The sequence below is a fragment of the Chiloscyllium plagiosum genome, unplaced genomic scaffold (genome assembly GCF_037043375.1).
Source record: "Chiloscyllium plagiosum isolate Xiang-an unplaced genomic scaffold, Cpla_swu_hap1 HiC_scaffold_27, whole genome shotgun sequence".
NCBI lineage: Eukaryota > Metazoa > Chordata > Chondrichthyes > Orectolobiformes > Hemiscylliidae > Chiloscyllium > Chiloscyllium plagiosum.
The window spans coordinates 53,525,425-53,669,603 of record NW_028270165.1 but is presented as its reverse complement, the minus strand read 5'-3'; the positions used below and the strand labels follow the sequence as shown (position 1 = coordinate 53,669,603).

The 144,179-nt window shown below is 47.2% G+C and overlaps 1 protein-coding gene and 1 long non-coding RNA gene across 2 annotated transcripts; both read left to right on the top strand.

The window, feature by feature from the left end:
• Positions 1–75,673: 75,673 nt before the first annotated feature.
• On the top strand, positions 75,674–135,325 carry LOC148144098 (uncharacterized; the record flags this gene model as incomplete). Its single annotated transcript, XM_087975301.1, has 2 exons — positions 75,674–76,435; positions 134,534–135,325. Coding segments are annotated over 2 exons (1,554 nt in total), but the record flags the coding sequence as incomplete, so codon positions are not given.
• Positions 122,261–124,642, top strand: LOC148144099 (uncharacterized). Its single transcript, XR_015751386.1, has 2 exons — positions 122,261–122,436; positions 123,371–124,642. It is a non-coding gene; the product is annotated as an uncharacterized LOC148144099 (long non-coding RNA).
• Positions 135,326–144,179: the final 8,854 nt, after the last annotated feature.

Below are 144,179 nucleotides of genomic sequence, written 5' to 3'. Positions count from 1 at the left end.
ATCGCAGAGAACTGGGTTTGCGATTCGGTTCAAGAGGAAACCGGCGAAGACCAGAATACCACTGAGACCTCTAAAACCATGCCACCTGATTTGGCGAGTGCATCGATATCCGACATTTTGGTAAATCGATGCAAAGGCAGCTTGCAGAAGAGAGCACCGATCTTAAGAAAAGCAGCTCGAGGAGACATTGAATAATAGCAGAGGATGGTTTCGATCCATCGACCTCTGGGTTATGGGCCCAGCACGCTCCCGCTGCGCCACTCTGCTGCCACACGCAGCGCCCCTTCCACAGAACACTTCAGGTTTCCGTCTGGCACGCGGCAGGCACGTTCGAGCCTGATGTCAAAGACCTCCACTGCTGTCGTGTAATATGCTGTTTCGCGGACGTATGGAGGCTGTGTAAATATAAACTTATTTCTAAATTCCCACATTCTGTTGGTCGAACTGTGATTTCACACTGAATCACAACATGTGTCACAGCGCAGACGGTGGCCATGCGGCCCACCTTCGCTCTGCTGGTTCTACACTTAAGTAAACGTGTGTCTCTATTCGTTTCATTCTCTCGCCTTCTCAGCGTAAATTTGCACATCTGAACGTGACCACCGAATTCCCTTTTGTGTCCATTGAATCTTCCTCTTTGTCAGTGTCAGACAGGGACTTACTAACCCGAACCACTCCCTGTACGTAAACGTTCTTCCTAATGTCACTTTTACTTCTTTTCCTCGTGACTTTAAAATTCTGCCGAATCGTTGAGGATCCTTTCAGGTGTGGGAGCATTTTCACAACATTATTTCCTGTTTCTAGGTCCCTCATGACTTGGAAAAGTTCGGTTCTCCGAGGAGAGCTGTTCCAATTTTCCAATCTCCCTTGATTGTTGACATTCCTCAAACACAGCACCACTCACGTCAACCTGTTGAACACTATCTCCAACCATTTCACTTCCCTGTTTTCTGCCTCATTCGTACTCCAAACAGCCCAACCTCGTTTCACGAAGGCGTTTTTTGAGAAAATTAATCAGGCAGTTTTGCACAAGTCAAGTTAAAAAACGCGGGCTCGTCCGGGATCTCTCGCAACTCGGTACAGTAAAGGACCCAAAGCGAGAATCATACGCCTAGACCAACGAGCCAGAGGGCCGGAATGCTACTAACCCCCCACACCGCTTGCGCGACCTGAGACTTGCTCAGTATGAAATACATTTGAGATTGCTCTGAGAATTGCAAACGGCAAAGAGTTTCCCGAACAGCTGCTTCTCATTCAGTCTCCCTGCTGCTGTTTGTCCCGTCCCCGGGAACCGGGCTCTCTCCACTGGCAGATAATTCAACCATTTTGTTTCGAAACTTTTCTCTGACGCCCGAGTGGCATTGCCCTCCTCAACATAGGATACAGAGAACAGGAGAAGTCCACGCAGACCTCTACGAGTGTATCAACGCGACTGTGCACATTGGGCCAGTATATCACTGGGAAATATTTATGTCCAAGCTTTTTTCGGCACCAGATGAGAAGGCGAGGTGCAGAACAGAGCGCTGTTATACCGGAAAGCTGCTAAAGACGACATTGAGTGAATAGGAGAGAATGCTTTCTCAGCTGGGTTATGGTCCCAACACGCACCCGTTGTGCCAGGGGTTCCACCTCGGTTCCACTCTTCCTTCACTCGCAACACCCCACACCCACCTCCCATAGTGCCAAGGCACTTTCCCCTGCAACCGCCGAATGTGTAACACCTGCCCATTTACCTGCTCCCTCCTGAATATCCAAGGGCTCTAACATACCTGCCAGGTGAAGCAGCACTTTTGCCACAACCTAGTCCACTGCATTCGCTGCTCACAGTCTCATTTCCCCAATGTAGCATGAAGCATAAACTGGGTGACTGCTTCGCAGAACATCCCGGTTCTGCCCGCGGAAAAAAAGGCCCTGACCTTGCGGTTGCCTGCCACTTTAACACATCACCCTGTGCCCTGGCCAACATCTCTGTCTCAGGCTTGCAGCAGTGTTCTCGCTCCAGATGAAAGAACAACACCTCATTTTCCACTTGGAGACCTTACAGCCCTCCGGTCTTCAATATCGAGTTCCATAACTTTAGGGCCTGAACTCCCCCATGTCCTTGACCCCTACCACACAAACGACTCCTTGTTATCACCTCGTCTGCTATGACACACTATGTATTGTTAGCCGCTAACAGTCTCCATGAACAGTTATTCGCCCTCTCACGCGGATCGTTATTCACTCCTACGTCCTTCCTATTGTTCTCTCTCTGAGCTGGCGGCAAACACAGCAATGTACATCGGAGACTCTGAGCCAGCTGAAACTTGCTCAGTGTGAAGTATATTCCACATTGCTCCAACAATTGCAAGCAGCAAAGCGTTTCCAGAACATCTGCTTGTCATTCTGTCCCCGGGGCGCTGATATTTGTCTCATCCCCAGGAACTGGACTACCTCCACTGGTGGATAATTAAACCATTTCATTTCTACTTGCACGTTGTTCTGCGGGGTGGGACGGGGTGTAGGGTGGGGTGCGGGTAGAGTCCATTCGCTCTTCTGCTCTCTCTCTCTCTCTCTCTCTCTGAAACCCTTGGGGTGAGAGGTGTCAGTTACATTATTGCGGGGAACATGAACAACTTTGATTGTGAACTTTCTCCAAGGGTCTGTTATCGGAGAGATAGAAAGATGCTGTGCTGGCAGGACAGAAAGAAATGGACACCGAGGACTCTTCGCTCAGGTAAATTCACATTGTTGTGCAGCCTTCTTGGTGTTCAGAAATCGTCTTCACGCAGCAATCTTACGGAAAGTCTATTGCAAAGTGGGCATTGCTTTCTTTGCTGCGACCGCGCAGCAGTTAACATCTGAGCCCCAAGTGTCCCAGATGAAGAGAATCCGAGTGAAACCTTCACTCACTGAGAGTCATCCCCACGGCCCTGAGCTGAGGGACTGCAGGCAGTCCAACACGGAAGGGACGGTTAAAAATGAACCAGTTTTGCCCCCTCAGCCTCTCTGTCCCAGAGACAGGCAGTGGGACGGCATAAACACGTAGCATCATTCTCGCGCAGACAGAAGCCGTTCAGCCCATCGCGTCCACGGCGACTGTCTGTCACTTGTCTCTCTCTCTCTCTCTCTCTCTCTGAGGTTATTCACAATCGGTGGTATCCGTCCTAATAGGAGGGGACGATGTCTGAGTCGTGATGCGGTTTCTGACATGCTTGTCATTCTCGTCTGAACCAGGGTGGCGAATTACTGCAAGGAATGGACGAAACCACAAGGCATGTGTTTCAACTTTACCAGCTGATTGGCATCGCAGAGAACTGGGTTTGCGATTCGGTTCAAGAGGAAACCGGCGAAGACCAGAATACCACTGAGACCTCTAAAACCATGCCACCTGATTTGGCGAGTGCATCGATATCCGACATTTTGGTAAATCGATGCAAAGGCAGCTTGCAGAAGAGAGCACCGATCTTAAGAAAAGCAGCTCGAGGAGACATTGAATAATAGCAGAGGATGGTTTCGATCCATCGACCTCTGGGTTATGGGCCCAGCACGCTCCCGCTGCGCCACTCTGCTGCCACACGCGGCGCCCCTTCCACAGAACACTTCAGGTTTCCGTCTGGCACGCGGCAGGCACGTTCGAGCCTGATGTCAAAGACCTCCACTGCTGTCGTGTAATATGCTGTTTCGCGGACGTATGGAGGCTGTGTAAATATAAACTTATTTCTAAATTCCCACATTCTGTTGGTCGAACTGTGATTTCACACTGAATCACAACATGTGTCACAGCGCAGACGGTGGCCATGCGGCCCACCTTCGCTCTGCTGGTTCTACACTTAAGTAAACGTGTGTCTCTATTCGTTTCATTCTCTCGCCTTCTCAGCGTAAATTTGCACATCTGAACGTGACCACCGAATTCCCTTTTGTGTCCATTGAATCTTCCTCTTTGTCAGTGTCAGACAGGGACTTACTAACCCGAACCACTCCCTGTACGTAAACGTTCTTCCTAATGTCACTTTTACTTCTTTTCCTCGTGACTTTAAAATTCTGCCGAATCGTTGAGGATCCTTTCAGGTGTGGGAGCATTTTCACAACATTATTTCCTGTTTCTAGGTCCCTCATGACTTGGAAAAGTTCGGTTCTCCGAGGAGAGCTGTTCCAATTTTCCAATCTCCCTTGATTGTTGACATTCCTCAAACACAGCACCACTCACGTCAACCTGTTGAACACTATCTCCAACCATTTCACTTCCCTGTTTTCTGCCTCATTCGTACTCCAAACAGCCCAACCTCGTTTCACGAAGGCGTTTTTTGAGAAAATTAATCAGGCAGTTTTGCACAAGTCAAGTTAAAAAACGCGGGCTCGTCCGGGATTTGAACCCGGGACCTCTCGCAACGCGGTATAGTAAAGGACCCAAAGCGAGAATCATACGCCTAGACCAACGAGCCAGAGGGCCGGAATGCTACTAACCCCACACACCGCTTGCGCGACCTGAGACTTGCTCAGTATGAAATACATTTGAGATTGCTCTGAGAATTGCAAACGGCAAAGAGTTTCCCGAACAGCTGCTTCTCATTCAGTCTCCCTGCTGCTGTTTGTCCCGTCCCCGGGAACCGGGCTCTCTCCACTGGCAGATAATTCAACCATTTTGTTTCGAAACTTTTCTCTGACGCCCGAGTGGCCAGTGACAAGCATTGCCCTCCTCAACATAGGATACAGAGAACAGGAGAAGTCCACGCAGACCTCTACGAGTGTATCAACGCGACTGTGCACATTGGGCCAGTATATCACTGGGAAATATTTATGTCCAAGCTTTTTTCGGCACCAGATGAGAAGGCGAGGTGCAGAACAGAGCGCTGTTATACCGGAAAGCTGCTAAAGACGACATTGAGTGAATAGGAGAGAATGCTTTCTCAGCTGGGTTATGGTCCCAACACGCACCCGTTGTGCCAGGGGTTCCACCTCGGTTCCACTCTTCCTTCACTCGCAACACCCCACACCCACCTCCCATAGTGCCAAGGCACTTTCCCCTGCAACCGCCGAATGTGTAACACCTGCCCATTTACCTGCTCCCTCCTGAATATCCAAGGGCTCTAACATACCTGCCAGGTGAAGCAGCACTTTTGCCACAACCTAGTCCACTGCATTCGCTGCTCACAGTCTCATTTCCCCAATGTAGCATGAAGCATAAACTGGGTGACTGCTTCGCAGAACATCCCGGTTCTGCCCGCGGAAAAAAAGGCCCTGACCTTGCGGTTGCCTGCCACTTTAACACATCACCCTGTGCCCTGGCCAACATCTCTGTCTCAGGCTTGCAGCAGTGTTCTCGCTCCAGATGAAAGAACAACACCTCATTTTCCACTTGGAGACCTTACAGCCCTCCGGTCTTCAATATCGAGTTCCATAACTTTAGGGCCTGAACTCCCCCATGTCCTTGACCCCTACCACACAAACGACTCCTTGTTATCACCTCGTCTGCTATGACACACTACGTATTGTTAGCCGCTAACAGTCTCCATGAACAGTTATTCGCCCTCTCACGCGGATCGTTATTCACTCCTACGTCCTTCCTATTGTTCTCTCTCTGAGCTGGCGGCAAACACAGCAATGTACATCGGAGACTCTGAGCCAGCTGAAACTTGCTCAGTGTGAAGTATATTCCACATTGCTCCAACAATTGCAAGCAGCAAAGCGTTTCCAGAACATCTGCTTGTCATTCTGTCCCCGGGGCGCTGATATTTGTCTCATCCCCAGGAACTGGACTACCTCCACTGGTGGATAATTAAACCATTTCATTTCTACTTGCACGTTGTTCTGCGGGGTGGGACGGGGTGTAGGGTGGGGTGCGGGTAGAGTCCATTCGCTCTTCTGCTCTCTCTCTCTCTCTCTCTCTGAAACCCTTGGGGTGAGAGGTGTCAGTTACATTAATGCGGGGAACATGAACAACTTTGATTGTGAACTTTCTCCAAGGGTCTGTTATCAGAGAGATAGAAAGATGCTGTGCTGGCAGGACAGAAAGAAATGGACACCGAGGACTCTTCGCTCAGGTAAATTCACATTGTTGTGCAGCCTTCTTGGTGTTCAGAAATCGTCTTCACGCAGCAATCTTACGGAAAGTCTATTGCAAAGTGGGCATTGCTTTCTTTGCTGCGACCGCGCAGCAGTTAACATCTGAGCCCCAAGTGTCCCAGATGAAGAGAATCCGAGTGAAACCTTCACTCACTGAGAGTCATCCCCACGGCCCTGAGCTGAGGGACTGCAGGCAGTCCAACACGGAAGGGACGGTTAAAAATGAACCAGTTTTGCCCCCTCAGCCTCTCTGTCCCAGAGACAGGCAGTGGGACGGCATAAACACGTAGCATCATTCTCGCGCAGACAGAAGCCGTTCAGCCCATCGCGTCCACGGCGACTGTCTGTCACTTGTCTCTCTCTCTCTCTCTCTCTCTCTGAGGTTATTCACAATCGGTGGTATCCGTCCTAATAGGAGGGGACGATGTCTGAGTCGTGATGCGGTTTCTGACATGCTTGTCATTCTCGTCTGAACCAGGGTGGCGAATTACTGCAAGGAATGGACGAAACCACAAGGCATGTGTTTCAACTTTACCAGCTGATTGGCATCGCAGAGAACTGGGTTTGCGATTCGGTTCAAGAGGAAACCGGCGAAGACCAGAATACCACTGAGACCTCTAAAACCATGCCACCTGATTTGGCGAGTGCATCGATATCCGACATTTTGGTAAATCGATGCAAAGGCAGCTTGCAGAAGAGAGCACCGATCTTAAGAAAAGCAGCTCGAGGAGACATTGAATAATAGCAGAGGATGGTTTCGATCCATCGACCTCTGGGTTATGGGCCCAGCACGCTCCCGCTGCGCCACTCTGCTGCCACACGCGGCGCCCCTTCCACAGAACACTTCAGGTTTCCGTCTGGCACGCGGCAGGCACGTTCGAGCCTGATGTCAAAGACCTCCACTGCTGTCGTGTAATATGCTGTTTCGCGGACGTATGGAGGCTGTGTAAATATAAACTTATTTCTAAATTCCCACATTCTGTTGGTCGAACTGTGATTTCACACTGAATCACAACATGTGTCACAGCGCAGACGGTGGCCATGCGGCCCACCTTCGCTCTGCTGGTTCTACACTTAAGTAAACGTGTGTCTCTATTCGTTTCATTCTCTCGCCTTCTCAGCGTAAATCTGCACATCTGAACGTGACCACCGAATTCCCTTTTGTGTCCATTGAATCTTCCTCTTTGTCAGTGTCAGACAGGGACTTACTAACCCGAACCACTCCCTGTACGTAAACGTTCTTCCTAATGTCACTTTTACTTCTTTTCCTCGTGACTTTAAAATTCTGCCGAATCGTTGAGGATCCTTTCAGGTGTGGGAGCATTTTCACAACATTATTTCCTGTTTCTAGGTCCCTCATGACTTGGAAAAGTTCGGTTCTCCGAGGAGAGCTGTTCCAATTTTCCAATCTCCCTTGATTGTTGACATTCCTCAAACACAGCACCACTCACGTCAACCTGTTGAACACTATCTCCAACCATTTCACTTCCCTGTTTTCTGCCTCATTCGTACTCCAAACAGCCCAACCTCGTTTCACGAAGGCGTTTTTTGAGAAAATTAATCAGGCAGTTTTGCACAAGTCAAGTTAAAAAACGCGGGCTCGTCCGGGATCTCTCGCAACTCGGTACAGTAAAGGACCCAAAGCGAGAATCATACGCCTAGACCAACGAGCCAGAGGGCCGGAATGCTACTAACCCCCCACACCGCTTGCGCGACCTGAGACTTGCTCAGTATGAAATACATTTGAGATTGCTCTGAGAATTGCAAACGGCAAAGAGTTTCCCGAACAGCTGCTTCTCATTCAGTCTCCCTGCTGCTGTTTGTCCCGTCCCCGGGAACCGGGCTCTCTCCACTGGCAGATAATTCAACCATTTTGTTTCGAAACTTTTCTCTGACGCCCGAGTGGCCAGTGACAAGCATTGCCCTCCTCAACATAGGATACAGAGAACAGGAGAAGTCCACGCAGACCTCTACGAGTGTATCAACGCGACTGTGCACATTGGGCCAGTATATCACTGGGAAATATTTATGTCCAAGCTTTTTTCGGCACCAGATGAGAAGGCGAGGTGCAGAACAGAGCGCTGTTATACCGGAAAGCTGCTAAAGACGACATTGAGTGAATAGGAGAGAATGCTTTCTCAGCTGGGTTATGGTCCCAACACGCACCCGTTGTGCCAGGGGTTCCACCTCGGTTCCACTCTTCCTTCACTCGCAACACCCCACACCCACCTCCCATAGTGCCAAGGCACTTTCCCCTGCAACCGCCGAATGTGTAACACCTGCCCATTTACCTGCTCCCTCCTGAATATCCAAGGGCTCTAACATACCTGCCAGGTGAAGCAGCACTTTTGCCACAACCTAGTCCACTGCATTCGCTGCTCACAGTCTCATTTCCCCAATGTAGCATGAAGCATAAACTGGGTGACTGCTTCGCAGAACATCCCGGTTCTGCCCGCGGAAAAAAAGGCCCTGACCTTGCGGTTGCCTGCCACTTTAACACATCACCCTGTGCCCTGGCCAACATCTCTGTCTCAGGCTTGCAGCAGTGTTCTCGCTCCAGATGAAAGAACAACACCTCATTTTCCACTTGGAGACCTTACAGCCCTCCGGTCTTCAATATCGAGTTCCATAACTTTAGGGCCTGAACTCCCCCATGTCCTTGACCCCTACCACACAAACGACTCCTTGTTATCACCTCGTCTGCTATGACACACTATGTATTGTTAGCCGCTAACAGTCTCCATGAACAGTTATTCGCCCTCTCACGCGGATCGTTATTCACTCCTACGTCCTTCCTATTGTTCTCTCTCTGAGCTGGCGGCAAACACAGCAATGTACATCGGAGACTCTGAGCCAGCTGAAACTTGCTCAGTGTGAAGTATATTCCACATTGCTCCAACAATTGCAAGCAGCAAAGCGTTTCCAGAACATCTGCTTGTCATTCTGTCCCCGGGGCGCTGATATTTGTCTCATCCCCAGGAACTGGACTACCTCCACTGGTGGATAATTAAACCATTTCATTTCTACTTGCACGTTGTTCTGCGGGGTGGGACGGGGTGTAGGGTGGGGTGCGGGTAGAGTCCATTCGCTCTTCTGCTCTCTCTCTCTCTCTCTCTCTGAAACCCTTGGGGTGAGAGGTGTCAGTTACATTAATGCGGGGAACATGAACAACTTTGATTGTGAACTTTCTCCAAGGGTCTGTTATCAGAGAGATAGAAAGATGCTGTGCTGGCAGGACAGAAAGAAATGGACACCGAGGACTCTTCGCTCAGGGAAATTCACATTGTTGTGCAGCCTTCTTGGTGTTCAGAAATCGTCTTCACGCAGCAATCTTACGGAAAGTCTATTGCAAAGTGGGCATTGCTTTCTTTGCTGCGACCGCGCAGCAGTTAACATCTGAGCCCCAAGTGTCCCAGATGAAGAGAATCCGAGTGAAACCTTCACTCACTGAGAGTCATCTCCACGGCCCTGAGCTGAGGGACTGCAGGCAGTCCAACACGGAAGGGACGGTTAAAAATGAACCAGTTTTGCCCCCTCAGCCTCTCTGTCCCAGAGACAGGCAGTGGGACGGCATAAACACGTAGCATCATTCTCGCGCAGACAGAAGCCGTTCAGCCCATCGCGTCCACGGCGACTGTCTGTCACTTGTCTCTCTCTCTCTCTCTCTCTCTCTGAGGTTATTCACAATCGGTGGTATCCGTCCTAATAGGAGGGGACGATGTCTGAGTCGTGATGCGGTTTCTGACATGCTTGTCATTCTCGTCTGAACCAGGGTGGCGAATTACTGCAAGGAATGGACGAAACCACAAGGCATGTGTTTCAACTTTACCAGCTGATTGGCATCGCAGAGAACTGGGTTTGCGATTCGGTTCAAGAGGAAACCGGCGAAGACCAGAATACCACTGAGACCTCTAAAACCATGCCACCTGATTTGGCGAGTGCATCGATATCCGACATTTTGGTAAATCGATGCAAAGGCAGCTTGCAGAAGAGAGCACCGATCTTAAGAAAAGCAGCTCGAGGAGACATTGAATAATAGCAGAGGATGGTTTCGATCCATCGACCTCTGGGTTATGGGCCCAGCACGCTCCCGCTGCGCCACTCTGCTGCCGCACGCGGCGCCCCTTCCACAGAACACTTCAGGTTTCCGTCTGGCACGCGGCAGGCACGTTCGAGCCTGATGTCAAAGACCTCCACTGCTGTCGTGTAATATGCTGTTTCGCGGACGTATGGAGGCTGTGTAAATATAAACTTATTTCTAAATTCCCACATTCTGTTGGTCGAACTGTGATTTCACACTGAATCACAACATGTGTCACAGCGCAGACGGTGGCCATGCGGCCCACCTTCGCTCTGCTGGTTCTACACTTAAGTAAACGTGTGTCTCTATTCGTTTCATTCTCTCGCCTTCTCAGCGTAAATTTGCACATCTGAACGTGACCACCGAATTCCCTTTTGTGTCCATTGAATCTTCCTCTTTGTCAGTGTCAGACAGGGACTTACTAACCCGAACCACTCCCTGTACGTAAACGTTCTTCCTAATGTCACTTTTACTTCTTTTCCTCGTGACTTTAAAATTCTGCCGAATCGTTGAGGATCCTTTCAGGTGTGGGAGCATTTTCACAACATTATTTCCTGTTTCTAGGTCCCTCATGACTTGGAAAAGTTCGGTTCTCCGAGGAGAGCTGTTCCAATTTTCCAATCTCCCTTGATTGTTGACATTCCTCAAACACAGCACCACTCACGTCAACCTGTTGAACACTATCTCCAACCATTTCACTTCCCTGTTTTCTGCCTCATTCGTACTCCAAACAGCCCAACCTCGTTTCACGAAGGCGTTTTTTGAGAAAATTAATCAGGCAGTTTTGCACAAGTCAAGTTAAAAAACGCGGGCTCGTCCGGGATCTCTCGCAACTCGGTACAGTAAAGGACCCAAAGCGAGAATCATACGCCTAGACCAACGAGCCAGAGGGCCGGAATGCTACTAACCCCCCACACCGCTTGCGCGACCTGAGACTTGCTCAGTATGAAATACATTTGAGATTGCTCTGAGAATTGCAAACGGCAAAGAGTTTCCCGAACAGCTGCTTCTCATTCAGTCTCCCTGCTGCTGTTTGTCCCGTCCCCGGGAACCGGGCTCTCTCCACTGGCAGATAATTCAACCATTTTGTTTCGAAACTTTTCTCTGACGCCCGAGTGGCCAGTGACAAGCATTGCCCTCCTCAACATAGGATACAGAGAACAGGAGAAGTCCACGCAGACCTCTACGAGTGTATCAACGCGACTGTGCACATTGGGCCAGTATATCACTGGGAAATATTTATGTCCAAGCTTTTTTCGGCACCAGATGAGAAGGCGAGGTGCAGAACAGAGCGCTGTTATACCGGAAAGCTGCTAAAGACGACATTGAGTGAATAGGAGAGAATGCTTTCTCAGCTGGGTTATGGTCCCAACACGCACCCGTTGTGCCAGGGGTTCCACCTCGGTTCCACTCTTCCTTCACTCGCAACACCCCACACCCACCTCCCATAGTGCCAAGGCACTTTCCCCTGCAACCGCCGAATGTGTAACACCTGCCCATTTACCTGCTCCCTCCTGAATATCCAAGGGCTCTAACATACCTGCCAGGTGAAGCAGCACTTTTGCCACAACCTAGTCCACTGCATTCGCTGCTCACAGTCTCATTTCCCCAATGTAGCATGAAGCATAAACTGGGTGACTGCTTCGCAGAACATCCCGGTTCTGCCCGCGGAAAAAAAGGCCCTGACCTTGCGGTTGCCTGCCACTTTAACACATCACCCTGTGCCCTGGCCAACATCTCTGTCTCAGGCTTGCAGCAGTGTTCTCGCTCCAGATGAAAGAACAACACCTCATTTTCCACTTGGAGACCTTACAGCCCTCCGGTCTTCAATATCGAGTTCCATAACTTTAGGGCCTGAACTCCCCCATGTCCTTGACCCCTACCACACAAACGACTCCTTGTTATCACCTCGTCTGCTATGACACACTATGTATTGTTAGCCGCTAACAGTCTCCATTAACAGTTATTCGCCCTCTCACGCGGATCGTTATTCACTCCTACGTCCTTCCTATTGTTCTCTCTCTGAGCTGGCGGCAAACACAGCAATGTACATCGGAGACTCTGAGCCAGCTGAAACTTGCTCAGTGTGAAGTATATTCCACATTGCTCCAACAATTGCAAGCAGCAAAGCGTTTCCAGAACATCTGCTTGTCATTCTGTCCCCGGTGCGCTGATATTTGTCTCATCCCCAGGAACTGGACTACCTCCACTGGTGGATAATTAAACCATTTCATTTCTACTTGCACGTTGTTCTGCGGGGTGGGACGGGGTGTAGGGTGGGGTGCGGGTAGAGTCCATTCGCTCTTCTGCTCTCTCTCTCTCTCTCTCTCTGAAACCCTTGGGGTGAGAGGTGTCAGTTACATTAATGCGGGGAACATGAACAACTTTGATTGTGAACTTTCTCCAAGGGTCTGTTATCAGAGAGATAGAAAGATGCTGTGCTGGCAGGACAGAAAGAAATGGACACCGAGGACTCTTCGCTCAGGTAAATTCACATTGTTGTGCAGCCTTCTTGGTGTTCAGAAATCGTCTTCACGCAGCAATCTTACGGAAAGTCTATTGCAAAGTGGGCATTGCTTTCTTTGCTGCGACCGCGCAGCAGTTAACATCTGAGCCCCAAGTGTCCCAGATGAAGAGAATCCGAGTGAAACCTTCACTCACTGAGAGTCATCCCCACGGCCCTGAGCTGAGGGACTGCAGGCAGTCCAACACGGAAGGGACGGTTAAAAATGAACCAGTTTTGCCCCCTCAGCCTCTCTGTCCCAGAGACAGGCAGTGGGACGGCATAAACACGTAGCATCATTCTCGCGCAGACAGAAGCCGTTCAGCCCATCGCGTCCACGGCGACTGTCTGTCACTTGTCTCTCTCTCTCTCTCTCTGAGGTTATTCACAATCGGTGGTATCCGTCCTAATAGGAGGGGACGATGTCTGAGTCGTGATGCGGTTTCTGACATGCTTGTCATTCTCGTCTGAACCAGGGTGGCGAATTACTGCAAGGAATGGACGAAACCACAAGGCATGTGTTTCAACTTTACCAGCTGATTGGCATCGCAGAGAACTGGGTTTGCGATTCGGTTCAAGAGGAAACCGGCGAAGACCAGAATACCACTGAGACCTCTAAAACCATGCCACCTGATTTGGCGAGTGCATCGATATCCGACATTTTGGTAAATCGATGCAAAGGCAGCTTGCAGAAGAGAGCACCGATCTTAAGAAAAGCAGCTCGAGGAGACATTGAATAATAGCAGAGGATGGTTTCGATCCATCGACCTCTGGGTTATGGGCCCAGCACGCTCCCGCTGCGCCACTCTGCTGCCACACGCGGCGCCCCTTCCACAGAACACTTCAGGTTTCCGTCTGGCACGCGGCAGGCACGTTCGAGCCTGATGTCAAAGACCTCCACTGCTGTCGTGTAATATGCTGTTTCGCGGACGTATGGAGGCTGTGTAAATATAAACTTATTTCTAAATTCCCACATTCTGTTGGTCGAACTGTGATTTCACACTGAATCACAACATGTGTCACAGCGCAGACGGTGGCCATGCGGCCCACCTTCGCTCTGCTGGTTCTACACTTAAGTAAACGTGTGTCTCTATTCGTTTCATTCTCTCGCCTTCTCAGCGTAAATTTGCACATCTGAACGTGACCACCGAATTCCCTTTTGTGTCCATTGAATCTTCCTCTTTGTCAGTGTCAGACAGGGACTTACTAACCCGAACCACTCCCTGTACGTAAACGTTCTTCCTAATGTCACTTTTACTTCTTTTCCTCGTGACTTTAAAATTCTGCCGAATCGTTGTGGATCCTTTCAGGTGTGGGAGCATTTTCACAACATTATTTCCTGTTTCTAGGTCCCTCATGACTTGGAAAAGTTCGGTTCTCCGAGGAGAGCTGTTCCAATTTTCCAATCTCCCTTGATTGTTGACATTCCTCAAACACAGCACCACTCACGTCAACCTGTTGAACACTATCTCCAACCATTTCACTTCCCTGTTTTCTGCCTCATTCGTACTCCAAACAGCCCAACCTCGTTTCACGAAGGCGTTTTTTGAGAAAATTAATCAGGCAGTTTTGCACAAGTCAAGTTAAAAAACGCGGGCTCGTCCGGGATCTCTCGCAACTCGGTACAGTAAAGGACCCAAAGCGAGAATCATACGCCTAGACCAACGAGCCAGAGGGCCGGAATGCTACTAACCCCCCACACCGCTTGCGCGACCTGAGACTTGCTCAGTATGAAATACATTTGAGATTGCTCTGAGAATTGCAAACGGCAAAGAGTTTCCCGAACAGCTGCTTCTCATTCAGTCTCCCTGCTGCTGTTTGTCCCGTCCCCGGGAACCGGGCTCTCTCCACTGGCAGATAATTCAACCATTTTGTTTCGAAACTTTTCTCTGACGCCCGAGTGGCCAGTGACAAGCATTGCCCTCCTCAACATAGGATACAGAGAACAGGAGAAGTCCACGCAGACCTCTACGAGTGTATCAACGCGACTGTGCACATTGGGCCAGTATATCACTGGGAAATATTTATGTCCAAGCTTTTTTCGGCACCAGATGAGAAGGCGAGGTGCAGAACAGAGCGCTGTTATACCGGAAAGCTGCTAAAGACGACATTGAGTGAATAGGAGAGAATGCTTTCTCAGCTGGGTTATGGTCCCAACACGCACCCGTTGTGCCAGGGGTTCCACCTCGGTTCCACTCTTCCTTCACTCGCAACACCCCACACCCACCTCCCATAGTGCCAAGGCACTTTCCCCTGCAACCGCCGAATGTGTAACACCTGCCCATTTACCTGCTCCCTCCTGAATATCCAAGGGCTCTAACATACCTGCCAGGTGAAGCAGCACTTTTGCCACAACCTAGTCCACTGCATTCGCTGCTCACAGTCTCATTTCCCCAATGTAGCATGAAGCATAAACTGGGTGACTGCTTCGCAGAACATCCCGGTTCTGCCCGCGGAAAAAAAGGCCCTGACCTTGCGGTTGCCTGCCACTTTAACACATCACCCTGTGCCCTGGCCAACATCTCTGTCTCAGGCTTGCAGCAGTGTTCTCGCTCCAGATGAAAGAACAACACCTCATTTTCCACTTGGAGACCTTACAGCCCTCCGGTCTTCAATATCGAGTTCCATAACTTTAGGGCCTGAACTCCCCCATGTCCTTGACCCCTACCACACAAACGACTCCTTGTTATCACCTCGTCTGCTATGACACACTATGTATTGTTAGCCGCTAACAGTCTCCATTAACAGTTATTCGCCCTCTCACGCGGATCGTTATTCACTCCTACGTCCTTCCTATTGTTCTCTCTCTGAGCTGGCGGCAAACACAGCAATGTACATCGGAGACTCTGAGCCAGCTGAAACTTGCTCAGTGTGAAGTATATTCCACATTGCTCCAACAATTGCAAGCAGCAAAGCGTTTCCAGAACATCTGCTTGTCATTCTGTCCCCGGGGCGCTGATATTTGTCTCATCCCCAGGAACTGGACTACCTCCACTGGTGGATAATTAAACCATTTCATTTCTACTTGCACGTTGTTCTGCGGGGTGGGACGGGGTGTAGGGTGGGGTGCGGGTAGAGTCCATTCGCTCTTCTGCTCTCTCTCTCTCTCTCTCTCTGAAACCCTTGGGGTGAGAGGTGTCAGTTACATTAATGCGGGGAACATGAACAACTTTGATTGTGAACTTTCTCCAAGGGTCTGTTATCAGAGAGATAGAAAGATGCTGTGCTGGCAGGACAGAAAGAAATGGACACCGAGGACTCTTCGCTCAGGGAAATTCACATTGTTGTGCAGCCTTCTTGGTGTTCAGAAATCGTCTTCACGCAGCAATCTTACGGAAAGTCTATTGCAAAGTGGGCATTGCTTTCTTTGCTGCGACCGCGCAGCAGTTAACATCTGAGCCCCAAGTGTCCCAGATGAAGAGAATCCGAGTGAAACCTTCACTCACTGAGAGTCATCTCCACGGCCCTGAGCTGAGGGACTGCAGGCAGTCCAACACGGAAGGGACGGTTAAAAATGAACCAGTTTTGCCCCCTCAGCCTCTCTGTCCCAGAGACAGGCAGTGGGACGGCATAAACACGTAGCATCATTCTCGCGCAGACAGAAGCCGTTCAGCCCATCGCGTCCACGGCGACTGTCTGTCACTTGTCTCTCTCTCTCTCTCTCTCTGAGGTTATTCACAATCGGTGGTATCCGTCCTAATAGGAGGGGACGATGTCTGAGTCGTGATGCGGTTTCTGACATGCTTGTCATTCTCGTCTGAACCAGGGTGGCGAATTACTGCAAGGAATGGACGAAACCACAAGGCATGTGTTTCAACTTTACCAGCTGATTGGCATCGCAGAGAACTGGGTTTGCGATTCGGTTCAAGAGGAAACCGGCGAAGACCAGAATACCACTGAGACCTCTAAAACCATGCCACCTGATTTGGCGAGTGCATCGATATCCGACATTTTGGTAAATCGATGCAAAGGCAGCTTGCAGAAGAGAGCACCGATCTTAAGAAAAGCAGCTCGAGGAGACATTGAATAATAGCAGAGGATGGTTTCGATCCATCGACCTCTGGGTTATGGGCCCAGCACGCTCCCGCTGCGCCACTCTGCTGCCACACGCGGCGCCCCTTCCACAGAACACTTCAGGTTTCCGTCTGGCACGCGGCAGGCACGTTCGAGCCTGATGTCAAAGACCTCCACTGCTGTCGTGTAATATGCTGTTTCGCGGACGTATGGAGGCTGTGTAAATATAAACTTATTTCTAAATTCCCACATTCTGTTGGTCGAACTGTGATTTCACACTGAATCACAACATGTGTCACAGCGCAGACGGTGGCCATGCGGCCCACCTTCGCTCTGCTGGTTCTACACTTAAGTAAACGTGTGTCTCTATTCGTTTCATTCTCTCGCCTTCTCAGCGTAAATTTGCACATCTGAACGTGACCACCGAATTCCCTTTTGTGTCCATTGAATCTTCCTCTTTGTCAGTGTCAGACAGGGACTTACTAACCCGAACCACTCCCTGTACGTAAACGTTCTTCCTAATGTCACTTTTACTTCTTTTCCTCGTGACTTTAAAATTCTGCCGAATCGTTGAGGATCCTTTCAGGTGTGGGAGCATTTTCACAACATTATTTCCTGTTTCTAGGTCCCTCATGACTTGGAAAAGTTCGGTTCTCCGAGGAGAGCTGTTCCAATTTTCCAATCTCCCTTGATTGTTGACATTCCTCAAACACAGCACCACTCACGTCAACCTGTTGAACACTATCTCCAACCATTTCACTTCCCTGTTTTCTGCCTCATTCGTACTCCAAACAGCCCAACCTCGTTTCACGAAGGCGTTTTTTGAGAAAATTAATCAGGCAGTTTTGCACAAGTCAAGTTAAAAAACGCGGGCTCGTCCGGGATTTGAACCCGGGACCTCTCGCAACGCGGTATAGTAAAGGACCCAAAGCGAGAATCATACGCCTAGACCAACGAGCCAGAGGGCCGGAATGCTACTAACCCCACACACCGCTTGCGCGACCTGAGACTTGCTCAGTATGAAATACATTTGAGATTGCTCTGAGAATTGCAAACGGCAAAGAGTTTCCCGAACAGCTGCTTCTCATTCAGTCTCCCTGCTGCTGTTTGTCCCGTCCCCGGGAACCGGGCTCTCTCCACTGGCAGATAATTCAACCATTTTGTTTCGAAACTTTTCTCTGACGCCCGAGTGGCCAGTGACAAGCATTGCCCTCCTCAACATAGGATACAGAGAACAGGAGAAGTCCACGCAGACCTCTACGAGTGTATCAACGCGACTGTGCACATTGGGCCAGTATATCACTGGGAAATATTTATGTCCAAGCTTTTTTCGGCACCAGATGAGAAGGCGAGGTGCAGAACAGAGCGCTGTTATACCGGAAAGCTGCTAAAGACGACATTGAGTGAATAGGAGAGAATGCTTTCTCAGCTGGGTTATGGTCCCAACACGCACCCGTTGTGCCAGGGGTTCCACCTCGGTTCCACTCTTCCTTCACTCGCAACACCCCACACCCACCTCCCATAGTGCCAAGGCACTTTCCCCTGCAACCGCCGAATGTGTAACACCTGCCCATTTACCTGCTCCCTCCTGAATATCCAAGGGCTCTAACATACCTGCCAGGTGAAGCAGCACTTTTGCCACAACCTAGTCCACTGCATTCGCTGCTCACAGTCTCATTTCCCCAATGTAGCATGAAGCATAAACTGGGTGACTGCTTCGCAGAACATCCCGGTTCTGCCCGCGGAAAAAAAGGCCCTGACCTTGCGGTTGCCTGCCACTTTAACACATCACCCTGTGCCCTGGCCAACATCTCTGTCTCAGGCTTGCAGCAGTGTTCTCGCTCCAGATGAAAGAACAACACCTCATTTTCCACTTGGAGACCTTACAGCCCTCCGGTCTTCAATATCGAGTTCCATAACTTTAGGGCCTGAACTCCCCCATGTCCTTGACCCCTACCACACAAACGACTCCTTGTTATCACCTCGTCTGCTATGACACACTACGTATTGTTAGCCGCTAACAGTCTCCATGAACAGTTATTCGCCCTCTCACGCGGATCGTTATTCACTCCTACGTCCTTCCTATTGTTCTCTCTCTGAGCTGGCGGCAAACACAGCAATGTACATCGGAGACTCTGAGCCAGCTGAAACTTGCTCAGTGTGAAGTATATTCCACATTGCTCCAACAATTGCAAGCAGCAAAGCGTTTCCAGAACATCTGCTTGTCATTCTGTCCCCGGGGCGCTGATATTTGTCTCATCCCCAGGAACTGGACTACCTCCACTGGTGGATAATTAAACCATTTCATTTCTACTTGCACGTTGTTCTGCGGGGTGGGACGGGGTGTAGGGTGGGGTGCGGGTAGAGTCCATTCGCTCTTCTGCTCTCTCTCTCTCTCTCTCTCTGAAACCCTTGGGGTGAGAGGTGTCAGTTACATTAATGCGGGGAACATGAACAACTTTGATTGTGAACTTTCTCCAAGGGTCTGTTATCAGAGAGATAGAAAGATGCTGTGCTGGCAGGACAGAAAGAAATGGACACCGAGGACTCTTCGCTCAGGTAAATTCACATTGTTGTGCAGCCTTCTTGGTGTTCAGAAATCGTCTTCACGCAGCAATCTTACGGAAAGTCTATTGCAAAGTGGGCATTGCTTTCTTTGCTGCGACCGCGCAGCAGTTAACATCTGAGCCCCAAGTGTCCCAGATGAAGAGAATCCGAGTGAAACCTTCACTCACTGAGAGTCATCCCCACGGCCCTGAGCTGAGGGACTGCAGGCAGTCCAACACGGAAGGGACGGTTAAAAATGAACCAGTTTTGCCCCCTCAGCCTCTCTGTCCCAGAGACAGGCAGTGGGACGGCATAAACACGTAGCATCATTCTCGCGCAGACAGAAGCCGTTCAGCCCATCGCGTCCACGGCGACTGTCTGTCACTTGTCTCTCTCTCTCTCTCTCTCTGAGGTTATTCACAATCGGTGGTATCCGTCCTAATAGGAGGGGACGATGTCTGAGTCGTGATGCGGTTTCTGACATGCTTGTCATTCTCGTCTGAACCAGGGTGGCGAATTACTGCAAGGAATGGACGAAACCACAAGGCATGTGTTTCAACTTTACCAGCTGATTGGCATCGCAGAGAACTGGGTTTGCGATTCGGTTCAAGAGGAAACCGGCGAAGACCAGAATACCACTGAGACCTCTAAAACCATGCCACCTGATTTGGCGAGTGCATCGATATCCGACATTTTGGTAAATCGATGCAAAGGCAGCTTGCAGAAGAGAGCACCGATCTTAAGAAAAGCAGCTCGAGGAGACATTGAATAATAGCAGAGGATGGTTTCGATCCATCGACCTCTGGGTTATGGGCCCAGCACGCTCCCGCTGCGCCACTCTGCTGCCACACGCGGCGCCCCTTCCACAGAACACTTCAGGTTTCCGTCTGGCACGCGGCAGGCACGTTCGAGCCTGATGTCAAAGACCTCCACTGCTGTCGTGTAATATGCTGTTTCGCGGACGTATGGAGGCTGTGTAAATATAAACTTATTTCTAAATTCCCACATTCTGTTGGTCGAACTGTGATTTCACACTGAATCACAACATGTGTCACAGCGCAGACGGTGGCCATGCGGCCCACCTTCGCTCTGCTGGTTCTACACTTAAGTAAACGTGTGTCTCTATTCGTTTCATTCTCTCGCCTTCTCAGCGTAAATTTGCACATCTGAACGTGACCACCGAATTCCCTTTTGTGTCCATTGAATCTTCCTCTTTGTCAGTGTCAGACAGGGACTTACTAACCCGAACCACTCCCTGTACGTAAACGTTCTTCCTAATGTCACTTTTACTTCTTTTCCTCGTGACTTTAAAATTCTGCCGAATCGTTGAGGATCCTTTCAGGTGTGGGAGCATTTTCACAACATTATTTCCTGTTTCTAGGTCCCTCATGACTTGGAAAAGTTCGGTTCTCCGAGGAGAGCTGTTCCAATTTTCCAATCTCCCTTGATTGTTGACATTCCTCAAACACAGCACCACTCACGTCAACCTGTTGAACACTATCTCCAACCATTTCACTTCCCTGTTTTCTGCCTCATTCGTACTCCAAACAGCCCAACCTCGTTTCACGAAGGCGTTTTTTGAGAAAATTAATCAGGCAGTTTTGCACAAGTCAAGTTAAAAAACGCGGGCTCGTCCGGGATTTGAACCCGGGACCTCTCGCAACTCGGTATAGTAAAGGACCCAAAGCGAGAATCATACGCCTAGACCAACGAGCCAGAGGGCCGGAATGCTACTAACCCCACACACCGCTTGCGCGACCTGAGACTTGCTCAGTATGAAATACATTTGAGATTGCTCTGAGAATTGCAAACGGCAAAGAGTTTCCCGAACAGCTGCTTCTCATTCAGTCTCCCTGCTGCTGTTTGTCCCGTCCCCGGGAACCGGGCTCTCTCCACTGGCAGATAATTCAACCATTTTGTTTCGAAACTTTTCTCTGACGCCCGAGTGGCCAGTGACAAGCATTGCCCTCCTCAACATAGGATACAGAGAACAGGAGAAGTCCACGCAGACCTCTACGAGTGTATCAACGCGACTGTGCACATTGGGCCAGTATATCACTGGGAAATATTTATGTCCAAGCTTTTTTCGGCACCAGATGAGAAGGCGAGGTGCAGAACAGAGCGCTGTTATACCGGAAAGCTGCTAAAGACGACATTGAGTGAATAGGAGAGAATGCTTTCTCAGCTGGGTTATGGTCCCAACACGCACCCGTTGTGCCAGGGGTTCCACCTCGGTTCCACTCTTCCTTCACTCGCAACACCCCACACCCACCTCCCATAGTGCCAAGGCACTTTCCCCTGCAACCGCCGAATGTGTAACACCTGCCCATTTACCTGCTCCCTCCTGAATATCCAAGGGCTCTAACATACCTGCCAGGTGAAGCAGCACTTTTGCCACAACCTAGTCCACTGCATTCGCTGCTCACAGTCTCATTTCCCCAATGTAGCATGAAGCATAAACTGGGTGACTGCTTCGCAGAACATCCCGGTTCTGCCCGCGGAAAAAAAGGCCCTGACCTTGCGGTTGCCTGCCACTTTAACACATCACCCTGTGCCCTGGCCAACATCTCTGTCTCAGGCTTGCAGCAGTGTTCTCGCTCCAGATGAAAGAACAACACCTCATTTTCCACTTGGAGACCTTACAGCCCTCCGGTCTTCAATATCGAGTTCCATAACTTTAGGGCCTGAACTCCCCCATGTCCTTGACCCCTACCACACAAACGACTCCTTGTTATCACCTCGTCTGCTATGACACACTACGTATTGTTAGCCGCTAACAGTCTCCATGAACAGTTATTCGCCCTCTCACGCGGATCGTTATTCACTCCTACGTCCTTCCTATTGTTCTCTCTCTGAGCTGGCGGCAAACACAGCAATGTACATCGGAGACTCTGAGCCAGCTGAAACTTGCTCAGTGTGAAGTATATTCCACATTGCTCCAACAATTGCAAGCAGCAAAGCGTTTCCAGAACATCTGCTTGTCATTCTGTCCCCGGGGCGCTGATATTTGTCTCATCCCCAGGAACTGGACTACCTCCACTGGTGGATAATTAAACCATTTCATTTCTACTTGCACGTTGTTCTGCGGGGTGGGACGGGGTGTAGGGTGGGGTGCGGGTAGAGTCCATTCGCTCTTCTGCTCTCTCTCTCTCTCTCTCTCTGAAACCCTTGGGGTGAGAGGTGTCAGTTACATTAATGCGGGGAACATGAACAACTTTGATTGTGAACTTTCTCCAAGGGTCTGTTATCAGAGAGATAGAAAGATGCTGTGCTGGCAGGACAGAAAGAAATGGACACCGAGGACTCTTCGCTCAGGGAAATTCACATTGTTGTGCAGCCTTCTTGGTGTTCAGAAATCGTCTTCACGCAGCAATCTTACGGAAAGTCTATTGCAAAGTGGGCATTGCTTTCTTTGCTGCGACCGCGCAGCAGTTAACATCTGAGCCCCAAGTGTCCCAGATGAAGAGAATCCGAGTGAAACCTTCACTCACTGAGAGTCATCCCCACGGCCCTGAGCTGAGGGACTGCAGGCAGTCCAACACGGAAGGGACGGTTAAAAATGAACCAGTTTTGCCCCCTCAGCCTCTCTGTCCCAGAGACAGGCAGTGGGACGGCATAAACACGTAGCATCATTCTCGCGCAGACAGAAGCCGTTCAGCCCATCGCGTCCACGGCGACTGTCTGTCACTTGTCTCTCTCTCTCTCTCTCTCTCTCTCTGAGGTTATTCACAATCGGTGGTATCCGTCCTAATAGGAGGGGACGATGTCTGAGTCGTGATGCGGTTTCTGACATGCTTGTCATTCTCGTCTGAACCAGGGTGGCGAATTACTGCAAGGAATGGACGAAACCACAAGGCATGTGTTTCAACTTTACCAGCTGATTGGCATCGCAGAGAACTGGGTTTGCGATTCGGTTCAAGAGGAAACCGGCGAAGACCAGAATACCACTGAGACCTCTAAAACCATGCCACCTGATTTGGCGAGTGCATCGATATCCGACATTTTGGTAAATCGATGCAAAGGCAGCTTGCAGAAGAGAGCACCGATCTTAAGAAAAGCAGCTCGAGGAGACATTGAATAATAGCAGAGGATGGTTTCGATCCATCGACCTCTGGGTTATGGGCCCAGCACGCTCCCGCTGCGCCACTCTGCTGCCACACGCGGCGCCCCTTCCACAGAACACTTCAGGTTTCCGTCTGGCACGCGGCAGGCACGTTCGAGCCTGATGTCAAAGACCTCCACTGCTGTCGTGTAATATGCTGTTTCGCGGACGTATGGAGGCTGTGTAAATATAAACTTATTTCTAAATTCCCACATTCTGTTGGTCGAACTGTGATTTCACACTGAATCACAACATGTGTCACAGCGCAGACGGTGGCCATGCGGCCCACCTTCGCTCTGCTGGTTCTACACTTAAGTAAACGTGTGTCTCTATTCGTTTCATTCTCTCGCCTTCTCAGCGTAAATTTGCACATCTGAACGTGACCACCGAATTCCCTTTTGTGTCCATTGAATCTTCCTCTTTGTCAGTGTCAGACAGGGACTTACTAACCCGAACCACTCCCTGTACGTAAACGTTCTTCCTAATGTCACTTTTACTTCTTTTCCTCGTGACTTTAAAATTCTGCCGAATCGTTGAGGATCCTTTCAGGTGTGGGAGCATTTTCACAACATTATTTCCTGTTTCTAGGTCCCTCATGACTTGGAAAAGTTCGGTTCTCCGAGGAGAGCTGTTCCAATTTTCCAATCTCCCTTGATTGTTGACATTCCTCAAACACAGCACCACTCACGTCAACCTGTTGAACACTATCTCCAACCATTTCACTTCCCTGTTTTCTGCCTCATTCGTACTCCAAACAGCCCAACCTCGTTTCACGAAGGCGTTTTTTGAGAAAATTAATCAGGCAGTTTTGCACAAGTCAAGTTAAAAAACGCGGGCTCGTCCGGGATCTCTCGCAACTCGGTACAGTAAAGGACCCAAAGCGAGAATCATACGCCTAGACCAACGAGCCAGAGGGCCGGAATGCTACTAACCCCCCACACCGCTTGCGCGACCTGAGACTTGCTCAGTATGAAATACATTTGAGATTGCTCTGAGAATTGCAAACGGCAAAGAGTTTCCCGAACAGCTGCTTCTCATTCAGTCTCCCTGCTGCTGTTTGTCCCGTCCCCGGGAACCGGGCTCTCTCCACTGGCAGATAATTCAACCATTTTGTTTCGAAACTTTTCTCTGACGCCCGAGTGGCCAGTGACAAGCATTGCCCTCCTCAACATAGGATACAGAGAACAGGAGAAGTCCACGCAGACCTCTACGAGTGTATCAACGCGACTGTGCACATTGGGCCAGTATATCACTGGGAAATATTTATGTCCAAGCTTTTTTCGGCACCAGATGAGAAGGCGAGGTGCAGAACAGAGCGCTGTTATACCGGAAAGCTGCTAAAGACGACATTGAGTGAATAGGAGAGAATGCTTTCTCAGCTGGGTTATGGTCCCAACACGCACCCGTTGTGCCAGGGGTTCCACCTCGGTTCCACTCTTCCTTCACTCGCAACACCCCACACCCACCTCCCATAGTGCCAAGGCACTTTCCCCTGCAACCGCCGAATGTGTAACACCTGCCCATTTACCTGCTCCCTCCTGAATATCCAAGGGCTCTAACATACCTGCCAGGTGAAGCAGCACTTTTGCCACAACCTAGTCCACTGCATTCGCTGCTCACAGTCTCATTTCCCCAATGTAGCATGAAGCATAAACTGGGTGACTGCTTCGCAGAACATCCCGGTTCTGCCCGCGGAAAAAAAGGCCCTGACCTTGCGGTTGCCTGCCACTTTAACACATCACCCTGTGCCCTGGCCAACATCTCTGTCTCAGGCTTGCAGCAGTGTTCTCGCTCCAGATGAAAGAACAACACCTCATTTTCCACTTGGAGACCTTACAGCCCTCCGGTCTTCAATATCGAGTTCCATAACTTTAGGGCCTGAACTCCCCCATGTCCTTGACCCCTACCACACAAACGACTCCTTGTTATCACCTCGTCTGCTATGACACACTATGTATTGTTAGCCGCTAACAGTCTCCATGAACAGTTATTCGCCCTCTCACGCGGATCGTTATTCACTCCTACGTCCTTCCTATTGTTCTCTCTCTGAGCTGGCGGCAAACACAGCAATGTACATCGGAGACTCTGAGCCAGCTGAAACTTGCTCAGTGTGAAGTATATTCCACATTGCTCCAACAATTGCAAGCAGCAAAGCGTTTCCAGAACATCTGCTTGTCATTCTGTCCCCGGGGCGCTGATATTTGTCTCATCCCCAGGAACTGGACTACCTCCACTGGTGGATAATTAAACCATTTCATTTCTACTTGCACGTTGTTCTGCGGGGTGGGACGGGGTGTAGGGTGGGGTGCGGGTAGAGTCCATTCGCTCTTCTGCTCTCTCTCTCTCTCTCTCTCTGAAACCCTTGGGGTGAGAGGTGTCAGTTACATTAATGCGGGGAACATGAACAACTTTGATTGTGAACTTTCTCCAAGGGTCTGTTATCAGAGAGATAGAAAGATGCTGTGCTGGCAGGACAGAAAGAAATGGACACCGAGGACTCTTCGCTCAGGGAAATTCACATTGTTGTGCAGCCTTCTTGGTGTTCAGAAATCGTCTTCACGCAGCAATCTTACGGAAAGTCTATTGCAAAGTGGGCATTGCTTTCTTTGCTGCGACCGCGCAGCAGTTAACATCTGAGCCCCAAGTGTCCCAGATGAAGAGAATCCGAGTGAAACCTTCACTCACTGAGAGTCATCCCCACGGCCCTGAGCTGAGGGACTGCAGGCAGTCCAACACGGAAGGGACGGTTAAAAATGAACCAGTTTTGCCCCCTCAGCCTCTCTGTCCCAGAGACAGGCAGTGGGACGGCATAAACACGTAGCATCATTCTCGCGCAGACAGAAGCCGTTCAGCCCATCGCGTCCACGGCGACTGTCTGTCACTTGTCTCTCTCTCTCTCTCTCTCTCTCTGAGGTTATTCACAATCGGTGGTATCCGTCCTAATAGGAGGGGACGATGTCTGAGTCGTGATGCGGTTTCTGACATGCTTGTCATTCTCGTCTGAACCAGGGTGGCGAATTACTGCAAGGAATGGACGAAACCACAAGGCATGTGTTTCAACTTTACCAGCTGATTGGCATCGCAGAGAACTGGGTTTGCGATTCGGTTCAAGAGGAAACCGGCGAAGACCAGAATACCACTGAGACCTCTAAAACCATGCCACCTGATTTGGCGAGTGCATCGATATCCGACATTTTGGTAAATCGATGCAAAGGCAGCTTGCAGAAGAGAGCACCGATCTTAAGAAAAGCAGCTCGAGGAGACATTGAATAATAGCAGAGGATGGTTTCGATCCATCGACCTCTGGGTTATGGGCCCAGCACGCTCCCGCTGCGCCACTCTGCTGCCACACGCGGCGCCCCTTCCACAGAACACTTCAGGTTTCCGTCTGGCACGCGGCAGGCACGTTCGAGCCTGATGTCAAAGACCTCCACTGCTGTCGTGTAATATGCTGTTTCGCGGACGTATGGAGGCTGTGTAAATATAAACTTATTTCTAAATTCCCACATTCTGTTGGTCGAACTGTGATTTCACACTGAATCACAACATGTGTCACAGCGCAGACGGTGGCCATGCGGCCCACCTTCGCTCTGCTGGTTCTACACTTAAGTAAACGTGTGTCTCTATTCGTTTCATTCTCTCGCCTTCTCAGCGTAAATTTGCACATCTGAACGTGACCACCGAATTCCCTTTTGTGTCCATTGAATCTTCCTCTTTGTCAGTGTCAGACAGGGACTTACTAACCCGAACCACTCCCTGTACGTAAACGTTCTTCCTAATGTCACTTTTACTTCTTTTCCTCGTGACTTTAAAATTCTGCCGAATCGTTGAGGATCCTTTCAGGTGTGGGAGCATTTTCACAACATTATTTCCTGTTTCTAGGTCCCTCATGACTTGGAAAAGTTCGGTTCTCCGAGGAGAGCTGTTCCAATTTTCCAATCTCCCTTGATTGTTGACATTCCTCAAACACAGCACCACTCACGTCAACCTGTTGAACACTATCTCCAACCATTTCACTTCCCTGTTTTCTGCCTCATTCGTACTCCAAACAGCCCAACCTCGTTTCACGAAGGCGTTTTTTGAGAAAATTAATCAGGCAGTTTTGCACAAGTCAAGTTAAAAAACGCGGGCTCGTCCGGGATCTCTCGCAACTCGGTACAGTAAAGGACCCAAAGCGAGAATCATACGCCTAGACCAACGAGCCAGAGGGCCGGAATGCTACTAACCCCCCACACCGCTTGCGCGACCTGAGACTTGCTCAGTATGAAATACATTTGAGATTGCTCTGAGAATTGCAAACGGCAAAGAGTTTCCCGAACAGCTGCTTCTCATTCAGTCTCCCTGCTGCTGTTTGTCCCGTCCCCGGGAACCGGGCTCTCTCCACTGGCAGATAATTCAACCATTTTGTTTCGAAACTTTTCTCTGACGCCCGAGTGGCCAGTGACAAGCATTGCCCTCCTCAACATAGGATACAGAGAACAGGAGAAGTCCACGCAGACCTCTACGAGTGTATCAACGCGACTGTGCACATTGGGCCAGTATATCACTGGGAAATATTTATGTCCAAGCTTTTTTCGGCACCAGATGAGAAGGCGAGGTGCAGAACAGAGCGCTGTTATACCGGAAAGCTGCTAAAGACGACATTGAGTGAATAGGAGAGAATGCTTTCTCAGCTGGGTTATGGTCCCAACACGCACCCGTTGTGCCAGGGGTTCCACCTCGGTTCCACTCTTCCTTCACTCGCAACACCCCACACCCACCTCCCATAGTGCCAAGGCACTTTCCCCTGCAACCGCCGAATGTGTAACACCTGCCCATTTACCTGCTCCCTCCTGAATATCCAAGGGCTCTAACATACCTGCCAGGTGAAGCAGCACTTTTGCCACAACCTAGTCCACTGCATTCGCTGCTCACAGTCTCATTTCCCCAATGTAGCATGAAGCATAAACTGGGTGACTGCTTCGCAGAACATCCCGGTTCTGCCCGCGGAAAAAAAGGCCCTGACCTTGCGGTTGCCTGCCACTTTAACACATCACCCTGTGCCCTGGCCAACATCTCTGTCTCAGGCTTGCAGCAGTGTTCTCGCTCCAGATGAAAGAACAACACCTCATTTTCCACTTGGAGACCTTACAGCCCTCCGGTCTTCAATATCGAGTTCCATAACTTTAGGGCCTGAACTCCCCCATGTCCTTGACCCCTACCACACAAACGACTCCTTGTTATCACCTCGTCTGCTATGACACACTATGTATTGTTAGCCGCTAACAGTCTCCATTAACAGTTATTCGCCCTCTCACGCGGATCGTTATTCACTCCTACGTCCTTCCTATTGTTCTCTCTCTGAGCTGGCGGCAAACACAGCAATGTACATCGGAGACTCTGAGCCAGCTGAAACTTGCTCAGTGTGAAGTATATTCCACATTGCTCCAACAATTGCAAGCAGCAAAGCGTTTCCAGAACATCTGCTTGTCATTCTGTCCCCGGGGCGCTGATATTTGTCTCATCCCCAGGAACTGGACTACCTCCACTGGTGGATAATTAAACCATTTCATTTCTACTTGCACGTTGTTCTGCGGGGTGGGACGGGGTGTAGGGTGGGGTGCGGGTAGAGTCCATTCGCTCTTCTGCTCTCTCTCTCTCTCTCTCTCTGAAACCCTTGGGGTGAGAGGTGTCAGTTACATTAATGCGGGGAACATGAACAACTTTGATTGTGAACTTTCTCCAAGGGTCTGTTATCAGAGAGATAGAAAGATGCTGTGCTGGCAGGACAGAAAGAAATGGACACCGAGGACTCTTCGCTCAGGGAAATTCACATTGTTGTGCAGCCTTCTTGGTGTTCAGAAATCGTCTTCACGCAGCAATCTTACGGAAAGTCTATTGCAAAGTGGGCATTGCTTTCTTTGCTGCGACCGCGCAGCAGTTAACATCTGAGCCCCAAGTGTCCCAGATGAAGAGAATCCGAGTGAAACCTTCACTCACTGAGAGTCATCTCCACGGCCCTGAGCTGAGGGACTGCAGGCAGTCCAACACGGAAGGGACGGTTAAAAATGAACCAGTTTTGCCCCCTCAGCCTCTCTGTCCCAGAGACAGGCAGTGGGACGGCATAAACACGTAGCATCATTCTCGCGCAGACAGAAGCCGTTCAGCCCATCGCGTCCACGGCGACTGTCTGTCACTTGTCTCTCTCTCTCTCTCTCTCTCTCTGAGGTTATTCACAATCGGTGGTATCCGTCCTAATAGGAGGGGACGATGTCTGAGTCGTGATGCGGTTTCTGACATGCTTGTCATTCTCGTCTGAACCAGGGTGGCGAATTACTGCAAGGAATGGACGAAACCACAAGGCATGTGTTTCAACTTTACCAGCTGATTGGCATCGCAGAGAACTGGGTTTGCGATTCGGTTCAAGAGGAAACCGGCGAAGACCAGAATACCACTGAGACCTCTAAAACCATGCCACCTGATTTGGCGAGTGCATCGATATCCGACATTTTGGTAAATCGATGCAAAGGCAGCTTGCAGAAGAGAGCACCGATCTTAAGAAAAGCAGCTCGAGGAGACATTGAATAATAGCAGAGGATGGTTTCGATCCATCGACCTCTGGGTTATGGGCCCAGCACGCTCCCGCTGCGCCACTCTGCTGCCACACGCGGCGCCCCTTCCACAGAACACTTCAGGTTTCCGTCTGGCACGCGGCAGGCACGTTCGAGCCTGATGTCAAAGACCTCCACTGCTGTCGTGTAATATGCTGTTTCGCGGACGTATGGAGGCTGTGTAAATATAAACTTATTTCTAAATTCCCACATTCTGTTGGTCGAACTGTGATTTCACACTGAATCACAACATGTGTCACAGCGCAGACGGTGGCCATGCGGCCCACCTTCGCTCTGCTGGTTCTACACTTAAGTAAACGTGTGTCTCTATTCGTTTCATTCTCTCGCCTTCTCAGCGTAAATTTGCACATCTGAACGTGACCACCGAATTCCCTTTTGTGTCCATTGAATCTTCCTCTTTGTCAGTGTCAGACAGGGACTTACTAACCCTAACCACTCCCTGTACGTAAACGTTCTTCCTAATGTCACTTTTACTTCTTTTCCTCGTGACTTTAAAATTCTGCCGAATCGTTGAGGATCCTTTCAGGTGTGGGAGCATTTTCACAACATTATTTCCTGTTTCTAGGTCCCTCATGACTTGGAAAAGTTCGGTTCTCCGAGGAGAGCTGTTCCAATTTTCCAATCTCCCTTGATTGTTGACATTCCTCAAACACAGCACCACTCACGTCAACCTGTTGAACACTATCTCCAACCATTTCACTTCCCTGTTTTCTGCCTCATTCGTACTCCAAACAGCCCAACCTCGTTTCACGAAGGCGTTTTTTGAGAAAATTAATCAGGCAGTTTTGCACAAGTCAAGTTAAAAAACGCGGGCTCGTCCGGGATCTCTCGCAACTCGGTACAGTAAAGGACCCAAAGCGAGAATCATACGCCTAGACCAACGAGCCAGAGGGCCGGAATGCTACTAACCCCCCACACCGCTTGCGCGACCTGAGACTTGCTCAGTATGAAATACATTTGAGATTGCTCTGAGAATTGCAAACGGCAAAGAGTTTCCCGAACAGCTGCTTCTCATTCAGTCTCCCTGCTGCTGTTTGTCCCGTCCCCGGGAACCGGGCTCTCTCCACTGGCAGATAATTCAACCATTTTGTTTCGAAACTTTTCTCTGACGCCCGAGTGGCCAGTGACAAGCATTGCCCTCCTCAACATAGGATACAGAGAACAGGAGAAGTCCACGCAGACCTCTACGAGTGTATCAACGCGACTGTGCACATTGGGCCAGTATATCACTGGGAAATATTTATGTCCAAGCTTTTTTCGGCACCAGATGAGAAGGCGAGGTGCAGAACAGAGCGCTGTTATACCGGAAAGCTGCTAAAGACGACATTGAGTGAATAGGAGAGAATGCTTTCTCAGCTGGGTTATGGTCCCAACACGCACCCGTTGTGCCAGGGGTTCCACCTCGGTTCCACTCTTCCTTCACTCGCAACACCCCACACCCACCTCCCATAGTGCCAAGGCACTTTCCCCTGCAACCGCCGAATGTGTAACACCTGCCCATTTACCTGCTCCCTCCTGAATATCCAAGGGCTCTAACATACCTGCCAGGTGAAGCAGCACTTTTGCCACAACCTAGTCCACTGCATTCGCTGCTCACAGTCTCATTTCCCCAATGTAGCATGAAGCATAAACTGGGTGACTGCTTCGCAGAACATCCCGGTTCTGCCCGCGGAAAAAAAGGCCCTGACCTTGCGGTTGCCTGCCACTTTAACACATCACCCTGTGCCCTGGCCAACATCTCTGTCTCAGGCTTGCAGCAGTGTTCTCGCTCCAGATGAAAGAACAACACCTCATTTTCCACTTGGAGACCTTACAGCCCTCCGGTCTTCAATATCGAGTTCCATAACTTTAGGGCCTGAACTCCCCCATGTCCTTGACCCCTACCACACAAACGACTCCTTGTTATCACCTCGTCTGCTATGACACACTATGTATTGTTAGCCGCTAACAGTCTCCATTAACAGTTATTCGCCCTCTCACGCGGATCGTTATTCACTCCTACGTCCTTCCTATTGTTCTCTCTCTGAGCTGGCGGCAAACACAGCAATGTACATCGGAGACTCTGAGCCAGCTGAAACTTGCTCAGTGTGAAGTATATTCCACATTGCTCCAACAATTGCAAGCAGCAAAGCGTTTCCAGAACATCTGCTTGTCATTCTGTCCCCGGGGCGCTGATATTTGTCTCATCCCCAGGAACTGGACTACCTCCACTGGTGGATAATTAAACCATTTCATTTCTACTTGCACGTTGTTCTGCGGGGTGGGACGGGGTGTAGGGTGGGGTGCGGGTAGAGTCCATTCGCTCTTCTGCTCTCTCTCTCTCTCTCTCTCTCTGAAACCCTTGGGGTGAGAGGTGTCAGTTACATTATTGCGGGGAACATGAACAACTTTGATTGTGAACTTTCTCCAAGGGTCTGTTATCGGAGAGATAGAAAGATGCTGTGCTGGCAGGACAGAAAGAAATGGACACCGAGGACTCTTCGCTCAGGTAAATTCACATTGTTGTGCAGCCTTCTTGGTGTTCAGAAATCGTCTTCACGCAGCAATCTTACGGAAAGTCTATTGCAAAGTGGGCATTGCTTTCTTTGCTGCGACCGCGCAGCAGTTAACATCTGAGCCCCAAGTGTCCCAGATGAAGAGAATCCGAGTGAAACCTTCACTCACTGAGAGTCATCCCCACGGCCCTGAGCTGAGGGACTGCAGGCAGTCCAACACGGAAGGGACGGTTAAAAATGAACCAGTTTTGCCCCCTCAGCCTCTCTGTCCCAGAGACAGGCAGTGGGACGGCATAAACACGTAGCATCATTCTCGCGCAGACAGAAGCCGTTCAGCCCATCGCGTCCACGGCGACTGTCTGTCACTTGTCTCTCTCTCTCTCTCTCTCTCTCTCTCTGAGGTTATTCACAATCGGTGGTATCCGTCCTAATAGGAGGGGACGATGTCTGAGTCGTGATGCGGTTTCTGACATGCTTGTCATTCTCGTCTGAACCAGGGTGGCGAATTACTGCAAGGAATGGACGAAACCACAAGGCATGTGTTTCAACTTTACCAGCTGATTGGCATCGCAGAGAACTGGGTTTGCGATTCGGTTCAAGAGGAAACCGGCGAAGACCAGAATACCACTGAGACCTCTAAAACCATGCCACCTGATTTGGCGAGTGCATCGATATCCGACATTTTGGTAAATCGATGCAAAGGCAGCTTGCAGAAGAGAGCACCGATCTTAAGAAAAGCAGCTCGAGGAGACATTGAATAATAGCAGAGGATGGTTTCGATCCATCGACCTCTGGGTTATGGGCCCAGCACGCTCCCGCTGCGCCACTCTGCTGCCACACGCGGCGCCCCTTCCACAGAACACTTCAGGTTTCCGTCTGGCACGCGGCAGGCACGTTCGAGCCTGATGTCAAAGACCTCCACTGCTGTCGTGTAATATGCTGTTTCGCGGACGTATGGAGGCTGTGTAAATATAAACTTATTTCTAAATTCCCACATTCTGTTGGTCGAACTGTGATTTCACACTGAATCACAACATGTGTCACAGCGCAGACGGTGGCCATGCGGCCCACCTTCGCTCTGCTGGTTCTACACTTAAGTAAACGTGTGTCTCTATTCGTTTCATTCTCTCGCCTTCTCAGCGTAAATTTGCACATCTGAACGTGACCACCGAATTCCCTTTTGTGTCCATTGAATCTTCCTCTTTGTCAGTGTCAGACAGGGACTTACTAACCCGAACCACTCCCTGTACGTAAACGTTCTTCCTAATGTCACTTTTACTTCTTTTCCTCGTGACTTTAAAATTCTGCCGAATCGTTGAGGATCCTTTCAGGTGTGGGAGCATTTTCACAACATTATTTCCTGTTTCTAGGTCCCTCATGACTTGGAAAAGTTCGGTTCTCCGAGGAGAGCTGTTCCAATTTTCCAATCTCCCTTGATTGTTGACATTCCTCAAACACAGCACCACTCACGTCAACCTGTTGAACACTATCTCCAACCATTTCACTTCCCTGTTTTCTGCCTCATTCGTACTCCAAACAGCCCAACCTCGTTTCACGAAGGCGTTTTTTGAGAAAATTAATCAGGCAGTTTTGCACAAGTCAAGTTAAAAAACGCGGGCTCGTCCGGGATTTGAACCCGGGACCTCTCGCAACTCGGTATAGTAAAGGACCCAAAGCGAGAATCATACGCCTAGACCAACGAGCCAGAGGGCCGGAATGCTACTAACCCCACACACCGCTTGCGCGACCTGAGACTTGCTCAGTATGAAATACATTTGAGATTGCTCTGAGAATTGCAAACGGCAAAGAGTTTCCCGAACAGCTGCTTCTCATTCAGTCTCCCTGCTGCTGTTTGTCCCGTCCCCGGGAACCGGGCTCTCTCCACTGGCAGATAATTCAACCATTTTGTTTCGAAACTTTTCTCTGACGCCCGAGTGGCCAGTGACAAGCATTGCCCTCCTCAACATAGGATACAGAGAACAGGAGAAGTCCACGCAGACCTCTACGAGTGTATCAACGCGACTGTGCACATTGGGCCAGTATATCACTGGGAAATATTTATGTCCAAGCTTTTTTCGGCACCAGATGAGAAGGCGAGGTGCAGAACAGAGCGCTGTTATACCGGAAAGCTGCTAAAGACGACATTGAGTGAATAGGAGAGAATGCTTTCTCAGCTGGGTTATGGTCCCAACACGCACCCGTTGTGCCAGGGGTTCCACCTCGGTTCCACTCTTCCTTCACTCGCAACACCCCACACCCACCTCCCATAGTGCCAAGGCACTTTCCCCTGCAACCGCCGAATGTGTAACACCTGCCCATTTACCTGCTCCCTCCTGAATATCCAAGGGCTCTAACATACCTGCCAGGTGAAGCAGCACTTTTGCCACAACCTAGTCCACTGCATTCGCTGCTCACAGTCTCATTTCCCCAATGTAGCATGAAGCATAAACTGGGTGACTGCTTCGCAGAACATCCCGGTTCTGCCCGCGGAAAAAAAGGCCCTGACCTTGCGGTTGCCTGCCACTTTAACACATCACCCTGTGCCCTGGCCAACATCTCTGTCTCAGGCTTGCAGCAGTGTTCTCGCTCCAGATGAAAGAACAACACCTCATTTTCCACTTGGAGACCTTACAGCCCTCCGGTCTTCAATATCGAGTTCCATAACTTTAGGGCCTGAACTCCCCCATGTCCTTGACCCCTACCACACAAACGACTCCTTGTTATCACCTCGTCTGCTATGACACACTACGTATTGTTAGCCGCTAACAGTCTCCATGAACAGTTATTCGCCCTCTCACGCGGATCGTTATTCACTCCTACGTCCTTCCTATTGTTCTCTCTCTGAGCTGGCGGCAAACACAGCAATGTACATCGGAGACTCTGAGCCAGCTGAAACTTGCTCAGTGTGAAGTATATTCCACATTGCTCCAACAATTGCAAGCAGCAAAGCGTTTCCAGAACATCTGCTTGTCATTCTGTCCCCGGGGCGCTGATATTTGTCTCATCCCCAGGAACTGGACTACCTCCACTGGTGGATAATTAAACCATTTCATTTCTACTTGCACGTTGTTCTGCGGGGTGGGACGGGGTGTAGGGTGGGGTGCGGGTAGAGTCCATTCGCTCTTCTGCTCTCTCTCTCTCTCTCTCTCTGAAACCCTTGGGGTGAGAGGTGTCAGTTACATTAATGCGGGGAACATGAACAACTTTGATTGTGAACTTTCTCCAAGGGTCTGTTATCAGAGAGATAGAAAGATGCTGTGCTGGCAGGACAGAAAGAAATGGACACCGAGGACTCTTCGCTCAGGTAAATTCACATTGTTGTGCAGCCTTCTTGGTGTTCAGAAATCGTCTTCACGCAGCAATCTTACGGAAAGTCTATTGCAAAGTGGGCATTGCTTTCTTTGCTGCGACCGCGCAGCAGTTAACATCTGAGCCCCAAGTGTCCCAGATGAAGAGAATCCGAGTGAAACCTTCACTCACTGAGAGTCATCCCCACGGCCCTGAGCTGAGGGACTGCAGGCAGTCCAACACGGAAGGGACGGTTAAAAATGAACCAGTTTTGCCCCCTCAGCCTCTCTGTCCCAGAGACAGGCAGTGGGACGGCATAAACACGTAGCATCATTCTCGCGCAGACAGAAGCCGTTCAGCCCATCGCGTCCACGGCGACTGTCTGTCACTTGTCTCTCTCTCTCTCTCTCTCTCTCTCTCTGAGGTTATTCACAATCGGTGGTATCCGTCCTAATAGGAGGGGACGATGTCTGAGTCGTGATGCGGTTTCTGACATGCTTGTCATTCTCGTCTGAACCAGGGTGGCGAATTACTGCAAGGAATGGACGAAACCACAAGGCATGTGTTTCAACTTTACCAGCTGATTGGCATCGCAGAGAACTGGGTTTGCGATTCGGTTCAAGAGGAAACCGGCGAAGACCAGAATACCACTGAGACCTCTAAAACCATGCCACCTGATTTGGCGAGTGCATCGATATCCGACATTTTGGTAAATCGATGCAAAGGCAGCTTGCAGAAGAGAGCACCGATCTTAAGAAAAGCAGCTCGAGGAGACATTGAATAATAGCAGAGGATGGTTTCGATCCATCGACCTCTGGGTTATGGGCCCAGCACGCTCCCGCTGCGCCACTCTGCTGCCACACGCGGCGCCCCTTCCACAGAACACTTCAGGTTTCCGTCTGGCACGCGGCAGGCACGTTCGAGCCTGATGTCAAAGACCTCCACTGCTGTCGTGTAATATGCTGTTTCGCGGACGTATGGAGGCTGTGTAAATATAAACTTATTTCTAAATTCCCACATTCTGTTGGTCGAACTGTGATTTCACACTGAATCACAACATGTGTCACAGCGCAGACGGTGGCCATGCGGCCCACCTTCGCTCTGCTGGTTCTACACTTAAGTAAACGTGTGTCTCTATTCGTTTCATTCTCTCGCCTTCTCAGCGTAAATTTGCACATCTGAACGTGACCACCGAATTCCCTTTTGTGTCCATTGAATCTTCCTCTTTGTCAGTGTCAGACAGGGACTTACTAACCCGAACCACTCCCTGTACGTAAACGTTCTTCCTAATGTCACTTTTACTTCTTTTCCTCGTGACTTTAAAATTCTGCCGAATCGTTGAGGATCCTTTCAGGTGTGGGAGCATTTTCACAACATTATTTCCTGTTTCTAGGTCCCTCATGACTTGGAAAAGTTCGGTTCTCCGAGGAGAGCTGTTCCAATTTTCCAATCTCCCTTGATTGTTGACATTCCTCAAACACAGCACCACTCACGTCAACCTGTTGAACACTATCTCCAACCATTTCACTTCCCTGTTTTCTGCCTCATTCGTACTCCAAACAGCCCAACCTCGTTTCACGAAGGCGTTTTTTGAGAAAATTAATCAGGCAGTTTTGCACAAGTCAAGTTAAAAAACGCGGGCTCGTCCGGGATCTCTCGCAACTCGGTACAGTAAAGGACCCAAAGCGAGAATCATACGCCTAGACCAACGAGCCAGAGGGCCGGAATGCTACTAACCCCCCACACCGCTTGCGCGACCTGAGACTTGCTCAGTATGAAATACATTTGAGATTGCTCTGAGAATTGCAAACGGCAAAGAGTTTCCCGAACAGCTGCTTCTCATTCAGTCTCCCTGCTGCTGTTTGTCCCGTCCCCGGGAACCGGGCTCTCTCCACTGGCAGATAATTCAACCATTTTGTTTCGAAACTTTTCTCTGACGCCCGAGTGGCCAGTGACAAGCATTGCCCTCCTCAACATAGGATACAGAGAACAGGAGAAGTCCACGCAGACCTCTACGAGTGTATCAACGCGACTGTGCACATTGGGCCAGTATATCACTGGGAAATATTTATGTCCAAGCTTTTTTCGGCACCAGATGAGAAGGCGAGGTGCAGAACAGAGCGCTGTTATACCGGAAAGCTGCTAAAGACGACATTGAGTGAATAGGAGAGAATGCTTTCTCAGCTGGGTTATGGTCCCAACACGCACCCGTTGTGCCAGGGGTTCCACCTCGGTTCCACTCTTCCTTCACTCGCAACACCCCACACCCACCTCCCATAGTGCCAAGGCACTTTCCCCTGCAACCGCCGAATGTGTAACACCTGCCCATTTACCTGCTCCCTCCTGAATATCCAAGGGCTCTAACATACCTGCCAGGTGAAGCAGCACTTTTGCCACAACCTAGTCCACTGCATTCGCTGCTCACAGTCTCATTTCCCCAATGTAGCATGAAGCATAAACTGGGTGACTGCTTCGCAGAACATCCCGGTTCTGCCCGCGGAAAAAAAGGCCCTGACCTTGCGGTTGCCTGCCACTTTAACACATCACCCTGTGCCCTGGCCAACATCTCTGTCTCAGGCTTGCAGCAGTGTTCTCGCTCCAGATGAAAGAACAACACCTCATTTTCCACTTGGAGACCTTACAGCCCTCCGGTCTTCAATATCGAGTTCCATAACTTTAGGGCCTGAACTCCCCCATGTCCTTGACCCCTACCACACAAACGACTCCTTGTTATCACCTCGTCTGCTATGACACACTATGTATTGTTAGCCGCTAACAGTCTCCATTAACAGTTATTCGCCCTCTCACGCGGATCGTTATTCACTCCTACGTCCTTCCTATTGTTCTCTCTCTGAGCTGGCGGCAAACACAGCAATGTACATCGGAGACTCTGAGCCAGCTGAAACTTGCTCAGTGTGAAGTATATTCCACATTGCTCCAACAATTGCAAGCAGCAAAGCGTTTCCAGAACATCTGCTTGTCATTCTGTCCCCGGGGCGCTGATATTTGTCTCATCCCCAGGAACTGGACTACCTCCACTGGTGGATAATTAAACCATTTCATTTCTACTTGCACGTTGTTCTGCGGGGTGGGACGGGGTGTAGGGTGGGGTGCGGGTAGAGTCCATTCGCTCTTCTGCTCTCTCTCTCTCTCTCTCTCTCTGAAACCCTTGGGGTGAGAGGTGTCAGTTACATTAATGCGGGGAACATGAACAACTTTGATTGTGAACTTTCTCCAAGGGTCTGTTATCAGAGAGATAGAAAGATGCTGTGCTGGCAGGACAGAAAGAAATGGACACCGAGGACTCTTCGCTCAGGGAAATTCACATTGTTGTGCAGCCTTCTTGGTGTTCAGAAATCGTCTTCACGCAGCAATCTTACGGAAAGTCTATTGCAAAGTGGGCATTGCTTTCTTTGCTGCGACCGCGCAGCAGTTAACATCTGAGCCCCAAGTGTCCCAGATGAAGAGAATCCGAGTGAAACCTTCACTCACTGAGAGTCATCTCCACGGCCCTGAGCTGAGGGACTGCAGGCAGTCCAACACGGAAGGGACGGTTAAAAATGAACCAGTTTTGCCCCCTCAGCCTCTCTGTCCCAGAGACAGGCAGTGGGACGGCATAAACACGTAGCATCATTCTCGCGCAGACAGAAGCCGTTCAGCCCATCGCGTCCACGGCGACTGTCTGTCACTTGTCTCTCTCTCTCTCTCTCTCTCTGAGGTTATTCACAATCGGTGGTATCCGTCCTAATAGGAGGGGACGATGTCTGAGTCGTGATGCGGTTTCTGACATGCTTGTCATTCTCGTCTGAACCAGGGTGGCGAATTACTGCAAGGAATGGACGAAACCACAAGGCATGTGTTTCAACTTTACCAGCTGATTGGCATCGCAGAGAACTGGGTTTGCGATTCGGTTCAAGAGGAAACCGGCGAAGACCAGAATACCACTGAGACCTCTAAAACCATGCCACCTGATTTGGCGAGTGCATCGATATCCGACATTTTGGTAAATCGATGCAAAGGCAGCTTGCAGAAGAGAGCACCGATCTTAAGAAAAGCAGCTCGAGGAGACATTGAATAATAGCAGAGGATGGTTTCGATCCATCGACCTCTGGGTTATGGGCCCAGCACGCTCCCGCTGCGCCACTCTGCTGCCACACGCGGCGCCCCTTCCACAGAACACTTCAGGTTTCCGTCTGGCACGCGGCAGGCACGTTCGAGCCTGATGTCAAAGACCTCCACTGCTGTCGTGTAATATGCTGTTTCGCGGACGTATGGAGGCTGTGTAAATATAAACTTATTTCTAAATTCCCACATTCTGTTGGTCGAACTGTGATTTCACACTGAATCACAACATGTGTCACAGCGCAGACGGTGGCCATGCGGCCCACCTTCGCTCTGCTGGTTCTACACTTAAGTAAACGTGTGTCTCTATTCGTTTCATTCTCTCGCCTTCTCAGCGTAAATTTGCACATCTGAACGTGACCACCGAATTCCCTTTTGTGTCCATTGAATCTTCCTCTTTGTCAGTGTCAGACAGGGACTTACTAACCCGAACCACTCCCTGTACGTAAACGTTCTTCCTAATGTCACTTTTACTTCTTTTCCTCGTGACTTTAAAATTCTGCCGAATCGTTGAGGATCCTTTCAGGTGTGGGAGCATTTTCACAACATTATTTCCTGTTTCTAGGTCCCTCATGACTTGGAAAAGTTCGGTTCTCCGAGGAGAGCTGTTCCAATTTTCCAATCTCCCTTGATTGTTGACATTCCTCAAACACAGCACCACTCACGTCAACCTGTTGAACACTATCTCCAACCATTTCACTTCCCTGTTTTCTGCCTCATTCGTACTCCAAACAGCCCAACCTCGTTTCACGAAGGCGTTTTTTGAGAAAATTAATCAGGCAGTTTTGCACAAGTCAAGTTAAAAAACGCGGGCTCGTCCGGGATCTCTCGCAACTCGGTACAGTAAAGGACCCAAAGCGAGAATCATACGCCTAGACCAACGAGCCAGAGGGCCGGAATGCTACTAACCCCCCACACCGCTTGCGCGACCTGAGACTTGCTCAGTATGAAATACATTTGAGATTGCTCTGAGAATTGCAAACGGCAAAGAGTTTCCCGAACAGCTGCTTCTCATTCAGTCTCCCTGCTGCTGTTTGTCCCGTCCCCGGGAACCGGGCTCTCTCCACTGGCAGATAATTCAACCATTTTGTTTCGAAACTTTTCTCTGACGCCCGAGTGGCCAGTGACAAGCATTGCCCTCCTCAACATAGGATACAGAGAACAGGAGAAGTCCACGCAGACCTCTACGAGTGTATCAACGCGACTGTGCACATTGGGCCAGTATATCACTGGGAAATATTTATGTCCAAGCTTTTTTCGGCACCAGATGAGAAGGCGAGGTGCAGAACAGAGCGCTGTTATACCGGAAAGCTGCTAAAGACGACATTGAGTGAATAGGAGAGAATGCTTTCTCAGCTGGGTTATGGTCCCAACACGCACCCGTTGTGCCAGGGGTTCCACCTCGGTTCCACTCTTCCTTCACTCGCAACACCCCACACCCACCTCCCATAGTGCCAAGGCACTTTCCCCTGCAACCGCCGAATGTGTAACACCTGCCCATTTACCTGCTCCCTCCTGAATATCCAAGGGCTCTAACATACCTGCCAGGTGAAGCAGCACTTTTGCCACAACCTAGTCCACTGCATTCGCTGCTCACAGTCTCATTTCCCCAATGTAGCATGAAGCATAAACTGGGTGACTGCTTCGCAGAACATCCCGGTTCTGCCCGCGGAAAAAAAGGCCCTGACCTTGCGGTTGCCTGCCACTTTAACACATCACCCTGTGCCCTGGCCAACATCTCTGTCTCAGGCTTGCAGCAGTGTTCTCGCTCCAGATGAAAGAACAACACCTCATTTTCCACTTGGAGACCTTACAGCCCTCCGGTCTTCAATATCGAGTTCCATAACTTTAGGGCCTGAACTCCCCCATGTCCTTGACCCCTACCACACAAACGACTCCTTGTTATCACCTCGTCTGCTATGACACACTACGTATTGTTAGCCGCTAACAGTCTCCATGAACAGTTATTCGCCCTCTCACGCGGATCGTTATTCACTCCTACGTCCTTCCTATTGTTCTCTCTCTGAGCTGGCGGCAAACACAGCAATGTACATCGGAGACTCTGAGCCAGCTGAAACTTGCTCAGTGTGAAGTATATTCCACATTGCTCCAACAATTGCAAGCAGCAAAGCGTTTCCAGAACATCTGCTTGTCATTCTGTCCCCGGGGCGCTGATATTTGTCTCATCCCCAGGAACTGGACTACCTCCACTGGTGGATAATTAAACCATTTCATTTCTACTTGCACGTTGTTCTGCGGGGTGGGACGGGGTGTAGGGTGGGGTGCGGGTAGAGTCCATTCGCTCTTCTGCTCTCTCTCTCTCTCTCTCTCTGAAACCCTTGGGGTGAGAGGTGTCAGTTACATTAATGCGGGGAACATGAACAACTTTGATTGTGAACTTTCTCCAAGGGTCTGTTATCAGAGAGATAGAAAGATGCTGTGCTGGCAGGACAGAAAGAAATGGACACCGAGGACTCTTCGCTCAGGTAAATTCACATTGTTGTGCAGCCTTCTTGGTGTTCAGAAATCGTCTTCACGCAGCAATCTTACGGAAAGTCTATTGCAAAGTGGGCATTGCTTTCTTTGCTGCGACCGCGCAGCAGTTAACATCTGAGCCCCAAGTGTCCCAGATGAAGAGAATCCGAGTGAAACCTTCACTCACTGAGAGTCATCCCCACGGCCCTGAGCTGAGGGACTGCAGGCAGTCCAACACGGAAGGGACGGTTAAAAATGAACCAGTTTTGCCCCCTCAGCCTCTCTGTCCCAGAGACAGGCAGTGGGACGGCATAAACACGTAGCATCATTCTCGCGCAGACAGAAGCCGTTCAGCCCATCGCGTCCACGGCGACTGTCTGTCACTTGTCTCTCTCTCTCTCTCTCTCTCTCTCTCTGAGGTTATTCACAATCGGTGGTATCCGTCCTAATAGGAGGGGACGATGTCTGAGTCGTGATGCGGTTTCTGACATGCTTGTCATTCTCGTCTGAACCAGGGTGGCGAATTACTGCAAGGAATGGACGAAACCACAAGGCATGTGTTTCAACTTTACCAGCTGATTGGCATCGCAGAGAACTGGGTTTGCGATTCGGTTCAAGAGGAAACCGGCGAAGACCAGAATACCACTGAGACCTCTAAAACCATGCCACCTGATTTGGCGAGTGCATCGATATCCGACATTTTGGTAAATCGATGCAAAGGCAGCTTGCAGAAGAGAGCACCGATCTTAAGAAAAGCAGCTCGAGGAGACATTGAATAATAGCAGAGGATGGTTTCGATCCATCGACCTCTGGGTTATGGGCCCAGCACGCTCCCGCTGCGCCACTCTGCTGCCACACGCGGCGCCCCTTCCACAGAACACTTCAGGTTTCCGTCTGGCACGCGGCAGGCACGTTCGAGCCTGATGTCAAAGACCTCCACTGCTGTCGTGTAATATGCTGTTTCGCGGACGTATGGAGGCTGTGTAAATATAAACTTATTTCTAAATTCCCACATTCTGTTGGTCGAACTGTGATTTCACACTGAATCACAACATGTGTCACAGCGCAGACGGTGGCCATGCGGCCCACCTTCGCTCTGCTGGTTCTACACTTAAGTAAACGTGTGTCTCTATTCGTTTCATTCTCTCGCCTTCTCAGCGTAAATTTGCACATCTGAACGTGACCACCGAATTCCCTTTTGTGTCCATTGAATCTTCCTCTTTGTCAGTGTCAGACAGGGACTTACTAACCCGAACCACTCCCTGTACGTAAACGTTCTTCCTAATGTCACTTTTACTTCTTTTCCTCGTGACTTTAAAATTCTGCCGAATCGTTGAGGATCCTTTCAGGTGTGGGAGCATTTTCACAACATTATTTCCTGTTTCTAGGTCCCTCATGACTTGGAAAAGTTCGGTTCTCCGAGGAGAGCTGTTCCAATTTTCCAATCTCCCTTGATTGTTGACATTCCTCAAACACAGCACCACTCACGTCAACCTGTTGAACACTATCTCCAACCATTTCACTTCCCTGTTTTCTGCCTCATTCGTACTCCAAACAGCCCAACCTCGTTTCACGAAGGCGTTTTTTGAGAAAATTAATCAGGCAGTTTTGCACAAGTCAAGTTAAAAAACGCGGGCTCGTCCGGGATCTCTCGCAACTCGGTACAGTAAAGGACCCAAAGCGAGAATCATACGCCTAGACCAACGAGCCAGAGGGCCGGAATGCTACTAACCCCCCACACCGCTTGCGCGACCTGAGACTTGCTCAGTATGAAATACATTTGAGATTGCTCTGAGAATTGCAAACGGCAAAGAGTTTCCCGAACAGCTGCTTCTCATTCAGTCTCCCTGCTGCTGTTTGTCCCGTCCCCGGGAACCGGGCTCTCTCCACTGGCAGATAATTCAACCATTTTGTTTCGAAACTTTTCTCTGACGCCCGAGTGGCCAGTGACAAGCATTGCCCTCCTCAACATAGGATACAGAGAACAGGAGAAGTCCACGCAGACCTCTACGAGTGTATCAACGCGACTGTGCACATTGGGCCAGTATATCACTGGGAAATATTTATGTCCAAGCTTTTTTCGGCACCAGATGAGAAGGCGAGGTGCAGAACAGAGCGCTGTTATACCGGAAAGCTGCTAAAGACGACATTGAGTGAATAGGAGAGAATGCTTTCTCAGCTGGGTTATGGTCCCAACACGCACCCGTTGTGCCAGGGGTTCCACCTCGGTTCCACTCTTCCTTCACTCGCAACACCCCACACCCACCTCCCATAGTGCCAAGGCACTTTCCCCTGCAACCGCCGAATGTGTAACACCTGCCCATTTACCTGCTCCCTCCTGAATATCCAAGGGCTCTAACATACCTGCCAGGTGAAGCAGCACTTTTGCCACAACCTAGTCCACTGCATTCGCTGCTCACAGTCTCATTTCCCCAATGTAGCATGAAGCATAAACTGGGTGACTGCTTCGCAGAACATCCCGGTTCTGCCCGCGGAAAAAAAGGCCCTGACCTTGCGGTTGCCTGCCACTTTAACACATCACCCTGTGCCCTGGCCAACATCTCTGTCTCAGGCTTGCAGCAGTGTTCTCGCTCCAGATGAAAGAACAACACCTCATTTTCCACTTGGAGACCTTACAGCCCTCCGGTCTTCAATATCGAGTTCCATAACTTTAGGGCCTGAACTCCCCCATGTCCTTGACCCCTACCACACAAACGACTCCTTGTTATCACCTCGTCTGCTATGACACACTATGTATTGTTAGCCGCTAACAGTCTCCATTAACAGTTATTCGCCCTCTCACGCGGATCGTTATTCACTCCTACGTCCTTCCTATTGTTCTCTCTCTGAGCTGGCGGCAAACACAGCAATGTACATCGGAGACTCTGAGCCAGCTGAAACTTGCTCAGTGTGAAGTATATTCCACATTGCTCCAACAATTGCAAGCAGCAAAGCGTTTCCAGAACATCTGCTTGTCATTCTGTCCCCGGGGCGCTGATATTTGTCTCATCCCCAGGAACTGGACTACCTCCACTGGTGGATAATTAAACCATTTCATTTCTACTTGCACGTTGTTCTGCGGGGTGGGACGGGGTGTAGGGTGGGGTGCGGGTAGAGTCCATTCGCTCTTCTGCTCTCTCTCTCTCTCTCTCTCTCTGAAACCCTTGGGGTGAGAGGTGTCAGTTACATTAATGCGGGGAACATGAACAACTTTGATTGTGAACTTTCTCCAAGGGTCTGTTATCAGAGAGATAGAAAGATGCTGTGCTGGCAGGACAGAAAGAAATGGACACCGAGGACTCTTCGCTCAGGGAAATTCACATTGTTGTGCAGCCTTCTTGGTGTTCAGAAATCGTCTTCACGCAGCAATCTTACGGAAAGTCTATTGCAAAGTGGGCATTGCTTTCTTTGCTGCGACCGCGCAGCAGTTAACATCTGAGCCCCAAGTGTCCCAGATGAAGAGAATCCGAGTGAAACCTTCACTCACTGAGAGTCATCTCCACGGCCCTGAGCTGAGGGACTGCAGGCAGTCCAACACGGAAGGGACGGTTAAAAATGAACCAGTTTTGCCCCCTCAGCCTCTCTGTCCCAGAGACAGGCAGTGGGACGGCATAAACACGTAGCATCATTCTCGCGCAGACAGAAGCCGTTCAGCCCATCGCGTCCACGGCGACTGTCTGTCACTTGTCTCTCTCTCTCTCTCTCTCTCTGAGGTTATTCACAATCGGTGGTATCCGTCCTAATAGGAGGGGACGATGTCTGAGTCGTGATGCGGTTTCTGACATGCTTGTCATTCTCGTCTGAACCAGGGTGGCGAATTACTGCAAGGAATGGACGAAACCACAAGGCATGTGTTTCAACTTTACCAGCTGATTGGCATCGCAGAGAACTGGGTTTGCGATTCGGTTCAAGAGGAAACCGGCGAAGACCAGAATACCACTGAGACCTCTAAAACCATGCCACCTGATTTGGCGAGTGCATCGATATCCGACATTTTGGTAAATCGATGCAAAGGCAGCTTGCAGAAGAGAGCACCGATCTTAAGAAAAGCAGCTCGAGGAGACATTGAATAATAGCAGAGGATGGTTTCGATCCATCGACCTCTGGGTTATGGGCCCAGCACGCTCCCGCTGCGCCACTCTGCTGCCACACGCGGCGCCCCTTCCACAGAACACTTCAGGTTTCCGTCTGGCACGCGGCAGGCACGTTCGAGCCTGATGTCAAAGACCTCCACTGCTGTCGTGTAATATGCTGTTTCGCGGACGTATGGAGGCTGTGTAAATATAAACTTATTTCTAAATTCCCACATTCTGTTGGTCGAACTGTGATTTCACACTGAATCACAACATGTGTCACAGCGCAGACGGTGGCCATGCGGCCCACCTTCGCTCTGCTGGTTCTACACTTAAGTAAACGTGTGTCTCTATTCGTTTCATTCTCTCGCCTTCTCAGCGTAAATTTGCACATCTGAACGTGACCACCGAATTCCCTTTTGTGTCCATTGAATCTTCCTCTTTGTCAGTGTCAGACAGGGACTTACTAACCCGAACCACTCCCTGTACGTAAACGTTCTTCCTAATGTCACTTTTACTTCTTTTCCTCGTGACTTTAAAATTCTGCCGAATCGTTGAGGATCCTTTCAGGTGTGGGAGCATTTTCACAACATTATTTCCTGTTTCTAGGTCCCTCATGACTTGGAAAAGTTCGGTTCTCCGAGGAGAGCTGTTCCAATTTTCCAATCTCCCTTGATTGTTGACATTCCTCAAACACAGCACCACTCACGTCAACCTGTTGAACACTATCTCCAACCATTTCACTTCCCTGTTTTCTGCCTCATTCGTACTCCAAACAGCCCAACCTCGTTTCACGAAGGCGTTTTTTGAGAAAATTAATCAGGCAGTTTTGCACAAGTCAAGTTAAAAAACGCGGGCTCGTCCGGGATCTCTCGCAACTCGGTACAGTAAAGGACCCAAAGCGAGAATCATACGCCTAGACCAACGAGCCAGAGGGCCGGAATGCTACTAACCCCCCACACCGCTTGCGCGACCTGAGACTTGCTCAGTATGAAATACATTTGAGATTGCTCTGAGAATTGCAAACGGCAAAGAGTTTCCCGAACAGCTGCTTCTCATTCAGTCTCCCTGCTGCTGTTTGTCCCGTCCCCGGGAACCGGGCTCTCTCCACTGGCAGATAATTCAACCATTTTGTTTCGAAACTTTTCTCTGACGCCCGAGTGGCCAGTGACAAGCATTGCCCTCCTCAACATAGGATACAGAGAACAGGAGAAGTCCACGCAGACCTCTACGAGTGTATCAACGCGACTGTGCACATTGGGCCAGTATATCACTGGGAAATATTTATGTCCAAGCTTTTTTCGGCACCAGATGAGAAGGCGAGGTGCAGAACAGAGCGCTGTTATACCGGAAAGCTGCTAAAGACGACATTGAGTGAATAGGAGAGAATGCTTTCTCAGCTGGGTTATGGTCCCAACACGCACCCGTTGTGCCAGGGGTTCCACCTCGGTTCCACTCTTCCTTCACTCGCAACACCCCACACCCACCTCCCATAGTGCCAAGGCACTTTCCCCTGCAACCGCCGAATGTGTAACACCTGCCCATTTACCTGCTCCCTCCTGAATATCCAAGGGCTCTAACATACCTGCCAGGTGAAGCAGCACTTTTGCCACAACCTAGTCCACTGCATTCGCTGCTCACAGTCTCATTTCCCCAATGTAGCATGAAGCATAAACTGGGTGACTGCTTCGCAGAACATCCCGGTTCTGCCCGCGGAAAAAAAGGCCCTGACCTTGCGGTTGCCTGCCACTTTAACACATCACCCTGTGCCCTGGCCAACATCTCTGTCTCAGGCTTGCAGCAGTGTTCTCGCTCCAGATGAAAGAACAACACCTCATTTTCCACTTGGAGACCTTACAGCCCTCCGGTCTTCAATATCGAGTTCCATAACTTTAGGGCCTGAACTCCCCCATGTCCTTGACCCCTACCACACAAACGACTCCTTGTTATCACCTCGTCTGCTATGACACACTATGTATTGTTAGCCGCTAACAGTCTCCATTAACAGTTATTCGCCCTCTCACGCGGATCGTTATTCACTCCTACGTCCTTCCTATTGTTCTCTCTCTGAGCTGGCGGCAAACACAGCAATGTACATCGGAGACTCTGAGCCAGCTGAAACTTGCTCAGTGTGAAGTATATTCCACATTGCTCCAACAATTGCAAGCAGCAAAGCGTTTCCAGAACATCTGCTTGTCATTCTGTCCCCGGGGCGCTGATATTTGTCTCATCCCCAGGAACTGGACTACCTCCACTGGTGGATAATTAAACCATTTCATTTCTACTTGCACGTTGTTCTGCGGGGTGGGACGGGGTGTAGGGTGGGGTGCGGGTAGAGTCCATTCGCTCTTCTGCTCTCTCTCTCTCTCTCTCTCTGAAACCCTTGGGGTGAGAGGTGTCAGTTACATTAATGCGGGGAACATGAACAACTTTGATTGTGAACTTTCTCCAAGGGTCTGTTATCAGAGAGATAGAAAGATGCTGTGCTGGCAGGACAGAAAGAAATGGACACCGAGGACTCTTCGCTCAGGGAAATTCACATTGTTGTGCAGCCTTCTTGGTGTTCAGAAATCGTCTTCACGCAGCAATCTTACGGAAAGTCTATTGCAAAGTGGGCATTGCTTTCTTTGCTGCGACCGCGCAGCAGTTAACATCTGAGCCCCAAGTGTCCCAGATGAAGAGAATCCGAGTGAAACCTTCACTCACTGAGAGTCATCCCCACGGCCCTGAGCTGAGGGACTGCAGGCAGTCCAACACGGAAGGGACGGTTAAAAATGAACCAGTTTTGCCCCCTCAGCCTCTCTGTCCCAGAGACAGGCAGTGGGACGGCATAAACACGTAGCATCATTCTCGCGCAGACAGAAGCCGTTCAGCCCATCGCGTCCACGGCGACTGTCTGTCACTTGTCTCTCTCTCTCTCTCTCTCTCTCTGAGGTTATTCACAATCGGTGGTATCCGTCCTAATAGGAGGGGACGATGTCTGAGTCGTGATGCGGTTTCTGACATGCTTGTCATTCTCGTCTGAACCAGGGTGGCGAATTACTGCAAGGAATGGACGAAACCACAAGGCATGTGTTTCAACTTTACCAGCTGATTGGCATCGCAGAGAACTGGGTTTGCGATTCGGTTCAAGAGGAAACCGGCGAAGACCAGAATACCACTGAGACCTCTAAAACCATGCCACCTGATTTGGCGAGTGCATCGATATCCGACATTTTGGTAAATCGATGCAAAGGCAGCTTGCAGAAGAGAGCACCGATCTTAAGAAAAGCAGCTCGAGGAGACATTGAATAATAGCAGAGGATGGTTTCGATCCATCGACCTCTGGGTTATGGGCCCAGCACGCTCCCGCTGCGCCACTCTGCTGCCACACGCGGCGCCCCTTCCACAGAACACTTCAGGTTTCCGTCTGGCACGCGGCAGGCACGTTCGAGCCTGATGTCAAAGACCTCCACTGCTGTCGTGTAATATGCTGTTTCGCGGACGTATGGAGGCTGTGTAAATATAAACTTATTTCTAAATTCCCACATTCTGTTGGTCGAACTGTGATTTCACACTGAATCACAACATGTGTCACAGCGCAGACGGTGGCCATGCGGCCCACCTTCGCTCTGCTGGTTCTACACTTAAGTAAACGTGTGTCTCTATTCGTTTCATTCTCTCGCCTTCTCAGCGTAAATTTGCACATCTGAACGTGACCACCGAATTCCCTTTTGTGTCCATTGAATCTTCCTCTTTGTCAGTGTCAGACAGGGACTTACTAACCCGAACCACTCCCTGTACGTAAACGTTCTTCCTAATGTCACTTTTACTTCTTTTCCTCGTGACTTTAAAATTCTGCCGAATCGTTGAGGATCCTTTCAGGTGTGGGAGCATTTTCACAACATTATTTCCTGTTTCTAGGTCCCTCATGACTTGGAAAAGTTCGGTTCTCCGAGGAGAGCTGTTCCAATTTTCCAATCTCCCTTGATTGTTGACATTCCTCAAACACAGCACCACTCACGTCAACCTGTTGAACACTATCTCCAACCATTTCACTTCCCTGTTTTCTGCCTCATTCGTACTCCAAACAGCCCAACCTCGTTTCACGAAGGCGTTTTTTGAGAAAATTAATCAGGCAGTTTTGCACAAGTCAAGTTAAAAAACGCGGGCTCGTCCGGGATTTGAACCCGGGACCTCTCGCAACTCGGTATAGTAAAGGACCCAAAGCGAGAATCATACGCCTAGACCAACGAGCCAGAGGGCCGGAATGCTACTAACCCCACACACCGCTTGCGCGACCTGAGACTTGCTCAGTATGAAATACATTTGAGATTGCTCTGAGAATTGCAAACGGCAAAGAGTTTCCCGAACAGCTGCTTCTCATTCAGTCTCCCTGCTGCTGTTTGTCCCGTCCCCGGGAACCGGGCTCTCTCCACTGGCAGATAATTCAACCATTTTGTTTCGAAACTTTTCTCTGACGCCCGAGTGGCCAGTGACAAGCATTGCCCTCCTCAACATAGGATACAGAGAACAGGAGAAGTCCACGCAGACCTCTACGAGTGTATCAACGCGACTGTGCACATTGGGCCAGTATATCACTGGGAAATATTTATGTCCAAGCTTTTTTCGGCACCAGATGAGAAGGCGAGGTGCAGAACAGAGCGCTGTTATACCGGAAAGCTGCTAAAGACGACATTGAGTGAATAGGAGAGAATGCTTTCTCAGCTGGGTTATGGTCCCAACACGCACCCGTTGTGCCAGGGGTTCCACCTCGGTTCCACTCTTCCTTCACTCGCAACACCCCACACCCACCTCCCATAGTGCCAAGGCACTTTCCCCTGCAACCGCCGAATGTGTAACACCTGCCCATTTACCTGCTCCCTCCTGAATATCCAAGGGCTCTAACATACCTGCCAGGTGAAGCAGCACTTTTGCCACAACCTAGTCCACTGCATTCGCTGCTCACAGTCTCATTTCCCCAATGTAGCATGAAGCATAAACTGGGTGACTGCTTCGCAGAACATCCCGGTTCTGCCCGCGGAAAAAAAGGCCCTGACCTTGCGGTTGCCTGCCACTTTAACACATCACCCTGTGCCCTGGCCAACATCTCTGTCTCAGGCTTGCAGCAGTGTTCTCGCTCCAGATGAAAGAACAACACCTCATTTTCCACTTGGAGACCTTACAGCCCTCCGGTCTTCAATATCGAGTTCCATAACTTTAGGGCCTGAACTCCCCCATGTCCTTGACCCCTACCACACAAACGACTCCTTGTTATCACCTCGTCTGCTATGACACACTACGTATTGTTAGCCGCTAACAGTCTCCATGAACAGTTATTCGCCCTCTCACGCGGATCGTTATTCACTCCTACGTCCTTCCTATTGTTCTCTCTCTGAGCTGGCGGCAAACACAGCAATGTACATCGGAGACTCTGAGCCAGCTGAAACTTGCTCAGTGTGAAGTATATTCCACATTGCTCCAACAATTGCAAGCAGCAAAGCGTTTCCAGAACATCTGCTTGTCATTCTGTCCCCGGGGCGCTGATATTTGTCTCATCCCCAGGAACTGGACTACCTCCACTGGTGGATAATTAAACCATTTCATTTCTACTTGCACGTTGTTCTGCGGGGTGGGACGGGGTGTAGGGTGGGGTGCGGGTAGAGTCCATTCGCTCTTCTGCTCTCTCTCTCTCTCTCTCTCTGAAACCCTTGGGGTGAGAGGTGTCAGTTACATTAATGCGGGGAACATGAACAACTTTGATTGTGAACTTTCTCCAAGGGTCTGTTATCAGAGAGATAGAAAGATGCTGTGCTGGCAGGACAGAAAGAAATGGACACCGAGGACTCTTCGCTCAGGGAAATTCACATTGTTGTGCAGCCTTCTTGGTGTTCAGAAATCGTCTTCACGCAGCAATCTTACGGAAAGTCTATTGCAAAGTGGGCATTGCTTTCTTTGCTGCGACCGCGCAGCAGTTAACATCTGAGCCCCAAGTGTCCCAGATGAAGAGAATCCGAGTGAAACCTTCACTCACTGAGAGTCATCCCCACGGCCCTGAGCTGAGGGACTGCAGGCAGTCCAACACGGAAGGGACGGTTAAAAATGAACCAGTTTTGCCCCCTCAGCCTCTCTGTCCCAGAGACAGGCAGTGGGACGGCATAAACACGTAGCATCATTCTCGCGCAGACAGAAGCCGTTCAGCCCATCGCGTCCACGGCGACTGTCTGTCACTTGTCTCTCTCTCTCTCTCTCTCTCTCTCTGAGGTTATTCACAATCGGTGGTATCCGTCCTAATAGGAGGGGACGATGTCTGAGTCGTGATGCGGTTTCTGACATGCTTGTCATTCTCGTCTGAACCAGGGTGGCGAATTACTGCAAGGAATGGACGAAACCACAAGGCATGTGTTTCAACTTTACCAGCTGATTGGCATCGCAGAGAACTGGGTTTGCGATTCGGTTCAAGAGGAAACCGGCGAAGACCAGAATACCACTGAGACCTCTAAAACCATGCCACCTGATTTGGCGAGTGCATCGATATCCGACATTTTGGTAAATCGATGCAAAGGCAGCTTGCAGAAGAGAGCACCGATCTTAAGAAAAGCAGCTCGAGGAGACATTGAATAATAGCAGAGGATGGTTTCGATCCATCGACCTCTGGGTTATGGGCCCAGCACGCTCCCGCTGCGCCACTCTGCTGCCACACGCGGCGCCCCTTCCACAGAACACTTCAGGTTTCCGTCTGGCACGCGGCAGGCACGTTCGAGCCTGATGTCAAAGACCTCCACTGCTGTCGTGTAATATGCTGTTTCGCGGACGTATGGAGGCTGTGTAAATATAAACTTATTTCTAAATTCCCACATTCTGTTGGTCGAACTGTGATTTCACACTGAATCACAACATGTGTCACAGCGCAGACGGTGGCCATGCGGCCCACCTTCGCTCTGCTGGTTCTACACTTAAGTAAACGTGTGTCTCTATTCGTTTCATTCTCTCGCCTTCTCAGCGTAAATTTGCACATCTGAACGTGACCACCGAATTCCCTTTTGTGTCCATTGAATCTTCCTCTTTGTCAGTGTCAGACAGGGACTTACTAACCCGAACCACTCCCTGTACGTAAACGTTCTTCCTAATGTCACTTTTACTTCTTTTCCTCGTGACTTTAAAATTCTGCCGAATCGTTGAGGATCCTTTCAGGTGTGGGAGCATTTTCACAACATTATTTCCTGTTTCTAGGTCCCTCATGACTTGGAAAAGTTCGGTTCTCCGAGGAGAGCTGTTCCAATTTTCCAATCTCCCTTGATTGTTGACATTCCTCAAACACAGCACCACTCACGTCAACCTGTTGAACACTATCTCCAACCATTTCACTTCCCTGTTTTCTGCCTCATTCGTACTCCAAACAGCCCAACCTCGTTTCACGAAGGCGTTTTTTGAGAAAATTAATCAGGCAGTTTTGCACAAGTCAAGTTAAAAAACGCGGGCTCGTCCGGGATCTCTCGCAACTCGGTACAGTAAAGGACCCAAAGCGAGAATCATACGCCTAGACCAACGAGCCAGAGGGCCGGAATGCTACTAACCCCCCACACCGCTTGCGCGACCTGAGACTTGCTCAGTATGAAATACATTTGAGATTGCTCTGAGAATTGCAAACGGCAAAGAGTTTCCCGAACAGCTGCTTCTCATTCAGTCTCCCTGCTGCTGTTTGTCCCGTCCCCGGGAACCGGGCTCTCTCCACTGGCAGATAATTCAACCATTTTGTTTCGAAACTTTTCTCTGACGCCCGAGTGGCCAGTGACAAGCATTGCCCTCCTCAACATAGGATACAGAGAACAGGAGAAGTCCACGCAGACCTCTACGAGTGTATCAACGCGACTGTGCACATTGGGCCAGTATATCACTGGGAAATATTTATGTCCAAGCTTTTTTCGGCACCAGATGAGAAGGCGAGGTGCAGAACAGAGCGCTGTTATACCGGAAAGCTGCTAAAGACGACATTGAGTGAATAGGAGAGAATGCTTTCTCAGCTGGGTTATGGTCCCAACACGCACCCGTTGTGCCAGGGGTTCCACCTCGGTTCCACTCTTCCTTCACTCGCAACACCCCACACCCACCTCCCATAGTGCCAAGGCACTTTCCCCTGCAACCGCCGAATGTGTAACACCTGCCCATTTACCTGCTCCCTCCTGAATATCCAAGGGCTCTAACATACCTGCCAGGTGAAGCAGCACTTTTGCCACAACCTAGTCCACTGCATTCGCTGCTCACAGTCTCATTTCCCCAATGTAGCATGAAGCATAAACTGGGTGACTGCTTCGCAGAACATCCCGGTTCTGCCCGCGGAAAAAAAGGCCCTGACCTTGCGGTTGCCTGCCACTTTAACACATCACCCTGTGCCCTGGCCAACATCTCTGTCTCAGGCTTGCAGCAGTGTTCTCGCTCCAGATGAAAGAACAACACCTCATTTTCCACTTGGAGACCTTACAGCCCTCCGGTCTTCAATATCGAGTTCCATAACTTTAGGGCCTGAACTCCCCCATGTCCTTGACCCCTACCACACAAACGACTCCTTGTTATCACCTCGTCTGCTATGACACACTACGTATTGTTAGCCGCTAACAGTCTCCATTAACAGTTATTCGCCCTCTCACGCGGATCGTTATTCACTCCTACGTCCTTCCTATTGTTCTCTCTCTGAGCTGGCGGCAAACACAGCAATGTACATCGGAGACTCTGAGCCAGCTGAAACTTGCTCAGTGTGAAGTATATTCCACATTGCTCCAACAATTGCAAGCAGCAAAGCGTTTCCAGAACATCTGCTTGTCATTCTGTCCCCGGGGCGCTGATATTTGTCTCATCCCCAGGAACTGGACTACCTCCACTGGTGGATAATTAAACCATTTCATTTCTACTTGCACGTTGTTCTGCGGGGTGGGACGGGGTGTAGGGTGGGGTGCGGGTAGAGTCCATTCGCTCTTCTGCTCTCTCTCTCTCTCTCTCTGAAACCCTTGGGGTGAGAGGTGTCAGTTACATTAATGCGGGGAACATGAACAACTTTGATTGTGAACTTTCTCCAAGGGTCTGTTATCGGAGAGATAGAAAGATGCTGTGCTGGCAGGACAGAAAGAAATGGACACCGAGGTCTCTTCGCTCAGGTAAATTCACATTGTTGTGCAGCCTTCTTGGTGTTCAGAAATCGTCTTCACCCAGCAATCTTACGGAAAGTATATTGCAAAGTGGGCATTGCTTTCTTTGCTGCGACCGCGCAGCAGTTAACATCTGAGCCCCAAGTGTCCCAGATGAAGAGAATCCGAGTGAAACCTTCACTCACTGAGAGTCATCCCCACGGCCCTGAGCTGAGGGACTGCAGGCAGTCCAACACGGAAGGGACGGTTAAAAATGAACCAGTTTTGCCCCCTCAGCCTCTCTGTCCCAGAGACAGGCAGTGGGACGGCATAAACACGTAGCATCATTCTCGCGCAGACAGAAGCCGTTCAGCCCATCGCGTCCACGGCGACTGTCTGTCACTTGTCTCTCTCTCTCTCTCTCTCTCTGAGGTTATTCACAATCGGTGGTATCCGTCCTAATAGGAGGGGACGATGTCTGAGTCGTGATGCGGTTTCTGACATGCTTGTCATTCTCGTCTGAACCAGGGTGGCGAATTACTGCAAGGAATGGACGAAACCACAAGGCATGTGTTTCAACTTTACCAGCTGATTGGCATCGCAGAGAACTGGGTTTGCGATTCGGTTCAAGAGGAAACCGGCGAAGACCAGAATACCACTGAGACCTCTAAAACCATGCCACCTGATTTGGCGAGTGCATCGATATCCGACATTTTGGTAAATCGATGCAAAGGCAGCTTGCAGAAGAGAGCACCGATCTTAAGAAAAGCAGCTCGAGGAGACATTGAATAATAGCAGAGGATGGTTTCGATCCATCGACCTCTGGGTTATGGGCCCAGCACGCTCCCGCTGCGCCACTCTGCTGCCACACGCGGCGCCCCTTCCACAGAACACTTCAGGTTTCCGTCTGGCACGCGGCAGGCACGTTCGAGCCTGATGTCAAAGACCTCCACTGCTGTCGTGTAATATGCTGTTTCGCGGACGTATGGAGGCTGTGTAAATATAAACTTATTTCTAAATTCCCACATTCTGTTGGTCGAACTGTGATTTCACACTGAATCACAACATGTGTCACAGCGCAGACGGTGGCCATGCGGCCCACCTTCGCTCTGCTGGTTCTACACTTAAGTAAACGTGTGTCTCTATTCGTTTCATTCTCTCGCCTTCTCAGCGTAAATTTGCACATCTGAACGTGACCACCGAATTCCCTTTTGTGTCCATTGAATCTTCCTCTTTGTCAGTGTCAGACAGGGACTTACTAACCCTAACCACTCCCTGTACGTAAACGTTCTTCCTAATGTCACTTTTACTTCTTTTCCTCGTGACTTTAAAATTCTGCCGAATCGTTGAGGATCCTTTCAGGTGTGGGAGCATTTTCACAACATTATTTCCTGTTTCTAGGTCCCTCATGACTTGGAAAAGTTCGGTTCTCCGAGGAGAGCTGTTCCAATTTTCCAATCTCCCTTGATTGTTGACATTCCTCAAACACAGCACCACTCACGTCAACCTGTTGAACACTATCTCCAACCATTTCACTTCCCTGTTTTCTGCCTCATTCGTACTCCAAACAGCCCAACCTCGTTTCACGAAGGCGTTTTTTGAGAAAATTAATCAGGCAGTTTTGCACAAGTCAAGTTAAAAAACGCGGGCTCGTCCGGGATTTGAACCCGGGACCTCTCGCAACTCGGTACAGTAAAGGACCCAAAACGAGAATCATACGCCTAGACCAAAGAGCCAGAGGGCCGGAATGCTACTAACCCCCCACACCGCTTGCGCGACCTGAGACTTGCTCAGTATGAAATACATTTGAGATTGCTCTGAGAATTGCAAACGGCAAAGAGTTTCCCGAACAGCTGCTTCTCATTCAGTCTCCCTGCTGCTGTTTGTCCCGTCCCCGGGAACCGGGCTCTCTCCACTGGCAGATAATTCAACCATTTTGTTTCGAAACTTTTCTCTGACGCCCGAGTGGCCAGTGACAAGCATTGCCCTCCTCAACATAGGATACAGAGAACAGGAGAAGTCCACGCAGACCTCTACGAGTGTATCAACGCGACTGTGCACATTGGGCCAGTATATCACTGGGAAATATTTATGTCCAAGCTTTTTTCGGCACCAGATGAGAAGGCGAGGTGCAGAACAGAGCGCTGTTATACCGGAAAGCTGCTAAAGACGACATTGAGTGAATAGGAGAGAATGCTTTCTCAGCTGGGTTATGGTCCCAACACGCACCCGTTGTGCCAGGGGTTCCACCTCGGTTCCACTCTTCCTTCACTCGCAACACCCCACACCCACCTCCCATAGTGCCAAGGCACTTTCCCCTGCAACCGCCGAATGTGTAACACCTGCCCATTTACCTGCTCCCTCCTGAATATCCAAGGGCTCTAACATACCTGCCAGGTGAAGCAGCACTTTTGCCACAACCTAGTCCACTGCAGTGTCGTTTTCCCAATTGAGCATGAAACATAAACCCGAAAAATAACGAATTTCAAATTAAGCGAACCCGAAAATAAACGAATTTAAGGCAATCGGAGTTTTTTTAAAACCGAAAAGTAACGAAGTTAACACAACCCAAACCGAAAATAAATGAATTTTGAGCGATCGAATTTTTTTCTATTAAAAAGATAACACCAGAAAATAACCAATCTCTGGAGATTGATATTGTTTTATTTCTGAAAGCAACGAAGCTCGGGAGAAAGAATTTTTTTTAAAAAAACAAAAGTTAATAAAGCTTGGGAATTCAGATTTCAACCCTCCCCTCAGAGTTCAGCAATTTTCGAAGACCACTGTCCGCAAGTACCAAAGCACCCTCAACTTCAATTAATCTCTCCCCTTTTTAAACAGCAACACAGAGATTGAAGCTTCTGTGTTCCGTGATGAAGTTGCGCAATTACACTTAAAAATTATACATTATTTACATTTTTTTAAGAAATAGTAGTCTTAATTACGAGAAAGACCAATCACATATAATAAGGTGACATGATTTACAGCAAGTTAATCCAATGATATTTTCTTTAAGAAGGATATCTAATTTACATAAATTGTCATGCCATGTATTAGTTCAAGGTTAGTTCAAATGGTCAAATAATGTGTCAGTATTCATCTTATGAAAATTCTATTGTCCTCTTATCTTTGAACTGCAAGTTAATTCTGCAAATCAGCAGTTTGTTCAGCAGTATGGTTCACAGGCCATTTTGTAGTATTCTTTTAAATCGAGAAGCCATTTTGTTGAAATAAAAATGTACATATTTTGTTGCCTTAATTCCAACTTTAGATCCAACTTTAGACCCACCTCCCAATTCAATCTATCACGACCAGATTAGGCAACAGTTTCTTCCCCCAAGCCATCAGGCTCCTTACCACTACATGATTGGACTCTTTTCCATCTGACTATTTTTGCACATTTTCGATTTTCTGCTGGAAAAATGTCTATTATTCAGCATTCTTTATTATGCTGTAACTTGCGTGTTTTGCACTCTGGTCCCTCGAAGTAGAGGAGAAGACAGAAATATTGGAAGCTGGTGAGAGAGCGTTCACAAAATTAATCCCGGGAATTGACGTGTTTGCTAATGAGGAAATGTTGAGTAGCTTAGCTGAGCATTCGTTCGAGTTTGGAAGAATGAGAGGAGATCTGAATGAATAAGTATCAGAATTTTAGTGGGCCTGATAGGTTAGTTGCCAAAAAGGTAGTGTTCATTTGTGGGAGAGTTTCAGACCAGAAGGAATAGCCTCTAATCTTAAGTGTTTGCATATTTATGATGGAGATGAGGTGGATATCTTCTCTTAGAGGGTAATGAATGACAGGGCTATTGAAGTTCAATCACTAAGTACAGTCAAGGCAGATGTTGGGCAGAATTTTAATCAATAGGGGAATCAATAATAAGGCATGAATGTGGATTTTTGGATTATAATATTAATCATTATGGGAATAAATGGTGGAGCAGATTTGATGGGGTGAATGGATTATTTTGGTCGAAGGGCTTATAAACATCCTGTGGGACCTTGACAAGATAAAATGCTTCAACTTCTGTATGATATTCAGACCTAGGGTTCCACAAGATCTGTCAGTCAACATTTTTCAGCATTTTTAGGAGAACGGAAATGAGGGTGATAATAGCCACAGTAGAGTAAGAATGGAGGGAGACTGTAGCATTACGATTCACATTTTTGAGGGAAGGAGAAAAGAAAGAATGTTCCTCAGAAACCAGAATTGTCTGTATTGAATTTCTATACTGTGTAGACAGCAATGTCTTCTGTAATCTCCTTTTACAGTATACGAGAAAGGGAGGATTTACAGCCAGAAATCTCAAAACAAGATCTGATAGAGACAATCAATTCATTGGCACGGGAATATCATCGGCCTTTGAATCTAGTAGCATTTTTTAATTTCCCTCCTGTCCTGTCTGCTTCACAAGGTTTCAAACATCAGTGAGACTGAGGTATGCATACCTGAGTGAGAGTGTTCCAATGAACTGACCGTGGGAAGAGCTTTAAGCGGGTACACAGCCTAAAATAGCAACACCCCATTCGCAGCAGCAATAGATGGAACATGTTCCATACATGAGTGGTCTTTCAACCGATTGTCAAAGCTGGAGAGAGACAAGGATTCCCACATCATGGAGAAATTGTGGAAGCAAAGCAATATCTTTGCCCTTTCCATTTCTCATCCTTGGAGGGAGAAAGAGAGGGAGGAAACACTATTCACATGGAGCAACTGAAGTGAATCCAGGGAGGGAGCAGACTCTGCAAAGGTATCAGATGCTCTCTGTCCTTCTTAACGGTATACTAAATTTTTCCCCTCAGTTTGATACGTTTATTTAAATACAATTTGCATTGCGGAAAAAGATCGCTTCTTTCCTCATGTTCAGAATTAAGATGGTAGTTACTCATGGGACGGAGCAGAATCTAAGGGATTGGCACGTTGATATAAAATGTAGACATATGTTGCTTCATATGGTGTATATCTGATATTATTCGCTGTTATAAAAGCCTTGTGGCTATTATTTTTCACATTCTAATCTAGCACTGAAGTTATATTCTGTATTTCTTGTCATCTTTTTTATTGAATAGGACAGTAGAAAGTCATTCAGCAACTTTACTGGTTTGTTTTTCTCAAGTAGCCTTGACATTTCATTTTCATTGTCCTTGATTCAGCTCCATTTCCAGTGCCTTTGTCGGCAGCTTGTTCTAGGTTATTGTCACCGAAATGAAGATTTCCTCCATACACACTTAAGGCTATCTGGTTGCATGAGGGTTTTCAGGTTTCTGTGTCCTGGATAAGATGTGATCAGGCATCTGACAAACTACAGGAATTGTCACCTATGTTGTGTTCATTTAACAGTATTGACTGTGATCACGTATTTTGTGAATTTAATTTTGCAGGAAGACATGTAGAAAGAAATCTGAAAGCAAATGATACATCAACTTCTGACAGAGCCACTTGATTCATTGGGACTTGAATATCAGCAACCATTCCAATTGAGAAGAAATGTTTGCTTTTGTCTGCTTGAGAGATTTTGGACACTTTTTGAATACAGAGACACCCAAGTGAGGGAGATTCAGTGCACTGACTGTGAAAAGTGCTTGAAACCAGTTACTCAGTTTGGGGAATCAAAGTTTCATCCCTCACGGTGGAGAGAGACTGTGTACCCATTCTGTTGGTAATTTCAAACCCAGAGGGACACAAGGAAAGCTCTCCCCATGGGGAAACTGTGGAAATGTGGGGACTGTGGGAAAGGGTTCCCTTCCCCGTCAGTGCTGGAGACTCATAGAAGCATTCACACAGGGGAGAGGCCATTCTCCTGCTCTGTGTGTGGGAAGGGATTCAGTTGGCTGTGCAACCAGCTGATGCACTGGCATGTTCACACCGGGGAGAAGCCATTCACTTGCTCCAAGTACAGGAATACATTCGTCAATTCTCCTGGCCTGCTGAAACATCCTTGGGTCCGCACTGGGGAGAGGCCGTTCACCTACTGTCACTGCAGGAAGGGGTTCATGAGTTCATCCACCCTGCAGACATACCAGTGGGTCCACACTAGGAGAGGCTGTTCTCCTGCTGAGTGCAGGAAGGGATTTGGTTGGGTGGACAACTTCCGGAGGCACTAGTGAGTTCATGTGCCATCACTGGGATCGAAGAAGCAATGGCCGAGTGGTATTATCAACTGGATTACTACATCAACTCTGGGAACTCCCCCGGGTTTGAATCCCGCCATGGCAGATTGGAATTTGGTCAGAAATCTGGAGTTCAGAATCTAATGGTGAAACCATTTTCAGGGGGAAAACATCCTCATCTAATTCACTCATGACTTTTTTAGGGAAGGAAACTGCTGTTGTGGGAAAGGATTCACTCAGTCGTCCCAGATACATCCTTTACCCGGTCTGGCCTACACATGACTCCAGACTCTCAGCAATATGGTCGACTTTAAGCCCCTGTCCCCACCCCTGCCCCCGGAAAATGAGTGGGGAGAAACTTACTTGGATACAGTATATGGGCTGAAATTGCTGAGTGAGGCATTACTTCCTCCGGGTTAAGACTGTATCAAGGATTCAGTTACAAAGGGACACCTCAGTGCTTACCAATAATAAAGCAACTGGGGTGGCAGGGGAGGTCAGGGGTGTGTGTGCGTGCTTTGAGCTTCAGCTGTTGAAGAAAAGGAAAGCTACTTTTTGTAATTTTTTTGCTGGGGAGATCATGAAGCTGTAACAAAGTTGGGTCGCAATAAAGGTTACCTAAATTCAGACTCAGACATTGAAAGATTTAAAATCCAACAAGTTTCTGTTTTAAAGCTGCTCACTCAGCTTCCAGCACTATGTTACCAAAGTCGTGTATCAGAAGAAGCAGTGAATCAGTAGCAAGTATCCTTAGAAACTGTTAAGATTTTCATCTCTGCAGGTACTGCATCGTTTCATCAGCATTGTAATGTTTCCTGGCAGCAGCAGGAAGTGTTGTGGCTGTGTTCATGAGAAACAACGTTAAAAATCACATAACACCAGGATATAGTCCAACAGGTTTATTTGGGAGCACTAGCTTTCGGCGCGCTGCTCCTTCATCAGGTAGCTGTGGAGCAGGATCATAAGACACAGAATTTATAGCAAAAGATCAGTGTCATGCAACTGAAATGATATATTGAACAAACCAAGATTGCTGTTAAGTCTTTCATCTTTTAGAATGGGTTGCAGGTTTCAGTTCATTAATATGCAAATCCTAGAACTTCTTTTAAGTCATATGCTCGAGATAACTTAAGGTAGATAGGATAGTGAAGAAGGCATTTGGTATGCTTTCCTTTATTGGTCAGAGCATTGAGTACAGGAATTGGGAGATCATGCTGCAGCTGTTCAAAACATTGGTTAGGCCACTGTTGGAATATTGCATGCAATTATGGTCTCCTTCCTATCGGAAAGATTACAGATTACATTACAGTGTGGAAACAGGCCCTTCGGCCCAACAAATCCACACCGACCCGCTGAAGCACAACCCACCCATACCCCTACATTTACCCCTTACCTAACACGAGGGGCAATTTAGCATGACCAATTCACCTGACCTGCACATCTTTATGACTGTGGGAGGAAACCGGAGCACCCGGAGGAAACCCACGCAGACACGGGGAGAATGTGCAAACTCCACACAGTCAGTCGCCGGAGGCAGGAATTGAACCCAGGTCTCTGGCGCTGTGAGGCAGCAGTGCTAACCACTGCGCCACCCATAAGATGTTGCGAAACTTGAAAGGGTTCAGAAAAGATTTACAAGGATGTTGCCAGGGCTGGAGGATTTGAGTTATAGGGAGAGGCTGAACAGGCTGGGGCTGTTTTCCCTGGAGCGTCGGAGGCTGAGGGATGACCTTATAGAGGTTTACAAAATTATGAGGGGCATGGATACGATAAATAGACAAAGTATTTTCCCTGGGATCGGGGAGTCTAGAACTAGACGGCATTCCTTTTGGTGAGAGGGGAAAGATATAAAAGAGACCTAAGGGGCAGGTTTTTCATGCAGAGGGTGGTACGTGTATGGAATGAGCTGCCAGAGGATGTCATGGAGGCTGGTACAATTGTAACATTTAAGAGGCATTTGGATGGGTATATGAATAGGAAGGGTTTGGAGGGATATGGGCTGGGTGCTGGCAGGTGGGATTAGATTGGGTTGGGATGTCTGGTCGGTGTAGACGGATTGGACCGAAGGGTCTGTTTCCATGCTGTACATCTCTTTGACTCTATGACTCTATTTTATAAAAAGAAGTGACAGCTCTGACAATGCATGGAAGGTGTGAGGTTCAAGTCTGTCAGTATCCCAATCTTGAGTCAGACTGGTTCTATTTCCAAAGTAGGAATTTATAAAATTATTACATGCATTGACTGCCTGCAGATTGTGAACTTTTTGAGCAAAATACAATGTATTTGGAAATATAATTCCGCAAATTCACCCTATTGACTTACATGCATGTGTGTGTGTATGAGAGTGTGTGTGTCTGTGTATGTGTGAGAGAGAGAGAGACTGTATAGTGTAGTGGAGTCACATGTAGTGTGACATCAACCCAAGGTCCATTTGAAGCCATCCTCATGGCTATTGATACCCAAGTTTGGAATCCAAGTTGAACTTAGCCTCTGCTCGGCCACCAGAAATGATGAAGCAGTTAAACAACACACATTGGAGAGTGTAGGGTGGGACTTGTCTTCTGATTTGCAGAAGGTGGGAGGCTCTGGATGCTGTGATCCAGGGCAAACACATGCTGGTGGACATTCAGCTCAGAGAGATGGAGCTGAAAGCCAGGCTGCAGACCTTTGATGTAAAAGATAACCAGACATTTTATTCCAGGAGTTAGTCATTCCTCTCCGGACAGACCCTTCTGATTGAGTCAGTGGACAGGGTCAGGAGGTGTGAGCGTGGATCAGGCAGGTAAAGGGAATCTGAGAGAGGGCTGCAAGGGAGTGGAGGAGCGAACTGGCTGGGTGCTGGGAATACGAACAACATTGGGGAGGTGGTGGTAAGAGACAGAATAGTGACGGATTGTCTCCGGTCTCCGCAATTGTAAGCAGGAGGCCAGATGACATCGGTGTCTATCTGGTGCCAGGATTCGGGAACCATTGTGCTCAGGGCTGAAGATGTGGGAAAGGGAGGTTACAGCAGGTGTGGTCCACAAATGTCAGGAGAGAGCCTCTGCTGAGGGTACGTGAAAAGTTAGAAGCTAACTCTGGACGGCACAGTGGCTCAGTGGTTAGTACCACAGCCTCACAGTGCCAGGGGTCCATGTTTGATTCCATCCTTGGGCAACTGTCTGTGTGGACCTTGGCACGTCCTCCTCCTTGTGTCTGTGTAGGTTACCTGCGAGTGCTCTGGTTTTCTCCCACAGTCCAAAGATCTGCAGTTTAAGGTGGATTGGCCATGCTGAAGCGTGCAGATTAGAGTGGGTTAGCCATGAGGAACTGCAGGGCTGTAGGGTCAGCAGATGGGTCTGGATGGGATGCTATTTGGAATGTCAGTGTGAATTCGATGGGCCGAATGGCCTGTCAGAATTATGATTCTACTGCTTTTGCCACGTATATATTGAGAAATGATTGACACAAGTCTGCTGTGGGAGGAGTGGGTTCCAGTTCGTGAGATATCAACACCAGTCCTGGGGAAGGTGGGATTTGGGCAGTCTCTCACCCCCACCCTCTGCCCCCCTGTCCAATCTCTCCCCACCCACTGTCCCCGTCCATTCTCTCTCAACCCCCACCCTCTGCCCTGCATTCTCTTCCTCCCCACTTCTGCCCACCAGTCTTTCTCTTTCCCTAACCATCGGTACCCACAATCTTCTCCATCCCATCACCCTCTGTTCCCCCCAGTGTTCTCATCCTCCCACCCTCTGTCCCCCTGTCAATTATCTCTCTCACCCCCTGACACTGCCCATCCGTCCATTCTCTCTCCTTCTCTTCCACCCACTCCCTCTCCTTGCAGATGCCTCAAACCCTCATCGATCGCTGTATCAAACCCTTCTAGGAAGAGAGAAAGAGAATGGATGTTGATGACTATACCTGGTAGACACGGCTTCACGAGAAATGACTGATCTTTAAAATTGAGAATAGCTAAAATGATATATTCAGAAACATCATGAAAGCATGTTCAACTTTATAGAAAAGCTGCAGACATCTTTCTGAAACTTGCATTCAAATATGTCCAGTTAGTCCACAGTTGAGGACAGGGTGTAATTTGTGGACGGCCTATGCCTAGTCTTGTGAAATTGATTCTGACTATGCAGAAATAGAACCATTGAGTTGTACAAACCCGCCGGTCCATGCTGACCAGGTATCCTAAATTAATCTTGGCCCATGTACCCATCCAAATGTCTTTTAAATTTTGTAATTGTACCAGCCTCCACCACTTCTTCTGGCAGCTAATTCAATACATGCACCACCCTTTGCGTGAAAAATTTGCCCCTCAGGTCCTTTTTATATCTTTCCCCTCTCACCCAAAATGAATGCCCTCTAGTTCTGGACTCTCCCACCCCAGCGAAAAGACCTTGTTTATTTAACCTATCAATGCCCCTCATGATTTTATAAATCTCTATAAGGTTTTATAAACCCTCAGCATCCAACGCTGTATGAAAATCAGCCCAGTCTATTCAGCCTCTCCCTGCAGCTGAACCTCTCCAACCTTTGCAACATATTTGTAAATCGTTTTTGAACCCTTCTAAGTTTCACAACATCATTGCTACTCATGATTAATAGGCTGTGAACAATCTATCTTGTTCAGGGCATAAGAGGGGGCATTTGTTGAGGGGAATTAACTTTCAAACTGTTTTTTTCTGACCCTGAGGTCCCTTTAAATCTTTTCCCTCTCAATCCTCAGGGAAGGGGAGTCCCTCTAGTTTGGGACTCCCCTACCCTGAGGAAAAGACATTCAAAAGTTGAGGAGTCACACAAAATGCAAACGCAATAAAATGTCGAGCTACAGATTTTAAAAAAATGTGGCTTCAGCTTTTTTTTAAACTCCTGTTGACATTTGACATTTGGGTACAAAATCTTGTCAGCAACACCAGCATCGCCACAGACCACACTGCGCATACTCCTCGGTGTCAGTAAGTACTGCGCATGTTCAGCGGCGTTGACACGAACTGCGCATGCCCCACGCTGTCCGCAATTACGGACGCGACTTTCTTTGATGGACCAATGGGGAGCTCGGGATGACCGGAAGGAGCCTGGTTCCTTTGTCAATCAGAGCCTTGCTTTTGTCTGAATACGGAAGTTTGACCATGAGCTTCTGAAGCTGCTATTGCTGTTGTTCCTCTCTGAATGAAGATTGAGCTTCACCCCAGACTGCAACTTCCTTCCTCTGTCCAACATCTGTGAGTACGGCACTTTCTTTTCTCACCCCCTTTTCCATTTGTTTTCATTCTGGGGTTCAATTTTTGTTTTGCAGCAATTGAAAGGAAAAGGAGTGAATCCCGGCGAGGGGAGAGAGTCTGGAAAAGTTGGTCCAAGATTGTGTCTTAGTTAGCAAACATACGGCAAATGTAGTAGCACAATGTGAAGTTATCACATTTGCTGTTTTAAAAAAAAGCAGAAAGGAGACGCATTCCTTAAATAGTGATTTATTGGGATGTGAAGAAAGTGAGGACTGCATATGCTGGAGATCAGAGTCGAAAAGTGTAGGGCTGGTAAAGCATAGCAGGTTCAGGCAGCATCTGAGAAGCAGGAGATTCGACATTTCAGGCACGAGCCCTTCATCAGGAATGATGTGTTGATGTACAAACAGGCCTCAGCGTCCTTCTATATCAGCAAGCAATGAGCAAGGCAAATGATACATTAGCAAGAGGAATTGAGTTCCTAGGTGGTGATGTCTTCCTGCAGTTGGGGGTGGGGTTCATTGAATATATTCAAGGCTGAGTTCATTTGAATGTTTGACAACAAGGAAGTGGATGGTTATGGGGGGAGGCAAGAAAATGGGTTTAAGACCAGTATAGAACAGTTAGACAGTCAGACAGTGCAGAAACAGACTGTTCTGTCCAACTAGTCCATGCTGACTATGTTCTCAAACTAAACTAGTTGCACCTACCAGTGTTTGGCCCATATCCCTCTGAACCATTCCTATTCATGTGCTGATCCAAATGCTTTTTAACCCTTTTAACTGGACTACATCCACCACTTGAACTGAATTGAATTTATTTATTGTCACATGTACTGAGGCACAGTGAAAAGCGTTGTCTTGCGATCACATAGTTAAGTCGCATAGTAAATAATAGGTAAACAGCGGCAAAAACAAAAATAAAGGTTCAGGCAAATCCTGAGAGTTTGAGAGTCCATTCAGTATTCTAACAATAGTAGGGTAGAAACTGTTACAAAACTGGTTGGTGTGTTTGTTCAGGCTTCTGTACCTTCTCCTTGATGGTAGAGGTTGTAGACAAACATTGCCAGAGTGGGATGGATCTTTAAGAATGCTGGCAGCTTCCCTTGACAGCAGGCCTGGTAGATGGATTTTATAGATGGGAGGTAGGCCTTTGTGATTGTCCGGGCTGAGTTCACCACTCTCTGTAACCGTCTCCAATCTTGAATGGTACAGTTGCCATACCAGGTCGTGATACATCCAAGACAGCTTGTTGTGGATGACCACTCCCAGGAGCTTGACACCCTCCTCTCATTCCACCTCTGTGCTGTTAATGTGTATGGGGGCATGAGTAACATCCCGCCAAAAGTCAATAACGAGTTTCTTGGTTTTGCTAGCATTGAGATCTGGTTTGTTTTCAGTGCATCATTTTTCCAGGTCTTCCATCTCCCGTCTGCAGTCTGTTTTGTTGCCATCTGAGATTTGACTGACTATAGTGGTGCCAGTGAACTTGTAAATGGCATTAGTCTTGTATTTGGTGACGCAGTCATGGGTATACAGTGAGTACAGTTGGGGGCTGAGTATGCACCCCTGGAGGGCTCCAGTGTTGAGTGTTAGTGAGGATCAAATGTTGTCCCCAGTCTTCACTGATTGTGGCCTGTGGGTCAGGAAACTGAGGATCCAGTTACAGAGAGTGGGGCTTAGTCCGAGATCACTAAGTTTAGTAATCAGTCTCGAGGGGATAACAGTGTTGAAGGCTGAACTGCAGTCAAGTAGGATTCTTACGTACCTGTTCTTGGTGTCAAGATGTTCTAGGGAGGAGGGAAGGGCAAATGATATGGCATCTGATGTGGATCCCAATTTGCCAATAGGCAAATTGGAGTGGGGCAAGAGTAGTGGGAAGGCTGGAGTTGATTAATGCCATGACCAGCTTTTCAAAGCAATTCATGACCACCAAAGTTAGGGCAACTGGGTGGTAGTCATCGACACGTGCTGCATGAGTCTTCTGAGGCACAGGGATGATGTTGGCCCTCGTGAAACAGGCAGGGAGAATGGCCTGCTGCAGGAAGAGGTTGAAGATGTGCGAGAAGACCTCTGTCAGTTGACCTGCCCATGCTCTGAGTGCACGGCCTGTTCCTACGTCTGATCCCATCGCTTTCCTTGGATTCACATGAAGGAAAACTGATCTGACCTCTGGGCTTTCTCTGGACATTCATTCCACACACAAACTACTCTCTTAAAAAAGGGTGCTTCTGATGTCTTTTTAAAATCTTTCTCCTCTCGCCTTAAAAATGTGCTCCCTAATCTTGATGCTCACATCTGAGCGAAAGGACATCGCTATCCTTCGTGATTTTCTAATCCTCTGTGAGGTCACCTCTGTGCTCCAGTGAAAAAAAATCCCAGTGTATCCACCTAGATGTAGGTAGATTAATATCCAGTCATGATCTGTTGAATGCTGGTGCAGGCTTGAAAGACCAAATGGCCTACTCCTGCTCCCAAGTTTCTCTCACTGTGTCCAGAACAGCAAGAGACCATAAGACACAGGAGCGGGAATTTGGCCAATCAGCCCACTGGGTCTGCTCCACCATTCAATCATGGCTGATAAGTTTCTCAACCCCATTCTCCAGCTTTCTCCCCTTGAGACTCAAGAACCTATCATCTGTTTCAGTCTTAAATATACTCAGTGACTTGGCTACCGCAGCTTTCTGTGGCAGTAAATTTCATAGATTCGCCACTGTCTGGCTGAAGAAGTTTCTCCTTATCTCTGTTCGAAAAGATCTTCCGTTTACTCGAAAGCTGTGCCCTCGAGTCCCCATCTCTCCTACCACTGGAAACATCTCCCCCAACATGCACTCTGTCCAAGCCATTCAGCATTCTTATGTTTCAATTAAATCCCCCCTGAGTGTAGGCCTGTTAATCAGCATGAACCAGACTTTTCAGGATGAGGCAGAGCAGGGAATACGTTCAGTAAAATGAGAATGAAAGGAGAGTGTGTGGGATGGAGATTTTCAGCTTTTAGGGAATAAGGGAGGAAAGAGAGTTTGCTATAAATTATAATCGATCGGATGGAATAATGGACCGAGGATTGGCAGATGGAGTTTAATTTAGACGAACGTGAGGTGTTGCATTTTCGGAAAGCAATCCAGGACTTAACCAGTTAATGGGGAATGTTGCTAGTGAGGGTGAGAATAAGTGGACAGGGCAGATGAATCAGTGGCTGAGGAACTGGTGCATGGGAGAAAGGATCCAAAAATGTGAATATTGGAATCTCTTCTGGGGTAGAAAAGACCTGGACAAGAAGGATGGATCGCACCCGAATTGGAAGGGGACTAATATATTGCTGGGAGATTTGCGAGAGCTGCTCAGGAGGATTTAAACTAGTAAGGTAGGGGTGGGTGGGGGGCAGGGATTGCTGGGACCCAGAGAAATAGTGAGGAAAGAGATCAGTCTGTGACTGGTCCAGTTGGGAAAGGGACTGAGTTAAACAATCAGAGCAGGAAGTAACAAAGCAGAGAACAAGGTAGGACTGGTAAATTAAACTGCATTTATTTCAATTGCAAGAGGCCGAACAGGGAAGGCAGATGATGGTTAGGAACTTGGGACTGAGATATCATGGCAGTTACAGAAACATGGCTCAAGGATGGACAGCACTGGCAGCTTAATGTTCAAGAACACACATGGTATTGGAAGGATAGAAAGAGGGGCAGGAGAGGAGGGAGAGTGGCTTTTTTGATAAGGGATATATTACTGTGCTTAGGGAGGATATTCCTGGGAATACATGCAGGAATCTTATTTGGGTGGAACTGAGAAATAAGAAAAGGGATGATCACCTTATTGGGATTTTATTACAGACTCCCTCATAGTCAGAGGGAAATTGAGAAAAAACTTAAGGAGATTTCAGTTATCTTTAATAATAATAGGGTGGTTATGGTCAGGGATTTTAACTTTCCAAACATAGACTGGGACTGCCATAGTGTTTAAAGGCAGTACAAAGGCAGTTGGAGTATACTTAAGAGTAAACTCAGGAGGGCAAAAAGGGAACATGAGATAGCTTCGACAAGTAGAGTTAAGGAGGAATTTAAATGTGTACAAGAAAATTTTCTGATTCAGTAAGTGGATGTTCTGACTAGTGAAGGTGCAAACCGTGACCTACTCTTGGGAAATAAGGCAGGGCAGGTGACTGAGCTGTCAGTGGACGAGCACTTTGGGGCCAATGACCATAATTCTATGAGCTATAAAAGAGTGAAGATAAAGTATAGACCAGATCTAAATTGTAGGATGGCTAACTTGGTATTAGGCAAGATGTTTCAAAAGCTAACTGGGAGCAGATGTTCGCAGGTAAAGGGATGGCTAGAAAATGGGAAGCCTTCAAAAATAAGAAACTGAGAGTCCAGAGACAGTATATTCCTGTTAGGGTGAAAGGGGAAAATCTAGGTAAAAACAAGGACTGCAGATGCTGGAAACCAGATTCTAGATTAGATGAAGGGCTTTTGCCCAAAACATCGATTTTCCTGCTCCTCGGATGCTGCCTGAACTGCTGTGTTTTTCCAGCACCACTCTCATCTAGAACCCAGGGTGAAAGGGGAGGTTGGTAGGTGTACTGAATGCTGAATGACTAGAGGAATTGAGCTTTTGGTTCAGAAAAAGAAGGAAGCATATGACAAGTATAGACAGGAGAGATCGAGTGAATCCTGACAGTACAAAGGCAGTTGGAGTATACTTAAGAATAAACTCAGGAGGGCAAAAAGGGAACATGAGATAGCTTCGACAAGTAGAGTTAAGGAGAATCCAAAGGATTTTTATAAATATATTAAGGAGAAAAGGGTAACTAGGGAGAGAACAGGGCCCCTCAAAGATCAGCAAGACGGCCTATGTGTGGAGCTGCAGGAGTTGGGGGAGATAATAAACAAGTATTTTACATCAGTGTTAACTGTAGGGAAGGACATGGAAGAAATAGAATGTGTGGAAACAGATGATGATATCTTGAAAAATGTAAAAATGTCCATACTACAAAGGAGGTGGTGCTGGATGTCTTGAAATGCATGCAAGTGGATAAATCCCCAGAACCTGAACAGTTGTACCCTAGAACTCTGTGGGAAGCGAGAGAAGTGATTGCTGGGTCCCTTGCTGAGGTATTTGTACCATCGATAGTCACAAGTGAGGTGATGAAAGACTGGAGGTTGTCTAACGTGGTACCAATAGTTAAGAAAGATTGCAAGGAAAAGCCAGGGAACTATCAACCAGTGAGCCTGACATTGCCGGAGGGCAAGTGGTTGGAGGTAATCCTGAGGGACAGGATTTACATGTCTTTGGAAAGGCAAGGATTGATTAGGGATAGTCAGCATGGCTTTGTGCGTGAGAAATCATGCCTCACGAACTTGATCGAATTTTTTGAAGAAGCAACAAGGGATTGACGAGAGCAGAGCAGTCGACATAATCTCCATGGACTTCAGAAAGGCATTCAGCAAGGTTCCTCATAAGAGGCTGGTTAGCAAGGTTAGATCTAGAGAAATACAGGGGGAATTAGCCATTTGGATACAGATCTGGCTTGAAGGTAGTAGACGGAGAGTGGTGGTGAAGGGTTGATTTTCAGCCTGGAGGCCTGTGACCAGTGTTGTGCCACATGGATTGGTGCTGGTCCCACTACTTTTCATCATTCATATGAATGATTTGGATGTGAGCATAAGAGGTATAGTTAGTAAGTTTGCAGATGACACCAAAATTGGAGATGTAGTGGACAGCAAATAAGGTTACCTCAGATGACAATGGGATCTTGATCCGATGGGCCAATGGGCTAAGGAATGGCAGATGGAGTTTAATTTAGATAAATGTGAGGTACTACATTTGGAAAAGCAAATCAGGAAAGGTCCGAGGGAGTGTTGCTGATCAAAGAAACCTTGGAGTGCAGATTCATAGCTTCTTGACAGTAGAGTCGCAGGTAGATAGAACAGTGAGGAAGGCATTTGGTATGCCTTCCTTTATCGGTCAGAACATTGGGTAGGAAAGTTGAGAGGTCACGTTGCAGCTGTATAGGACACTGGTTAGGCCTTTTCGGAATATTGTGTGCAATTCTGGTCTCCTTCCTAACAGGAGGATGCTGTGAAACTTGAAAGGGTTCAGAAAAGATTTACAAGAATGTTGCCAGGTTTGGAGGATTTTAGCTATCTGGAGAGGCAGAATAGACTCGGGCTGTTTTCCTAGAGCGTCAGAAGCTTTTGTGGGTGTGGGTGGGGGTGGGGGTGACCTTCGACACGTTTATTCTATCCATAATCCTCATGATTTTATAAACAGACAAGGTCTTTTCCCTGGGTTGTGGAGTCCAGAACTAGAGGGCATAGGTTTAGAGTGAGAGGGGAAAGATTTTAAAAGGGACCTCAGGAACAAGTGTTTCATGCAGAGGGTGGTGCATGTATGGAACGAGTGTCAGAGGAAGTGATGGAGGATGGTACAATTACGGCATTTAAAAGGCATCTGGATGGGTATATGAATAGGAAAGGTTTAGAGCGATAGTGGCCAAGTCCTGGCAAATGGGACGAGATTCGGTTGGGATAACTGGTCGGCATGAATGAGTTGGACTAAAAGGTCTGTTTCTGTGCTGTACACCTCTACGGCTTTAATTCAGGACTCTGAAATTGTTCATGAAAACCACTTCAGTAATCTGCCCAGTTTTAAGACGACAATATACAGGAGCAGAATGAGGCCATTTGACCCATTGAGTCTGCTCCACCAGTCGATCATGGCCGATATGTTTCTCAACCCCATTCTGTTGCCTTCTCCTCGTAACCCTTGATCCCCTTACTTATCAAAGACCTATCTATCCCTGTCTTAAATGCCCTCAATGACTTGGCCTCCACAGCGCTCTGCAGCAATGAGATCCACAGATTCACCATCCTCTGGCTGCAGAATTTCCTCCTCAGCTCAGTTCTGAAGGCATTCCTTCACCCTGAGCCTGTATCCTCTGGTCCTCGTTTCTCCTACTGGTGGAAACATCTTCCCCACATCCACTGTATCCAGTCAGAGTCACGCAGCACGGAAACAGATCCTTCGGTCCAACCAGTCCATGTTGACTATAATCCCAAACTAAACTAGTCCCACCTACATGTGCTTGGCCCAATATCCCTCTGAACATTTCTTATTCATGTACTTATCCAAATGTCATTTAAATGTTGGGACTATAAGCGCATCCATCACTTTCTCTGGAAATTCATTCCACACGTGAAGCACTCTGTGTAAAAATGTTGCCCCTTATTTTGTTTTTAAATCTTTCTGTTCTCACCTTAAAAATATGTCCGCTCGTCTTGAAATCCCTCATTCCAGGGAAATGACTCCTGGCATTCATCTTCTCTGTATCCAGCAAGATTTTATAAATCTCAAAGAAGACCTGAAATGTTAGCTTGCTCTCTATGTGGACACTGCCTGACCAGCTGTGATCTACAGCATTTGTTGTTTTCAGGAATGATTCCAGCATCTGTCGCAATGCGCTCCTAAATGTTAGCTACCTCTTTCCAGATCCTTCGAGAATCAACCTTACTCAACAATCCACTGTGCAGTACAGTCAATAAAGTTCCACATTGCATCTCTTTCAGCACGTGGCTCAGTGGTTACACTGCTGCCTCACAGCACCAGGGACAAGGATTTGACTCCAGCTTCAGGTAACTGTCTGTCTGTGTGGAGTTTGAATATTGTCTCCCCCCCCCCCCCCCCGTAGCTGTGTGGGTTTCATCGAGATGCTCCGGTTTCCTCCCACAGTCCAAAGATGTACAGGTTAGGATGAATTGGCCATGCTAAATTGCCCCATAGAGTTCAGGGATGTGTGGATTAGGTATATTAGTCAGAGGTAAATGGAGAGTTGTTGGGCCAAATGGCCTCATTCCGCACTGTAGGGATTCGATGTGGCAACCCACCAGCTGTTTGCATTTCCTGTAGGGGAAGTGGGGACGGGCCGAAAGTTCAGTGTGTGTGAAGTGAAAATTAAACGTAGTGCTTTGCTTGAGCTCAAGCTGAGTGACTTGGTGGCAGGACTGGAAAAGGAAGGTACGGTGTCTGTGGTTAGTGATGCTGCCTCACGGCACCAGAGAGCCAGATACAATTCCAGCCTCGGGGCCGTTGTCTGTGTGGATATTGCACATTCTCCGTCTGGTGTTTGCTGCGGATTTCTTCCAGTGCACCTGTTTCTTCCCACTATCCAAAGATGTGCAGGTTTGGGTGAATTAGCCATGTTAAATTGTCCATAATGTCCAGGATGTGTAGGTTAGATGCATTAATCAGGTGTAAATGTAGAGCAATCAGAGTAGGGTAATGGTGCTTTCAATTTCATGGAATTACAAAAGAAAAGAATGTTCCGCATAAAGGAGAATTGCTTGTTCTGAATTTCTACCCTGACTGACAGTGATAACTTTCATAATCTGTTTTTTCCAGTGCATTTGAAGATTTGAAGACTGAAGTTTCAAATTCAGTAGTTGAAGGGCTTATGCCCGAAACAGCAACTCTCCTGCTCCCTGGATGCTGCCTGACCTACTGTGTATTTCCAGCACCACACATTTTGACTGACTCTCCAGCATCTGCAGTCGTCATTTTCATGTCAATGACAGACAGTCGATCAATCCATTGGGACTGTAACGATTTTTGACTATGATTCTGCGAGAAGGAGCAAAATTCTTTGGTTTCTGTTTCAGTACGCTTTCAGCATCAGTGGAGCTGGATGAGAGACGCTACTGTGGCAGCGCATTGAATGTGCAGCCTGTCACAATTATACAGCCTGGAAAGAGGAATTCACGGCAGGGAGGGTTTGTACATGCGTTTGTGTGCAGCTGAAGCTTTGGCCATGGAGAAACCAGAGGAATCTCGCCCCATGGAGAAACCGTGGAAGTGTGGTGACTGCGGGAAAGGCTTCAGTGTCCCATCTGCCCTGGAAATTCATCAGCGCAGTCACACCAGGGAGAGGCCGTTCTCCTGCCCAGAGTGTGGGAAGGGATTTATCCGCTCTTGCCACCTGCTGGACCACCGCCGAGTCCACACTGGGGAGAGACCATTCACCTGCCCCGAGTGCGGGAACAGCTTCACCCACTCCTCCCACTTGCTGGCGCACCAGCTTGTCCACACCGGGGAGAGGCCATTCCCCTGCTCTGATTGTGGGAAGGCCTTCAGCAAATCCTCTGACCTGCTGAAGCACCAGCGGGTCCACACAGGGGAGAGGCCATTCAGTTGCCCCGAGTGCGGGAAGGCCTTTAGCGATTCCTCTGCCCTGCTGAGGCACCAGTGGGTCCACACAGGCAAGAAGCCGTTCCCCTGCCCTGAATGTGGGAAGGGCTTCAGCAGTTCCTCCTCCCTGCTGACACACCAGCGGGTCCACACTGGGGAGAGGCCATTTGCCTGCCCTGAGTGTGGGAAGAATTTTCCCCAGCCCTCCCAACTGCTGACCCACCGGCGGGTCCATACCGGGGAGAAGCCATTCTCCTGCTCAGTGTGCGGGAAGGGCTTTGCGGTCTCCTCTAACTTCGTGGCCCACCAGCAGTTCCACACGGGGGAAAGGCCCTTCAGCTGTCGCGAGTGCGGGAAGGCTTTCAGCAATTCCTCCCACCTGCTGAGGCATCAGCGGGTCCACACAGGGGAGAAGCCGTTCTCCTGCCCAGAGTGCGAGAAACGCTTTAACCGCTCCTCCCACCTTCTGACCCACCAGCGGGTCCACATGGGAGAGTGGCCGTTCTACTGTCCTGAGTGCAGGAAGGGCTTCAGCAATTCTTCTGCTCTGCTGACCCACCAGCGGGTCCATAGAGGAGAGAGGCCATTCAGCTGCCCTGAGTGTGGCAAGAGGTTCACATTTTCCAGGAACTTGCGAAGACACCAGCAGGGGCACCAGTGCTCCCAACAATCGGATACTGCAAGTGACGCTACCTTGGATTAAACCTTGTGCCCCACTCTGACAATGGGTGCAGTGGGAAAGTTGGTGGGCTTTTAAAAAAATGTCTGGACTGCACACTGCCTCACACCCCCAAGTGCAACTCTAAAGTGGCTCGGGGCGACATGGTGGCTCAGTGGTTAGCACAGCTGCCTCATAGAGCCATGGATTCGGGTTTGAATCTAGTGTTTGATTCTCCCGTGTCTGCATGGGTTTCCTCCGGGTGTTCCGCTTTTGCTCCCACAATACAAAGATGTACAAGTTAGGGTGAGTTAGCCTAGCTAAATTGTCCATAGTGTTCAGGGATGTGTAAGTGTGGTGCAGTAGTCAGGGGTAAATGTAGACTGGTCAAAAGTGTGGTGCTGGAAAAGCATAGCAGGTCAGGCAGCATCTGAGGCGCAGGAGGATCGACGTTTTGGGCATAAGTCCTTCATCAGGATTCTCCTGGTCTTCGGATGCTGCCTGATCTGCTGTGCTTTTCCAGCACCACATTCTTGACTCTGATCTCCAGCATCTGCAGTCCTCACTTTCTCCAAGTAAATGTAAAGTAACAGGGTTAAGAGAATAGGTCTGGGTGGGTAACTATACGGAGGGTTGATGTTGCCTTTTTGGTCCCAAAGGTCTGTTTACATTCTGTAGGGATTCTGTGATTCCATAAACTTTGCTTCCAGTGGGCGACATTACTCGGAGTCTGGGACTGCACGTTGCTAAGAATCCGCAGAAACCTTAGACCACAAGAGCACTGGAGCAGACATGAGGCCATTCAGCCCATTGAGTCTGCTCCACCATTTGTTAGAAACAAAAAATAATTGCGGTTGCTGGAATCCAAAGTTGGCAAGCAGGAGGCTGGGAGAACGCAGCAAGCCAGGTAGCATTAGGAGGTGAAGTTAGCATTTCGGGTATTAACCCTCGTTCAGGACTGAAGAAGGGTTCTTCCGAAAACATTGACTTCTGTATCAGAAACAATTTACCAGGATGTTGCCGGGGGTTGGAGGGTTTGAGCTGCAGGGAGAGGCTATTTGGCTGGGTGAGAGATTTAAAAGGGACGTAAGGGGCAATGTTTTCACGCAGAGGGTAGTGCATGTATGGAATGAGTTTCCAGAGAAAGTGGAGGCTGGTACAATTATACCACTGAGAGGGCATCTGGTTTCGGACATGAACAGGAACGGTTCAGAAAGATAATGGGCCAAATACTGACAAATGGAATCAAATTAATTTAGGATGTCTTGTCAGCGTTGATGAGTTGGACTGAAGGGTCTGTTTCCGTGCTGTACATCTATGTCTACCGGTCCTGATGTAAGTTTTAAAATTGAGTCCAAGTAACTTTGAATAGTTCAGTCTTGTTGAACTCACCTCTTGAAAGGTTTCAAGTGAATCCCTCCAAGTGATACTGTTTAAAAATGCCGAATTGGACAAAATATCCCATTAAGTTCGACACAAACCCACAGCTGAAGATATCAGAAATCACACAACACCAGCTTAGAGACCAACAGGTTTATTTGAAATTACAAGCTTTCGAAGCATTGCTCCTTCTTCAATGCTGCTGCTTCATCACTTCACCGACAAAGGAGCAGTGCTCTGAAATCTTGAGTTCAAATAAACCTGTTGGACTCTAACCTGGTGCCATTTGACTTCTGACCTTGTCCAGCCCAATCCAACACCAGCACTTCCACATCAGAGTTGACTAATGAGATTGGATTTTATTCAGTGTGATTAAGTGAGATGCTCATCTGAAAACTCAAAACTGTTGGAGAGACAAAGAGACACGAGTCAGTGCTACAGCACGGAGACAGGCCCATCGGCCCAAACTGGTCCATGCTGACCAAAATTTCCATCAACAGTAACCCCATTTCCCTGCACTTGGCCACTATCCTTCTCAGCCTTTCCTCTCCATGTGTTTGACCAAATGTCTTTTAAATGTTGTTAATGTACCGACCTCAACCACTTCCACTGGCAGCTCATTCCATACACAAGCCACACTCTAAAATTTTTGCCCCACATATTTTTTCAATCACTCCCCTCTGACCAGGTTTGTATGCACTGTTTGGAAATGTAGGAGTAAAACTTCACAATAAAAGATTAATACAGCCTTTATTCATGACTCATGATTAAACACACTTTCTCCATTTACAGCTGTAATTGAGAGGCTTCTCTGAATTAGTTGACATGTTTGTAACAAGTTGTGAAACATGAAAGGGTTCTGAAAAGATTTACAAAGATACTGCCAGGGTTGGAGGGTTTGAGCTGTTGCAAGAGGCTGAAATAGCCCCAGTCTATTTTCCCTGGAGGGTCAGAGGCTGGGGGGTGACCTTACAGACTGTTTCGCTGTAGAAGTGTTTCAGAAAAAAAAAATCTCAAACCTTTTTCCGATTGTTGCCTTTGCCAACATCTGGCCATGAGTGAAGTCCCTTAGCCCAGTCGAATCGGACCCTCTGCCTTTTACAACCTCTCTTGGGAAAAAAATCAAGATGACATCTTCTTAAAGGAGTAACATCATCACAACAGAGAGCACACAAACAGAAACATTTCTATCACAAGGTTGTACAGTTAACAGGCCAAGATAATGACTTTTCAATTTAGCCAATCAATTTAAATCCGGTCCTTTGGCTACCAATATCTATTAAATTTAAATGTGATGGTTTTGACAACAGAGGACCGATCCTATTGTAAAAACTCAATATGGCATCAAGGGTATAAAAGAAGGGACAGAAGTTGGACAGAACCCCAGAGCTAACTCCCCATTGCTAGAGCTAAGAGTCCTCAGCACTAGAGAGAGACATCAGCTCTGACAGTCAGCTGTGAATGAGACAGCATCATTTACAAAAAAACCAGAAGAGCAGGAATTGCAGGAGGCATTCCTGACAAAAGATTCAATAGAAGGATGCTTAGAATATTCTGGAAGATGTAATCTGAGAGACTAAATTCTATTTCTTGTTGTTTTAGTGGGTCTTGTATTTATTGGAACAGCATATGACAAAAATCCTGTTTCATGCCAGAATCGTTAGTAGTTCGAAGGGATTTATTAGGTTTGTTAATAGTTTAGTTCAGTTGTTCACCATTCAAGTTGGATATGTAAATTGTTTTTTGTTGATTTTTAAAGTGTCAGGGATTTATTTTTGTTTAAGACTAGAGCAGATGACACTACTTTTCACACTAATTTTCCGATTATAGGGCAATGCACTCCTCTATTGGTGTTTCGGTTTGAGATCTCAGAGAGGGGAGGGGATTCAGCATTCGTTTTATAACAGTATTGACGTGCCGTCCTGCTGAATGCAAAGGAGTCATTATTAATCCTAGCCTCTCACTCTGATTGTGGGTGAATCGCTTTAATTTGAATACTGACTCAGAAACTGCACAGACAACCAACTGTTGAATCATAATTTACACTTTATTGTAAGTAGGAACCAAAATATAAAACCCCTCAAGTAAGCAAGTTCACCCTCACCACCCAAATCTTGGCTATCACCCAAATGTTGGCGGAATTTAACATTGTTTCTACCAATAGTGCCCATCTCCGGAAGTTTACAGGGGTTTGATGCAGGGTTGTTCTTCCAAGCACTGCAGCTGAAACGTTCTGGAGTTGAATTCTGGTGGAGTTCCGTCACTTTCAGATTTGTGGTGTAGCGTTTCTTTAGATTCTAACACCATCTCCCCACACTTCTGGAGACTTCAGGTCTGTAGCTTACCTTCTTATCCTTGAGGGTTTTCCACCTGTTTGAAACAGCCTGTCCTGCAATTAACCCCTTTACGCCAAGGTAAAAACAATGACTGCAGATGCTGGAAACCAGAGTCGAGATTAGAGTGGTGCTGGTAAAGCACAGCAGTTCAGACAGCATTCAAGGAGCAGGAAAAATTGACGTTTCGGGCAAAAGCCCTTCATCAGGAATACAGGATTCCTGATGAAGGGCTTTTGCCCGAAATGTTGATTTTCCTGCTCCTTGTATGCCCTTTACACCAAGGCTTTCCTTCTACAAGCAGAATTAATTGTCCTTTTGTCACAGTTATTAAACACCATTATCTCATCTGTCCAAAGAAACAGCTCATTGTTTTGCCTCCTCCTTCCCAGCGATAGTTAATGTATGTTATTTGTTAACTCCCTTGTAGCAGTTTCTCATTGGCCCTTTCGTTTCTTGGTCCAGAAAGCGTTATTGCTGACTCATGAAGTTATCAAAGTTCTGGAGTTTACAGGACCACACCACATTCCTGTCTGCCCCTTCCAGGAATAACGACTGTTCCTGAGATACTCGCAATTCCTGACATTCCTTGGTATCCCCAAATACAATCCACATGTCAGGAAATCACTAGTGCTGCCCTGACACCAGACAGTCACTGTTGGAACAGAAGGATTATGGGAAGAAAATACAGAAATCCGAAGTGCAAAGAGACTTGGGAGTTCAAGTCCAGGATTTTCTCAAAGTAAACTTGCAGGTTGAGTCAGTAGTTAGGAAGGCAAATGCAATAATCGCATTTATTTTGACAGGACTTGAATACAAAAGCAGGGATGTACTTCTGAGTCTCTATAAGGCTCTAGTCAGGCCACATTTGCAGCATTGTGAGCAGTTTTGGGCCTCCTATTCGCAAGGATGTGCCCCAGGAGAATGTTCAGAGGAGGTTCACGAGAATGGTCCCAGGAATGAAACGTTTAACATATGAGGAACTTTTGAGGACTCTGGGACTATATGAAGTTTAGAAGGATGAGGGGGGTTACAATTGAAACCTACAGGATATTGAACGGCCTGGACAGAGTGGATGTTGGGAAGATGTTTCCATTGTTAGGACAAAGTAGGACCCGAGAGTACAGCCTTAAGAAGAAAAGGAAGACCCTTTAGTTGGGAGATAAGGAAAACCTTCTTCAGCCAGAGAGTGGTGTATCTATGGAATTCACAGCCACAGAAGGCTGTGGAGGCCAGGTCATTGAGCAGATTTAAGATGGAGACAGAAATGTTCTTGAGTATCAAGGGGATCAAGGGTTCCGGGACGAATGGGCTTGAGAAAGTTAACAGCCACGATTGAATGGTGGAGTCGACTCAATGGGATGAATGGCCTAATTTCAGCTCCTATTGTCTTATGATATGCTGATGTGTGGAGGGGTGATGAGTGGGCAAAGAGATGAAGGGGGAGTAGAATTAAGGGGAAGCTGGATACAGCCACAAGGGAGAAAGAAATACAAGAACTGTACAATAAATGACAGAACTCTTAGGAGCACTGGCATGCAGAGGGATCTGGAAGTGGAAACAGAGGTGGGTATGGTGGTCAAGAAGGCACATAGGACGCTTGCCTTTCCTGGGTGTGAGAGTTGGCAAGTTACATTACAGCTATTTATTTCAACCACATTCGGAATATTGTATGCAGTTCTGGTCACCACGCTATCAGAAGGACGTGGATGCTCTGGGAGAGGGTGCTATAGTCAAGGGCTAATGTTGCGTAATAGGAGTAGGTGAATAAGTCTGTGTCAGTTACTCTTCAGAGGGTCAGTGTGCACATGTTGCGCCGAATGGTCTTTTCCACACTCGGGATTCTATGTTACTCAGAGGTTTTTTTATTCCCCAGGGTGAAAAGAACAACAAAAGGGCACAGGTTCAAGGCAAGAGGAGGGCAGTCTACGGGAGAAGTGGAGGGGAAGGTTTTTCACACAGAGGGGTGATGGGTGGTGGAAGGAGGCACCTTAGCAACGTTTAAGGTGTATCTTGATAGAGACATGAACGCGAGATGAACAGAAGGATAGAAACCGCACATGAGCAATAAATAGCAGGTCCAAGTGAGGATTAAGAATTGGCACAGGATTGACGGGGGTGCCTAAACCAAATAAGAATGGCTTGTGACTGTGTTGTACTGATACAGGTTTTCCCCACTATGCAAAAGTGGAGCGTTCCTATGAAACCTTTCATAAGGCAAAATAGCGTAAAGCGAAGAAGCAATGAACATTAATTCATTTATATCGTATATACTCAAGTAATAGTCAAATTTTTGACTACTTTTTAAGGTTAAATTTAGGGGGTCGACTGTTACTTGGATACTACTTGAGGGGCTGAAATTCATGCCTGTCAAGATTCATACCGTATCATAAGCAGAAGCTCAACTGATGAACAAAGCAAAAAAAATTATGGTAATTCTGAAAACTGAGTGGAACATACAGACAACGGACTGGAAGACAGGAACAGAGCCGAACAACCGACAGACTGCAGAGCTGGAGTGGAACTTGACGGCCATCACACTGACTCACAAACATGGGTCTGTTGTCTATGAAGAACTAGGGTCGACTTTTACATGATCAGACTACTTTTCAAAACAGTTGCAAGAAAAAGAAATCAAACACGTCCAATTCGCCATGCATGGAGAACAGGAAATAAAGTAAAGAATTTAAAAAAAAAAGAGATTTCCAGCATTCATACACAACTATACATGTGCACATGTCCATTTAAATACTGGGTAGGTTGATTCTTTGGAAGATGACAATCGCAAAGAAATGAAGCTCTTCAACAAAATGCTGGATTTGGTAGAAAGATTAATTAGTACCCTCACTCCCCTCCCTCCACAGCCAAATCATCACTGGGCAAGACAAAACCCCAGGATCTAAATAACATACCTACATACACACACACACACAATCCTACCCATTTTACGTGCAATTACCTCAAATCACATTTATAAAACATAACCATAGGGGTTTACACAGGCTCTCGTACACAATATTGCCTGTGACCTTCTACAGCGCTGTAAAGTGCTGTAAATCCCATGATGACAGTATTTCATAACCAATGTGTTAAATAACATTGTATATTTTATTAAAAAAAGATATCTATATATTATACACAATTTAAAATCGGAACAGTTCAGTCAGATGGTACAGCCTGCCCTCCTACATGGATTATAGAAGGTGTATGGAGGATTAGATGGTGATTCTAATAGAAATTATGTTTGTTTTAGGAATGGGAGTGATTGTGGCTCCAGGCTAATGGCGATCCGCCTTATCCCCCGGGTTCCCCCTCAGCCCAGCCCGGTACCTGGTAGAGTGAAGCCGCGGGTAGCTCCAGGCTCACGGTCCAGCACAGCACCGAGTGCAGCCTCTCCTCCAGCTTGTGTTCCGCCGGACTTTACCCCCCGCCGCCGCTCCTCCACCTCCCGCCGCCGAAGAAGCCGCGGGCGCCGGCTCTCTCTCCTCCACCGCCGACATTTTTAATTTGTTTTCTCGTTCACCCGGTAACCGTCACCTCCCCCTTCCCGGGCCCCGGGAATTATACACAAATAAACAATAAACCCCACCGGGGACTGTCTCCTTTTCTTCACAACTTTTGTTTGAAAAGTTCCGGCTTTAATTTGAAATGTATTTTAAAGGTATTTTCTGAGGTAAACGATGCCTGTCTGCCCCCCTCCCTCCGTCAGAAACCGCCCGCTGAGTCGATGAGAAAACCGCAGCCTCGCGCCGCCATCTTTGTTTTTCTTCTTTCCATCTCCTCCTTCAGTGACGCGCGTCATCCACGCTCCGCCCAATCAGAGCGCACCTTACTCCACCTGACCAATGGCGGTCGGCGCCGGTTGTTATTGACAGAGTTTCTGTCCAATTGCCAATTTGGGATAAAAAGACGGGAGTCACGATTTCTTTTCCCTGTGGTTGCACTTCTCATTCTCCTTGCTTTTCTCCTCCCCAGGGGAGGGGAATCCCAAACGAGAGGGCACAGGTTTAGGGTGAGAGGGGAAAAATTTAAAAGGGTCCCATGGATTAGAAAAAAAAGTGTGAAAGTTAGTTCACCTCAAGAAAAGCCCCCTCTTACGACCTAAACAAATTAGATTGTTCACAGCCTATCACTCACTAAACAAGAAGGATGTTGTGAAACTTAAAAGAGTTCAGAAATTATTTATAAGAATGTTGCTCGGGTTGGAGGGTTTGAGCTACAGGGAGAGGCTGAATTGGCTGGGGCCGTTTTCACTGGAGCACCGGAAGCTGACGGGTGATCTTATGGAGGATTATAAGATCACGACAGGCATGGATAGGTCAAAAAGATAAGGTTTTTTTCCTGGGGTGGAGGAGTCCAGTACAAGTGGGCATTAGTTTTTGGGTGAGAGGGGAAAGATTTAAAAGGCCCCAAGGGGCAACTTTTTCACATATAGGTTGGTGTGTGAACTGAATGAGCTGCCAGAGAAAATGGTGAAGACTGGTACAAATACAACATTTAAAAGAAATCTGGATAAGTATATGAATAGGAAGTTTTAGAGGGATATGGACAAAGTGCTGTCAAACAGGACTAGATTAATTTGGCTATCTGGTCAGCACATACTGAAGGATTGTTTTTGTGCTGTACAACTCAATGGTTCTATTTCTACAGAGCCAGAACCAATTTCACAAGACTAGGAATAGACCATTCGCCCCTTACACACTGTCCTCAACTGTGGCCTAACTGAGCATATTTCAATTCGTAGTGCTATGTAATGAGCCAGACTTTATAAAAATATCTTTATAAAAATATATCTTCGTGGGCGGCACGGTGGTACAGTGTTTAGCACTGCTGCCTCGCAGCGTCAGAGACCCGGGTTCAATTCCCGCCTCAGGCGACTGACTGTGTGGAGTTTGCACCTTCTCCCCGTGTCTGCGTGGGTTTCCTCCGGGTGCTCCGGTTTCCTCCCACAGTCACAAAGATGTGCAGGTCAGGTGAATTGGCCATGCTAAATTGCCCGTAGTGTTAGGTAAGGGGTAAATGTAGGGGTATGGGTGGGTTACGCTTCGGCGGGTCGGTGTGGACTTGTTGGGCCGAAGGGCCTGTTTCCACACTGTAAGTAATCTAATCTTAAAGCAAAGGAACACTTAGGAGTTATAATATGGTAGAGTTCAGTGTGCAGTTTGAAAGAGAGAAGGCAAAATTGGATGTTACACTTAAATAAAGGTAATTACAAGGGCAATGAGAGAGGAACGGACAAAAATTTGTTGGAAGTAGAGCCTAGTGGGGAAGACAGTAGAGTAACAATGGCAGGAATTTCTGGGTGTAATTGAGGACACAGTACAGAGGTTCATCCTCCCCAAAAAAGAAAGATTATCGGGGGGAGGGCAGTGAAGAAGATAGCTATGGCTGACAAAGGAAGTCAGGAAATGTATCAATGAAAAAAAGAGAACCTACAAAGTGGCCAAGACCACTGGGAAATCAGATGCCTGGGAAGACTACAAAAACAAACAGAAGATAACAGAGAGAAATAAGGAATGAGAGGATCAAATATGAAGGTAAGCGGACCAGTAATGTTAGAAATGATAGTAAAAGTTTTTTTGCAATACATAAGAAACAAACCAGAGGCAAAAGTAGAAATTGGGCTGTTCCAAATTGATGCAGGAAGATAGTGATGGGCAATAAGGAAATAGCTGAAGAACTTAATAAATACTTTGTATCAGTTTTCACAGTGGAAGACATGAGTAATATCCTAACAATTAAGGAGAGTTAAGGGGCAGAGTTGAGTATGGTAGCCATTACAAAAGAGAAAGTGCTAGAAAAGCTAAAAGGTCTAAAGATTGAGAAATCTCCTGGTTCTGATAGCTACATCCTGGCGTTCTGCGGGAGGTGGCTGAAGAATTCGCAGAGGCGTTGGTTGTAATCTTTCAAAAGTCACTGGAGTCAGGGAAAGTCCCAGGCAATTGAAAAATCACTGTCGTAAGTCCTTTGTTCAAGAAAGGATCAAGACAAAAGATGGAAAATTATACACCGATTAGCCTAACCTCAGTTGTAGATAAAATTCTAGAATCCATCGTAAAGGATGAAATTTCTAAATTCTTGGAATTGCATGGTTGGATTAAAATAAGTCAGCATGGATTTAGTCAGTGGAGGTCGTGCCTGACAAACCTGTTAGAATTCTTTGAAGAACATAGAACATAGAAGAATACAGCGCAGTACAGGCCCTTCGGCCCTCAATGTTGCGCCGATCCAAGCCCACCTAACCTACACTAGCCCACTATCCTCCATATGCCTATCCAATTCCCGCTTAAATGCCCATAATGAGGGAGTCCACCACTGCTACTGGCAGGGCATTCCATGAACTCACGACTCGCTGAGTAAAGAACCTACCCCTAACATCTGTCCTATACCTACCCCCCCTTAATTTAAAGCTATGCCCCCTTGTAATAGCTGACTCCATACGTGGAAAAGGATTCTCACTGTCGACCCTATCCAAACCCCTAATCATCTTGTACACCTCTATCAAGTCACCCCTAAACCTTCTTTTCTCCAATGAAAACAACCCCAAGTGCCTCAGCCTTTCCTCATATGATCTTTCTACCATACCAGGCAACATCCTGGTAAACCTCCTCTGCACCCGTTCCAGTGCCTCCACATCCTTCCTATAGTATGGCGACCAAAACTGCACACAATACTCCAGATGCAGCCGCACCAGAGTCTTATACAACTGCAACATGACCTCAGGACTCCGGAACTCAATTCCTCTACCAATAAAAGCCAGTACGCCATATGCCTTCTTCACCGCACTATTTACCTGGGTGGCAACTTTCAAAGATTTGTGTATATGGACACCAAGATCCCTCTGCTCATCCACACTACCAAGTATCCGACCGTTAGCCCAGTACCCCATCTTTTTATTACTCTTACCAAAGTGAATCACCTCACACTTAGCTACATTGAACTCCATTTGCCACCTTTCTGCCCAGTTCTGCAGCTTATCTATATCCCGCTGTAACCTGCCACATCCTTCCTCACTGTCTACAACTCCTCCGACTTTCGTATCATCCGCAAACTTGCTCACCCAACCTTCTAACCCCTCCTCCAGGTCATTTATAAAAATGACAAACAGCAATGGTCCCAAAACAGATCCTTGCGGAACACCGCTAGTGACGGCACTCCAAGATGAACCTTTGCCATCAACTACTACCCTCTGTCTTCTTCCAGCCAGCCAACTCCTAATCCAAACCTCCAACTCACCCTCAATGCCATACCTCCGTATTTTTTGCAGTAGTCTACCATGGGGAACCTTATCAAACGCCTTACTAAAATCCATATACACCACAGCTACTGCTTTCCCCTCGTCCACCTCCTTAGTCACCTTCTCAAAGAATTCAATAAGGTTTGTGAGGCACGACCTGCCCTTCAGAAAACCATGCTGACTATCCTTGATCACATTATTCCTATCCAGATGTTCATAAATCCTATCCCTTACAATTCTCTCTAAGATTTTGCCCACAACAGAAGTGAGACTCACCGGCCTATAGTTACTAGGGTTATCCCTACTCCCCTTCTTGAACAAGGGAACCACATTTGCTAGCCTCCAATCTTCTGGCACTACTCCTGTAGACACTGAGGACATAAAAATCAAGGCCAATGGCTCTGCAATCTCCTCCCTTGCTTCCCAGAGAATCCTATGTTAAATGCCATCAGGCCCAGGGGACTTATCTATTTTCACCCTTTCCAGAATTTCCAACACCTCTTTCCTACATACCTCAAAGCCATCCATTCTACTTAATTGTGACTCAGTACTCACATTGACAACAATGTCCTGTTCCTGATTGAATACTGACGAAAAGTATTCATTCAGTGTCTCCCCAATCTCTTCAGCCTCCACACGCAACTTCCCACTACTATCCTTGACTGGACCTATTCCTACCCTAGTCATTCTTTTATTCCTGACATACCTATAGAAAGCCTTAGGGTTTTCCCTAATCCTACCAACTAAGGACCTTTCATGTCCCCTCCTTGCTGCTCTTAGCTCTCTCTTCAGGTCCTTCCTGGCTACCTTATAACTCTCAATCGCCCCAATTGAACCTTCACGCCTCATCTTTACATAGGCCGCCCTCTTCCATTTAACAAGGGATTCCAATTCCTTATTAAACCACGGCTCCCTCACACGACCCTTTCCTCCCTGCCTGACGGGTACATACTTATCAAGGACACTCAATAGTTGCTCCTTGAACAAGCTCCACATATCAATTACACCCTTGCCTTGAAGCTTACTTTTCCAAGCCACACATCCTAAGTCATGCCTCACAGCATCATAATTTCCCTGCCCCCAGCTATAACTCTTGCCCTGTAGTGCACACTTATCCCTCTCCATCACTAGAGTAAAAGTCACCGAATTGTGGTCACTGTCCCCAAAGTGCTCACCTACCTCTAATTCTAACACCTGGCCTGGTTCATTACCCAGAACCAAATACAGTATGGCCTCACCTCTTGTTGGCCTATCTACATATTGTGTCAGGAAACCCTCCTGCACACATTGGACAAACACTGACCCATCTAACGAACTTGAGCTATAGCTTTCCCAATCAATATCAGGAAAGTTAAAGTCCCCCATAACAACCACCCTATTACTTTCACTCTTCTCTTGAATCATCCTCGCAATCCTTTGTTCTACGTTTCTAGGACTATTAGGAGGCCTGTAAAAAACTCCTAACAGGGTGAGCTCACCTTTCCAATTCCTAACCTCAGCCCAAACTACCTCAGATGGCGAGTCTTCATCCATCGTCCTTTCCACTGCTGTAATACTATCTTTGACAAGCAATGCCACACCTCCCCCTCTTTTACCCCCACCTCTGACCCTACTAAAACATTTAAACCCTGGAACCTGCAACAGCCAATCCTTTCCCTGTTCTACCCATGTCTCCGTAATAGCCACAACATCAAAGTCCCAGGTACCAACCCACGCTGCAAGTTCACCTACCTTATTTCGTATACTTCTTGCATTGAAGTATACACACTTCAATCCACTTTCCTGTTTACAGGCACCCTCCTTTGAAATTGATGCCATGTTCCTAACCTCCCTACACTCCAGGTCCTGCACCCTAAAGCTACAGTCTGGGTTCCCATGCCCCTGCAGAGTTAGTTTAAACCCCCCCCCCCAAGAGCACTAGCAAACCTCCCACCAAGGATACTGGTGCCCCTCAGGTTCAGGTGCAGACCATCCTGTTTATAGAGGACCCACCTTCCCCTGAAAGAACCCCAGTTATCCAAATACCGGAATCCCTCCCTCCTGCACCATCCCTGTAGCCACGCATTTAACTGTTCTCTCTCCCTATTCCTCGACTCTCTATCACGTGGCACGGGTAACAAACCAAAGACAACAACTCTATTCGTTCTAACTCTGAGCTTCCAACCTAGCTCCTGCGCGCTTTTAAAGGGAAAAAAACCTACCCGGCTGCCCCTCCGGTCTTCGTCACTTCCCCCTGCTGCTCCCGCTCTTTCTGTAAAGAGAGAAAAAAACACCGCTGCCCGCTACCGGTAAGTAATTTTAAAACAAACTGTCTTACCTTAGCTGCTGCTCGCACTCAAAGAGTTAACAAGTAGGTTAGACTTGGAAAACCCAGTGGATGTCACCTACCTAGATTTCCAAAAGGCCTTTGATAAGGTGCCTCATGGGAAGCTGCTGAGTAAGGTGAGGGCCCATGGTGTTAGAGGTGAGCTACTGGCATGGATTGAGCATTGGCTGCCTGACAGAAGGCAGAGAGTTGGGATAAAAGGTTCTTTTTCAGAATGGCAGCCGGTGACAAGTGGTGTCCCGCAGGGCTCAGTGTTGGGGCTGCAGCTGTTCACTTTATATATTAATGATCTGGATAAAGGGACTGGAGGCATTCCCACGAAGTTCGCTGATGATACAAAGTTAGGCAGACAGGCATGTAGTTCTGAGGAGGTTGGGAGGCTGCAGAAAGATTTGGACAGTTTAGGAGAGTGGTCCAGGAAATGGCTGATGAAATTCAATGTATGCAAATGTGAGGTCTTGCACTTTGAAAAAAAGAAACAGGCATGGACTATTTTCTAAACAGTGAGAAAATTCATAAAGCCAAAGTACAAAGGGATCTGGGACTGTTAGTCTAAAGGTTAACTTGCAGATTGAGTCAGTGGTTAAGAAAGCAATGTAATGTTGTCATTTATCTCAAGAGGGTTGGAATGTAAAAGCAGCGATGTGCTACTGAGACTTTATAAAGCTCTGGTTCGGCCCCATTTCGAATACTGTGTCCAATTTTGGGCTCCACACCTGAGGAAGGACACAGTGGCACTGGAGCATGTCCAGCAGAGATTCACACGATGATCCCTGATATCGTAGGCCTAACAGACAATGAACAGCTGAGGATCCTGGAATTATATTCATTAGAGTTTAGAAGGTCGAGGGGAGATCTATTAGAAACTTACAAGATAGTGCATGGCTTAGAAAGAGTGGATGCTGGTAAGTTTTTTCCATTAGGTGGGGAGACTTGCACCTATGGACACAGCCTGATAATTAGAGGGGGTCAATTTAGAATGCAAGTGATGAACATTTCTTCAGACTGAGTGGTGGGCCTGTGGAATTCATTGCCATGGAGTGCAGTGGAGACCAGGACATTAAATGTCTTCAAGGCAGAGATTGATAAATTCTTGGTATCGCAAGGAATCTTGGTATCTCTATGGGGAGAGTATGGTAAGTGGAGTTGAAATGGCCGTCAGGTATGATTAAATGGCGGAGTGGACTTAAGGCCTTACTTCCACTCCTGTGTCTTATGGTCTTAAGGAAGAGCTCTTTGCTATTCACCTTCCCGCCACTCCTAATGATTTTATAGATCTTAGTAAGGTCACCCCTCAACCCCCTACACTCCAATGAACCCCAACCTTTCCTTATACCTCAAACCCTCCAGTCCTGGCAAAATCCTGGTAAATCTTTACGGAACCGTCTCTAATAGTATTCTTCCAATTACAGAGCCACCAGAACTGTACTCAGTACCCAGAAAGTGGCCATACCAACATCCTGTACAACCTCAACATGATATCCGAACTCCTACACTCAATGATGTGAGCAGTGAAGGCAATAGTGCTAAATGCCTTCTTTACCATCCATGAGGTGAGGGAAGGAAGAAGAGTGTGTTGGAGCCAAGGTGGAGGAGGAACAGAAGATGCAAATCTGGGTTGGAGCTACAATGAGGAGTATTGCATGTGCTGTACTTGTACTGGTTGCATTTATTTGTGGGACTCAGGAGCATTTTAAAAATAAAAACAGAAACAATTTCAACCACTGCCCCATCCCAATCTATCTACCGTCACTCCTCATTCGGGTAATTCAGACACAATAGTGTCCAGGGATGTGCAGGTTAGGTGCATTAGTCAGGGGTAAATGTAGAGCAATAGGGAAATGAGTGTGGGTGGATTCCCCTTGGGAGAGTTGATGTGGAGTCTTTGGGCTGAATGGCCTATTCCACACTGTGGGTATTCTTTGCTAGGTTGGTAATTTTGCAAACTGTGCAGGGAAGTGCAGGCCAGCCGTCCGTAGCAGGCGCGGTGGGGGTTTCTGCTGCCTGCCTCGCCATGCCCACTGTCTTGGCCCAAACCCTTTGTCTCGCTTCATCTCCCAAACCTTCGGCCTGCCTCTGCCTGCCGATCCATTGATGACATCACAACGCAGACCCTCCCTCTAGCTAACTCTTCATCCTGCGAGAAGAGACGGGGGAAAATCTGTTCACTTGTAGCAACTGGATTGAATCCAGCGGGGGATGGGGGGGCGGAGGGAAATTTGTTCAGTTGCAGCAACAGGACTGAATCCGGGGATGGGGGGGGGGGGGGGGGGGGGTGGGGGAGAGAAGAGATCTGTTCACTTGTCGCAACTGGATTGAATTCAGGAAGCGACCAAACTCTGGTACGTCTCTTAATTACCTGGGTGAGGAGAGACGGAAGAATAGTGTCTGAGGGGTGACCTTGTAGACTTACATAAGATTAATTTATAAGACTAATCCGCAATCTAGTTTTGATCAATACGCCGTATCAGTTGCATGACACTGAGATAATTTGCTATAAAATCTGTGTCTGATGATTCTGCTCCGCAGCTACCTGATGAAGGAGCAGCGCTTCAAAAGCTAGTGCTTCCAAATAAACCTGTTGGACTTTAACCTGGTGTTGTGTGATTTTTAACTTTATCCACCCCAGTCCAACACCAGCTCCTCCACATCATTTCTAGTGAACCCAGCCCAGACTTCCTGGTGCTGCCAGAAAACGTTACAATGGCATGATGCAATGCCTGCGCTCTTGAAAAATTTAACATTTCTAACGATACCAGCTACTCATTCACTGCTCCTTCTGATACACGACATTGGAAACTTAGTGCAGGAGGCTGAAAGAAATGAGCAGCTTTAAAACAAAAACCTCTTGGAGCTCAAAGCTTTCAATGAGAACCTGAACCCAGCTGTAAGTTCAGGTGACCTCTATTGTGACCCAACTTTGTTAAAGCTTCAGATCCCCTCCAGGAAAATCGCGTACAAAAAATAGTTATTTTAAAAAAAAACAGCTCAAGGTCAAAGCGCACACACTCCACTACGTACTCACCCCACCTTTCTTTAATATTGCTCACCACTGAGTTGTCCCTTTGTAATTGGATCCTTAGTACAGCCTCAACCTATAGGAAGTATTTCCTCACACAGCAATTTCAACCCATATCCTGTATCCAAGTAAGTTTCTCCCTGCTCATTTGCCAGGTTGGGGCAGTGTAGAGTCAACCACATTACTTTGGGTTGGAGTCACGTGTAGGCCAGATGAGTAAAGGATGCAGCTGGGACAACTGAGTGAATCCATTCCCACAATGGCAGCATCCTTCCCCAAAAATGATGTAAGTGAATCAGATAGGAGTTTCTCTAGGCCCATCCCCCTGAAAATTGTTTCATCGTTAGATTCGGAACTCCAGATTTCTAACCGAATGCTAATTCCGCCATCTGCAGCAGCAGGATTTGAACCTGGGAATCCCCGGAACTTGGTTAATGACACTCAGCCGTCGCTCCTTCAATCACCCTGCGACAGCATGTGAACTCGCTGGTGCCTCCACAGGTGGGAGGAACGGGTGAAGCCCTTCCTGCACTCAGGGCAACTGAAGGGCGTCTCCCTGGTATGGACCTGCTGGTGCCTCTGCACGTTGCCCACCTGAATGAATTCCTTCCCGCACTCAGGGCAGCAGAAGGGCCTCTCCTCTTCGTGGACCCACTTTTACTTCAGCACGTCAGAGGAATTGCTGAAGGCCTTCCCGCACTTGGGGCAGGTGAATGGCCTCTCCCCCGAGTGGACCCGCCTGTGCCTCAGGAGGGAGGAAGAATTACTGAAGGCTTCCCGACATACAGGACAGCTGAAGGGCCTCTCCCTTGTGTGGACCCGCCAGCGGGTCAGCAAGTGGGAGGTATTGCTGAAGACCTTCCCACACTCGTGGCAGCTGAAAGGCCTCTCCCCCAGGGTGGACCTGCTGGTGTCTCAGCAGGTCGGAGTAATGGCTGAAGGCTTTCCTGCACTCACTGCAGGGGAACGGCCTCTCCCCTGTGTGACTGCGCCGATGCGTCTCCAGGGCAAGATGGGAAACGGAAACCTTTCCCACAGTCACCACACTTCCATCGTTTCTCCAATGGGCAGGATTCCTCAGGTTTCTCCATAGCCAAAGCTCCTACCGCACACAAACATGTGTGGAGCCTCTCCCCACCGTGAATTCCTCTATCTAGGCCGTTTGACTGTTTCAGACTCCATACAATGTGTTGCAACAGTAGGGTCTCATCCAGTCCTAGTGATGCTGAAAACATACTCCACAGGAACCAAGAAGCTTTGCACCTCACAAAATCACAGTCAAAAATCATTGCAGTCCTGATGGATTGAATGAATGTCAGACTTTGATGTCAAAGTGAGGACTGCAGACACTGGAGAGTCAAAACGTGTGGCTCTGGAAAAGCACAGCAGGTTAGGCAACATCCGAGCAGCAGGGCAGTCAACGCTTCAGGCATAAGCCCTTCACTGCTGATTTTGAATATTGCATCTTCAGCTCTTCAGATGCTCTGTAAAGAGAGATTACAAAAGTCATCACTGTCAGTCCAGGGTAGAAATTCAGATTTGTTATTCTACAAAAATCTCTCTCTCTCTCTCTCTCTCTTTCTCTCTCTCTCTTCCCCCCTGCTGTTCTCACTCCACTCTAACTAATTCTCCTGAGGGTACTGATCCAGGATCTTACAGAAAAGCAAAAACATCAAGACGGACATCTCTCTGAATTTTGGATAACTCCACCTGAAAGTTAATATCTTCCACAACATTGGGATACTGCTGAGAGTGAGCAGGTCTGATTGTGGGAAGCAAAAAATGAGTTTGTCAAAATTCCTTCCCTTCAGAGAACCCCCATGAGTTCTCGCTGGCCCTCCGAAGGGTAACCCACTCACACCCATTCTCCTCCCTGCAGTTGCTCTATATTTACCTCTGACTCAAGCACCTAACCTGCACATCTCTGGGCACTATAGATAATTAGCATAGCCAATCCACCCTAACTTGGACAAAGTTAAAAATCACACAACACCAGGTTAGAGTCCAATAGGATTTTTTGGAAGGACTAGCATTTGGAGCGCTGCTCCTTCATCAGGTGGTTGTAGAGAATAAGATCATAAGACAGAATTTATGGAAAATCATTACAGTGACCTGCCACTGAAATGATATATTGAACAAACCTGAATTGTTAAGTCTTTCAACTTAAAGAATGGGTTGCAGGTATCATTACTATGTAAATCCAATAACTTCTTGTGTGTCACCTTCTCAAGAGCACTTAAGGTTTTATAGCAAAAGGTGACATCTCAGCTCAGACAATGTATTTAAGGTGTGAGGTCAGAATCGGCCTGTATCTCAATCTTGAGTCAGACTGATTCTATTTTAAAAGTGGAATTTACGAAATAGTACATGGAGCAACTGCCTGCAGACTGTACATTTTTATTGCGCAAAATAGAATGGATCTGCAAATACTATTCTGCAAGTACAAATTCTCCCCCATGGACTTATACATGTGAATGTGCATGATAGAGAAAAAAGGTCTATTTCTGTGCTGTATATTTCTATGTCTGTTTGATAACAGATGCCTTATTTCTGTTGGTGTCAATATTGTAAATCACAGCTGGGTACTAATAGTTAGATGTAAGGGAGACAGAATTCCTTAAGTCGGGCACCAGAAGAATCCTGAGAGAGCCCTATTTCTGGTTTACTTCCTCATGAACAAAGCATTAAGCATGATCACCTATTAATTTGTAATATTGTTTCATTTTTCTTGTTTTATTCCCTGCTATGACTACACTCTGTGTCTGGATGGTTGACAGGCTGGGAGATTGTGGGTTGGGTCTTGTTTTACTGTTCCAAAAGGTGTAAAAGGGGGGTCAAAGCTTGAGCAGAAATCTAGCAAAGCTGAGAACGGATAGACATCCAGATGCCTTTAAATGTTGTAATTGTACCAGTCTCCACACTTCCTCTGCCAGTTCGTTCCATACATGCAACACCCTCTGAGTGAAAAGGTTGCCCCTCAGGTCCCTTTTAAATCATTGTCCTCTTACCTCAAACATATGCCTTCTAGTTTTGGGCTTCTCTACCCTGGGGAAAACACCTTGGATATTCACCTTATTCATGCCCCTGACAAACATCTGTAAGATCACCCCTCAGCCTCCGATGCTCCAGGGAAAATATCCCTGGCCTATTCAGTCTCTCCCAGTAGTTCAAACTCTCCAAATCTAGCAAAAGCCTTGTAAATCTTTTCTGACACCATTCAAAGTTTCACAACATCTTTCCTGTAGCAGGGAGACCAGAAGAGAATGCAGTATTCCAAAAGTGGCCTACCCAATGTCCTGTACAGCTGCAATATGCATTGGGTGGCAGGTGGGACTGGACAGGGGATGCTGTGGAATGTGGGGGTCAATGGACGGAGACCGCTGGGTGTTGTTGGGGAAACAGACAGGGGGCACTGAGGTGACGGGAAATTGACAGGTGGTGCGAGAGGTCACGTGGATGAATGGACGGGGCACTGTGGGTGGCGGGGCAGAAAGGACAGGGAATGCTGTTTGTGGCAGAGCAGAATAGATAGGAGGCGCTGTAGGTGGCGTGGGGGGCAATGGACCGGGAGAGCTTTGGGTGCCGTGGGCGATTGACGGGGGGAACTAGACAGAAGGTGCTTTGGGTGGCATAGGGAATGGATGGGGGCGCACTAGGTGGCAAGGGGAATGGACGGGGCTGCAGTGGATGCCAGAGGGAATGGCCGGCAGCGGTGTGTGTGGCGTTGGGGAATGGACAGGGGATGCTGTGTGTGGCGGGGGGAAAGAGACAGGGGGCACTGCGGGTGACAGTCTTCAATGGACAGGTGGTGCTGTCACAGAGTGGCAGGGATGTGGATTAAGGGACTTAAAGGGCAAGCTTTTCATGCAGACGGTTGTGTAGGTGTAGAACAAGCTGCCGGGGAAGTTGTGGAATAGGGTACAATTACAACATTTAAAAGGTGCCTGGATGAATAAATTGGGTTGAGAAGGATCTGGGTCAAATACTGGAAATTCGGATTGGGTCAGATCTTGGACAATTGGTCAGCGTGGATGTGTTGAACTCAAGGGTCTGTTTCCATGCAGTGTCACTCTATAAATTGATTATTGTTATGATCAAAACCAGACCTTTTTTTTTTTAACTGAAAATCGTCCTGCTGGATTTTTTTTTAGTGCACCAAGTTTCAGGAGATTTGTGGTGGGTAAAAGTGGTGCAAGTCCCCAATCCTGGAAATTCTGGAAAATATAAAGGGGTTATTAAAAATACTTTAACTTTGGGAATACTAGGTCTTGTGGAAATAGTCTATTTGTCAAATATTTTCATCTGTCCATCTTCTACAAGGCACAAGTCAGCAATGTAATGGAATACTCTCCCATCAGCTTGGATGGCTGCAGCTTCAACAGTTTTCAAGCAAAGACTTGATGCCATCCAGGACAAAATAACCTGCTCGATTGGCGCGATGTCCACATACATTCACTTCCTCTGCTCCACTGTTCAGAAGCAGTAGTGTGTATTATCTATAAGATGCACTGCAGAAATTCACCAAAGATCCTTAGAAAATAGCTTCCAAACCCAGACCCTCCCTCTAGCTAACTCTTCATCCTGCGAGAAGAGAAGGGGGAAAATCTGTTCACTTGTAGCAACTGGATTGAATCCAGCGGGGATGGGGGGGGGCGGAGGGAAATTTGTTCAGTTGTAGCAACTGGACTGAATCCGGGGGCGGGGGGGGAGGGGGGAGAGAAGAGATCTGTTCACTTGTCGCAACTGGATTGAATTCAGGAAGGGACCAAACTCTGGTATGTCTCTTAATTACCTGGGTGAGGAGAGACGGAAGAATAGCGTCTGAGGGGTGACCTTGTAGACTTACATAAGATTAATTTATAAGACTAATCCGCAATCTAGTTTTGATCAATACGCCGTATCAGTTGCATGACACTGTGATCATTTGCTATAAAATCTGTGTCTGATGATTCTGCTCAGCAGCTACCTGATGAAGGAGCAGCGCTTCAAAAGCTAGTGCTTCCAAATAAACCTGTTGGACTTTAACCTGGTGTTGTGTGATTTTTAACTTTATCCACCCCAGTCCAACACCAGCTCCTCCACATCATTTCTAGTGAACCCAGCCCAGACTTCCTGTAAACGTTACAATGGCATGATGCAGTGCCTGCGCTCTTGAAAAATTTACCATTTCTAACGATACCAGCTACTCATTCACTGCTCCTTCTGATACACGACATTGGAAACTTAGTGCAGGAGGCTGAAAGAAATGAGCAGCTTTAAAACAAAAACCTCTTGGAGCTCAAAGCTTTCAATGAGAACCTGAACCCAGCTGTAAGTTCAGGTGACCTCTATTGTGACCCAACTTTGTTACAGCTTCAGATCCCCCCCAGGAAAATCGTGTACAAAAAGTACTTATTTTAAAAAAAACAGCTCAAGGTCAAAGCACACACACTCCACTATGTACTCACCGCACCTTTCTTTAATATTGCTCACCACTGAGTTGTCCCTTTGTAATTGGATCCTTAGTACAGCCTCAACCTATAGGAAGTATTTCCTCACACAGCAATTTCAACCCATATCCTGTATCCAAGTAAGTTTCTCCCTGCTCATTTGCCAGGTTGGGGCAGTGTAGAGTCAACCACATTACTTTGGGTTGGAGTCACGTGTAGGCCAGATGAGTAAAGGATGCAGCTGGGACAACTGAGTGAATCCATTCCCACAACGGCAGCATCCTTCCCCAAAAATGATGTAAGTGAATCAGATAGGAGTTTCTCTAGGCTCATCCCCCTGAAAATTGTTTCATCGTTAGAATCGGAACTCCAGATTTCAAATGAATCCTAATTCCGCCATCTGCAGCGGCAGGATTTGAACCTGGGAATCCCCGGAACTTGGTTAATGACACTCAGCCGTCGCTCCTTCAATCACCCTGCGACAGCATGTGAACTCGCTGGTGCCTCCGCAGGTGGGAGGAACGGGTGAAGCCCTTCCTGCACTCAGGGCAACTGAAGGGCGTCTCCCTGGTATGGACCTGCTGGTGCCTCTGCACGTTGCCCACTTGAATGAATTCCTTCCCGCACTCAGGGCAGCAGAAGGGCCTCTCCTCCTCGTGGACCCACTTTTGCTTCAGCTCGTCAGAGGAATCGCTGAAGGCCTTCCCGCACTCGGGGCAGCTTAAGGGTCTCTCCCCCGAGTGGACCTGCCTGTGCCTCAGCAGGGAGGAAGAATTACTGAAGGCTTTCCGACATACAGGGCAGCTGAAGGGCCTCTCCCCTGTTTGGACCCGCCAGCGGGTCAGCAAGTGGGAGGTATTGTTAAAGGCCTTCCCACACTCGGGGCAGCTGAAGGGCCTCTCCCCCAGGGTGGTCCAGCTGGTGTCTCAGCAGGTCGGAGTGATGGCTGAAGGCTTTCCTGCACTCACTGCAGGGGAACGGCCTCTCCCCTGTGTGACTGCGCCGATGCGTCTCCAGGGCAAGATGGGAAACGGATACCTTTCCCACAGTCACCACACTTCCATCGTTTCTCCAATGGGCAGGATTCCTCGGGATTCTCCATAGCCAAATCTCCAACCGCACGCAAACATGTGTGGAGCCTCTCCCCACCGTGAATTCCTCTATCTAGGCCGTTTGACTGTTTCAGACTCCACACAATGTGCTGCAACAGTAGGGTCTCATCCAGTCCTAGTGATGCTGAAAACATACTCCACAGGAACCAAGAAGCTTTGCACCTCACAAAATTACAGTCAAAAATCATTGCAGTCCTGATGGATTGAATGAATGTCAGACTTTGATGTCAAAGTGAGGACTGCAGACACTGGAGAGTCAAAACGTGTGGCTCTGGAAAAGCACAGCAGGTCAGGCAACATCCGAGCAGCAGGGCAGTCAACGCTTCAGGCATAAGCCCTTCACTGCTGATTTTGAATATTGCATCTTCAGCTCTTCAGATGCTTTGTAAAGAGAGATTACAAAAGTCATCACTGTCAGTCCAGGGTAGAAATTCAGATTTGTTATTCTACAAAAATCTCTCTCTCTCTCTCTCTCTTCCCCCCTGCTGTTCTCACTCCACTCTAACTAATTCTCCTGAGGGTACTGATCCAGGATCTTACAGAAAAGCAAAAACATCAAGACGGACATCTCTCTAAATTTTGCATAACTCCACCTGAAAGTTAATATCTTCCACAACATTGGGATACTGCTGAGAGTGAGCAGGTCTGATTTTGGGAAGCAAAAAAATGAGTTTGTCAAAATCCCTTCCCTTCAGAGAACCCCCATGAGTTCTCACTGGCCCTGCGAAGGGTAACCCACTCACACCCATTCTCCTCCCCACAGTTGCTCTATATTTACCCCTGACTCAAGCACCTAACCTGCACATCTCTGGGCACTATAGCTAATTTAGCATGGCCAATCCACCCTAACTTGGACAAAGTTAAAAATCACACAACACCAGGTTAGAGTCCAATAGGATTTTTTGGAAGGACTAGCATTTGGAGCGCTGCTCCTTCATCAGGTGGTTGTGGAGAATAAGATCATAAGACAGAATTTATGGAAAATCATTACAGTGACCTGCCACTGAAATGATATATTGAACAAACCTGAATTGTTAAGTCTTTCAGCTTAAAGAATGGGTTGCAGCTATCATTACTATGTAAATCCAATAACTTCTTGTGTGTCACCTTCTCAAGAGCACTTAAGGTTTTATAGCAATAGGTGACATCTCAGCTCAGACAATGTATTTAAGGTGTGAGGTCAGAATCGGCCTGTATCTCAATCTTGAGTCAGACTGATTCTATTTTCAAAGTGGAATTTACGAAATAGTACATGGATCAACTGCCTGCAGGCTGTACATTTTTTTTGAGCAAAATAGAATGGATCTGCAAATACCATTCTGCAAGTACAAATTCTCCCCCATGGACTTATACATGTGAATGTGCATGATAGAGAAAAAAAGGTCTATTTCTGTGCTGTATATTTCTATGTCTGTTTGATAACAGATGCCTTATTTCTGTTGGTGTCAATATTGTAAATCACAGCTGGGTACTAATAGTTAGATGTAAGGGAGACAGAATTCCTTAAGTCGGGCACCAGAAGAATCCTGAGAGAGCCCGATTTCTGGTTTACTTCCTCATGAACAAAGCATTAAGCATGATCACCTATTAATTTGTAATTTTGTTTCATTTTTCTTGTTTTATTCCCTGCTATGACTACACTCTGTGTCTGGATGGTTGACAGGCTGGGAGATTGTGGGTTGGGTCTTGTTTTACTGTTCCAAAAGGTGTAAAAGGGGGGTCAAAGCTTGAGCAGAAATCTAGCAAAGCTGAGAACAGATAGACATCCAGATGCCTTTAAATGTTGTAATTGTACCAGTCTCCACACTTCCTCTGCCAGTTCGTTCCATACATGCAACACCCTCTGAGTGAAAAGGTTGCCCCTCAGGTCCCTTTTAAATCATTGTCCTCTTACCTCAAATGTATGCCTTCTAGTTTTGGGCTTCTCTACCCTGGGGAAAACACCTTGGATATTCACCTTATTCATGCCCCTGACAAACATCTGTAAGATCACCCCTCAGCCTCCGATGCTCCAGGGAAAATATCCCTGGCCTCTTCAGTCTCTCCCAGTAGTTCAAACTCTCCAAATCTAGCAAAAGCCTTGTAAATCTTTTCTGACGCCATTCAAAGTTTCACAACATCTTTCCTGTAGCAGGGAGACCAGAAGAGAATGCAGTATTCCAAAAGTGGCCTAACCAATGTCCTGTACAGCTGCAATATGACCTCCCAACTCCTATACTCAATGCTCTGACCAATAAAGGAAAGCACATGAAATGCCCTCTTCACTATCCTGTCTGCCTGAGACTCCACTTTCAAGGAAATATGAACCTGCACTCTTCGGTTTCTTTGTTCTACAACACTCCCCTTAACTGTGTCTGTCCTGCCTGGATTGACTAATTTCTCCAAATTAAACTCCATCTGCCAATCCATGATCCATCGATCAATTATAATTCATAGGGAACTCTTTTTCCTCTCTTATTGCCTCAAAGCTGAAAATGTCCATCCCACTCACTCTCCCTCCATTCTCACTTCGCGAAATCTAATCCCTGCTGCACCTCATCTTGAAGGGCCTGGTTCATGCTGATTAACAGGCCTACACTCAGGGGCGATCTAATTGAAACATAAAGAATACTGAATGGCCTGGACAGAGTGGATGTTGGGAAAATGTTTCCATTGGGAGGACAGACTAGGACCTGAGGGCACAGCTTTAGAGTAAAGGGAAGACCTTTTAGAATGGAGAGAAGAAGAAACTCCTTCAGCCAGAGACCGGTGAATCTATGGAATTCTTTGCTACAGAAGGCTGTGGAGGCCACGTCACTGAGGATATTTAAGACGGGGATAGATAGGTTCTTGAGTATCAAGGGGACTGAGGGTTACGGGGAGAAAGTGGGAGAATGGGGTTGAGAAACCCCATCAGTCATGGTTGAATGGTATGTGCAGACCTGATGGGCTAAATAGCCTAATTTCTGCTCCTAAGTCTTATGGTCTATTTCTGTCCTGGACACAGAATTGGGAGCAGTTGTCGGCCATTTGGTCTTTGAAGTCTGCACCAGCATTGAACAGATCATAACTGGATATGAATATCCCTACATTTAGTTTAATAGGCTGGGACTTTTTCACTGGAGCACAGGAGAGGTTTTTAAAATCATGAGGGTGATAGAGGAGGTGAACAGCAGGTATCCTTTCCGACAGGTGGGGCTTCAAGATTCATGAGCAAATTATGAAGGTGAGACAAGAAAAATGTTAAAAAGACTTGAGTTGCACCTTTTTTCTTTTAAGAGAGTGATTTGTGTGTGGAATGAATGTCCAGAGGAAGTGGTGGATGCAGGTACTGTTACAATGTTTAAAAGACATTTGGATAGGTACATGAATAGGAAAGGTTCAGAGGGATATGGGGCAAACACAGGCAGGTGGGATTCCTTTAGTTTGAGAACACAGTCAGCATGGTCTATTTGGACTGAAGGATCTGTTTCTATGCTGTATGACTCTGTAACTGTTCTGTACTGGTCTTAAAAGGATTTTCTTGCCTTCCCCGATAAACATCCCCTTCTTTCTTGTTCAAAAATCAGATTAACTCAGCCTTGAATATATTCAATGACACCCCAACTGCAGGAAGACATCCCCACTTCTGAACTCAATTCCTCTTGGTAATATACCACTTGCCTTGCTGATGGTTTGCTGCACCTGATTGACAACTGGCAGTGACTGGTGTAGAAGGACGCTGAGGCCCTTTTGTAAATCCACACATCATTCCTGATGAAGGGCTCTTGTTCCTCGGATTCTACCTGACCTGCTGTGCTTTTCCAGTGCCACACTTTCCGACTCTGATCTCCAGCATCTGCAGTTCTCACTTTCACCACATCCCAATAGATCACCACTTAAACAATACACCTCCTTTCTACTTTTTTCACAGCAAAGGCTATAACTTCACATTGTGGTACTGTATTTGCCATGTGTTTGCCAATTGTGGCCTTCTCTACAATCGGGGAGACCAAGTGTAAACTTGGGGAACACTTCACAGAGCATCGCAGCTGGGTCCGCAGAGGCCGGCCGGACCTCCCAGTCACCACCCATTTTAATTCCCCTTCCCATTTCCTTTCTGACATGATCATCTTTGGCCTCCTCCATTGCCACAACAAACAAAACTGCAAAATGGAGGAACAACACCTCAACATTGAGTTCTCCAATTTCAAGTAACCTCCTTTCCCATCCCGATCCCCTCTCCCACCCTGCCACCAACCAGATTCCTTCCTCCCATTGACCAACCAGGTGTTTACCTGTCCCCATTTCCCCACCCTGCCCCCAGCACCCACTTGTTCTGCAGCTCCCACGCTCAGTCCTGAAGAAGGTTTACACCCAAAACATCAACTTGTCCACCTCCTGACGCTGCCTGACTTGCTGTGTTCTTCCAGCATCCTGCCTGTGTATTTTGCCAATTCAGACATTGATCTGGACCAATATTTCCCGAGTCTGCCCGCTCCTTACCTTTCAGTTGCTACAAGTCAACAATTTATAGAATCCCTGCAGTGTGGAAAGAGGCCTTTCAGCCCAACAATTCCACACCAACCCTCCAAAGAGCAACCCATCCAGATCCATTGCCTTACTCTATTACTCTCAATTTACCCTGACTAATGCACCTAACCGACACATCCCTGATTACTATGGGCAATTTAGCATGGCCAATTCACCTAATCTCTCCGTCTTTGGATTGTGGGATGACTACGGAGCACTTGGAGGAAACCCACGCCCCTTAATTTAAGAATGAAAAATAAATGGAAAAACGGAGTCAGAAAAGAGAATTATGTGCTCACAGAAGTTGGACAGAAGAAGGAAGTTGCAGTCCAGAGTGAAGCACAATCTTCATTGAGAGGAGCAGCAGCAACTTCAGAAGCTCATGGTCCAACTTCCGCATTTAGACAATGGGGGCTCTGATTGACGGGAGGACCAGTCATCTTCCGGTCCTCTTGGTTTCCTATTGGTTCATCAAAAGTAGGTCGCGCGCCTTTTCCGCGGACAGCAAGGAACATGCGCAGTGATTTGTTGACACTGATAAACATGCGTAGTGCCTTACTGACACCGTAAAGCATACGCAGTATGCTCCGTAGAGATGCTGCTGTTACTGACAGTTGTGTCCAAATGTCAATAGGAGAAAAAGAGGGTCGATCCACAATTTTTTTCCTTTTGCATTCTGTCTGGCTGCTCAACATTTTTATGCCTTTTCCTCAGGGTAGTGGAAGGGGCGAATCCAGAACTAGAAGCATCGGTTTAGGGTGAGGGGGGGGAAGATTTATGAGGGACCGAAGGGGCGACTTTTCACACAGAGGGTGGTGTGTGTTTGGAATGAGCTGCCGGAGGAAGTCGTGGTAGCTGGTACAATTACAACATTCAAAAGGCATCTGGATAGAAGGGTTTAGAGGGATATCGGCCAAATTAGGATATCTGGTCGGCCTGCAATGAAGGTTTTGTTTCCGTGCTTTACAACTCTAATTCACAAGGGGGACCAATTTCACGTGACTAGGTGTAGGCCATTCACCCCTTACACCCTGTCCTGAGCTATAGCTTAACTGCGCATATTTCACTGCAAGTTTCAGAACGATTTCAGGAGCTCTTTTTAAAAAAAATGTATGTGCTTTCAGACTTTAACGATGTTTCTAAATATAACATTTTAGCAATTCTCACTTTTAAAGATTAACCATTTCTCGTCCCTCCGGTCTCCCAGGTAGAGTCATCACATATATTTTGTCTCTCTCTCTCTCACTCTCTTCTTAGAAGGGCTTGATACAGCGACCAAAGAGGGCTCAAGGCACGAGAAAGGACAGGGGATGGGTTTGTGGGCTGGGGAGAAAAGAGGCAGAATGGACAGGGGAGCAGAGGGTGGGGGTAGAGAAAGACGGTGAGGGGGTGGGACAGAGGATGGCAGGACAGAGAATGTGAGAGGGGCCACAGAGGAAGAATGGGGGAGGCAGAGTGTTGGGAAGGAATGAGAGAGAATAGTGTGGGGTGCAGAGTGTGAGGAGAGAGCGAATGGTTGGGGGTGCAGAGCGTGGGGGGAGAGAGAGAATGGATGGGGTGCACTGGGTGGGGAGAGAAAGGACAGGGCCAGAAGATGGGGAGATAGAATGGACCGGGTGTTCGGGGTAGAGAGGAATAATGGACAAGAAGCTGGGGATAGAGAGAGAATAGACTTGGAGTGCATTGGGTGGCAGGTGGGACTGGACAGGGGATGCTGTGGAATGTGGGGGTCAATGGACAGAGAGCGCTGGGGGTTGTTGGGGAAATAGACAGGGGGCACTGAGGTGACGGGAAATTGACAGGGGGTGCTATAGGTCACATGGATGAATGGACGGGGCACTGTGGGTGGCGGGGCAGAAAGGACAGGGGATGCTGTTTGTGGCAGAGCAGAATAGATAGGAGGCGCTGTAGGTGGCATGGGGGGCAATGGACCGGGAGAGCTTTGGGTGCCGTGGGTGATTGACGGGGGGAACTGGACAGAGGGTGCTTTGGGTGGCATAGGGAATGGATGGGGGCGTTGTAGGTGGCATGGAGAATGGACGGGGCTGCAGTGGGTGCCAGAGGGAATGGCCGGCAGCGCTGTGTGTGGTGGGGTGGAAGGGACAGGAGGTGTTGTGGGTGGCGTTGGGGAATAGACAGGGGACGCTGTGTGTGGCGGGGGGGAAGAGACAGGCGGCACTGCGGGTGACAGTCTTGAATAGACAGGTGGTGCTGTCACAGAGTGGCAGGGATGTGGATTAAGGGACTTAAAGGGCAAGCTTTTCATGCAGACGGTTGTGTAGGTGTAGAACAAGCTGCCAGGGGAAGTTGTGGAGTTGGGTACAATTACAACGTTTAAAAGGTGCCTGGATGAATAATTTGGGTTGAGAAGGATCTGGGCCAAATACTGGAAATTCGGATTGGGTCAGATCTTGGACAATTGGTCAGCGTGGATGTGTTGAACTGAAGGGTCTGTTTCCATGCAGTGTCACTCTATAAATTGATTATTTTTATGATCAAAACCAGACCTTTTTTTTTACTGAAAATCGTCCTGCTGGATTTTTTTTTTTACTGCACCCAGTTTCAGGAGATTTGTGGTGGGTAAAAGTGGTGCAAGTCCCCAATCCTGGAAATTCTGGAAAATATAAAGGGGTTATTAAAAATACTTTAACTTTGGGAATACTAGGTCTTGTGGAAATAGTCTATTTGTCAAATATTTTCATCTGTCCATCTTCTACAAGGCACAAGTCAGCAATGTAATGGAATACTCTCCCATCAGCTTGGATGGCTGCAGCTTCAACAGTTTTCAAGCAAAGACTTGATACCATCCAGGACAAAATAACCTGCTCGATTGGCGCGATGTCCACATACATTCATTTCCTCTGCTTCACTGTTCAGAAGCAGTAGTGTGTACTATCTACAAGATGCACTGCAGAAATTCACCAAAGATTCTTCGAAAATAGCTTCCAAACCAACAACTACTTCCATCTAGAAGGACCAGGACAACAGATACTTGGGAACACAAGCTCTTGCAAGTACCCCTCCAAGCCACTCACCATCTTGACTTGGAAACGTACCGCTATTCTTTCAGTGTTGCTGGGTGTAAATCCTGGAATTCCCTCCCTAAGGGCATTGTGGGTCATCATACAACATATAGACTTCAGCAGTTGAAGAAGGCAGCCCACCACCACCACAAGGGGAATAAAATACTGGCCAGCCAGCAACGCCCATTTACCACGAGTAACTTTTATTAATCGTTGAAACAGAGCGTTGAATTGTGCAAACTAAAGAAAAATTAACGTTAAGGAGGAACAGATGGAGGGCATTGATTCGGTCCTTATTTGAGGACAGATAAGGAGCAATATACTGGCACTGAATTGGAAATAGAGTTTAGAGTTAAACACCTATAGTATTTCATTCAGTGTATCATTTAAAATCGATTAAAGGTTGGCTCCTAACGTGTACTTCAATATCACGTGAATAGTACGATTAAGACGGCATGTGGGAAACTTCATTTCACCTCGTTACTGGCGGCTATATCTCCCACAATCCCATGCGCTGCAGAACCCGCTCTGTCGGTCGCAGGCAGTGCGCATGTGTGAGATCGGAATGTGGCCCGCCCACATTGTTCTGATGGACGGCAGACCAACCTATGATCCTGATGAAGGGCTTCTGCTCAAAATGTCGATTTTCCTCCTCCTCGGAAGCTGCCTGATCTGCTGTGCTTTTCAAGCACCATTCTAATCTAGACTCTGATCTCCAGCATCTACTGTCCTCACTTTCGCCTTCGCCAACCTTTGTGAAACCCTGGAGGACCGGAAAGAGTCTGGTCCTCCTGCCAATCAGAGTCTGGTCCTCCTGCCAATCAGAGTCTGGTCCTCCTGCCAATCAGAGTCTGGTCCTCCTGCCAATCAGAGTCTGGTCCTCCTGCCAATCAGAGTCTGGTCCTCCTGCCAATCAGAGTCTGGTCCTCCTGCCAATCAGAGTCTGGTCCTCCTGCCAATCAGAGTCTGGTCCTCCTGCCAATCAGAGTCTGGTCCTCCTGCCAATCAGAGTCTGGTCCTCCTGCCAATCAAAGAGTGTTCTAGCTAGGAGGATAAAGAACTGGTTGAGCAACAAGAGATAGACAGTCATAGTTGAAGGGAGTTTCTTGAAATGGAGAAAGGTGACCAGTTCCACAGGGATCAGGGCTCTGGAAGAGAGCACTGCTGGTATGATTAGCACATTTGCAGATGACACAACGATTGGCGGAGTAGCGGAAAGCATAAGGGATTGTCAAAGAATACAGGAGAATATAGATAGACGAGAGAGTTAGGCAGAGAAGTGGCAGATGGAGTTCAATCCAGGCAAATATGAGGTGATGCATTTTGGCTAGTCTAATTCTAGAGCAAATTATACAGTGAACAGAAGAGCCTAGGGAAAAGTTGATGAGCAGAGAGATCTGGGAGTGCAGGTCCATTGTCCCCTGAAGGTTGCTGCACAGGTGGATAGAGTGGTCAAGAAGGCATATGATATGCTTGCCTTCATCAGACAGGGTGTTGAATATAAGAGCTGGCAGGTCATGTTAAAAGTTTAAACGATGTTGGTTCGACTGCTTTGAGAATATTGTGTACAGTTCTGGTCGCCACATTATCAAAATGATGTGGACAATTTGGAGAGGGTGCAGAGAAGGTTTGAGGATGTTGCCTTGTATGGAAGGTGCTAGCTATGAAGAAAGGTTGAGTAGGTTAGGTTTGTTTTCATTAGAAAAAAGGAGATTGAGGGGGGACCTGATTGAGGTTTACAAAATGATGAACGATATAGACAGGGTAGATAGAGATGAGCTTTCTTTCCCAGGATGAAAGATTCAATAATGAGAGGTGAAAAGTTTTTAAGGGTGGTGGGTGTCTGGAATGCATTGCCAGCAGAGGTAGTAGAGGCAGGCACGGTAAATTCATTTAAAATGCACCTGGACAGATGCATGAGTAGGTAGGGAACAGAGTGATACAGATGCTTAGGAATTGGGCAACAGGTTTAGACAGACAGAAGATTTGGATTTGCTATGGCTTGGACAGCTGAAGGGCATATTCCTGGACTATAAAATTTCTTTGTTCTATCTGTGAGCACAACACCCTCTTTTCTCACCCTCCCCTCCTTTTGTATTTGTCATCCTCGGGTTCAACTGTTGGTTTGTTGCAGTTGGAGGGAAAGCAAGTCAATCCAGAGGAGGGGACAGTCTCTGGAAAATGTTGGTCTCGATCTGTGTCTATTAAAGACATTGAGAGGCTTTGTTTCCTCAACTTGACACATTTATTTGTCTCGTAAAAAGGATGGCCTCTTGATCTGCAGTCAGAAAAGATACAAGAATGTAGGTAAAAACTATGACTGCAGATGCTGGAAACCAGAGTCCAGATTAGAGTGGTGCTGGAAAAGCACAGCAGGTCAGGCAGCATCCGAGGAGCAGGAAAATCAACGTTATTCCTGATCAAGGGCTTTTGCCCAAAACGTCGATTTACCTGCTCCTCGGATGCTGCCTGACCTGCTTTGCTTTTCCAGCACCACTCTAACATAGATACAAGAATATTGGATCTACATGAGAAACGGCACTGGTCAGGGGTGAGATTCCCTCTGAGAGTTCTTTGTGAGAGCTTTTTGACTTGATTTATTGCCATATGTCCCACATTGAGTTGGTGGAGTTGTGGGTAGTGTGGAGGGCTGATCTAGTTTGCAATTAGACATTGACAAGATGCAGAACTGGGCTGATAAATGGCAGATGGAGTTCAACGTGGGAAAATGTGAAGTTATTCACTTTGGAAGGTCGTATTTGAATGCAGAATACAGGGTTAAAGGCAAGATTCTTGGCAGTGTAGAGGAACAGAGAGATCTTGGGGTCCATGTCCACTGATCCCTCAAAGTTGACATGCAGATTGATAGGGCTGTTATGAAGGCATATGGTATGTTGGCTTTCATTAGCAGGAGGACTTCGTGTAAATGCTATGAGGCTATTCTGCAGCTCCGTAGAATCCTGTATAGACCACACTTGCAATATTGTGTTCAGTTCTGGTTGGCTCATTGTCGGAAAGATGTGGATGTTTAGAGAGGATGCAGAGGAGATTTACCAGGATGCTGACTGCACTGGAGGGCATGTCTTATGAAAAAAGGTTGAGGGAGCTAAAGCTTTTCTCATTGGAGCGAAAAAGGATGGAGGTGACTTGATAGAGGTGTACAAGATGTTGAGAGGCATAGATAGTGGATAGCCTTGGCAGAAATGCCCTTACAAGAGGGAATAAGTTTCAGGTTATTGGAGGAAGGTTCAGGGGAGATGTTAGAGAAGGTTCTTTACTCAGTGAATGGTGGGTGCATGGAATACACTGCCAGCGGTTATAGTACAATCAGATACATTAGGGACATTTAACCAACTCTTGTTTAGGCACGTGGAAGTTAGTACAATGAAGGATATGTAGGTTAGTTTGATCTAAGAGTAGGATAAAGGGTCGGCACTACGTCGAGGGCCAAAGGGCCTATACTGTGTTGTATTGTTCTATGTACCTAAGTACAGTCAAAAGTTTTGATTTGTGATCAGTACAGTCAGATCCTAGCAAACAAGGACATGCAGGTCATACTGTGCTTAGACAGAGCGAGGCGTGTAGGATTATGGCTGCACAGAAGGTGCACAAAAGCAAGGTCAACATCAGATTTCAAATTCATGAGTTACATTCAACAGTCTAATAATGGCAGGGAAGAAGCTATTCTCAAACTTTTGGTTCGTATGTTCAAGCTTCTGTATCTTCTGCCTGACAGAAGAGGGTGTAGGAGATCATTCCTGGGTGCCAGGGCGGGGGTGGCTGCGGGAATAATGTTGGCAGCCTTTCCACGACTATGAGAAGTGAAGATGAATTCCATGGATGGAAGGTTGGCTTCCAGGATGGACGGTACTGTGCACACAACCTTCTGTAGTTTCTTCTGGTCCTGGGCAGAGCAGTTGCCGTTGCAGGCCGTGATGCACCCAGACACAATGCTTTCTGTGGTGCATCTGTCAATGTTGGTGAGGATCCTTATGGACATGCTGAATTTTTAAGTCTCATGTGGAAGAAAATGCATTGTTGTGCCTTCTTGACTGTTACATGGGTAGGTTTGGATATTCAGCCGCTCCTTTCTCATTCTTATTAACTCCTTCACTTGAAGTAGTCACACAGTCAGTTTCATACCTGGTGCTAATATGTTTTGAAGGATTTCTTCAGGAGGATGAAATATTACAAGCGGCAAAGATAGTGTACATACATAATATGAAGTCTTTAAACTTATAGAGTCATAGAGATGTATAGCATGGAAACAGACCCATCGGTCCAACCCATCTATGCCGACCCAATATCCCAACCCAATCTAGCACCACCTGCTAGCACCAGGCCCATATCCCTCCAAACCCTTGCTATTCATATTGCCATCCAAAAGGCGCTTAAATGTTGCAATTGTACCAGCTTCCACCACTTCCTCTGGCAGCTCATTCCATACACGTACCACCCTCTGTGTGAAAAAGTTGTCCCTTAGGTCTCTTTTATATCTTTCCCCTCTCACCCTAAGCCTATGCCCTCTAGTTTTGGACTCCCCGACGGAGGATTTTTCCATTCCTGGTCGGGGTGGTGGTGCGGGGTGGCGAATGGGGATGAAAAGGATGCTGTCACTCATGGGGGTGGGGGTGGAGGTGAGGAAGAATCATCCCATGGACATGGGAAAAGGAGAATTGTACAGTCCAGACAGGGAGGGTTGTTTCATTCATGGCGGATGTGGGTAGGAGAGAACTTTACCACTGACAGTTGGAAGGATTGTACCAATCCGGAGACGGGAGAATTGCACCCTACATGGGTGAGGGAGGAAAGGATTGTACCATTGAGAGGGAAGGATTGCATCATTCATGGGGAGGGGTAGAAAGGATAGGTTGATTGTACCATTCGGGATTGGGGGGGGGGTGGGGGGTGAGGTGCAGAGGGGAAGGAGAGGATTGTACCATTCACGTCGGGGGATGTGGATTGTACCGTTCACAGAGAATTATTTATTTTTATTTTCCAGAATTTCCAGGATACAGGACATGTGCCAATTTCACTCACCACAAATCTCCTGAAACTGAGTGCTCTAAAAAAATCCAACAGGAAGATTATCAGCAAAAAGGCCTGCTTTCAGTCATAGAGTGAGAAACATCGAGTCACACTGCACAGAAACAGACCCTTTGGATCAACTCATTCATGCTGACCAGATGTCCCAAACTGACCCAGTCCCAAGTTCCAGCATTTGGCCCAAATCCATCTACACTCAAACTAGTCATCCATTCACCTTTTAAATATTGTAATTGGACCACCCACCATCACTTCGTCTGGCAGCTCATCCCATACAAGCACCACCCTCTGTGTCCAAACATTGCCCTTTCGGTCCTTTTTTAATCTTTTGCCCTCTCACCTTCAACCTATGCCTTCTAGTTTTTGACTCCCTCATCCTGGGAAATAAGACCTTGGCTATTCGTCCTATCTGTGACGCTCATGATTTTAGAAACCTCTAATAACGTTACTACTCAGACTATGACGCTCCAGGTTTTAAAAAGCCCCAGCCTCTCCCTACAACTCAAAACCACCAGTCCCAGCAACATCCCTGTAAATCTTACTGCTTCACCATTCAATCATGGCCGGTATGCTCCTCACCCCCATTTTCCTGCCTTCTCCCCATAACTCTTCAACCCATCACCAATTAAAAACCTATTCCACACCTCTTCAAATTTATTCACTGTCCCAGCTTCCACCACTTTGGGGGAGCGAATTCCACAGATTCACAACCCTTTGGGAGAAGTAGTTTCACGCAACACTGTTTTAAATTTGCTCCCCCTTGTCCTAGTCTGTGACCTCTCCTAGAATGCCCAAGAGGGTGCGTCCATTCCATGTCTACTTTATCCATACCTTTTATCATCTTGAATACTTCAATTTGATCTGCTCTCATTCTTCTAAATTCTCAAAAGTATCAGTCTAAACTGTTCAATTTCTCTTCATTCAACAACCTTTATGGGCGGCACGGTGCGCCAGAGACCCGGGTTCAATTCCCGCCTCAGGCGACTGATTGTGTGGAGTTTGCACGTTCTCCCCGTGTCTGCGTGGGTTTCCTCCCACAGTACAAAGATGTGCAGGGTCAGGTGAATTGGCCATAATAAATTGCCCGTAGTGTTAGGTTAGGGGTATGGGTGGGTTGCGCTTCGGCGGGTCGGTGTGGACTTGTTGGGCCGAAGGGCCTGTTTCCACACTAATGTAATCTAATCTATAAAAAAAGACCTCCTCATCTGTGGGATCAATCTAGTGGACCTCCTGTCAACTACATCTTTTCTGAAGTAAGGGTTTCAGAACTCGGCAAATCCTTCAGGTGTGGTTTCAGCAATACCATGTACAGTTGCAGCAACACTTCCTTAACCTTATATCCTATTCCTTTACCTGTAAAACCCAACATTCCATTCGCTATCTTTATTATCTACTGTACCTGCATGCTAGTTTTCTGTGACTCATGAACGAGGATACCCAGATCCCTGTGCATCAGATCACGCCAAAGCCTCTCACCACTTAGATAATAGGTCTCCTTCCTGTTTTTGTGACCAAAATGCATGACCTCACACTTATCTACCAAACTCCATCTGCCAAATTTTGGCTCACTCTCCTAACCTATCTATATCTAGTAGATTAGATTAGATTACTTACAGTGTGGAAACAGGCCCTTCGGCCCAACAAGTCCACACCGACCCGCCGAAGCGTAACCCACCCATACCCCTACACCCACCCCTTACCTAACACTACGGGCAATTTAGCATGGCCAATTCACCTGACCTGCACATCTTTGGACTGTAGGAGGAAACCGGAGCACCCGGAGGAAACCCACGCAGACAAGGGGAGAACGTGCAAACTCCACACAGTCAGTCGCCTGAGGCGGGAATTGAACCCGGGTCTTTGGCGCTGTGAGGCAGCAGTGCTAACCACTGTGCCACCATGCCGCCCACGGAAATAAGGTTCTTATTTCCTCAATGCAATTTACCATCCTGCCTATTTTGTGTCATCTGCAAATTAGGCTATAGTGCCTTTTATCCCTGTATGTAGATTGTAAATAGTTGGGCTCCAAGGACCCAACCCTGTGGCACATCAATAGTTACATCTTGCCATCCAGAATAAAAAAGCCATCGATTCAGACTGTCTGTCTCCTCCCCATCAGCTTGTCACCTATTCAAGCAGATAAATCAACCCTAATCCCATATGATCCCACCTGTGAATTGACCTTTTGAGTGGCACTTTCACAAATGCCTTCTGGAAGGCCAGATATATTACATCTACAGGATCCCCATTATCCAATTCACTTGTTATATCTTCGAAGAACTTAGTCAAACCTGATTTGCCCTTCATAAAACCATGCTGACTCTGATGGGTGGAGTTTTGAATTTCCAAACGTCCTGATATTGCTTCCTTTATAATTGATACGAATACCTTCCCAACATCAGATACTATACTAACTGGTCTGCAATTTCCTATATATTGCCTCCCTCCCTTTTTAAATACAGATGTTACATTAGCATTTTTCCAATCAACTGGAAACATAAGATCATAAGATATCGGAGCAGAAATCAGGCCATTCAGCCTATCAAGTCTGCTCCACCATTCAGCCATGGCTGATCAGTTTCTCAACTCCATTCTCCCGCTTTCTCTCCGTAACCTTTGTTCACATTGTCAACCAAGAATCGACCTATCTCAGTCTTAAATACACTCAATTAGTCTTTCTCATGTCCAGGGAATTTTGGAATGTTGGAATTAATGTTTCTACTATTTCCGCCATTACTTCCTTTCGTACCCTAAAATGTAGGCCATCAGGCCCAGTGAACTTGTCTACCCTTAATCCTCCTCGTGCACCTATCAACGTTGATTGTTTAAGTGCTACGCTTTCTATGGCTTCTGCCTTGGCTGTTCAAATAGGACTGGTACTGCTGTCCTCCAAGGTGAAAACTGAGGAAAAGTATTAATTAAGAAGCTTGCCATTTCAGTATTCCCCCGATTAACTCACCGGTTTCATCTTCCAAGGGACCAACATTTACTCTGTTCCCTTTAGCATACGACTAGAAGCGTTTGCTTTTCTTTTTGATATTTTGTGCTAGGTTTCTTTGGTAATTTACTTTACCTACTTTTATTCATTTTATTAGTATCCCATTGTTTATGTCTGAAAGTTTCCCAATGTTTCAGCTTTCCAGACGTCTGGAATACCATTTCTGTACAGGCTGAAAATTGAAAACATACTTTTGTTCAAACTGAACATAAACCCACCTATCAGGTGGCTGGGGGCGGGCAAACCTATCGCCCCGCTCCCATTGTTTTCAAATTCTTGGAAGACTCGTCCAATCACGTCCCTTCAGCTGGTGATGCCATCACCCTTATTCTCAACCCCCCACCACCAAACGCGTCTCGTGTCCGGTGATCCTTCTTCAGAACAGGACCAGGTTTCAGGAACATCCCGGGGAGGTCGCCAGGCCCGAGCGCCAAGACCTGGCTCCTGCCCCCGGGGAGAGGAGACAGGGTAGGATTGGGAACCGCGGGAGGAGGGAGACTGGGGAGTTTATAAACTCCGAGGGGGAGGCCTCAGGCCGCGAATAAAAGCCCCACAGGTCAAGTATTTATTGGAGAAGGAGATCTCGGGTTGCCCGGGTAACCGGCCGCCATCTTTGTGAGGGTAAGGCGCATGTTGTCTTGGGGTGGGCGGCCATCTTGGTGAAGGCACCATCCACGGTCATTTCCGGGAGAGAACTCCAACCTCGTGACAGCCTTTGTGTCAACTAGAATTTCCTCATTGCACTTTGAGAGACCTGGCGCTGAGTTTGGTATATCTGCCCTTAACACAGGAAAAGGGAGTGAGAGAGAGAGATCCTGAATTTGAGTTGAATGTGATAACTTGTGGCGCTGGACAAGAAAGTGGTGATCGCAGTGACCTGGAGAGTATTGACGTGTTGATGGTTTCAGTTTGTAGACTGGAGAAAAGGGAGAACACCAGGAGTGGAAGAAAGACATGAGGAAGTGGATGTGAATTTCAATGCAGGAGGAGAGACAATGTGTAGGATTGAAATTTTTAATACTTCCAGCTAGTAGAGAAGATAAGTGTTCTGTGGAAAGTAGAACTGTCCCCTGAGCTTTTAATCTTGTACTCACAGTGACGTCTTTTGTACATTTTGTTTAGTGGATGTCACAAGTTTCAGATGGGAAATTCAAGACAAACATCATAGAGTCATAGAGATGTACAGCACAGAAACAGACCATTCAATGCAACCCATCCATGCCAACCAGATATTCCAACCTAATCTTGTCCCACTTGCCAGCACCCAGCCCATATATTTCCAAACCCTTTGTATTCATATACCTATCCAGATGCCTTTTAAGTGTTGCAATTTCACCAGCCACCACTACTTCCTCTGGAAGCTCATTCCATACATGCAACACCCTCTGTTCGAAAAAGTTACCCCTTGGGACTCTTTTATATCTTTTCCCGCTCACTCTAAACGTATGCCTTCACCTCCGGGAAAAGACTTTATCTATTTATCCTATCCATGACCCTCATGATTTTATAAACTTCTATAAGGTCATTGCTCAGACTCCGACTCTCCAAGAAAACAGCACCAGTCTGTTTGACTTCTCCCTGTGGCTTAAATCCTCCAACCCTAGCAACATCCTTCTGATAGTAAAGAGACTAGAATTGCATGCAATATTCCAAAAGTGGCCTAACCAATGTCCTGAACAGCTGCAAAATGACTTCCCAAATCCTGTACTCAATGCTCTGACCAATAAAGGAAAGAATACCAAATGCCACCTTCACTATCCTAAATACCTGTGACTTTACTTCCAAGGAGCTATGAACCTGCACTCCATGGTCTGGTTGTTCAGTAACACTCCCCAGGACCTTCCTGTTAAGTGTGTAAGCCCTGCTAAGATCAGCCCAAGGTTTGACAATTGGATGACTTATCTCAGTCCATACCCTGGAGTTCGGATTATCAGGTGCTGGGGCTTTGTAAACTTTTAATCCCATCAATTTCCCCAACAACTATTCAGTTCTGCTCTCGATGGACCATGTGTTCCCCAAAATTTTGGGGATGTTACTTGTGTCCTGCTTTGATGATACAAGCAACATGTGTGGTTAATTGGTCTGCCATCTCTTTGATCCACATGAGAACTTTGCCTGTTCTCATTTGTAATTATTTTCACTAATCCTTTTTTTTTGTCTTTACATACCCCATTTTCCCCTTTTTAATCAATCTTTTTGCTGAAACCAGAAGTGCTCCCAGTCTTCAGATCTGGATCCAGTACGATCCATGATGTCCCTTGTTAGCCGTGGCTGGACCACCTTTTGTATTTTATTTTGCCAGACAGGAAGGGACAACTATTGCAGTTCCTCCAGGTGCTATTTAAATGTTTGTCTTTTTTTTTTTAATAATGTTCCCTCATTTGTTGTGGCCTGTTTGTGCCTTTGCCATTGTAATTTTCTCGCTTTAGATTTAAGTCCCCAATCACAGAATCAACTCTGTTCCTCTCCACCTTAATGGAAAGTTCTCTCTCTGTTTTTCACTCTTCCGTAAGGGGCCTCTCTCAGCTACGTTGCAAATTATTTCCTTCTCGGTGAAGGAATTAGCATTTTGGAACTAAATTACCATTGCCCAACAGCCACTTTTGGAATGTTGCATGCAATTCTGGTCTCCCTCCTATTGGAAAGATGTTGTGAGACTTGAAAGGGTTCAGAAAAGATTTACAAGAATATTACCAGGGTTGAGAGATTTGAGCTATAGGGAGAGGTTGAATAGGTTAGGGCTGTTTTCCTTGGAGTGTGAGAGGCTGAGGGGTGGCCTTATAGATGTTTATAAAATCATGAGGGGCATGGATAAGGTAAATAGACCATCTCTTTTCCTGGGGATAGGGGAGTCCGAAGTGAGAGGGTCATCGGTTCACCATTGGGGGATGTGGAGGGGGATGGTGGGTGGGGGGGGTAGCGAGATTAAAAGGGAGCAAAAGGGCAACTTTTTCATTCAGAGGGTGGTGCATGAAAGGAATGAGCTGTCAGAGGAAGTGATGCAGGCTGGTACAATTACAATATTGAAAAGGCATCTGAATGAGGAAAACGAATAAGAAGGGCTTAAAGGGTTATCGGCTAAGGTGCTGGCAAATGGGACTAATTGATTTAGGATATATTTTCTGTACGGATGAGTTGGTCTGAAGGGTCTGTTTCTGTGCTGTATATCTCCATGACCCTGGCTTTCCAACAATGCTCGCCATGTCTGTATGTTTAGTTTCTCTCGAGTGTTGGTGTTATTGCCTTGATGTCTCACCTCCTCCACACCCACCCTTTTTTTTTTACTGGGGATGTTAACAATTTAATGTCTGGTTCTTCATCAAGAAGCTGCATTGCTGGTTCACCCCGAATTGACACACCCTTTTGTGTTTGCTTCCCAAAATCAGACCTGATCATTCTCAGCAGTACCATGGTGTTGTGAAATATATTAACTGTTGGATGGGGTTATCCAAATTCAGAGATGCCAGTTTTGACGTTTTTTGCTTTTTCTGTCTGAGATCCTGAATCAGCATCTTCAGGAGAATTAGTTCAAGCAGAGTGAGAACACAGGGAGTGGGAGAGTGGGATTGTGCTTTCAATTTTGTGGAATAACAAAAGCAAAAAATGTTCCTCAAAGTAGAATTGCATATTCTGAATTTCTACCCTGGACTGACAATGCTCTGACCTTGTGCTGTATAAAAAGCAGCTACTTTTTCTATGCCTTTTTGCTGGGAGGATCTGAAGCTGTAGTAAAGTTGGGTTGCAATAAAGATTACCTGAACTTACCACCAGTCTCAGACTCATGGAAGCTTTGAGCTGCAACAGGTTTTTGTTTTAAAACTGCTCATTTCTTTCAGCCTCCTGCACTAAGTTTCCAATGTTGTGTATCAGTTGCAGCAGTGAATGAGTAGCCAGTATGGTTAGACATTTTCCAGGAGTGCAGGTACTGCGTTATGTCGTCAGCATTGTAAGGTTTATAGACCGCACCAGGTGTGGGCTGTGTTCACTGGAAACAATGTGGAGGAGCCGATGTTGGACTGGGGTGGATACAGTTAAAAATCACACAAAACCAGGTTATAGTCTAACAGGTTTATTGGGAAGCACTAGCTTTTGGAGTGCTGCTCCTTCAGGTAGCTGTGGAGCAGGATCATAAGACACAGATTTTATAGAAAAGATCAGTGTCGTACAACCGGGCTATATTGAACAACCCTAGATTGCGGTTTAGTCTTTAATCTTTTAGAATGGGTTTTGGTTCATTAATATGTAAAGCCCAGAAGTACTTTTAAGTCAGGTTCTCGAGATGACTTAAGGTTTTATAAAAATCGGTGACACCACAGCTCAGTACATGAACGGTGTGAGGTTAGAGTCTGAAGATTGTCTGTATCCCAATCAGACTGGTTCCATTTCCAAAGTAGGAAGTTTTAAAATATTACAATTTTAAAAATTATTAAAATATTGACTACCTACAGATTGTGCTTTTTGATCAAAATTGAATGTATCAGCAAATGCAAATTTATCCCATAGACGAGTGTGTGTGTGTCTGAGAGTTTGCATAAGAGCGTTTGCCTTTGTGCATGTTTGGTAATGCAAGAGTGTGATGGAGTATAAGCTTGTGAAGGTGTGAATATTGGGTGGTGGGAGTGTGTCTCTGAGAGAGATCATGCGTATGAGAGAGGTATAGATAAAAGCGAGGAGTGCATTTTGCTACAAAAACAAAGGGCAGGACTTGTACAGTTACTGGTAGGGCCCTGGATCATGTTGTAGAACAGAGACATGGGGCGTGGTTTAAGTACATAGTTCTTTGAAAGTTGCATCACTGATAGACAGGGTGGTTAAGGCATTTAGCACACTTGCCTTCACTGTTCACACCATTGAATATTGGAGTTGGGATATCACGTTGAGGTTGTATAGGATATTGGTGAGGCAACTTTTAGAATGCTGAGTACAGTTCTGTTCGCCCTGTTATAGGAAGAACACTGTTAGATAGGGTTTGGAAAAGATGTACCAGGACGTTGTCAGGACTGGATGGTTTGAGTTAGGAGAGCCAGGGACGTTTTTCACTGGAGCATAGGAGGTTGAGGGGTGACCTTATTGAAACTTGTAAAATCATGAGGGGTATAGGTACGGTAACTAGCAAAAATAATGAGGAGCCACGGAGGAAAATAAATTGTGGGTCTACCCTTTTTTTTAATCTATTGGCATTTGGACCCTTAAAATTTGTCAGTAATAGCAGCATTTTCACAGAGCATACTGCACAGGCTCCTCGGTGTCAGCAAGAACGGCGCTTGTTATTTTTGTCAGCTAAAAAATGCGCATGCTCCTAGTTTCCGCTGAAATGGGGCGCGACATTTAGCCATTGGGGCATTCCTGGAGGACCAGAAGCTTGGTAGTCATCCTGCCAATCAGAACATCCCCTATTGTCTGAATGTGGAAGTTGTCCTGCACCTCTCTCTCTGAATGAAGATTAAGTTTCACCCCAGACTGCAACTTCCTTCCTCTGTCCACTTTTCTCATGCCCTTTTCTTCATTGTGGGCTTAAATTGCTGACTTGTAGCAACTGAAAGGAAACGGATTGAATCCAGGAAGGAGCAGACTCAGGAAATGTTGGTCCAGGACTGTCTGAATTGGCAAACACATGGCAAATCCAATACTTCAATGTGAAGTTATATCCTTTGCTGTGGGGGAAGAAAAAAACAAAGAAGGGGCATTGTTTAAATGGTGATATTGGGATGTGGGTGAAGGTGAGGACTGCAGGTGTTGAAGATCAGAGTCAAAAAGTGTGACACTGGAAAAGCACAGCAGGCCAGGCAGCTTCCAAGGAGCAGGAGAGTTGATGTTTTGGGTACGAGTCTTTCGTCAGGAATGATGTGTGGATGTACAAAGGGGCATCAGCATCCTTCTATGCCAGTCAATGCCAGTTGTCAGACAGGTGTAGTAAGCAATCAGCAAGGCAAGTGGTATATCAGCAAGAGGAATTGAGTTCAGAAGTGGGGATGTCTTTGTGCAGATAGGAGGTCATTAAATATATTCAAAGCTGAGTTTATCTGACTTTTGAACAACAAAGAAGTGGATGGTTGTGGGGGAAGGAAATAAAATGGTTTAAGACCAGTACAGAACAGTTAGAGTCAAACAGCACAGAAACAGACCCTTGAGTCCAATGAGTCCATGCTGACTATATTCACAAACTAAACTAGTCCCACCTGGTTTCATCCATATTCCTCCAAACTCTTCCTATTCATGTACTTATCAAAATGTCTTTTAAATATTGTTACTCTACCTGCATCCACCATTTCCTCATTCCACACACAAACCACTCTCTTAAAAGAAAAAGGTTTTCCTCATGTCTTTTTAAAATCTTTCTCCACTCACCTTAAAAATTTGCTCCTCATTTTGAAACAACACTTGCCATTCAACTCATCCATACCCCTCATGATTTTATAATCCTCTAAAAAGGTCACCTCTCAACCTCCTGTGCTCCAGTGAAAAATTCCCAACTTATCCACCTAGATGTAGGTAGATCCATATCCAGTTATGATCTGTTCGATGCTGGTGCAGGTTTGAAAGACCAAATGGCATACTCCTGCCCCCAATTCTGTGTCCAGGACAGTAAGAAACTGGAAGACAGGAGCAGAAATTAGGTCAGTCAGCCCATCAGGTCTGCTGTTACCATTCAAATGTGTCTGATAAGTTTGTTAACCCTATTCTCCCACTTTCTCCCGGGACCCCTCGATACTCCAGAATCTATTTGTCTCAGTCTTAAATATCCTCATTGACTTGGCCTCCATAGCCTTGTGTGTCAAGGAATTCCATAGATTCACTGCTCTCTGGCTGAAGATGTTTCTCCTTGAATCCGTTCTAAAAGGTCTTCTCTTTTCTTTAAGACTGTGCCCTCTGGACCCAGTCTCTCCTGCCATTGGAAACAGCTTCCCAACATCCACTCTGTCCAAGCCGTTCAGTATTCTGTATGTTTCAATTGGATCCCCTCTGAGTGTGGGCCTGTTAATCAGCATGAATCAGACCCTTTAGGATGAGATATAGCAGGGATTAGATTCAGCAAAGTGGGAATGGAGGGAGAGTGTGTGGATTGGAGATTTTCAGCTTCTCTGGAATAAGAGGAAATAAATATAAATTAGAATTGATCAGATGTGCTGAGGAATGGCAGATGGTGTTTAATTTAGAGAAATGTGTGGTTTGCATTTTGGTCAAGCAATCGATGCTTCCACACTCTGGGTATTCTCTGAAAGGAAGGAATTTTGCAAACTGCGTAGGGCGGCCGCCATCCGGAGCAAGCGCAGTGCGGCACTGGTGACGTCACAACACGGAAGTGGCCATGTCCGTTTCAGAGTGAAACTCACTTCCTCCCTCTAAGCAACTCTTCATTCTGGAGGGGATCTGTTCACTTGTAGCAACTGGAGTGAACCCAGGGAGGGAGCAGATACTGCAAATTCAAGGTGAGGAGAGCCGGATGGAGGGTGGGAGGTGCTGTTTTCCCCAGCGTGCCAGAGACTGGGGGGGCGGGTCAACCAGAAAGATTACTTATAAAATCGAGGGGCGGGGATTGAGTAAATAGACAAGGTGGTTTCCTTGGGATGGGGGAGTCCAGAACTGGAGGTTAATAAGTTTAGGCTGAGGACGGGGATGGGAGTGGTGAAGATTTAAGAGACCTAAGGGGTATTGTTTTCACGCAGAGGGTGGTGCGTGTATGGAATGAGGTGCCAGAGGAAGTGATGCAGGCTGGTACAATTGTAACATTGAAAAGGCATTTGGATGGTATATGAATAGGAAGGGTTCAGATGGATATGGGCCAAGTGCTGGCAAATGTGACTACCTTAATTTAGAATGTCTGATCAGCACGGAAGAGTTTGCTCTAAGTATCTGTTTCTGTGCTGTATATCTCTGTGAATCTGACTTTCCACAAACATTTGCCACGTCTTTGTTTGGTTTCTCTCTGGTGTTGGTCTTAATACCTTGATGCCTCACTTTCTCCCCCGTTCCTGGGTACGTTAACCATTTTGTGTCTGGCTGTTCCTCAAGAAGCTGCTTTGCAGGTTCACCCTGAATTGAGGCACTTTTTAAAAAATTTCTTCCCAAAATCAGACCTGCTCACTCTCGGCACTATCCCAATATTGTGATAGATATTAACTCAGGTGGAGGTATCCAAAATTCAGAGGGATGTCGGTCCTGACGTTTTTGCTTTTCTGCCCTGTGAGATCCTGAATCAGCACCTTCAGGAGAATTAGAGTGGAGTGAGAACAGAGGGGGAGAGAGTGGGATAGTGCTTTCAATTTTGTGGAATAACAAAAGAAAAGAATATTCCACAGAGTAGAAATTCAGAACAACCAATTCTACCCTGGACTGACATTGATGTTTGTGATCTCTTTTTAGAATATTGGAGATCTGAAGACGGAAGTTTCAAAATCAACAGATGAAGGGCTCGTGCCTGAAATATTGACTCTCCTGCTCTTCAGATGCTGCCTGACCTGTGCTTTTCCAGCGCTGCACTTTTCGACTCTGACTCTCCAGTGTCTGCAGTCCTCACTTTGACGTCAATGTCTGACAGTCACTCATTCCATCTGGACCACAATGATTTTCAACTATGATTCTGTGAAAAGGAGCAAAGTATTTTCATTGTTGTTTCAGTACGTTTTCAGCAGCAGTGGGACTGGATGAGCCACTGTACTGTTGCAGTGGACTGTGGAGCCTGAAACAATAATACGGCTTGGAAAGAGGATATCAAGGCGGGTAGAAGCTCTACACACATTTGTGTGCGGCTGAAGCTTCGGCCATGGAGAAACCCGGGGAATCCTGCCCTGTGGAGAAACTGTGGAGGTGTGGCGACTGCGGGAAAGGTTTCTGTGTCCCCTCTGCCTTGGAGACCCATCGGTGCATCCACACAGGCCTCCACCCTTCAGATCCACCAACAAGTCCACACGGAGGAGAGGCCCTTTAGCTGTCCTGAGTGCGGGAAGGGCTTCAGCCATTCCTCCAATCTGACACACCGGTGGGTCCACACGGGGAGAGGCCCTTCCCCTGCCCCGAGTGCAGGAAGGCCTTCAGCAATTCTTCCCATCTGCTGAGGCACTGGCGGATCCACAATGTTGAGAGGCCATTTGCCAGCCCCTAGTGTGGGTGGAGGTTTTTGTTGACCTGCAACTTGTGGGGGCACCAGTGCTCCCAACCAATTGGATTACACCGGTGAAGCTGTTGTGGGTCACCCCCAGGACTGAAACTCCCGCCTGTTCTGGCAGTGGAGAGTCAGTGAGCTATTTTTGTTTCCTGCTGGACTTCCCCCCGTCCAACTTTGCTTCCAGTGGGAGCTGCAGCATGTTGAGCCCAGAAGCTACTCTTTTTTTTTTTTCTGTCCAGTTAAAGAATTGTTGGCTTTTTCTGGGAATGAGTCGCAGTCTGTAAGAAGTAGTTGAATGCATCGGGACAACCATTCACATTCAGCAGTGACTTTGAAATTAGATATACGGTTATGTGCGTGTGAACGACTCATCGTCCAAAAATTGCACAAAAGCTTGGAAATCAATTGTTGGAAACTGGTTGAATTGGTAATTTCTTTATTTTCTTTTTTAATTTACCCCTTAAGTCTCTGTCTGTGAGATGGTGGGGGCATGATCATTGCTATTAATTAAATTATCTTGTTTAACTTTGCCTGAGTAAAGTTGCAGTATTTATAATTGTTAATTTTTATTTAAATTATAGTTTTGGTGTGCAAAATCTGTTCTTCAAGTCTGACTAGGAAGAGCTGAGAAATTCTGAGGGACATTGTGTGTTTTAATTTAATTGTGCTGTGAATCTGGTGATAATGACAATCGTTTGTATTGGCTTGCTTACCCTTGCCTTCACCCTAACTACTCACTGTGGTAGTGAGTTCCACAGTCTCACCACAATCTTGAAGTTTCTCATGAAATCCTCAGTACAGACTTGGAAAGGAAAATGTTGACGAGCAGAATATAAGGTGCTATCTGCAAAAAGCCAGGAAGAATTCGGCAAAGTAAAACTTTGACAATGAAGAGACAAATAAGGAACTTTGACAACAATGCAGAGATCACAAGTCAGTGTTCAAGGTAACAGTCATGACAAAAAAATGTACTCTATAGACATTGGATATTGTAATTAGGCAAATGTCGAGATGCTGTCGTTGGTTAAATCCAATAAGGTAAGACAAATAAAATAACCAGAACTACTAATCGTAATTGGATGTGGATTTCCCTACGGAGAAAGTGAGGACTGCAGATGCTGGAGTACCAGAGTTGAAAAATGTCATGCTGGAAAAACACAGCAGACCAGGCAGCATCCGAGGAGCAGGAGAAGGGCTTAAGCCCTTCCTGAAGAAGGGCTTATGCCTGAAACGTCGATTCTCCTGCTCCTTGGATGCTGCCTGGCCTGCTGTGTTTTTCCAGCACGACATTTATCGACTGTGGATTTCCCTAAGACAAGTGTATACTGTTGATTTGGTATAGGTAAGCTGCTCTTAAAATAATTGAACAGTATATCAAACAGATGTAGTTGATCATCTGGGGGGTTTGTTGCCAACTTATGGAAGTGGCTCTGCAGGCTTGAATAAAAGCAGTGTACGAAAAGTGTCCACGTATCATCTGGTAAGTTACAGGCTCCAGGCAGTTCTAGAATCCCGACCAGCGTGCAATAGGTCGTTCAGCCCATCAAGTTGACACTGACCATCCATTCCAACTACCCTATTCTGGTAACCCTTCATTTCCCATGGCCAATCCACCCTAATCCGGATATCATTTGGACTGTGGGAGGAAGCCCTCACAGACACAGGGAGAATGTGCAAACACCACACAAACAGTTGGCTGAGGGTGGAATCAAACCTGGGGCCCTGATGCTGTGAGGCAGCAGTGCTAACCATTGAGCCACCACCCTGTGCAGCTCTGAGGGAGTGAATTTCAAAGACTCGTAACCTTTGAGAGAAAAGCAAAACTTTTCCATCTTAAATGAGAGGCCACTTATTTGTTAACTGTGTCCACTCATTTCTAGTCTCTGCCACAAAGGGATTTATACATTCACATTAAGTCCTCTCGGGATGTTATACATCTCCATCAGATCATCTAATTCTTCGAAGCTCAAACTGATACAAGCCGAGCCCAATATCCCCTTGACCCCGATAAGCTAAGTAATGCAGCGACCCTTGACCTCACTGACATGACACAGGATGCCTTCAATCTAAGTTGACCTTTACCCTCTAACATCTTGACCCCAGGCCAGCATGTGGTCAGCTACAACTCAGCTCTGACGGGAACAGATGAACTGATCAGACAGCGGTAAGGTGGACACTACATCCCCAGAGAAACCTATTCGAGTGTGAAAGTTGTTCAGCTCACATTCGGATTGTTGCAGGGACAATATCTCCTGTCATTTAAAAGTCTTTGATCCCAATAAAGTTCTGGTTCTGTTGCACGTTGTGTGTTTTATCGATCTGTGTTTCACTCGATTTTCTGTTCCTGTCATTCCCATTAGGAAGTGTGAATTCAGTACCAGATAATAGTCTCACTTCTGAATTATCATTGAGGATTGGTGTAGAACATACCAAGTGTCAGTCAGAATGGAAGGAGCTGTACTCTTTATTTAACCCTCTGCTGTCTCTGTCCTGGGAGTGTTTGAATGGGAACGTTAGAGGGAGTTTTACTCTGTATCTAACCCAATGATGTGTCTTTCTTGGCACTGTTTGTTTGGGACAGTGTCATGGTTGCTTCACTTTCAACTGAAAAGAGTAGAGGAGGCTGTATTCTGATTGTATTCCTATGCTGTCCCTGTCCTGGGAGTTTTAGATGGGACAGAGTGCTGATGGAGAGAGCTGTTCCATCTGTCATGAAGACCTCTGTAATTGCAATGAATGCAGACTTGGCTGTGGGAGTGGAGGGTACTTTTACTTGAACACACCCGTCTTGGGCTTTGCTCTGCTGATCAAGACCATCTCAGACACCTTCATTCTCTTTTCCAACCAACCACAGGATGGTTAAGGATGGGTAAAAATGCTGGCATTGCCAGCGGTGCCTACACCCCAAGAACGAATAAATACGTTTTGTTTAAAAGTTACACTTATATTCCAAACCCTCTGATTACTTACATCTGAAAATTCATATTTGATTGCAATATCGTTTTAAAACATGGGAATGTGGCAACCGTAGAAATATAACGAGCAACAAATTGAGCAGGTAACAGGTAATGAGCAGGATGGTAATTTGGACCAGAATGCTGAGTCAGCCTGACCCATGGCTGAGAGAGTTCACCCAGATGTTGCAGTTACAACTTCCCCAAAAATATGTCCCTGATGTAAGATCATTCAATGACTTGAAGAGCTAACTGTTTCTATCTCCATAGCTGCTGCCAGACTTGCTGAGTAATTCCAGCCCTTCTGCTTTACCCTTTTATGGGATTTGAGCTTCCCTAAGTCAGTGTAATGAAGAACTGCAGATACTGGAGATCTGAAATACACAAAGGCAGAAATTGCTGGAGAAACTCAGCAGGATTAGTAGCATGTATTGAGAAAGAATCAGAGTTAGCATTTTGAGTGCATTTTGACCCTTCTTCACAGCTGTTCTGGACTTAGGACAGGATATTGACTCAGTTTCTTTCTCACTCCACCAGTGTTGCCTGACTGGCTGGCTGAGTTTTTCCAGCAATTTCTGTTTTTGACTCTTTCACAACGTTGATGTTTTTTGCCCATCCTTAATTGCAAGGTGTCTTGCTTGTGCCATTTCAGAGAGCAGTTTAAGAGTCATCCACATTGCTGTGGGTCTGCAATCACATGTAAGCCAGACCAGGTAAAGATGGCAGTTTCCTTCCTGAAAGGACATGGTTTTTTATGACGATTGACATCAGTGCCATCGACACCATGCTGAGACTAACTTTGTGTTCCACATTTATTCGTTGGTTTATTCAAATTTCACCACTTGCTGTGATGGGATTTGATCCGATGTCCCTGGATTACTCACCCAGTGACATTACGACTATGCTGTTGTTTCCTGTACTTTACTATTTTGCGTTTACTGTTTCTGTCTTTGGCCTCTGATGTTTGGGAAATGAACCTGTTTAAAGAGCTGCCCTAAACCTGCCCTTTGACCAAGTCTTTCGTCACCTGTCGTTATCTGTGCTCCGGTATTGTAATTTTAGAAAATAATTCTTCTTATTTTCACATGAAGCACTTTGAGGCAGTTGACTATACCACAGATGTTATTTGAATGCAGCTTGTATCCCTATCTTAACATCTGGAACTAGGGAGTCATATGTTAAAAGTGTGAGGTTGCACATTTAAGACAGAAATGAGATTTCTTTTCTCTCTGAGGGTTGTGTGTCTTCCACAAAAGGCAGTGGATTCAGTATCTTTAAGGCAGAGATAGATAGGTTCTTGCTAACCAAGTGGGTGACAGATTGTCGGGGATGTGGAGGAATGTAGAGCTGAGGTTGTATTCAGATCAGCCATGATCATATTGAATGTTGCAGCAGGCTCGAAGGGCCGAGTGGCCTACTCCTGTCCCTTTGTCTGTGTCTCCCCTCTTATATCCTTGAACTGGGTCCTTCCTTTCCAATATTGCCTCTTGTAGACAGTTAATTGCTGTGTTTCTTATATCAATTTTGTTCCTTCTTGCTCAGTGTTGCTGAAAATCTTCTAACTAAAATAAAAGTTCCTGTTACTATCGCATCAATGGAAGTGTTGGTTTGGATGTAACGTTGAAATAGCCATTCCCATCTTTTCCAGACTTCCACATTTAAAGCCCTCGAGTCTGATTTCTGCCCCTGAAACAGTTCTTGTCAAGGTCATGTTTGACATTCTTTGCAATGGTGACAGAGGTAAACATTCCCTGGGTTCAAAACCTACTAAGACAGATGGTGGAATGTAAATTCAATACAAATCTGGAATGAAGAGTCTAATTACAAAACTGTTGTGTATTGTTGTAAAAATGGGCGGCACGGTGGCTCAGTGTTTAACCTTGGGCGACTGTGTGGAGTTTGCACATTCTCCATGTGTCTGCGTGGGTTACCTCCAGGTGCTTCGGTTTCCTCCCACAGTCCAAAGATGTGCAGGTTAGGTGAATTAGCCATGGTAAATTGCCCATAATGTTAGGTGCATTAGTCAGAGGGAATTGGGTTTGGTGGGTTACTTTTCGGAGGGTTGGTGTGGACTGGTTGGGCCGAAGGCCCGGTTTCCACACTGTAGAGAATCTGTAAGGAATCTAATCTAATCTTTTTTAAAAAAACTCATCTGGTTTTCTGCTGTCTGAACCTGGTCTGGCCTACATGTGATTCCAAACCCACTGTAAGCTGGTTGAGTCTTCATTGCCCTTATGGTCAATTGTTAAAACTCACCCTTTTTGACCAGGATGTTGCTGGAATGATTTATAGACTGGATAGGCTGGGATGTCTTTTCACTGGAGTGTAGGAGATAGAGGGGCCACCTTATGGAGGTTTATAAAGTCATGAGGGGCAAAGATAAGGTGAATAGCAAATGTCTTTTCTCTAAGGGTAGGGGAGTTCAAAACTAGGGCATATATTTTTAAAGTGAGAGGAAAAAGACTGAAAAAGGACTAGAGGGGCAACTGTTTTTACACAGGGAGGTTTGTGTGTGAAGTGAACTGTTAGAGGAAGTGCTGAATGTTTAAAAGTCATAGAGCCAAAGCGATGAACAGCACAGAAACAGACCCAACTCTCCATGCTGACCAGATATCCCTACCCAATCTAGTTCCACCTGCCAGCACCCAGCTCATATCCCTCCAAACCCTTCCTATTCATGTACCCACCCAGATGGCTTTTAATGGTTGCAATTGTACTATCCTCCACCACTCCCTCTGGCAACTCAACACGTACCACCCTCTGTGAAAACGTTGCCCCTTCGGTCTCCTCTAAATATCACCCCCCCACCCCCCCTTAACCCTAAACATATGCCCTATAGTTCTGGACTCCCCCAACCCATGGTGCGATCTGGGTACAACATCTGTTACCCCATTGATTTTCAGGGTTGATTTGGCTGATCTGGCTGGGTAGGTGGTTGTCCCTCTTCTCTCTCAGTTCCATGTGCGTCCCTCCTGAAGCTCAACGCTCTGGCGCAGAGGATGACCCCCCTAGAAGCGAATTGCTCCGCCGGTCTAGGGTATATGATGTAGCTACACTCCCCTGCTTGGCCAAATCTCCATTTGGATAGGTACATGAATAGGAAAGGTTTGAAGGGATATGAGCCAAACACAGGCAGGGGGTCTAGTTTAGTTTGGGAACAGGGTCAGCATGGACTAGTTGGGCCGAAGGGTCTGTTTCCATGCTGTATGATTCTATGACCAAGATAGTGATCTTATGTTTTATGGTGCTCCTTAGGATTGTTTGTTCTATGAAAGGTGATATTGTGTATAGATAGAAATGCTCCAAGCAGGCACCACCCCCTCACCTCAATCCAGAGTCCCAAGTAGTCCTTCCAGCTGAGACAGAGGTTAACCTGCACATTTTCCAACCTAATTTACAATATCAGATGCGCCTGATGTGGTCCTTTTTACATCGGGGAGACAAAACATAAACTGAGGGAAAGTTCACCAACCATCTCAGCCGGGCCGACAGGACCTCCCAGATCCGCCAATTTTAATTCCCTTTCGACATGACCATCCTCGGCCTCCTCTATTGCCATGACAAACCACACCTCAACTTCCGCTTAAGCAGCCTTCAGCCTGGAGGACTCACCATTGAGTTCTCCAATTTCAAATACCGTCCCTCTCCTCCCCTCCCTCCGACCCCCAACCGGATTCGTCTCTCCAATTGGCCAACCACGTCAAACCCTCACCTGTCTACACCAATCCCCACTCCGCCACCCTGCCCCCACAACCCCCTTTATCTGCAGCTCCCCCAACACCCACCCCCAAACCTGAGGAAGAGTTACACCAGAAACGTCGACTTCTCCCCCTCCTGCTGCTGCCTGGCTCGCTGTGTTCTTTCAGCCTCCTGCCTGTCTACTTTGAGTCAGAAGGTGGAATGAAGTCGAGTTCGGTCCGAGTTTTGTTATCGGCAGATTCCGGGGCAGCGTTGTCGGAGACCGAGGTTGCGGGTGAGTACTGGGGCGGTCGCGATGGCCTGGGTACCGACCCGGAACTCACATTGGACTGGAGAGGCCCGGTGCTGGATAGAGTCTCCACGTGGAGAAAGTGAGGACTGCAGATCAGAGCTGAAAATGTGTTGCTGGAAAAGCGCAGCAGGTCGGGCAGCATCCAAGAAGCAGGAGAATCGACGTTTCGGGGATGAGCCCTGAAGAAGCCACATTTTCAGCTCAAGTCTCCACGTGGGCGACACGGCAGTGTGGGCGGGGCCTGGGGTAGAACGCATCGTGGGGGCGGCGCCTGGGAGACGGTGGCAGCGTGGGGGCGGCGCCTGGGAGACGGTGGCAGCGTGGGGGCGGGGCCTGGAGGAGGAGGCGGCAACATGAAGGTGGCTGAAAATGTGTTGCTGGAAAAGCGCAGCAGGTCAGGCAGCATCCAAGGAGCAGGAGAACCAACCCTTTGGGCATGCGCCCTTTTTCAGCAATGAGAAAAGTGTGTCCAGCAGGCTAAGATAAAAGGTAGGGACTTGGGGGAGGGGGGTTGGAAATGCGATAGGTGGAAGGCGGTCAAGGTGAGGGTGACAGGCCGGAGTGGGGGTGGGGGCGGAGAGGTCAGGAAGAAGATTGCAGGTTAGGAAGGCGGTGCTGAGTTCGATGGATTTGACTGAGTCAAGGTGGGTGGACGGGAAATGAGGAAACTGGAGAAATCTGAGTTCATCCCTTGTGGTTGGAGGGTTCCTAGGCGGAAGATGAGGCGCTCTTCCTCAACCGTCATGTTGCTATGGTCTGGCGATGGAGGAGTCCAAGGATCTGCATGTCCTTGGTGGAGTGGGAGGGGGAGTTGAAGTGTTGAGCCACGGGGTGGTTGGTCCGGGTGTCCCAGAGGTGTTCTCTGAAACGCTCCGCAAGTAGGCGGCCTGTCTCCCCAATATAGAGGAGGCCACATTGGGTGCAGCGGATGCAATAAATGATGTGTGTGGAAGTGCAGGTGAATTTGTGGCGGATATGGAAGGATGCCTTGGAGGGAAGTAAGGGGGGAGGTGTGGGCGCAAGTTTTGCATTTCTTGCGGTTGCAGGGGAAGGTGTCGGGAGTGGAGGTTGGGTTGGTGGGGTGTGTGGACCTGACGAGTGAGTCACGGAGGGAGTAGTCTTTTCGGAATGCTGAAAGGGGAGGGAAATATATCCCTGATGGTCTTTGAAGAAGACATGGAGGTGGCACCTGGTATGGAATACAGCGTGGGGGCGGGGCCTGGAGGAGGTGGCGACGGCACCTGGTATGGAATACAGCGTGGGGACGGGGCCTGGAGGAGGAGGCAACATGGAGGTGGCGCCTGGTATGGAATACAGCGTGGGGGTGAATGTGCATGTGCAGGTTAGGTGCATTGATCAGGGGGTAAATGTTGGGTAATATGTCTAGGTGAGTTACTCTTCCGGACTTGGTGTGGACTTGTTGGGCTGCAGGGCCTGTTTCCATACGGTACTGACTTTATGAGCTTCTTTTCTGCTAATCCTAGGGAAAAGACACCTTATCTATACTCTTACGATTTTCTAAACCTCTACAACGTCATCTCTCAACTTTCTAGGCTCCAGCGGAAAAACGTCCTAGCCTATCCCGCCTCTCCTTATAATTCAAACCCTCCATTCCTGGTAATGTTCTGGTAAAGTAAGGAATAGGGAATTGTATCGAATCATGTAAATGTACTGTCTGAAAAAAATTGGTTGTGTTCTTGCCTGAGATGATGACAATATCTGATATAAGTAATTACAAATCCAATTATTTTGGTCACAAAATTGAACAATCATTGTGTAACAAAAGGATCTTTGCCCTGAGGCATTGGTGCTTCCAAGCTGACCATCAAAAGTTCAGTTTGTCCCTGCATTCTTTCCTGGTCGTGTTTTTGTGCATTTTGAAAATATTCCCAATCCTCTGAGTAGAGGAGTTGGACAGTTATGTTGTGGATGTATAGGACATTGGTTAGGCCACTTTTGGAATATTGTGTGCAATTCTGGTCTCCCTCCTATCGGAAGGATGTTGTGAAACCTGAAAGGGTTCAGAAAATATTTACAAGAATGTTGCCAGGGTTTGAGCTGAATAGGCTGGGGTTGTTTACCCAAGGGTAAGGTTTACCCAAGGGAGGCTGAGGCGTGACCTTATACACATTTATAAAATCATGAGGGGCATAGATAGGGTATGATAGATGACAAGGTAGGGAATTGGGGGAGTCCAGAATTAGAGGATAATAGGGTTAGAGTGAGGAGGGGGGAGATTTAAAGGGGACCCATCGTGCAACTTTTTCATGCAGAAGGTGGTGCATGCAAGGAATGAGCTGCCAGAGGAAGTGGTGGAGGCTGGTATGATTACAACATTTTAAAAGGCATCTGGATGGTTATATGAATAGGACGGGTTTAGAGGGATATGAGTCAAGTGCTATCAAATGGGACTAGATTAATTTAGGATATCTGGTCAGCATGGACGAGTTGGACCAAAGGACCTATTTCTGTGCTGTATATCTCTATGACTCTGGCTTGCCACTAATATTTACTACGTCTGTATGTTCAGTTTTTCTCTGGTGTTGGTGCCAATGCCTTGATGTCTCATTTCTTCCTCACCACCTCCCCGGACATTAACCATTTTGTGTCTGGTTATTTCTCCAGAAGCTGTAGGTTCATCCTGAATTGACACTTTTTTGCTTCCCAAATCAGACCTGCTCACTCTCAGCAGTATCCCAACATCGTGAAAGATAATAACTTTCAGGTGGAGGTATCCAAAACTCAAGAAAAAAAGAGAGAGCGAGAGAGAGATGGTGCTTTCAATTTTGTGGAAAAAGAAAAGAATGTTCTGCAGAGAGTAGAGTTGCTTGTTCTGAATTTCTACCCTGGACTGATAGTGATGATTTTTGTAATTTTTTTTAAGAGTATTTGAAGATCTGAAGACAGAAGTTTCAAAATCAACAGTTCGGGCTTATGCCCGAAACATCAACTCTACTGCTCCTCGGATGCTGCCTGACCTGCTGTGCTTTTTCAGCATCGCACTTTTCAACTCTGACTCTTCAGCATTTGCAGTCCTCACTTTCATGTCAATGACTGACAGTCACTCAATTCATCAGGACTGCAACAATTTTCGACTATGATTCTGTGAGAAGGAACCAAGCTTTTTCGTTCCTGTTTCAATACGTTTTCAGCATCAGTGGGACTAGATGAGAGACCCTATTATTGCATCGCTCTGAGTGTGGAGCCTGAAAAAGTTATACGGCCTTGGAAGAGGAATTCACGCCGAGGAAGAGCTGTACGTGCTTTTGTGTGCGGATGAAGCTTCGGTCATGGAGAAACCCAAGGAATCCCGCCCTGTGGAGAAACGGTGCAAGTGTGACAACTGTGGGAAAGGCTTCCATTTCCCGTCTGACCTAGACACTCATCGGCGCAGTCACACCGGGGAGAGGCCGTTCTCCTGTCATGAGTGTGGAAAAGGCTTTAGCAATTCCTCCCACCTGCTGAGGCACCGGCAGGTCCACACAGGGGAGAGACCCTACAGCTGCCCCGACTGTGGGAAGACCTTTAGCAGTTCCTCCCACCTGCAAAGGCACCAGCTGGTCCACACAGCTGATAAGCCATTCACTTGCCCTGAGTGCAGGAAGGCCTTCAGCTATTCTTCTGCCCTCCTGACCCACCTGCGGGTCCACACGGGGGAGAAACCCTTCAGCTGCCCTGAATGCGGGAAGACATTCAGCAATTCCTCCGCCCGGCTGAGGCACCACCGGGTCCACACAGGGGAGAGGCCCTTCAGCTGCCCCGAGTGCGGGAAGGGCTTCAGCAATTCCTCTGCCCGGCTGATGCACCAGCGGATCCACACCGGGGAGAGGCCTTTCAGCTGCCCCGAGTGCGGGAATACCTTCAGTAATAGCTCCCACCTGCAGAGGCACCAGCGAGTCCACACTGGAGATAAGCCGTTTACCTGCCCAGAGTGCGGGAAGACTTTCAGCAGTTCCTCCCACCTGAAGAGGCACCAGGGGGTCCACACAGGGGAGAAGCCCTTCACTTGCCCCAAGTGCAGGAAGGCCTTCAAGGATACCTCTGCCTGGCTGAGGCACCAGCAGGTCCACACCGGGGAGAGGGCATTTTCCTGCGCCGAGTGTGGGAAGGGCTTTACCCAGACATCCCACCTACTGGCCCATCAACGGGTCCACACGGGGGAGAGGCCCTTCCCCTGCCCCAAGTGCGGGAAAGCCTTCAGCAATTCCTCCAACCTGCTGAGGCACCAGCGGATCCACACTGGGGACAGGCTGTTGTCCTGTCCCTAGTGTGGGCAGAGGTTCTCATCATCCTGCAACTTGCGGAAGCACCAGTGCTCTCAACAATCTGATTCTGCCGGTGACACTACTGTGGGTCACTCCCAGGACTGAACCCTTCCCATTCTGACAGTGAATGCAGTGGGAGAGTCAGCATGCCCCCCCCCCCCCACCCCCAACTTTGCTTCCAGTGGGCATTGCTGCTCATTGTGCCCGGGAGTGTTCTTTCTAGTTTTTTCTGCCCACATAAAGATTTGTTGGCTCTTTCTGGGAACGAGTCTACAATAAATAGCTAAATACTTTGGGGTGTCCATTCGTATTCAGCAGTGACTTTGAATTTAGATTTACAGTTACGTGCCTGTGAACAATCCATTGTCTAAGGATTGCACAAATGCTTGGCAATCCATTTTTGAATTGGTAATTTTAAAATTTTCTTTCTTCAGTCTCTGTTTCTGAGATGGTGGGGAAATGATCATTGCTATTAATTAGATTATCGTGTTTAACTTTGCCCTAGCAAAGTTTCAGTATTTATAATTGTTGGTTTGTGTTTAAATTATAATTTTGGTGTGCAAGATCTGTTCATCAAGTCTGGTTAGGAACAGTTGAGAAATTTTGAGGGACTTTGCATGTCTTAATTTCATTGTGTTGTGAATCTGGTGACAGTGACACTCATTTGTATTGGCTGGCTTACCCTTGGTTGTAATGCTTTTCATGCCAACCTGTTGTGATGGTAGTGAGTTCCACAGTCTCACCACATTCTGAGGTTTCTCATGAAATCCTCAGTATAGACCTGGAAAGGGAAAACGTTGACCAGAGCAGAAGATCGGGTGCTAACTGCAAAAAGCCAGGAACACATTCGACTAAAGTAAAACCTTGACAATGTATGGACAAATGAGGAACTTTGAGAGCAATAAGGAGGTCACAAGTCAGTATTCAAGGTAACGGTCACGACAAAAAGAAAAATACTGTGCGAACATTGGATTTTGTAATTCGGCAAGTGCCAAGATGCTGTAGTTGGTTGAATACAATAAGGTAAGGCAGATGAAATAACCAGAACCACTAATTGTAACTGGATAACGATAACCATAAAACAACTGTATACTATTGATTTGGTATATGTAAACTGCTCTTAAAATAACACAACAGTATATAAAATGGATGTATTTTAGTATTTGGGGAGTTTGTTGCCATCTTGTGGAAATGGCTCTTCAGGCTTGAATAAAAGCAGTGTAAGAAAAGTGTCCACGTGTCATCTGGTCAGTTACAGGCTCCAGGCGGTTCTAGAATCCTTAGTGTGCAAGCAGGCCATTCATCCCATCGAATCAGCACTAACTATCGCACCCAGACCCACTCTGCTATCCTATCCCCGGAACTGTGCATTTCCCATGGCCAATCCACCCTCACTTTCACATCTTGTGGGAGGAGGCCAGAGCACCAGAGGAAACCCAGGCAGACACAGGGGCAGAATGTGCAAACTCCACGCAGACAGTTGGTCCGAGGGTAGAACCACACTAGGGTCACTGATGCCGTGAGGCAGCAGTGCTAACCACTGTACCACCACTCCATGTTTCCCTAAAAAAGTGAATTTCAAAGATTCGGGAATCTTTGAGAGAAAAACAAAACTCTCTTATCTTAAATGAGAGGCTAGTGTCTGGCTAGAAATGAGTGGACATAACAATGTGAATGTAAAGTCCTCTTCAGATGTCATACACCTCCATCAGATCATCTGGTTCTTCTAAGCTTGAACTGATACAAGCCCAGTCTGACATCCCCTTGTCCCTGATTATTATAAGTTGAGTAAATCAGCAACACCCGACCTCACTAGCATGACACAAGATCCCCTCTATCCAAGTTGACCTTTACCCTCTAACCTCTTGACCCCAGGCCACCATGTGGTCAGCCACAACTCACTCTGAATAAGAACAGATGAACTGACCAGACAGCAGTGAGGTGGACTCTGTATCCCCAGAGAAACTGATGAGAGTGAGAAAATTGTCCAGCTCACATTTGGATTGTTGCAAGGACCGTGTCTCCTCTCATTTCAAAGTCTTTGATCCCAATAAAATTCTGGTTCTGTTGTGCATTGTGTGTGCTGTATCTATGTTTCACTAGGTGATTTTCTGGACCTGGTCATTTCCCATTAGGCAGTGTGAATTCAGTGCCAGATAATAGTCTCACTTCTGAATTATCCTTGAGGATTGGTGTAGAACATACCAAGTGTCAGTCAGAATGGAAGACGTTCTACTGTTTATTTAATCCTCTGCTGTCATTGTCCTGGGAGTGTTTAAATAGGAAAGCGTAGAGGGAGTTTTACTCTGTATCCAAGCCAATGCTGTGCCTGTCATGGCAGTATTTGTTTGGGACAGTGTCGCGGTAGCTTCACTTTCAATTTAAGAGTAGAGGAAGCTTTATTCCGATTGTAATCCCATGCTGTTCTCCCTCCTGGAAGAAGGAAGCTGAAGCACCCAGAGGAGATCCAAACAGACACCGGGGGAGAATGTGCAAACTCAGCCCAGACAGTCGTCCAAGGGTGGAATCAAACTCAGGTCCCTGATGCTGTGAGGTAGCGGTGCTAACCTCTCTTCTATCTCATTCTGCTCTCTAAAGAAGTGAATTTTAAAGACTCAGGAAGCCTTCAGAGAAAAACATAACTCTCCTCTCTTAAATGAGTGGCCACCTATTTGTTAACTAGGTCCACTCATTTCTAGTCTCTGGCACAATGGCATTCATCCATTCACATTGTTAAGTCCTCACAGGATGTTATACATCTCCATCAGATCATCTGATTTTTATAAGCTCTAACTGATAACATTGCAACCCGACAACCCCTTGACTCTGATTATAAGTTGAGTAAATTCAGTTATGAACTGCTTTGAATGTATTTACTAAGTAAAGAAACCAAATATGGTGGTCTTCCCAATACCCACCGACAAATGGAGCAAAACACCCTGACTTTATATTCTACCCCCTTACCAGAAATGAGAACATTTCATTTAAGTTGGACAGGTTTTCCTGCATTAAACGCCAATCTTGCCTGGTCCCAACCTGTCAACCACACTTTACAGTTGTCTTATTCCCTGTTTGTACATGAGTTTGCTACCTAGGTTTGGTCCATCACCAAACTGAACACCTTTGCAGATACTTCCATCATCAAAGCTGTGAAAAGACATTGTGAAAAAAATGGAAGCCCTTGCACTGTGTTCCATTCATCACCCCTTGACAACCCGAAACATTTTGATGACTGTTGCCTGTTCACTCACCAATGCTCTATCCACGCTGTTAAATGACCTGGACAAGATGAGCTCTTATTTTGAATAATGACTTTCGATGTGGCATCATACCAAAAGACTTCTGGAATATCAGTACATCCATGGGTTCCTCTACTTCATAAGAACTAGGAGCAGGAGTCGGCCAACTGGCCCTTCGAGTCCACTTCAACATTCAGTAACATCATGGCTGATCTTTTCGTGGCCTCAGCTCCAAGTACCCACCCTCTCACCGTATCCCTTAATTCCTTCACTGCTCAAAACATTATTTATCTTAGCTTTAAAAACATTTACTGAAGTAGCCTCAACTACTTCACTGGGCAGGGAATTCCACAAGTTCACAGCCACTTCTGTGTGAAGAAAGTGCTGCTCAACTCAGTCCTAAATCGGCTCCCCCCTAATTCTGCGGCTCTGCCTTCTTATCCTGGTTTCACCTGCCAGTGGAAACATCCTCTCTAAGTCTGTCTTATCTATTCCTTTCATAATTTTACGTGTTTCTATAAAATTCCACCTTATTTGTCTAAATTCCAATAACATAATCCCAGCTTACTCAGTTTTTCCTCATAAGCCAATATCCTTACCTCTGGAATTAACCTAGTGAACCTCCTGTGCACACACTCCAGTGCCAGTACATCCTTTCTTAAATGAGGAGCATATTACTGCACACAGTACTCCAGGTGTAGCCTCACCAGCACCCGAAACAGCTGCAACATAACCTTCCTGCTTTTAAATTCGATCCCTTTAGTGATGAAAGACAAAATTCCATTTGCCTTCTTAAATACCTACTGTACCTGCAGACCAACCTTCTGTAATTGATGCACAAGGACGTCCAGGTCCCTCTGCCCAGCAGCATATTGCAATTATTTTAAGCATTCAAGTAATAATCCTTTTTACTGTTATGCCAACCAAAATGGATGACTTCACATTTATTAACATTTTACTCCAATTGCCAAACTTTTGTGCACTCACTTAACATATATCAGTACATCCATGGGTTCCTCTACTTCATAAGAACTAGGAGGGCATTGGATAGGTATATGGAGGATAGTGGGTTAGTATAGGTTAGGTGGGCTTGGATCGGCGCAACATCGAGGGCCAAAGGGCCTGTACTGCGCTGTATTCTTCTATATCAGGAAGCTAAGGCAATTCAGCATATCTGTAAAGACTCTTAGCGATGTTTATGGCTGCACCATTGAAAGCATTCTTTCTGGATGCATTGCGGCTTGGTACGGCAACTGCTGTGCCTACGACCGAAAGAAACTACATACAGTTGCAAACATAGCCCAGTCCATCACACAAGACAACCTTCCAACCATTGACTCCATGTGTACTTCCTGCTGCCTCAGGAACTCAGCCAACATCAAAGACCCCTCCGACCCTGGATTAGACCTTTGACTGGACACTTCAAATTTCAAATTTAATGTTGATGTCACTCTTTGTGCACCTTCTCTGCAGCCGTTGCATTGCATTCCTTGCTTTGTTCTATTACTCTGATGCACCTTGTGTGGTATAATCTGCACACAAAACAAAACCTTTCACTGTACTTAGGTACATGCGACAATAATAAAGCAATGCAAATCAAATTGAATGATCCACATTGCTTGTTACTTTCTTAAAATAGATTTCCCAATGAATGAGTCCCTTTCACAATCCTTTGTTAACTCTGCCTGATTGCAACAAGATTATAAATGTCACAATTTATTTTCCTTATTAACTGATTGCAGCATTTCTCCCTGTGACTAATGTTAAACCAAGCAGCCTCTACATTCATAGAGTCACAGAGATGTACAGCATGGAAACAGACCCTTCGGTCCAATCCGTCCATGCCGACCAGATATCCCAACCCAATCTAGTCCCACCTGCCAACACCCGGCCCATATCCCTCCAAACTCTACCTATTCATATACCCATCCAAATGCCTCTTAAATATTGCAATTGTACCAGCCTCCACCACTTCCTCTGGCAACTCATTCCATACCCATACCACCCTCTGTGTGAAAAAGTTGCCCGTTCGGTCTCTTTTATATCTTTCTCCTCTCACTCTAAACCTATGCCCTCTAGTTCTGGACTCCCAACCCCAGGGAAAAGACTTTGCCTATTTACCCTAACCATGCCCCTCATAATTTTGTAAACCTCTATAAAATCACCTCTCAGCCTCCAACATTCCAGGGAAAACAGTCCCAGCCTGCTCAGCCTTACCCTATATCTCAAATCCTCCAACCCTTACAACATCCTTGTAAATCTTTTCTGAACCCTTTCAAGTTTCACAACATCATTCCGATAGGAAGGAGACCAGAATTGCACGCAATATTCCAACAGTGGTCTAACCAATGTCCTGTACAGTCGCAATAAAGGAAAGCATACCAAACGCCTTTTTCACTATCCTATCTACCTGCGACTCAACTTTCAAGGAGCTATGAACCTGCACTCCAAGGTCTCTTTGTTCAGCAGCACTCTCTAGGACCTTACCATTAAGTGTATAAGTCATGCTAAGATTTGTTTTCCCAAAATGCAGCACCTCACATTTATCTAAATTAAACTCCATCTGCCACTTCTCAGCCCATTGGCCCATCTAGTCAAGATCCTATTGTTTAGGTCCCTAGTAGTTTTCTGACTCTGCTAAAATCAAACCCTCTTTGCTGTCCACTACACCTCCAATTTTGGTGTCATCTGCAAACTTACTAACTGTACCTCTTATGTTCACATCCATTTCATTTATGTAAAAGACAAAAAGTAGAGGACCCAGCACCAATCCTTGTGGCACTCCACTGGTCATAGGCCTCCAGTCTGAAAAACAACCCTCCACCACCACCCTCTGTCTTCTACCTTTGAGCCAGTTCTATATCCAAATGGCTAGTTCTCGCTGTATTCCTTGAGACCTAACCTTGCTAATCAGTCTCCCATGGGGAACCTTGTCGAATACCTTACTGAAGTCCATGTAGATCGCATCTACCGCTCCGCCCTCATCAATCCTTTGTTACTTCTGTAAAAAACTCAAGTTTGTGAGACATGATTTCCCAAGCACAAAGCCACGTTGACTATCCCTAATCAGTCCTTATCTTTCCAAATACACATATATCCTGTCTTTCAGGATTCCCTCCGACAACTTACCCACCACCGAGGTCAGGCTCACTGGTCTATGGCTCCCTGGCTTGTCCTTGCCACCCTTCCTAAACAGTGGCACCACGTTTGCCAACCTCCAGTATCCAGCACCTCACCTGTGACTCTCAATGATACAAATATCACAGCAAGAGACCCAGCAATCACTTCTTTAGCTTCCCACAGAGTTCTCGGGTACACCTGATTAGGTCCTGGGGATTTTTTATCCCTGCTTCCACGAAGAGAGAAATATCCTGCAGTCTGCAGTGGCCATTTTAGAACCTAGGATTAAAACTGAAGTTCCGGCATCTTCCTTTTTGAAGATGAGAGGATGACGTCTCGTGTAGCTTTGCATGGATTGCAGAAAGACCATGTACATTACACGCAGTTAGATCACCTCACAATGTGGCATTCCACAACAAAGTCTGTTCCCTCACCTCAGTAGTCACAATGCAATATGTGGTCACTCAGTCGCCACAAGTCGTGTTCTAGTCATGTGGTGCATCAATGAGCCCAGGACCCAGTCTGTGTCTCAGCTTGAGATCTTGTAATGGTGCAAATAATGAGTGATTTTAATAAACTTCAAGACATCTGCCTCCACAAGAACCCATATTACATGGTGATGGGACGATTCTGCCCCTTAAACAAGGTTATACTGTCCTTGGTTTTGTTCAAGAAGGGTTGTAAAAGCAGTGGTGTGGAAAAGGCTAACAGACACTGCCTGAATCAACAACCAGAGGAAGCCTTTAGAGATTTTTTAAACACAGTTGCACAATGAAAGGGGAGTGGCCAGTTCTCCCAGCTCAGTTTTTTTTTCCCAGTTTGGTTTGGTTTTAGCAGAGTCAGAAAATTACTGGGGACCTAGACAAGCAGCTACAATGAAACTTGCTTTAATAGACATTATTTTGCCTGACTCCACTCTCTGAAATCTCTCCTACCTGTAAGAACCTGTGTTCAAATTTACCTTTTGCCAAGAGGTGTGTTCACAGGATGTTGCGAAATTGGAACAGCTTTGTTAAGTTGCAATAGTCAGTTGAGTTTTCATATAAGTTATTCTCAATTCTATTTTCTTTTGTTTGTGTTTCATCTGTAGTGTGAAAATAAATTGTTTTGTCTGAAACTGAGAGGTTTGACCAGCTGCATCAGTCCTGGAATATCCACTTCACTAAATAAATTTTGTGAAATTGCCTAAAAAAATAAATTAACAAGTTAGGGTGTGGCCTACATTCTTCACATTTTTTGAGGGGTTCTTGTCTGATCCGTAAAGGTCTGTGTTGCAGGGAAGTATTCAGACCATATCCTACTCTGTGGTGTTTGAGCCAAGAAACCACATCAATGTGGCCATAATTGGCAGCTATTGGGTACTATAAGCTGATGGCAGTGCTGGTGGGTAACAAGTTAGTGACAGCTGTTATGGACCAGACCAGACCCATGCCCAGCCCCTTCTAAAGATTTTGAGAAAGGACCCTAAACCCTCTCTTTCTTAATTTAATAGCAGATTTGAAATGTCATCTTCCAGAAGTGATGTGTTGTGAAGTTGGATAGAGTACAGAGGAAACTTAATTATCTGAATATTGGATTATCCGAAGAAGATCTCAAGGTCCCGATAGAAACATTACATCAAAGAGGTGTTTCAACATTGATTGCGCCTTTTGTTTATAATGATTAAAAATGCACTCAGCTTACTGAAATGCTGTCAACAATCCTGGATATCTATGGGAGCCCAGGCACCATCTCCCAATGACTGACTGCTTGGCTTCTCTCTCTCCCACACTTCCCCTGAAGTTCTATACAGGCGAGTACCCTCAACTTCCCTTTCCCAGATAATCTCTCCAATATTATTGTTAGCGCGAATGAAATGATATTAGTCCGAGCCCAGAGTGCAGTTCAACAATCGGTAACGTTTATTGCTACAGTAGCGCCGGCGGAGACCAACCGAGGTCCGAATCTCAGCCGCTCTCCTGTTCCTGCACGCTGCTACATATTATATACTTTTAGTTGTCAGGATGTGTGGAATTTGAGGATGAATGGGATGATAGTTCCCCATCATCACTGGAGTAGGTGTAAATAGAATGTTTCCTGCCATCCCAGGAGAGTTGCAGGGCACGCACAATATGGTGCTAATTGGTTTATGTAAAACGGGTCTGGGTATTATCTGCTTGTCTCTCTCTGTGAGGGCAGCCCCCTTTGTTCCCTTGGGGTGTTGGTGTGTATTGGTCTGCCCGTTCCTGTCTGGTGGATGCCTGTCCTTTGTGTCAGGGTGGGTCCGTATCAATGGGTATGGGTGTGTTTCAGTCAGTCTCTTGATGTGATTAGGAGATGGGTTTCCATATTAATTAATTCCGGAGTTTTGGTCTATGAGTCATGGGTAGTGTTGGTATAGTGTGGATTTTATCTGTCATCTGTCTCCCAACTCCCGGTCACGTGGGCGGACCGGCAGCTGCTGAGTTCTGTGGGTTTAAAGCTGCGACTGCTGTTTAAAACACAAAATGAATTCTTAT